At 40.5% G+C, this 144,179-nt stretch overlaps 4 protein-coding genes across 5 annotated transcripts; 1 reads left to right on the top strand and 3 right to left on the bottom strand.

Annotated features, from left to right (window-relative positions):
- Positions 1 to 33,807: 33,807 nt before the first annotated feature.
- On the bottom strand, positions 33,808 to 47,294 carry GCNT4 (glucosaminyl (N-acetyl) transferase 4). The gene is made up of 2 exons (XM_051642991.1): positions 47,104 to 47,294; positions 33,808 to 35,706 (listed from the first exon to the last, which is right to left on the bottom strand). Exon 2 carries the CDS (start codon positions 35,703 to 35,705, stop codon positions 34,338 to 34,340), a length of 1,368 nt encoding a protein of 455 aa, XP_051498951.1. The 5' UTR covers position 35,706; positions 47,104 to 47,294; the 3' UTR covers positions 33,808 to 34,337.
- Positions 47,295 to 54,152: 6,858 nt separating this feature from the next.
- On the bottom strand, positions 54,153 to 122,063 carry ANKRD31 (ankyrin repeat domain 31). Its single transcript, XM_051642894.1, has 26 exons — positions 121,966 to 122,063; positions 121,028 to 121,083; positions 119,272 to 119,351; positions 116,244 to 116,290; positions 115,530 to 115,624; positions 114,476 to 114,516; positions 104,546 to 105,178; positions 100,947 to 101,224; positions 100,505 to 100,629; positions 97,787 to 97,966; positions 95,884 to 96,026; positions 92,606 to 92,750; positions 90,371 to 90,432; positions 87,505 to 88,051; positions 86,718 to 86,957; positions 81,057 to 81,251; positions 79,530 to 79,672; positions 77,342 to 77,501; positions 76,808 to 76,908; positions 75,963 to 76,038; positions 73,796 to 73,892; positions 71,214 to 72,243; positions 68,415 to 68,555; positions 67,787 to 67,883; positions 63,439 to 63,636; positions 54,153 to 55,672 (listed from the first exon to the last, which is right to left on the bottom strand). The coding sequence occupies exons 1-26, from the start codon at positions 122,061 to 122,063 to the stop codon at positions 55,521 to 55,523; spliced, it is 5,160 nt and encodes a 1,719-aa protein (XP_051498854.1). The 3' UTR covers positions 54,153 to 55,520.
- A 1,398-nt stretch (positions 122,064 to 123,461) lies between these two features.
- Positions 123,462 to 125,697, bottom strand: LOC127395658 (translation initiation factor IF-2-like). Its single transcript, XM_051642893.1, has 2 exons — positions 125,691 to 125,697; positions 123,462 to 124,447 (listed from the first exon to the last, which is right to left on the bottom strand). The coding sequence occupies exons 1-2, from the start codon at positions 125,695 to 125,697 to the stop codon at positions 123,462 to 123,464; spliced, it is 993 nt and encodes a 330-aa protein (XP_051498853.1).
- On the top strand, positions 123,846 to 143,761 carry HMGCR (3-hydroxy-3-methylglutaryl-CoA reductase). 2 transcript variants are annotated; one of them, XM_051642624.1, is made up of 20 exons: positions 123,846 to 123,944; positions 128,617 to 128,812; positions 129,209 to 129,320; positions 129,845 to 129,932; positions 130,041 to 130,125; positions 132,181 to 132,286; positions 133,628 to 133,734; positions 134,059 to 134,175; positions 134,675 to 134,826; positions 135,642 to 135,886; positions 136,027 to 136,199; positions 136,679 to 136,873; positions 137,502 to 137,660; positions 137,802 to 137,959; positions 139,009 to 139,114; positions 140,070 to 140,240; positions 140,822 to 140,962; positions 141,075 to 141,233; positions 141,537 to 141,691; positions 141,837 to 143,761. In XM_051642624.1, exons 2-20 carry the CDS (start codon positions 128,648 to 128,650, stop codon positions 141,889 to 141,891), a joined length of 2,649 nt encoding a protein of 882 aa, XP_051498584.1. In that variant the 5' UTR covers positions 123,846 to 123,944; positions 128,617 to 128,647; the 3' UTR covers positions 141,892 to 143,761. The 2 variants fall into 2 exon arrangements, with proteins under 2 accessions (XP_051498584.1, XP_051498583.1); XM_051642623.1 differs by having other exon boundaries at positions 123,903 to 123,929.
- The last annotated feature ends 418 nt before the right edge of the window (positions 143,762 to 144,179 follow it).

Raw genomic sequence — 144,179 nt, 5'->3', positions numbered from 1 at the left:
ACAGGAATTCAGATGTGCAGGCTACAAGCAAAGCGCCAGAACAAGTTCTTGTCTCTTTCTACACAATCTAACCCGAAAGACACAGTCAGCAACTGGACACACCACGGGAGGAGGATACAAGAAGGGCACCGGAGACATCTAAAGGAAGTGAGGAGGCTGAGGTACTGGGAGGCAAGGTGTGTAGACAGGGGAGGAGGACTGGAGGCAGTGGGATGAAAAGGGGATCACAGACATGAAGGAAATCCTGGCTATGCTATTCCTATAGAACTGAGACCTCAGGCTGTCCTAGACTACCCTGCCAAATTAAGACGATGAACATGTTGGGATAGTGCCAGCATTCTTCATGGGGTTTTTTCAGACATTTATCATGAGAGATTTTCCTCTAAGACAAGAAGAAAATGCCTAGAAAACAGAGCCTAAATAGTAAATTAAATATCTCAAGAGATTTTAGTGTTAAAGAAAGTGTAAAGCCCAGATATGCTTTTCTTTAGGTTTTAACTTACACAAAAGAAAACAGGCAAAAAAAAGAAAAAAAAAAAAATCTGTCCTCTGCACTGTGGCAAAAACTTTGAGTTAGAGTTAGCCATATCACAATGGTTCATACATTCCTAACTCTTTCTATATTTTCCTCTGCATCGGCTTCCAAAATCTAATTCCAAATTTCTTGCCTTCTCATTCAATGCCTGCATGCCATCCCAACTCCCCACAGACTAATTCTTTAAGCAAATTAATCTTTGTCTGTTACCTTCACAGCAAAACTTATGTTGGATGACCATATCAGAGGAAATTTTGTGCAAGAGCCAAGAAAAACGGGACTGCTTTTAATATCTTACCGAGTCAAAAATTACTAAGATGTGATCTCTGCTATAATACAAGACTCCACAAGTAGCCAGCAAACAAAAAAATCCTGGCTCAATTATACCATATTTTCCCAAAACATTTCCCATCTTAGTGTGGAGCCCACAAATCGGGATAAAAAATTCCTCTGGGACAGAAAAAGACAACATTGAGTTGTTCAAGTAGTTAATTATTCTTACTGATAAGAGCAAGCCAGGTGCCCTTCTTTCTCTCCCCACACCTAGAATTTATTTTATGCCCATTTTCAGTCCTTGCTAGGAGTTAGCCAGTCTTTTCTATCACATTACTTGCATTACAGGACTTTACTGCATTTTTTTACTAAACAAAAGACAGAATCCTTATTATGAAGAGTGAGTTCATTTATCTAGAAACCTAGCACAGGATCTTTGAAGACTTGTAACTCATTTTCTGCCTCTCTGCAGTTTCAAATTTTTTTTTTAATGTCTTCAAATCATGAGTCATTACTCAGCAGAGGTCAGCCTGTCCCAGTGTCTTGTTAAAGAGTGAAAATTATTCATTTCTAAGGACTACAAAAGGAAGATGTCTGCTAAATATTTTGCTGTGATTGAGTATTATCTCTATTTCAAATGAAACTGAAGTTTTATTATGACTTACCTCATTACAAAACTTATTTTTATCCAGTTGAATTACACAGGTCAGTCATCACACTGTATTTATCCAGGCTCAGGGACCACAGCTAGTTACTGTCCATGTTCAAGAACCACTTCTGGACATACTTTTGATGGAGAGAAATCAAATGAATGAAAACAATTTAGAAAATAAACAGAGAGGAAAATGTAGCTCCAAATAAGATTAAAGTTCCATGCACCTTTAAACTAATGACAGATGGTTTGGGCCAGGCAACTTTTGTCTTTGCTGTGTCAGACACAATAATTTTGGGCTGGCTGTTCTGACACGGAGCTCCTCAACATTGCCAGTGATTGTGTGAGATGATCCAACTTTCAATCAGTCACTTGAGATTGCCAGGAGATAAAATCTAAACCAAGAAGTTGTATTTCTCCATCTGAAAGGATATACAAAAGCCACTTTCAGCCCTACTCACAATGCACTTTGACTTGCCCATACTTACTCATAGGGAGGAGACAGGTAACTTTTTCTTTTAGTTGCAAGAGAGGTTGACTTTGGGGAATTCACATGTCAAAGCAATCAAAGAAATATGGTCCTCACCAGTCATTAACTTGCTGAATATTTAACCGGGCCTGGGATGGCAATGAAAAAATTTCTGAGACGTAATCTGCAGTGACGCAGCTGGAAAGGCCTCTAAATATTCCAAGGTTTCTGCATGCACCTGATCGATGTCACTTCCTTCCTCAGGTCACTTACCTTCTAAAACAACTACCAAGAAGCTAATTCCATTTACCTTGGCCATTTACAGCTTACAGGAGTGACTTTAAAAGCTGGCTGGAAGATTAGCGACAGAAGGCCTACTGGCTTCCAGCATATCTTATGTTCTAATAATAAATCCTCCAGATGCTTCTGAAAGTCTCTCAGCCCCTAGTTCATTGTCTGGACATTATATCTATGGATGTGCTTCCCAGAAGGTGCATGTCATCTCTGTCAACAGAGGACATTCACCTGAGATATTAAAACATCAGGAGGGAAGTGTGCAAGAGCTCTTTCTCCTCAGTGAGACCACAGAACATAAGACAGGAGGAGACTGTCAGGGCCATCAAGACAGTCCCTCACAAGTCTGAGCTAATTAATGAGGCAATTCATTCAGAAGGACTAGAGCTACCAGACTTCCATTATACTCTTTCCCAGAAAGTCCCAAACATTGCTTAACACTCCTCAAAGATGACACACAAGGAACAGAAGCACAGGAGTGTAAAAGCTGGCAAGGTTTAATCTCACATTGAGGTATTGGTTTAATTCTAATAAAGCTGCAGAGAAGTTATTATCAGCAACTTTCTACTCCTACTCTCACAGTGCTTCTTCACCAGTGCACCAACATAGTACTTCTGCAAAGTGGGTAATTTTTTTATTTTGGAAATTAATACATTGAGACACTGACATACTAAGTCATTTGCCTATGACGGCTCATACCATCAATGACAGAGTTGCAGAATCTCACCATGGTTAGGAGGGGCCTTTCATGGTTGTCTTGTCCAACCCCCTTGCTCAAGCTACAGCCAGTTGCCCAGAACCAGATCCAGACAGGTTTTGAGTATCTTCAAGGATGGAGACACCACAGCATTTCTGGGTAACCTGTACTGCTGCTCAATGACTCCCACCGAAAAAATGTGATTCTTGTTTCAATTTGTGCATACTCCCTTGGTGATTCCATGCTGACTACATCTGATTACTTCCTTGTTCTACATATGCCTAGAAAAGGTTTCCAGATCTACTTGTTCCATCACTTGCTCAGGAGTCAGGAGGAGGCTGACTGGCCTGTAGTTTCTATTCCTAGTGACGTTATAGGCCCTTGGTGACTTTGACAGACTTTTCTTCAATTTTCAGAGAAATTCGTAATAGACCCAGGAACATTGCCTTTTACTGTTAGCCACTAAATGCACCTCCTAATGTTGTGATGGCCCATACTGAGACAGTTGCTTTCTGGACAGAGGACAAGTAGTGAGGACAAACTTCACTGTTTGAACAGCTGAGTAGTGAAGTTTCTTACAGTATCACTTTTGAGGAAATGAGCAACAAAAAGGATGTACTAAAACAGGCTTACTATTAAAAGGCCTGCCAGGCTCCACAGTTCACAGGGATTTCCATAACACTCTGGCTGGTACTTAAATTGAGGTATTTCTCTCCAAAGTACAAAAACATCCTCTCTGCACTTGGCTGGCTTTCTGTTTTGTTTAGATTTTTGTTTTGTTGTTTGTTGTTGTGGTGGGTTTTTTTAATCTGATTGCACAATATCTCTCACTAGCATTCCTACCTCCTTTTTCATAACCCCGCAGCGTGCAAACACACTCTTCCCCTCATATCCCTTTTCCAGGATGCCTGGTATTCAGCCTCTTCTATTAAAATCTCATCTAACTTCGTTATTTTTTTTAATATAAAAGGGGAAAATCTATTCCCTCTCCATTGCACTAATTCATTTCTTGACTACATGCATCATTCAAAACCAGAGTTCAATTGTACTAGAGCAAGATGGAAATTCAACTTGCACATCACATCTACAACCCTTTCTGGGTTACGTGGCAGGGAAGAGATACTAAATATAGAAGTTAAATAGCTTCCGTAGTTAATCTAGATTAAATTAAAATTTTAATATTGAAATTAAACATCTAATGTGGCATTTAATCAGTAAACTAATAGGATTATATTCAAAAATATGAAACACAAAACAGAGTGTTCAGTATTTTCCACCCCAGAGTCTGACTTTTAGAATCAGTATCAATTTGTGCTTAGGTGCCTGTAATTCCTTTCATACACTTTATCAGACAAAACACTATTTACATCACAGGAAAGCTTGGCCACAGCCCAGCTGAAGATACACTGCTGGGTGTCTTTTGGCATTTGCAACAGCTGGCACAGGACTGCACTGGCTGAAAACCAGCTAGGGAGACACTGCAAAAGCAAAACCACTGCCAGGCCAGCAGCAGGTTGCTGCCTGGCATGAGCTGCTCCATGATGATTAAATCTAAATCTTCCCAGAACAGCTGCTCTGTTGAGGGGCATTCCTCATTGCATGGATACTGGCAGTGACTTTTTCTTCCACAGCCATCTGCTACAAAGAGCAGACTAAATAAATAAATTCCTTATACCACCCCAAGAAGTGTTAGAAGCACAGTGACTCTCAGCTAAGGAGCTGCCCCCTGTGCCCCCTCCCCTAGATGCTGCTGTGTCTCATTCCTCACCTTGGGCATCTCCACTCTTTGGAAACACCCACACATTTCATCAGGATGCAGAGGCTCTCAGCTGCCCTGAAGCCCTGCCACCTGGCAGATGGTGACCATGGAGCCCCTGTGGCAGCTGGTCATGGCAGCAGGCTCTGGCAAGCTTGTCACCACTGGGACTGAGGTGCTCAAGGCAGCAACTCTCTGAAATATTTCATAAACTCCTCTCCATCAGCACTCTGCAAATATGAGGACACAAATCTGCAAACCTCATGTTCTTTCCACACCCCATTCCTCTGTAACCTTCGGGACTTCTGGTGGCTGCAGTTCAGATAAGAGACACTTTTGAGTTCTCCAAGCAAGCTACATGCCTCAAAGTACTCAAAAACTCCCAGATTATCTTGTCATAGCATTGCTAATGCCAAAGGTCAGCAAAGCTTTCTCTGAAGTATATTCCTGCACCCAGATGCTTTAATAATTTATAACATCAGCAAATCACAGTGTTGGCACAGAGATGCTTTAATTTTAATCTTCTGTAAATCTGGACCAGATACATTCTTCTTAGCCCGATAAAAGGCAAACAATAATAACATGACAAGACAGCTGAAATATTCAGTACATTTGGAAAGATGCTTGGAAACTCAAATATTTCACAATTTATGCATGGCTTCTGCAGATGCTTAAGGAGGATCTGATTTGGCTAAACACAAAGGTAAGTCACTAATAAGGTCAAAAGCATCTGTGTCTTTACAATACATACCAAGCTTATATAAGAGAGAAAACCCCTCAAAGAGGGGCATATGTATTTCTCTCACAACATGCTATATAATTATAAAGTAATTCCTCTCATCTACTTCTCATCATGTCAGGCACGTGACGTGGGAGACCAAAATTAGTGGAAGAAAAAAACCCACAGCTGAATAACCTCATATAATCTCCCCGAAAGAGGGAATATGGCAGTCACAGGCAGTCACCTCTGGGGTAGGATGCAGCAGATTTCAATACCACAGAGAAGCACTGCATGCATACTTTGGGATGGGCAGTAGAGATGTAAGACACAGAGCAAAACCTGCGTGCTTAGTCTCTATGGCACGCTTCATTACCACTGGCAGGAGTAGTTTTCAAGCTGTTAAGTTTTTCTTCATTTCGGTGGAACACAGAATATGTGAGTAAAGAAAACAGAGTTTGTACATCAAGAAAAACAGCAATCCAACAAATGGAAAAATGTTATAGCTAAAGTAATTTTTTTTAAAGTCTAGTAATAAGGACAGAATGCTGCTCAGTTAGAGTTATTTTAAAATCCCTGCAATTAGAAAGTGAGGCAATTCACAGTTCAGTAATCACAAGCACTCTCTTTGATTTTGTTTACTTCAAAAAGCAGGCATTCTGGCATCTCTTATCCACATTTCTAAGATAAGAGCAAAAGACATTGCATTTAGACCGCAAAGCTTTATCTATATCTCCCATTATGACTTTGTACCAACTTTTCTCCAGTTTCCTTTGCTAGCCTCCTCCTAAAATTAATACTCCCTTCCAGACACTGGCTCCCCCAGTCTCTTCTAGAGGGTTATCCAGTCACTGATGCTAATGTTCCAACAACAAAACTAACTAACTTAATTCTTCTTGTTTCTGATCATTTGGGGGAGGGCGGAAAGGTGCCAGTTCCTAAATTGACTTCCTAAAATATTCATCTAAGGTTTCATATTTGGAATATAAACTTAAAAATTCCCAGCCTGAGACTCTGAAAAATGCCAAGTGAATATCAGATGAACTGAAAAAGTCGAAAGGTGTCTAGACTATAGAGAATCTTACAACCAACTGCAATGAGCTGCAGCATTTGATATGAATATGCCTTTCAGAGAGAAATACATTTAAGCTCTAATGCTAAAATAGCTTGTGCATATTGATGACAACTTATCAAAGCAGAAGTTTCCTCTGGAGCTTAAAGCATGCTTTGACAAAGTTCCATCCCAACATAAACACTGCTTGTAAGGCAACATGGACAATCCTCCATTGATATCAAAGGATCATTTCTTCACTAGGGATCTGAGGTGACTCCTTGTACAAAACCTACAAACGTATATGTCCATCTGTACTCTGCACCACATCTTGCAAGAGGCATAGCCTTAGCCTGTCATTCTGCCTCAAGCCCTGGCTTGCCTGGAATCAGCAGTGTCCCCTTCCCAAACTCACGCAGTGAAGAGCTGAGAGAAGCGTTTCCAAATGTCTGCACACAGAGCGAATTCCCCCACCGAACTTCTGTCTCTGTTTGCTCTTTGTAAATATTGATTCCTGAAATGACTTAGGGTGTGGAGTAGCTTTGCAGCCAGGTACCCAGAATGCCTTGAAAGATTTGGCCCTGGTGCATCTTGCAGTGCCACCCCATGGCTGCCCATGCTGACTGCGCAGCAGGGCAGGGCACCACGGGTGCTGCCTGTGAAGGAAAGGGACACACGGCTTCTCTTCTCTGCTCTAGTGGGGTCGCAAAACCCCCCAGTCCTGTCACCAAGAAGCAAATATTACAGAGGAAATGTAAACACTTCCATGTGTATTTTAAAGCTGATTTTAACCACTTTTGTTTTCTTGCTTGCTTCTTGCCCTTGTTGTCTAGATCTTGTCTCCATCAAGTTCAAAAAAATCCTCATTACTAAACTCAACAGGTCCACATCACAACCCACACAACCAACACAAACTTCTGATTACAAAGTGCTGTATCCTGGCTTTGTATTTTGTCTTGTGCTCCTGTCTTGCCTGATCACAGCAGCTGTAGCACCCACTACTCACAGCTAATGGATCCTCTTTTTAGTTCCATAGATGTCTGCCTTTTCAAGCTGATCTGATCCCACAGCTGCTGTGCTTTATTGTAGGCAAGAGGTTAGTTAGGAAAGCAGGTGGAGAACTGAATTTTATGAAAATTATGTTTTCCATGTCACTTAGCCAAAGAGATAGTTAGACTAGAGGTGCACAGAGATCAAGTAACATGCATAAAGTAACAGTAATTAAAGTTCAAGATCTGGTTCCCAGATCCCTAACCAGAGATAGGAGATGAAAAGCAGGATTTGCAAAGTTACTGAGCACTGGGAAAATTCTGCATCTGTCTCCTGGTAATAAGGGACACAGACACCAAAGAGAAAAATAAGAGAGCTGAAAAAAAACATGGCTGAAGTCTTGCTTTCTTTTTAGAAGTGACAATCAATTAATTGTGAACATCACTGAGTATTTCCCACTTAGAAAAAACATACTTCTGGAAAAGCTTCCATCTACCAAATGAGCTACTTCTTAACAAACTACAGTGGTTTCTTGTTGTATTAAGCTTGACTTCTCTTTTTTTCTTTTAGCAATAATTAATGAAAAGGCTTGTCTGATCAGATTGTCAGAGCCAGCCAACCAAGACAGCAGGAGACAAAAACCCACAACAGACTTGTTGGCTGCTCTGCTTGTCTGCCAAAGATGCCAGTCCAGGAGAGTCCTGAGCTTTGTTGTGTTCTGCTGAGCTACCTGGGATTTACAGAGTACAGCAGGGCTAATGAGCTTTGTTAGTCAATCCTAAAGCACACCACGTAAACCCCAAAAACATAGAGGGCAGCCTCTTCTCCACGGCTGGGAAAAACCTGGAGGAAGTAGAGACCTGAGCGGCCAGTTTCTGAGGAGAAGAAATCTCATGAATGATGAAAATTCCTTCCTTTTTACATTGCTGCCCTCAGGGAGAGAGACACAGCTGGCTTTCTTCAGAAGGCAAAAACTCATGGTGAAGGTGGGGGGTGTGGTTTGCATTGCTTTTGTTTCGTTTGCATTGCTGCAGAAAGGTGAAACTTCCTTCCCTAACCAGTTACATGTTATATAAAGCTCACATTTGCCTGCAGCCTCAGCAGTAGTGTAGGAAACCTGTAAGGCATTTTTATGCTTTCCTCTCACATGTGTCCCCATGGTTGACCTGATGCTGAGAAAACTTTGAGCCTCCAGAAGCTTGTGCTAGGATGAGGATTTTAGAGGAGTCCTGCTGCATCTCCTCATGCTCTTATCCTCACCCTCTCAATGTGAAATGAGATAGTATGGGTCCTTTTACACAGCTGGGACTAGCAATTGGCCCAATGGCCAGTTTGACTCAGAGCTGCATCCATGAGGTGGCTCAAAGCAGGCTTTGCTTAATTTTCCTTGTAGGGTTGGTCAACATGTACTTTTTTACTCCAAAATTTCTTCTTGGCTTCTGTAGCATCTTATGCTGGGGGCTTGATGGTCCAACTTTTTGGTCAACCCATCATTTCCACAGGTGGTTATGAAGGCCCAGGTGAACTATGTCCTACACTAAGATTTATTACATCTCTGCTCTTTGTTACAGTTAATTCATGTCCACTGGAGACTGGTTTATTAGACACAGATAATATATGTGCACTGAGGAACCTGAGCTTCTATATCAGGATCCTTCACTGGAGACATTCAAGACCCACCTGGACACATTCCTGTGTGATGTGCTCTAGGTGACCCTGCTCTGGCAGGGGGGTTGGACTAGATGATCTTTCAAGGTCCCTTCCAACCCCTAGGATTCTATGATTCTGTGATTCTGTGATCAGGTCAGGACATCTGGTGTCTTCTTGTTTTGTCAATGCATCTATGAAGAAATTGTAATCTCATTTTGCAGGAGGACCACAGAAAGGATGGCAAGAAGTGATGGAAGCAGCAGGAGAACCACATGGTTTGTTAAGGAGCTGGCACAGCTACTGTTGCTCATCTGCTCCAAGGCACCACGCCTCACAAAGCACATACGGCTGGTTCCCATCTGGCTGAGGTATAAGCCAGCAGAAGAGCCACACCATTAATTTTTGGCAACAAACACTGCTGCCTATTAAGGAGCATTAGGGTCTCTGGTTAGTCCAAGGAGGTCCCTCTGGAAGAAATTCAGTGTTTTATATGGTGTGAAACCTTCTAATGTAATCTAATTTTGTGGCTTTTGTAGCTAGAGTCACAGAAATATGCTTCCCTAATGACTAAGAAAAAACAACTGCCATTTCCGCCCTGCACACGTTCTAACTGCTTTCTGCCCCACCTCTTCTGAACCAATTTGCCCACGCCTTGGTTGTATGATATGTTATCACTTCCGTCGGTAGTGAGCAGGAAATTCAGGAAAAAAAAAAAAAAAAAAATAATTAAAAAGATATTAAATACCACCCTAACATAGTTCTTTTCACCAGAATCTATGTTATAACATTCATAATTCTGCCCTGCTCACTGGAGACTACCACAGAATCACAGAATCTTAGGGGTTGGAAGGGACCTCGAAAGATCATCTAGTCCAAGCCCCCTGCCAGAGCAGGGTCACCTAGAGCACATCACACAGGAACGTGTCCAGGTGGGTTTTGAATGTCTCCAGAGAAGGAGACTCCACAACCTCTCTGGGCAGCCTGTTCCAGTGCTCTGTCACCCTCACAGGGAGTAAGTTTTTCCTTATGTTTACATGGAACCTCCTATGCTTCAGCTTGCACCTGTTGCCCCTTGTCCTAACATTGGACATCACTGAGAAGAGTCTTCACTCACCCTTCACACATTTATGAACGTTAATGAGGTCACCCCTCAGTCTCCTCTTCTCCAAGCTACAGAGACCCAGCTCCCTCAGCCTTTCCTCATAAGGGAGATGTTCCACTCCCTTAATCATCTTTGTGGCTCTGCGCTGGACTCTTTCAAGCACTTCCCTGTCCTTCTTGAACTGAGGGGCCCAGAACTGGACACAATACTCCAGATGCAGCCTCACCAATGCAGAATAGAGGGGGAGGAGAACCTCTCTTGACCTACTAACCACACCCTTTCTAATGCACCCCAGGATGCCATTGGCCTTCTTGGCTACAAGGGCACATTGCTGGCTCATGGTCATCCTCCTGTCCACCAGGACCCCCAGGTCCCTTTCTCCTACACTGCCTTCCAGCAGGTCAGCCCCCAGCCTGTACTGGTACATGGGGTTGTTCTTTCCCAGATGCAAGACTCTACACTTGCTCTTGTATTTCATTCAATTTCTCCCCGCCCAACTCTCCAGCCTGTCCAGGTCTCTCTGAATGGCAGCACAGCCTTCGGGTGTGTCAGCCACTCCTCCCAGTTTAGTGTCATCAGCAAACTTGTTGACAGTGCCCTCTGTTCCCTCATCCAGGTTGCTGATGAATATATCGAATAGTACTGGTCCCAGTACCGACCCCTGAGGGACTCACTAGTCACAGACCTCCAACTAGATTTTGTCCCATTGATCACAACTCTCTGACTTCTTGCCTTCAACCAGGCACAATCCGCCTTACTGCCTGATCATCCAGACCACACTTCCTCACTTTAGCTGCGAGGATGCTGTGGGAGACAGCGTCAAATGCTTTGCTGAAATCAAGATCAACCACATCTACTGCCCTACCCTCATCTGTCCACCTAGCTACATCCTCATAGAAGACTATAAGGTTGGTCAAACATGACTTCTCCTTGGTAAAAGTGTGAGGGTGGTGAGACACTGAACAGATTGCCCAGGGAAGCTGTGGAAGCCCTATCCCCGGAAGTGCTGAAGACCAGGTTGGAAGGGGCCCTGAGCAACCTGATTTAGTGGGAGGTGTCCCTGTCCATGCATGGGGGTTGGATCTAGATGACCTTTAAGGTCCCTTCCAACTCAAACCATACCATGATTCTATGACTGGAGAAGCCACTGCCAAGTGCTTTGGACACTTCGCAACACAAAATATTGATGATATAGGCAGATTCAGCCTTTCTGATTAACCCAGTGGCCAAGGAACCTTGAAGATTTCTCTGTCTGGCTCTGACCAGCAGTTACCTGGGTAGAGAGAAGAGACTCAAAATTACTCCATGTTGTCACCAGGTACAACAGAGCTATATTTCACGGTTTTTTTTTTTCTTTTTTCCTTGAGAGAACACAAACTTACCCCAGCCCACACCCAGGAGAGCAAGTGCTGCAGGTTTAGCTGTGCATTTTTACTGCAGAGCCGCCTTGAGGCTTGTCTGGCTGCATCAGGGCAACAACAGACTGGGCTGGACCAAGGTCTCGTTGCTGCGCACCCAGGAAGGGAAAAAGTAGTGGACAAAAGATTGTGGAGAGTCAGTCTTGATGCTCCCTTACTATCAGCTGTGAAAGATTTTGGGAAGAGTTGTGCTGCCAAGCAATCTCTGTGCACCTCATCTCCTTATCTTGGCAGAAGTAGCACCCCCAGCCCAGCTTCTCAACTCTCTGGCACAGAGTAAAATGAGGCCATTTTGCTGCCCTGAATAATTTCGTTCTTTGACTTTCCTACAGCCATTCCTTTTTTCTCATACTCCTAGATCAGCGATGCAGGAGGTGCTGTACAGTGTGAGGTTCCAGTGCACTGAGCCACAACCTGAAGTATGGAAGATCTTCTTCCCCATTTCTGTCTGATTTCCATCTGCTGTGTGCTTCCTGTGAAACCATGATAAATATGAATCAGGGTGATACTAAACAGAAAGATCTGTCAGCAAAAGGTCACATCCAGCTGACACCGTCTGCTCACTGTAATGGCCTCCCACTGAATACAGTCATTGAACAAGCCAGATTTTGTTGTACTTGTTCCTTTGACCAGTGAATGCTAGTAAGATAGCTTTCAGAAGTCAGACAGGACCTCAGGGAAGCAGCTAAATGCAGAACTCCTTGGAGCATGGAGCTCACTGCAGCTGCAGCCCTTAATAAAAAACTCAGAATACTCAAACATTGCAAGGAATTAGTACTGCCCAAGAGTGAGCATGATAATGAACTTTTCTCCCAATAAGGAATCAAAATGTACTTAGGAAGCTGATGGCTATGCAATCAGACAGATACTCAAGTTATGGAGGCTGAAAATTTATATATTCTAATTTTCTACTTCCATGCCTTGTTCAGTACTTTTGGGTCTTGCAAACAGCCAACATGGTCTCTAACATCAAATAATACACCAAGACTGTGGCTCCAAACCCTTGATATACCGGGTGATAGGTATAGTCCAAAAGGACTATGGAAAAAATTTTTCTATGTTTTTTATTCACATGCAGGTCTGTGAAACATTTGCCTGGAAAATCTTTTGTCTGCCCTACTCACATTGCATCAAATACATGTAGTTAAATGTCCATGAACAGAACTGCTCACATTCATATAGAGGCTTAAACTTCGTGTTCTGTCAAATAGACAGCTTGGACTTTTAACAGGAAGTGAGCTACAAATGCCTCAGTGTTAATCTAAACTATTGGGTTTCCCCTTCTACATTTTCTCATACGTAGCAGCATTATAATGAGGTAGTTTCTTCTTGATTCTGCTTAGTTTCCAGTATTATTATTACCATATACATGCATGCGCACTCTCCAAACAATAAATCTGTTCAAAGCATTGAAAAGAACGTGTTCTGATCTTGCACCTTCTGTTACACAGTGTGTTGTACATGTTTATACATTGATGAACTTAGAATCCAACAGCTGCACTTTGTGCTCCTCCAATCCTTTTCCGAAGAATTAACTTCTTATGGCCAGGTTCTCGTCTCCAGCACTTTGAAAAAAGCAGATCCAAGGAAGTGAGAAGAGCTACTACAGATTTCTTTCCCATAAAATACAATCTGAACCACCAGTTTCTCTTCAGCTAATCCACACATATAGCCTGCTTGCATCCACAGGAGCCACAAGACTATACATTAAACTATTACTGGATGAGTGGCAGGAACAAACATTGCAGCAGGAAAGCATTTGCAAGGAAAAGAGGATATAGTCAGCAATAAGAACTCATAGATGTTGTGCCAAGTAATGACAACCTTTACATGATTCTGGGAGATTTACTTTTATCATCTGAGATGATCAGAATCTCGTGGAAGAAATGTTTTCTTTTAAATACAGGAGGAAGGAGGTCTCTGCTATCTGGAACACAGTGAAAGCAGATGTGAATTAAAAAGGAGAATAAATAATTGAATGTTTTTGACACACTAAAGCAGAGCAAAGCAAAAAGGAGCAGGGACAAAGAACTGTGAATATGTGTTGTGCAGGACCAGCAAAAGCACAAAGAAGCAGAACCCAAGTGCTGATCTTCCAGCTGCCAGAAAACCTCCCTACATATTATGCAGACTGTGTTATTTCCAGGTCCTCACCTTGGCATGTGGATATTTTTGAATCCTGAAAGCACGGATGGGAGAACAGCAGAAGTCCTGAGCTTTCCCTGCTGGGACAGGCTGTGCTGGAACAGAACAACCTAGAAGGATAGGAAGTGATATGCTCTGCCTAATGACTGGGCCAAATACTGCTTTTCCAGTCAAGGTAATTTAACCAAATTCACCCCACTTGGTCTTCTCTTTTTAACACATGATTTCAAAATTTCCAAGGAAAGCATCAAAGTGATATCCCAAAGATCAAATCTAAGCAATGTTCTAGTAAAGCCAGTAGGAGTAAGGGAAAAGTGGAAAGGGTGAGTTCATTCATATCTGAGCAAACTACCATAAAATGCTCTAATGGGAAAAAGTTGGCCAAGTCATTAATAAGCCCTTTGTACTCATGAAAGCTTCTACCTAAGTACAGAGAACAAGACAGGCCTCAAGCAGAGACCAAAGAGAAAGACACAAATTGCACATGCTGCTTGTAGTATTTCCTTTTTGAAAGGTACAACAGCATAATTACCTGTGAACATGGAAAAGCAAATGCAAAGCTTTTTATATAGCATATGTATTGTATTTGAGTAGAAGTCTGCATTTTTATGCCCTGCTTGCTGCACTATCAGCAACAGCTTCCCAAGTGGCAGAGGCCACCAAGCTAAGAGGAGCAGCAGAATTTTCAGCTGTGCAAAAAGGCTTGCTGAAAGAAAGTTTCCTCCTTTCCCTGAAGCTGTTAGGGCTCCCTTCATAGTAGGCTTTCTTAGAAGGCATTCTCAGCTATGCAGAAGCTATACTACTAAAAAAGAACACTGGCAGGAAATAGGAGAGGCAGCTGGTCACAGAGGGCAGTCCTTGCAGCCTTACTTTCTCCACCCAGAGCATATCAGACTTGCTCTACCATTTGAGGGAGATGCTGCAAAAAAAACCAGCTTTGGTAAACTATTTTTCCCCCTGAAGGCTGTTAATTCTGAAAGTGCAAGGGGGTTTTCCATTGGTGGATTTCTTTGAAAATGTACCTAACATTTTTAATAATTCTTCCTCCTCCAGCCATACTGCAAACTCCTGTCCTTATCTCTTTCCTCAGATTTTAGCCTTTGAGCTTGCAGCCTCCCAAGGGCTTGTCCAGGGGCTCCAGCAGTCTTCCACTTCTCAGCGTGCAGCTTGTGACTCTGTCACTCACAGCTCAGGAGCAAACCTGCTCCCTTCACAGCCCAAAGGATAGTTTTCAGTCATGTGCATCCACCTGAACATGGCTTCAAAACAAAACGTTTTTGCCGGTGAAGACAGTGTCTCTTCAGTGCTGTCCACACAGCTGGGAGGACAGAGCACTCGTAGTAACACAAGCATGGGATTTTCTGTGATTTTTCTCCCCAAGCTTCTAAGTTTTATCCCCACCTCATGTGCATAACACTTAAATGCTTGCAATGAAATTACCTCACCAAATTAAAATCAAACCCCTTTTGCTTCCTCTTTTCTGTTTCTTCTACTGTCTTAAAAAGCACTCTTTGCCCTGTAAAACACAGTTTAGTCCCTTGCCCAGTGCTGCTGAGAGGTCCAAGCAAAAACAACTCATCTGGAAGGACAAACACCAGCTGAGCACAGAAAACTCTGTCCTGCAGTACAGATGTGTTGATGATGAGTTTTCAAGCACCTTCATCTATTTAGAGAATCAAAAGGGCAGTATTTGAAGCTGTGAACAATAAGCCACACTTTAAAGGAGCTGAGCAACCTAAGTCTCATGGGCAATATGCAGAAACATCTCGTTCTCTCCCTGGTCCTCCTCAGAGGAACAGCACCACAGTGGCACTTGTTTGAGGATCCACCATGACAAGCAGGTACATCCCTGCAGAAGACAGCATCCTTAGTGTTAACCCTGCCTGTCTTCTCTGCTGTGGCTTCTAAAGAATGTTACCCCTATTTAGAACCAGATTTGACAGGTGAAGGAGGTATAAAACACACCAAAAGGGGGGGAAAAAAAAATGCTTTGATCATTGATGAAACAAGCACACTGAGCCTTCAGTGCTGTCACAGACAACAGTAACATTTCTGTTAATATTAGGAAAAAAAAACAACCACACCTGCCTTCATGGTTTACAGTAGGATAGTCTGCTACTTGTTCTACAGGATTTTTACAGCCATCTACCAGAAAGATTGCTTCCTGCCAAACCCTCAAGGATTTTTTGGTACTGAGTTGCCTGTAGAAGTTCTGGTCTCTTGATGTTCTCAGGCACCTTGCAGAGCCTGAGCCACTTTTGCCAGGGACCAAGCTATGAGTGCCCATTGAAACATGATCTGCTGTTTCACTTTCAGAAGCAAACAAAATGGTCTTCAGTATAAGGGAGGAAACCTTTCTAGCAAATCAGATTTCTGGGTAGCAGCAAACATGACTCACTGCTAAAGCTTGTAAGAGACAAAACCACAGGATGCTGGACAGCAATTTATTTATGAAAATCAAGATTAACTCAACTGTATAGTGGAAAATTTGGCTTGCTCAATTTCTACAGAAGCATCAATCATTCTCTGACCAGTTCCTTGTATGCATGCAACCCAGACAGCACTGCCCTTCTCTTCAGCCTTATCCTACCCCACCCTTTCTCTTACCAGTTTTGCCATCACTTTCCTACCTTTGACTGTCCTGGTCCTTCCCAGAATAACTGTTCTGAGCTTCCAGTTGTTTTCTTGCAGAGAATGGCTCACTTGAATCTCACTCATCTCTCCCAGCTACACATTATTCTTTATATTACCCTGGTTATCCAGTTAAGCACAGCCTTATTTCCCACCATTTGAGTAGCTTTTAATGGGCCAGTGTTAATGGGTCATTGTTAGCTGATCCAGGCAGCACCTTCCTGGTGTTTTGACTGTCACCAGTGATCACACGTTCTATTTGGTCCATCGCTTAGGGTGACTGCCAGGCAATCACTGGCAACAGGACACCAGATTGCTTTTAAGTGCTATCTCAGTTAAAAACTTGAAGTATCATTTGTCCTGTACCAGTGAGAGCGTTTCTGCATTGGGAAGGAGGAGGGGAGTTGCTGTAAATGTACAGAATTAAATACTCACGTCGTTTGACATAAATCTTCTTAGTGATGATAAATGTGTATGACTAGCTGGCCCATATTAGAGTACCCTGTTCTAATTTTAACATAATTTTTCATGAAATTAATATCATCTTTCTGGTTCATTTGTCAGAAGTCCTAATTACCACGGGTTGGACTATGCAGAATGGGAAGATTTTACTAGGTCACTAGTTATCACTGCAAATAAAGTCCTGAAAATGCTCTACACAATGTCTTACTGGCTTTTGTATGAAATAAGTGGATATGAAAAGATGGAGCTTAATATTTGTTTGTGCAATGGCTAATACCAATGGGATCAAATCTTGCTGTCAGCTTCCAGGGTTTGGCCTGCAGAAAATGTCCACTATCACAGTGATTTTTCCCACTAACTGGGGCAGGCTGCAAAAGTCTCAACCTCCTGAAACCACTGCACCCTGTACTGTGACTCTTGTAATGTGTCACTGTTTGAACCACATGTGTCCTAGGAATAGCCAAATACCACAGGCATAGCAGTTGGGACCTCAGTAGGTTGCACCTCATTCCTATGACATATCACACAGCTGTTTAGGTGATAAAATTAAATAGATTAGCACTTGTAATCATTAAGGATCTCATATCTTTTTCACATGGGAGTGCATGGCAAGCCCTAAGATAAGCCGCAGAGACTAGAAAATTAATAGCGGTTGAGCTCAATGCTCTAACTGTGGTGGAAAAGAAGAAACAAACTTTATATCAATTAGGTATAGTTTCGTCTCCATAGTCATGATTCTTATGCTTTGCTTAGGGGACGGTACATGATTATTGTGGTTCAGGTAGTCTACTGTGGGATGAGTAGGTTACTCTAAAATGTAAGTAGCAAAAGTTCAAAGGCTTAAGTCCATGGAGGAGGAGAGAAAACACTTTTCACCAGAGCCATGGAGATCTGCCAGGGCAGCAGACTGTGCTTTCCTGAGGCCTGGCCTGGCCAGGGCAAACACACAGCAAACCAGACCCATGGCAGCATGGCACAGGACCTGGCATAAGAAGTCTCTCCAAATTTTAATAGCCTGACCCAACACAACCACGCTTTTCCTGCATTTGATTACACCCTTAAACACAGCTCTGAGTAGCTATATGAATGATGGATATATACATCGGTACTTCATAGAATCATAGAATGGTTAAGGTTGGAAAGGACCTTAAAGATCAACAGTTTCCAACCTCCCTGCTATGAGCAGGGACACCTCACACTAGACAGAGCTGCACAAGCCTCATCCAATCTGGCCTTGAACACCCTCACGGATGGGGCTTCCACAACCTCCCTGGGTAACCTGTTCCAGTACCTTACTACCCTCATGGTGAGGATTTTATTCCTGATGTCTAACCTAAATCTCCCCTCTTTCAGTTTAAAACCACTACCCCTTGTCCTTTATCTGCCCTCTCTGGTGAAAAGCCCTTTCCAGCCTTCCAGGTACTGGAAGGCTGCTCCAAGGTCTCCCTAAAGCAGCCCCAATGACTGATCTGAGTGGCTAGGTCATGTACTATACAAGAAAACCACAGACCAAAAGTTGTTTTAAAAAAATGAAAAGGATAATGCCATATAAATCTCCCAGGTGACTGACATGGACATGGCCACCATTACCCACCCCCACATCTTTGGGGAAGATGTACAGCCACAACTTTTTTCCCCTTTGCCACAAACCTTGCAGTAACAAACTCTCTTCACGAGTCATGAAAACCATGCAGTGATTCTTGCAAGTCACTGCTCAGAAGAGGTGCCTCAGGGGTCCAATACCATGGTTTTTCATCCTTTATGAATCACTGTCACTCCCAAAAGCAAAGGCAGTGATTTTTCTGCATTGCTTCCATCACTGGCTGACTCACTGTTGTGAAGGTCACTGTCTGAAGAGATAACTAGATGAGATTTAGGTGTCAAAACTTCTCTCAGAGCTCTCAAGAGCCATCAACAAAGAACAAAATTATCCCTACAACACAGAGTACATAAGTGAACCTCACTATTTGTTTTCTTTGCAATAAGGCCAACCCTAAAACAATCTTTCAGTGACTATTTCGGGTCATCAGCATGCACTTTGGGAAGGAGTGGTAAGTACTGTTTTCCTCAAGTGGTTCTGCACAAAATATGATGTGGTTTTTTTCAGGGAGTTTTCCTAATGACTTTTCGTATCAGGGCTGTCTGAGATGAAAAGTGAGATGGACCATTAGGCTTGGACAGTAAACTACTGCATGATGCACTTGTCCTAGTGCTGCTTTAGAAGCCAGGAAACAATTGTGTCCTGGGCTGCATCAAAAGAAGTGTGGCCAGCAGGTCAAGGGAGGTCATTCTTCACCTCTACTCTGCTCTTGTAAGACCCCACCTGGAGTACTGTGTCCAGTTGTGGAGCCCTCAACACAAGGAGGACACAGAGCTCATGGAGAAAGTCCAGAGGAGGCCACAAAGATGAACAGGGGGCTGGAGCAGCTCTCCTATGAAGACAGGCTCAGAGAATTGGGGTTTTTCAGCCTGGAGAAGAGAAGACTCTGGGGAGACCTCATAGCAGCCTTCCATTGCCTGAAGGGGGCCTACAAGAAAGCTGGGGAGCACCTTTGTACAAGGGCATGCAGTGAGAGGACAAGGGGTAATGGATAAAAACTTGAAAAGCATAGATTTAGATTGGACATCAGGGTGAAATTCTTCACTATCAGGGTGGTGAGACACGGGAACAGGTTGCCCAGAAAAGCCATGGATGTCCCTTTCCTGGAAGTGTTCAAGGTTGGATGGGGTTCTGAGCAACCTGATCTAGTGGGAGTTGTCCTGCCAATTCAGGGGGGTTGGAACTAGATGATCTTCAAGGTCCCTTCCAACCCTAGCCCTTCTGTGATTCTATGAAACCAACTGAATTATGTACTCTTTTTTCCCCTCAATGCAGATTCTACTGTTTGTATCTTGCGGTTATGCAAACAGCCCTGAGCACCATGTGTCACAGCTACCCCCTCCTGTGAAATTCGCAGGAACATTATACAAAAATCTCAAGTCAGCAATTTTCAGGATTTAAAACTTTCTGATATTTTTCACATCTCCTTACTGCTTATCCATACCACTTCGCCCATATTGGGTGCAGTAGTTTATTCAAGATTCATTTTCAGCCCAGTTGCCCTGCTTGCTTTCCCAGTGCCAGTGCACTCCATGTGCTTTGCAGCACAACAGACTGCTTGTTACAAGCAAGCACAAAACACACATTCTATTAAACAGTCAAAAATTCCTTCAATAAGGTACAGTTTCAATATGTTGAAAGATAACACTATATTCCTGTTCAAGATTCCTAGGCATGTTGCTTCTCACATAACAAAAAGCAGTACTGCCCACAGATATTAGTTGGGAAATCACAAGAGCTCAAGGAACATGCCCCAGTATGGATATGACATGACAAATGTATTTGCTACAGAAGTAGAAAACCTATGGAAATTGGAGCATCTCTCTTACAAGGAAAGGCTGAGAGAGCTGGGACTCTTTAGCCTGGAGTAGGCTGAGGAGAGACCTTATTAATGCCTATAAGTATTGAAAGCGTGGGTGCAAGGAGGATGGAGCTAGACCCTATTCAATAGTTCCCAGTGACAGGATGAGGGACAATGGGCACAAGCTGGAACACAGGAAGTTCCATTTAAATATGAGGAAAAATTTCTTTACTATGAGGGTGACAGAGAACTGGAACAGGCTGCCCAGGGAGGTTGTGGAGTCTCCTCTGGAGATATTCAAGACCCACCTGGATGCAATCCTGAGTAATGTGCTCTGAGGGATCCTGCTTTGTCAGGGGAGTTGGACTAGATAATCTCTATCCCTTCCAGCTCTGACAAGTCTGTGATTCTGTGAAATGACGGCTGTGTCAAAATGAAATTAAAATACCAAACAATATAAAAAGGAATATAGATCTTTAAAATAAAGAGGAAAGATTATAATGAACACTAGGGAACTTCCCTTTTAGGGTAGAAATTTTACTAAATTTATCTAAGGTTGAACAAAGGTTTAGTTATATGCAGATAGGAATTTTTACATTCAAAAACAGAGGAATACCATCACGGTGCCAGACCGGTTCTTTATTATCTTGATTAATAATATATATTACTTTATATGAGATATCTGTATACAATCACCTCATCTTTGTAAGACAGAAACTAGGTTTACTAGGAATGTGGTAATCAAGCTTCTGCTTCCTACCACTTGTGGAAAGTCCTCAGGTCTATAATTCACCTCTGACATTCTCTGGTCATTATTTTTTAGACTAACATTAAATTGACCTGGTGTCCCTGTGAGGTTTATTCATCTGTGCTCAACTATTCTGTTGTTCTGCCCCTAATTGTTAGCATGTTTATATTATCTTATGGCAATTCCTTTGTCTAGGCCTCATAAAAGAACTGGGATGAAATGAAAGTTCTTACCCTAGAGCCCCACAGTCATGGTATTCCCAAAATGCGGATTTCTGACTCTAATAGCAAATTGACACATAACCTGTACTGGAAAGGAAGAGGCAGCTTTGGTCCAAAGTGATTGCTTCGACATTGCAAATCAGGATGGCTCAGAATTCCTTGCTCTGTAAAATGGTCATTACTTTTTTGGTGCTACAACCCCAGCACTGCCATTCTTCGGGCACTCCTTCTTTCAATAAGCTCTATCCTAAATTGCTCTTCATTAAAGAAAATATCTGTTCAAGTTATAACCACTGTCCATTACAATCCTTAGGAAACATAATGATGTTCCTGCTTCTCCAAGTGTTGTGGACAAATGCAGAAATTTCATAGGTCTCCTCCCCCTTACTTTTTGTACTATTTAAGTTTCATTCTTACTACTGACCCCTGAGGGAAGGGAAGTCTAAAGCCACGTAAGGTACACAGGACTTAGAGACAGAAGGGTGACAACCCCGTCAGTACAACAGGGCAACAGAATGGGTTCCTCAGTGAATGACCCTGTCCTTCAAGAGAGGAGGAGTAGTTTTACCTTTTAGTCTATAAAACCACTGATATTTTTTATAAGAAGTGTGTATGAGTAAGCTGAAAGTAAGCTAATAAAGAAAGATAATGAGCAAATTGCTATTAGGAAATTACTTTGGCCATAACTTTGTTAGTTCTCTAGACAGTCTCTAGGATCTGCCTGTGCAGTACAGTTGTAGCAGGATTTAATGCATTTGCTCTCTTACTTGCATTTCCCGACAGACCTCATGTTCCTGAGTTCTGCTGACCCCAGATTCTGAAGCATAAAATCATGTTTATTCTAGCCAAGATCAGCCTTATTAAAGTCTGCTGCTCAGCCGCTCTGTCCTCACAAGCAGCACAAGAACTCCTCTGTGGGTTTCTTGGTTATTGCAAGACAATTATGTAGGCTAGAAAGGAAAGAAGCACAAAATAAACAACAGGTCTAATGAGGACATGAAGCCCCTAATCAGTAACTATGAGATCACAGTGAGAACACACACATATACATCCACACATTAATCTATTTATACTCGTCTATGTTAACTGGTAGAATATAGTGAGCAGAGGGGTTTTTTTCCTTTAATACTGTGGGAGGAAGCTGGTATAAAGCAATCAAAAAAGAATCCTGAGAGTGACCTTATGGGCTGATGTATGCTGCAGACCTTCACAAAGCTGATGGAGACAGCATGATTCATTTTCATAAATTATTGAATCAAAAACAACTTTCGGCATCCAGAAATACATATCACATTGATAACTGCTGCATTATTCACTATAGATGGGCTGATTGAAAACCTATGTGCCAAGCAGCAAGTCAAATATTTATTCATGGCAGAGAGGTAACAAGGACATACATACACAGAGCCACAGGGTGTTTGCAGGTGGCTTACTTCCTAATAGAGGTACCAAGCTTCTTTAATATTTACTGCTAGCTTGCTTTGTAATAATCATTTACACTTGTAATACTAAAAGTGACATCAAGTCTCAGAATTCTGGTACGTACTCTCAATGCTCCAGTTCTGCACATGCCAGGTGGGTTGCCAGGTCCAAAGTCTTAGCTCCTGTTCATACTACTTTCTTGCTTATTTTAGACCACAGGTTTGAAGAATACAATGCGAAGGTTTTCCTCTCCCTCGCTCAAATGTAGTATACACCTTGGTAATTCATTCTTCTTCAGTTTATCAGGACAAGTGGCATCACAAACAAGCTGAAGAGTAGAGTTTACCCAGCCACAAGTGCAGAAACAGTGCCACATAGGACAAGCTAGAAGGGAAAGATGGGAAAAGGAGCCAGCAGAAGGATAAATATATTTTGAGGAGGATTTGAAGATTATATACGTGCAATCAAGTTATTAACATTTAGTCAGCCCCCCTTGAGATTTCTTTACATAACTTTCATTAGCACTTCTGTTTTTCAACACATTTTCCAAACAGAAACTACTCACTTCCAATAGCATGCTACCTATTCCAACCTCGCCGCAACTAGACATACATTCACTGAGAAACTGGGAAAATGTTTCACAGAAGTCCTCAGTTTATCATATTCAAGTGAAAACAAAACTAAGGGGAATCTTTAAAACTTAACTTTTTCCAAAGGAAAGGCAATATAATAGCAGAAGAAACAATTTAATCAAAAGATCAGTATTCTGTAGAACAGCAGTTCCAGCAGGTGTTTTCTGAGAAGGTTACTGGTAACTTCCTGAAAGCCTCATAGTAATTCAGTATCAAGCTCAGAGCCATGCTTCAAATCAATTGCATCCAACTCACATTATTTTAAATGGCTTTGTCACAGCACAACCCAAGCAAATCTAATGTATTTGTACTTTAAAATGTTTTTTTTCCAAGATACTCTGCACCCAGGATGTCTTATCTCTTCTTCCTTATAGTATCACTCCTACTTGGCTCTCACACCTGGTTGCTTGCAATATCAAAACCATCAAATTCAGGGGCTGCCTAGATTTATACCTCTGAACAAACATGGGAGGGGACAGAGACAAAAGCAATACCACTTAAACAATAGCTCACTTGAGCATGACAAAGCCAGCATATTCTGGCTATGTTCAGAAATTCTGGCTATATTCACAAACAGCCCTCAGAAATTGCTGTGTGTTTACATAGAGATCCAGGAAGAAGGTAGGGCCCCAGGCATGTAATTAAAGTATCAGCCCAGATCTTAAATTGGAGGTGATCTTAGATAACCTGCGTTTTTCAAGGCAATAAAAGTAATCAAGGAAAAATACTGACAAAAGCTAAAACAACAACATGCATCTTGGGGGGGAAAAAAAAAAGAAAGAAAAAAAAGCAGCCTTCAAGCCATACAGATCTCTCGTATGTTCTGCAAGGAGCTAGCCACTGCCTTTATGCAGACGCTCCCTTCCAGCCCTCACTTGTCCCCTACGGCATCAGTGATCCTGCACCTCCCTTGGAAGCCCCAGCCCCCCACAGCTGGCCCCACAGACCTCCCTCCCCTCCCACCAGTAAGGGAGGGCTGCAGACCTCCCTGTTGCCTCTGCTGGGGTCTGGCATGGCTGTATCCAGAGCAACATCCCCCCCCGACTCCTTCCACAAACCTGCTGCAACAGAAGGTCCTCCAGCTCTGCCACTAACCCCAGAAAACATCACTCTCTTCATAAAGCAGCCCTGCTCCCAGAGAACCATCTACAACAGATTTTCTTTTAGCCAATTTAATTATGAAACAAACATAATTAAATTGTCAACAGGGACAAGCCAGTTGACCAGTTCAATACAGCTGCAGGAACATGGTCCACTTACTAACACTCCTGTTGTCCTAACACATTGAAACGCAATTCAGAATCATTAAGTGTTTCAGATATTTGCTAGCAGAAGTGCAAAACTGATTTGCCTTTGAGGCCATTCTTTACACTGGAAAACAAGTGAAAAAACAAGCTGAGTCACACACAGAATCGTCACGTTTTGGAAAGGACATCTAAGATCACCAAGTTCCACTGTCCACCCAGGGGGAAAAAAAAAACACAACATGGAACAAAAAAACAAACAAGCAAACAAGCAAAAAGGAAAACCAACCAAACAAAACAAACCACCACCAAAACCCCCCATATAACCACAACCACACCCCACAAAAAACCCACTGCAGCATGGCCTGAAGTGCTACATCTGCTGCAGCCATTGAAGGAAGAGGTCGGTCCCTGGATGGAAGGGCACAGGTGCGTGCACCTGTGACGACAGCCAGATTGACTAGCAGAAATTACATTTTACTTCTGTGGCTTCATTCACACTTCAGTCATTTCTCTTTCCTCCTAATATTTCATTAGGCTTCAGTTTTTCTCTGAGGCAGCCCCCACAGAGCCAGACAGAGTGAAGTTTAAAACTGTTTCAGGAAATAGAAAAAAAAAAATCTAGAATAGAAGTTGCTTTGCAGCTGTCAAGAATTAGGCTTCTCAGAAAGCCTTTGAGGCAGGCCCAATCCATAATTCTTAAAGCAACGTGGTGGCAGAAATTTGATTCCTGTGGAGGCAACAAACAACAAGGAGAAGCTCTTTGACACCTGAAGTGAGATTGAGCTGTGAGAGATCGCGGTTTCCTTACACCGAGGAACATTAAAGGGTACCTGTGCAGTAGCAGCACCTCTTCATTAAGTTGCAGATGTTGCTTTTCAATAGCATATGACTCACTAAGAACTTCAGCTTGGCTTTTAGACCAGCTTTGCATCTCTTGCTGTGAACTTTCCTTTAGTTTGTAAGCCCAGACTCACCAAGTATTGGTGCAGAAGGCTGTAGCATGAATGCTCAAATGCAGCATGTTGCAGGACCAGCACTCACAAGTGACAGCTGCAGACTTTTCCCACATACCTGAGATGGGAACATCATTTTCTACAGCCGATGCCTGAATCTGATACTTCCAGGTCCCAGGGCCTATAGCTACCAGTTTGGACTGCCAGGTCTACACCAGGTTCCCTGATCTCAGGGCTTCAGACCTTTACACTGAAGTGTTTGCACCGGTCTAATATCTTGTATTAGGTTCATCACTTGTTACTGATGTAGCTGCCTGTATTTGTGCTGTAGAGATGATCTTCCCTGTCACTGCTTATTGTCCTTCCTAACAAGAATAAACTACATAAGCACTGTTAAACAGGTGTAACTTCTTCTACTAGTAGGGCTTCAGCTGTTTCAACAAGAGCAAAAAAATTAAAGCTAGCAGCTTTTACATGTAGATCAGCATCACGGGTACTATTTATTGCAAGTGCCTTTTATATTTGTAATGGTGAAAATGAACAACCTCCACTTTAATTTAGCTGTATTTTTTCCCCGAGTTGATTTCTGTTATTTCATCTACATCCCTGATCAAACACAGCCTGCCTTCCGCATAGTACAGACCATGAAAAATCAGAGTAATTCCCACATCAAGCCTTGAAGTTACAGCTAAACTACCAATATCTTTTAATGGCACAGCATCAAACTGATTAAGCAATATTGTAGTAGCCGATTTGTTAATTTTCTGCTTTTATGGCCCAAGATCAAGTTGCTTTTTTGCTTGTGGATAACAAAACCAGGTATCTCCATTTATCAGAAGCACTGACATACTTCTTTTTGGCTGCTTTCCTTTCCCTCTGGGTGTTATTTTACTTTTATCTGAACAAGTCATTTATCCAAAACTCAGTTTCCATTAAACATTCAGCATATGGTTAATTCGCTTCAGTGGGGTCAACTGCAGCAACAAACAATGGCCCAGTTTTGACTTCTAGGACTTCTCAGCAAGGACATGCACGTGGATTTGCTTTTCTTTACATATTGTAAATATGAAGAACATGATTAAATCATTGATCACAAGAACAGACTCAACAGAAAGCAGAAATAGAAGGATTTTGCAGGAGCATTTACCCAGCACCCAGAGGAAAGGCAAATTAATGAATCTGTTCTCAGAAAGACTTAAAGACCAGCTTGTTGTAAAGCAATGTAATCAGCCAGGAGTGGATTTAGCAGCTACACAAGCCCCTCAGATTTGGCATTCAAGTCTTCAAACACCCCCTCACCCCAGCCTTGGAGACAAGAGAAGCTTTTGGGTTCCCTTCCACCGACAGCACTCTAGGACTCTACCACTTCTGACTCTGCGCAAACCAGCCAAATCCTAACTGAATTGTCTGAGCCAAATCCTACCTGAACCTCATCTCTATGCCTTCACAAGGTGAACAAACATGATCTTTTCACCAGTCTGGCCAGGTAATCCAACACTGGACATTCAGCTCAAGTAACAGCACCCAAAGATGATGTGGATCCTCTCTCCTTATAGCCCAGCAGTCACAGTGCTTTCTGGAGCACAAAGGTTCACTGCCTCACCATGCCTCCACCAGAGAAGACACCAGCCACCAGAAGAACAGACATTCAGAGACATTCCTCTCAGACACTATGCAAAGAGCTCCTTGTTTAACAGGAAATATTTCAATTTAATTTTAAACCTTCTGTGAGCAGCACCCAAGCTTCATGCAGCCATCAGCCAACCTGGCCATCGTGGAAATCCTCTGAAGAACCTGAAACCCTTGTCAAATCAAGTTTTAATCGAGGTCAAATTATGTCACTCTGGCCCTCAGCTGGACTTGAACGCCGTGCAGAACTCAGCAGTTCAGTTGTCAAGAAATTTGAAGTAGATCTGAAAAATATCTGACAAGAAACCCCAACCAAACAAAAAAGCAGAATTACGACAGCAGAGAAAACTCTTTTTTGATGAAATGATGGCCAAATACTCCTAGACTAAGCGAGGGAGTTCCTGCTGCAGGTGAAACTAGCTTATGGATTGCAAGACATTTCCTTAACACAACCCAAGCCTCCATTTCCTGCATCTCATCATCTGAGTGTTGAGGGAACACCTCAACATTCCTGAGTGCTTTTTGTTGCTGGGATCCAACGCAGCCCAGCACTCATCCCCACCCTCTCAAGGTTGAAATATTGAAGCTCAGCGTCTGTCATGTTTATCTACTCCAACAGCTTTTCCATGCTGCTAGGTAGGATCACTGCCCGAAGGGTTATTTCTAGAGTGGTGAGACAGAGGCCACTCTTCTGCCCCTTGCTGGTGACTGCAGTGAACAGTGCCTCACCTGGGGGAGAGCTCAGCCTTTGAGGCAGTGAGGAAGGCAACAACCATCCCATAGTGCCAGCAGCAGCTCTGCAGCATGCACATCTGTCCAGCAACTGGAAGTGGCTCACTTCACGCAGACTGAAATGAAAAAAAATTCCAGGTAAGTGCTCTGGGTCGTTTTTGCTTCAGTATCTTCACTTACTGCTGTTCTGATCTATGAAATGCCTCAGGTTTCTGAAACTGAATGTAAAGCTATCCACTTAATGACCATGGAGAAGCAAAATGGCTGCTTAATTTCAGGATGACTCAGTTTTTCATGTCTTCAACTCTTGATGGCTTTATGACTTCCAAACCTGATTTCAGCTGCCTTAGTTTCAAATTAGGGCAAGGCGTGCAGTACCAGAAAGCGTACTGTGTCTGTTCCCAAAACAGATGTACAGAGATTTTAAGTAAATCTTAAGAAAGCCGTTAAGAGAGAATTCCAACATTCCTCAACCAATGAAAACAACACAGATAATACAATTAGCTGGCTGGTCTTGAAAATTTTAATGGTGATGTGTTCTAATGAAATGAAACAGAGGCAGTGCTTGCTCTGCCAGCTCCAGCTCCCTGCTCCTGCTCCTGCTCCAGCCCAGTTTCTGGAGGCAGCTCCACCCTCAGGAGGCTGTGTTGTTTGATCACTTGCATGCCGGTGGCCAAATGCTTTTCTGGCTCTGCTTTACCTTATTGGAAGCCTGGAATCTGAGGCCTGGCAAAGAAATAAACTACCTAAACTCGCTCATGGTTTCACAGGGTGCAGTACTGCAAAGAAGAGCGATGAAGCTTTACCAACTGCAGGCATTCAAATCCCAGTTGAACAAAAGGTTGGAAATAACTGCATTTTTAAGACCATTATTAGCAATACAAGAGTTAGAGAAGTGACTCTCCAACTGGCTCCAATAACAGCTGCATGTATTTTATCCCTGTTCAGGCCCAACGTTATCTGTGTTTTCAATTACTTGAAATTAATCATCAAACTTTTTTTTCTTTTTCCTTTTTGGTGATATACACAATTTTACTCCTTTGGATGTATGCTCTTGATGCAGCTTCTTTAATATACAATCTTCACCAGGCAGAATTCAAGACAGAAGTAAGATGTTAAGTTTGGCACAAACAAAGGATACCTTTGAGATTTTTTCCTTGAAGTACAAGAGGAGTAAAATACAAGTAAAATCCCAGTGATGGAAACTCATAAATGTTCTACCAGTTCAGGCCCAGGATAGCTGAGCAAATGCACATGTCCTCTTAAAGCAAAATAAATTTAAATTCAGCCATGCCACCTGCTGATGGTATTAAAAGCCCTTAGAACTGCTACCAAACAGAAAACAAGTTCTGAACTCCAAAGCAGCTCAGAGTTAAATGAGACATAAGTGATAAAATTTGATTGATATGGGCATCTTAAGGCTAAAAAGGAGCTAGAATTGCTGTATCAAAAGGTAAGAAACAACCATAGGAAACAAAAGCAGGCATAACATTTTTTGGAGAAAAGATGATGCCTTCAATTCTGCCAATTCTGCCATTTAAATCCTCTGCAGGAAGAGGATGCCTGCTTTTGTACTAACTGGTATGTCTTGCAGTTCACCTACAGCCAATTTTCCATATGCCAAATAAAAATGCACATACCACTTGTATTTTCATGCTACTTCATATGGACCCTAGCAATTTAGAGCTAAAATACTTGCATGTAGTTATTTCCAACTGTATGATTTCCAGTTCCTACTACGTGTATGAATAAATGGTGATGTCAACATCTACAGTGTAAGATGCAGTTATTCTAATTTCCCAGCTGTTTTGCTATGGTGGTAATAATGCCACCTACAACACCTCTGTATACTCTCTAATCTTCCCATTGCTCCAGGTAAAGCTTAGGTTTGCCATCCTTTCTATCTCAGAGAACAAATTCAGCCAGAGAAAAGATGCTCAGCAACAAAAAAGCTGCTGCCTTAAATTAAATCACAGTGAAATCTCTAATTGTAGCCCAGGGAAGTCTTTTAAATAAATTCTTATGTGTTATAGCAAATGCTTGAAATGCAAGGTGGAAGACAGTCACTAGTTTTTGTAAGTAGCAAATCTCTAAATTGCTTTCTACAAATAACACACAAAGCATCATTAAAAAACATGGACCTGCCTTAGGGCAAAAAAAATCAGAGGCTCCTCTTTCTGCCCTGTCTGAAACAACTAGCACAGTCTCCTGAGTCTTTCTGGAACCCCCTGGTCAAGCTGCAGTATATTTTCAAGATTTCTCAGAACACCTATTTTTTACCAAAAAAAAAAGCTGATACAGGCTCCAGGCATTTTTTTCCTAAATCATCTTATTTTTCAAAACGTGCAAGCTCAAGTCTAGTTTACCTCAATCAGAGTTGGCAGCAGCAAACATACTATACACAAACATTTCAACTTCAGTAAATCTCTGCTAAGACACATACGTGACAGCTCTGTAGGCAGAAAACGTATTGTCCCTGTCTCCCTTTACAACACACCACCTGGCTCCTTCCTATCTCGGGAAAATGTGACAAGTTTCATGGCTTTTACTTTCTCCCTTTTCCAAGGCAGATTGGCACTATAAATATTTGTGCACTCTAGCCACGCAAAAATGAAAGAGGCCAGTAGTCCTGAAAGAAACAGCACCAGGACAGAGTGTTCAGCTATCAGCTTGACACACCAAACAGCACTGGCGTACTGTCAGTACAGATTTACCACATCTTACATCACATTGTTCTGAAGTAACAGTTCTACGTGACTGGAAATTATCACCACGTAGAACAACTCAAGTTCTGTAAAAACACCAAATAAAAATTATACCTGAACTAAAAATCAAGGTCACACTGCAAACACACGAGTATGCTGCATATACTCTACATTTGCTGCCCAAATACTGTTTTTCTCACATTCATACATTCTGATTCAAATGCCACAGTAATGACACAGCAGCCATAGAAATGCTCAACAGGCCAGGTCTGTTTCAATTACAATTACAGATTAAGTGTCTAACTTCTAGTCCTTCCTTTCACATCCTTTTATTCCAATGTCAAAGAAAATATGTAGTGAGGCATTAATGTTTGTATGTACTATCCTCCTGACACTCTGTCCAGCCTAATAAATGCCTCAGTGAGACAAGCTGTACATACATTGCCTCTGCATCTCTTGCTAAAGCCCAGTATTTCCTTTTCTCCCTCACTTAGCTCTTCCGTGTTAGAATGCATTCATATTTTTTGCTGGTTTTGGCCACTAACAAAGTGGGCTGGACCCATACACCAGTACTTACAGCCAGAAGCAGCACTAATTCTCTGCCCACACATCCTTCCTAGAAGGGGAAAATCAGGTTAACTGATGGCCCAAATGCTCTATGTAGCCAACACAGGGAAGGGTGGGTGGAAGAAAGCCAGTACAGGTCTTCTTCAGCAGAACAAAGAGAGAGAGAACCATCTATTATGTGTAAAATGTATGTGCATTTTAAAACAGTGATAAAATTTACAAGGGCAATTTTTTTCAGGAGAAGTGAGGAAATGGAAGAGAGGAAGAGGAAAGGGATGCTTGAGTTTTACTAAGAAAAAAAAAAAAATCCCTATGAGAGGAGAACAGCAGATAACTGCCTGTGATCTAAATTCCCATCCAAAGAAAACCTCATATATGCTTTGCCAGAAGCTAGGTTCAGCCATTTTTCTCACAGAGAGAAAGATGTTTGTGGATCATGCCTCAGGTCCATTTTCAGCAAAAAAACCTACCTGTGTAAAGACAAAGACATCAAAGGTAAACAAAGAAGTTCTTCCTCACCTCCATATAGTCTAATCACTTAACACAGGCATCAGTGTTGCATCTACATTGCTGAATGCAAAGTCAAAAGCAGAGAGAAGGTAATTCAAAACCTAAGGAACTTATATTTTGGCTGTTCTTTTTCCTGAAAACCTTGGAAAATGTTACCTCAGAAGGCTGCAAAATCTTTCTCAGAGATCTGGAAGACTCCCTAGGACAAAGCCCAAGAAACCCAGCTCAGATTTAGTGTCAATCCTGTCGTGAGCATGAGGCTGGGCTAGATGATCTTCCAGTCTGAATGATACTATGATTTTTGTGAAATTACTTCCTACAAGCTTGAATAGCCATTAAAGTTACCTTCCGAAACCAGAAATATCTACAATTTATTAGAAAATCCACACTTCATGAATTTGCAACTATATTAGTAATGGAAGCATGAGCTGCCATATTTCAAACTAGTTTAAATTACGTGCATCATTCAACCCAATTCAGTTAAAACAGCACAAAGTTGCATGTTGATTAAAATAACTTAACTTTGTTCAAGCTTAATGTGCTAGTGGATTATTTTTATAAATTTATGGTAGAGCAAACCACTCAAATTAAACACAAATTGGGATGTGTGTATATACATACATTGAGCCAGTTTAACAAAATAAAAATGCTTAAATATATCATTAAACATCGATTTATGTGTACAGAAGGCTGTTTCTTGGTCCTCTGGGATCCTAACATCCTCTTTCGTTACGCTTTTCCACATGAGAACTCTCCATATGCAAGTACCGGTATCTGTAAAAACTCTCAATCTTTCATTTTCTACACACCGCATCTATAAATCACACAAAACCAGGACAGCCCGGGGCAGACATGGCAAGTAAGCAACACACACTTTAAAAAGAATCCCCATTTATTTCAGAAACAGTACATCGAAGAAATACTTCACCTGTGTGTCCACAGACTCCATAAATAGTACTATTACTGTGCAAACAACCCACAACAACCATAGGTTTTGCAGTGCTTAGCAAGACAATAGAACATAGCTGTTCCCACTTTACAGCTGAAACAGAAAACTTGGATTACTTGCCTGAGACCTCATACGACAATCAGTGTCACAAATGGCCCATGATTCCTGAATCTCAAACCCGACCTTAAGCCACACACGCCTTGAGTGCGACTAAATTTATAAACAAAAACTGAGACCAAAAAAAAAAATAAATTGCCTGGTTCTTTTAACTCAAATAAGAAACAAAAATTTCTCATGGGTATGAGACATGGCCATTACTGCAGCAATCTGTGGATCGATAAGGCCAGATATCCCAAATTCATTTGTGGGAAGACACCCCTTAATAAAAGCCAGATGAGTAGAAAGAGAAGAGCAGCAAGCCAGACACCAGGGCCCTCTGGAACAACTGAAACCAAACCTGTGGCAAAGTTCCAGAGAAACCCCCAAAATGCCAAGCGGCACATCTGAGTTGCAAGAGTTTCTGCAGAGACCCCTGCACTAACAAGCAATTCCCTCATGCTGTAGCATGGGGATCCCAGCTGCAAGGAGGCTCCCAGGCTGCTTCACTAATGGCAGGCCTGGCAGCACCATGGGAAGCAGAGGCTGTTGGAGAACAGTTGCTCTACAGATAATCCAAATCTTGCCAAATCTCAGGCACCTGCCAGCCTGAGATCTCAGTGGCACAGAGTCACAAGACTTGCACAGAAAGACACTTCTGCACAGGTTCTTCATTTCTGCAATATGGCTATTTTTATGTTTACTGCTTGACTTCCCATGTTTTGCATTTCAACATAGAACCACATTGTTGAACACTATTTAGAAATAGCACTGTTATCCACTGTGTGTAGACATATTATCTCAACAGGACTGGGACTTCACAAGAGGATATTTCTACAGGCAGAGAAGAAATTAAGACTGACTGATTTTGGCATGGATATCTACTCTGAGGGGCTCCAGAGACTGCCCTTAGGGTATGCTCATATACTGCCTTTAAGGATAACAGCACATTATTCTGTTTCAGTCAACCACCACTGATCCCATAGGCATGGCACAGTGCCTAAGCACACACTTCATGGAAAGAAAAGCAATGCACAAATGAGCTGGGAGGAGAGAATGACGGTATGGAAAGAGTGATGTCTAAGGATGTTCTTATGTCATTCAGTCCCATTCACACTGCAAAGATCTTTGTTGGCTCCCACAAATGGGAATTTTGGGACTTCAGGTGAGGCCACATTTGGTCTCAGGCTGCTCTTCTGGTTTCGTCCATGAGCTGGGCACTTCCAGTTTCCTGAGGTAGCAGATAAAGAGGTCTTTGTTTCATACCTTACAGAAAAACAAAAGTGAAGGACAGGGGGACTGGCAGACAGATGCACTGGAGTTTCTTCAGAAAGACGCAAACACACTTGATGTAAAACATCATGATGTTTCTGTTTCAAACTTGATGTTTCTGAAATACTCCACTGGGACAGACTGTGCCAGAGACCCCAAAAGCAAATCTCACCCTCTCAGAATCACCCTGAAGAACAATTACAGAATTACTGTGGAAAGTTACAAAGCAGTTAATCAGAGAGGCAAGACTTTTCCTAAATAAATGGTCAGGAACCTGGCTCTCCAGGGCCCTCAACTTTGTGCAGAATGGACACTTTGCTTGCTAACATCCTGCAGTGGGTCAAGGCAGAGGAACCACAGGCTCTGTGCTGTAACAGTACATAGTACTGACAGCAGGGAAGAAGGTGCTCCTATAGTGAGGCATTCATAGAATTTAGGTGCAGAAAGTATTTATCAGAGGACAAATATATCCACTCTTTCTGTTGCTCTGCCAGTTTTTCTGACAAGCATTTTACCAGGACAGGGTCTACTTTGGAATCAAACTTGTTGGCAAACCAGTGCCCGTAACTCAGAAGCCATCTTAGTTCTGCAGCCCCATAAATGCAGACACTGCGAAGGTGGGTACCAGTGCAGGGAGGATATAAATGGTCTTCGAGGTAATTCCATTTCACCAGACGAGTTTTGCTTTGTAGGTCTGTTACATCCTGAGACGACCTTGGTACTTCTCCAGGGACACCAGGAACACGTACAAGAGTGGCCCAGAAATGTTCATCAGGAGAGTATGTATCCCTTGACCACTCAAAAAAATCTTTTGCAAGAGAGCTCTCAAGGGTGTATTTTATAAATGCTCGGCTTAAAACAAAATAGGCACTGCCTACAAATACCTCAATATTATGAGGTGGTGGATTCTTGGAAATGTTTGTCTTCACAGGCATCTGCATGTATTCATAAGGCACTTTCGTAAGTTCATAGTGATAAGTAAATCGTTCTCTTTTGCTACTGCTCGGCTTTATAGTTTCTAGCATGTTTCTTCCACCCAGTTTCTTCAATTCAGCAACCAACTCAAAATTTGACCTCAAAGGGAAATCTTGGCCACACAAATTAATAACATACTTCCAGGGAACTGAAGAGTTCATCAAATCAGACAGACAATTGAAATCTGCTTGTAGTCGTGAAATATGTGCATAGCTCACTGTCTCCAATTTTGATGCAATGAAAATGTTAGGGAAACATTTAGCTAGATTGTTCATAGCAGATTTGAAACTTTTTGCTGCTTTTTGGTCATAATGAATGCAGTAAATATTTTGATGACTGTACAGTGAATGTATAAGCCTTTCTACCATTACTGCATCTTTGTGAACCACCAAAGAATACGCGATTGGAAAACTCTCCTCCTCTGGAGAAACAGGTTTTAGGTGGTATTTCCTAAGTGAGTGATATATGTGGCAATCATTGATCATTGCCACAACATCTTCATCAGCTAAATCAATTATCTCTTTTCTTCTTATTTCTAAACTCTTGCCAATTTCATGGGGATCTTGTTCATATATAGATGAACAATTAATTTCATATTGGAACTCATTTCTAAGGTAGGAATATCTGTTTCTAACAAAAGAAGAAGTGCTTAAGAAGTGCTCAACCAAATAAATGCCTTTGGAGGGAAAAAAGTGTCTTTCAACATGGAGGAGCTTCAGCAGTGCAATCAGCCATCCCGTAACACACAGGATCAGGATCTTCCTTCGCATGGGACATGGGCAGGGACACTTAAGTCTCTTCATTCTGCAGAAAACAGAGACATGATGGTATTTTAAATCAGGAGCAAAGCATCACAACAATCCTGGCTTCTAACAAAGACATGTGCACTGACAGAATCACAGAATCACCAAGGCTGGAAAAGACCTGTAAAATCATCAAGTCCAGCCTATGACCTAACACCATCACATCAGCCAGACCATGGCACCAAGTGCCACACCCAGCCTTTCCTTGAACACATCCAGGGACCGTGCCTCCACCACTTCCCTGGGAAGTCCATTCCAATGTCTAATCACCACCTCTGTGAGGAAGTGCTTCCTAACATCCAACTTAAACCTCCCCTGGAGCAGCTTCAGTCCATGACTTCTTGTCTTGTCACTAGTTGCCTGGCAGAAGAGCCTGGCCCCCACCTGACTACAACCTCCCTTCAGGTGGTTGAAGAGAGCGATAAAGTCCCCCGAGTCTCCTCCAGGCTAAACACTCCAGTCTATCTACAGCACAAACACCACCTTAGCAGGACAGGGCACTGGAAATCTGCAATGTCTTAATCATCATGTTACTTCACAGATTTTACCACAATAATAGGCAAAGATTTCATTCCCCCGAATTAGCTGACTGAAGATAGTAAAACTACTTGGATTTCAGATGACTTCCAGCTTAATAAGAGTGTTGGAACAAGGCTCCCACTGTTTATTTTCCAAAGCTTTTTAAAAAATTGTTATGAGGACAGCAACCTCTGCATTGGCAGAAACATAACTGTCCTCTAAGCGAGTAGGAAGGATTGTTTGTTTTCCTCAGTAACTGCCAGGGATTCAATGGGAGCAGCAACAGGATCTCTTCTGAGTCTATAAAATTTCTGAGTAATAAAATTTCATTTTATTAAAAAAAACAAAACAAAGAAACAAACCTGAAAACTTCAGAATTCAGTCAGAGCATCCTCATTGTCTCTAACACAGGGGCTGGCTCATAAAGATGAAAATGACCATGAAGAAATTCATTTCCATCGTGTCCTCTCCCAACAGTGCAAAGTACTCCCTGTGTCCAGATTTCTTCTGGAAACTACTGCTGACCTGCCCTGAGGAAAGAGACTGATGCAGACACAGCATTTCTATCTGCTGTAAAGAGTACATAATGCAACCTTTAGAACAAAGGAGGAATAGTAGTGACAATAGTGCATCTATCCTGTTCTCTGCTGTGTGACACAACCTTGGACTGTCAGAGGGTGTCTGGTGACGTGCAGGGGTATGTGTAACCACAACACCCCTTGTTGTGTCTCAGCTTAGGATAGAGCCCCATGTCAGGCAAGTGTGAACAGTGCAGAAGGGATGACAGGCTATCCCCCTCCCCCAGCATCTCTATGGCTTGCCCTCCCCTGGTAAATTTCCAGCAGCTGCTCTGCACATGCACCAACCATCAGGGCTCACCTTGGACCCTTAGAAGAAGATACCCCCCACCACAGTCCCATTCCAGAACTCTCTGGAATGGCAGCAGAACCTTCCAGAACAACTGCACAGGTGCAAAGCTTAACTACATGTTGCCCCCCCAAGTGTGGTCACAGAATCACATAGTGTTTGGAGTTGGAAGGGACCTTGAAGATCATTGAGTTCCAACTCCCCTGCATGGGCAGGGACACCTCCCACTGGAGCAGGCTGCTCAGAGCCCCATCCAACCTGTCCTTGAAGGTCTGTTTAAAAGAGCTGAAACTGGGACTAGGACCTGAGGCTGAAGGTTTGCAGAGCAGGACAAGCAGCCAAAAAGACCTTGCTGGAAAGAAAGGGTGGTGACGTATCTGGTCCTGTCTTCTCCTCTATCTTTCCATCTTTTCTTTCTTTCTTCAGCCATTTTCCCTAGTTCACTCCATCTACGAGAGCAGTTGTTGTCTTCATGATTGCCTGCCATTAGCATCTAAGTAGTGAGATCTCAATAAAGCACTTTTTATGTGGATCCTCTAGGCCATTTGCCATGGCTTTTTTCACCACACACTGTCACCAAGATGGAACCCATGCACTTTTTGGGGTATAAAAAAGTTCACCTCCCTTGAAGCCTACCGAGTGGCATGAGAGACGTGGATGCAATTGCAGAAACACACATGGCCCCTTTTTATGCAGCAGAGTATTTAATAACAACCTTGTGTAGCAAATGAACAACTGAGTTATTACCAAAATAAAAGCTAAATACAGCGATTGTCTTTCCATATAACTTCACTTTACCTTCAAAGATCACTTTACCATCAAGTTCAACCCCCTCGCCAGAGCAGGACCAAAATATAGGGCAGATCACTCAGAAATGCATCCAGACAGGTCTTGACAGTCTCCAGAGAAGGAGACTCCACAACCTCTCTGGGCAGCCTGTTCCAGGGCTCTGTAACCCTCACAGTAAAGAAGTTCTTCATGTTGAGGTGGAACTTCCTGTGCTCAAGTCTGAGTCCACTGCTCTTCATCCTGTCACAGGGCACAAGTGAAAAGAGCTTGTCCCTGCCTTCTTGATGGCCAGCCCTCATGTATTTATAGACATTAATTAGAAGCCCCCTCAGTTTTCTCCTCTCTAGACTGAAAAGCCCTAGGTTTCTCAGCCTTTCCTCATAAGGCAAGCATTCCAGTCCCTTCATCATCCTCGTAGCCCTTTGTTGGACTCTCTCCAGCAGATCCTGTCCCTCTTGAACTGGGGAGCCCAGAACTGGACACAGTACTCCAAGTGAGGTCTCATGAGGGCCGAGTAGAGAACCTCCCTCCATCTCCTGGGCACACTCCTCTTAATGCACCCCAAGATGCCACTGGCCTTGGCCACAAGGGCACGTCACTGTCCTATGGATAACTTGTTGTCTACCAGCATTCCAAGGTCCTTCTCCATGGAGCTGCTCTCTAGCAGATCACCTCCTGGCCTGTACTGGTGCATTTTGTTGTTCCTTCCCAGGTGCAGGACTCTGCACTTGGTCTTGTTGAACCTCATTAGGTTCCTCTTTGCCCAGCTCTCCAACCTCTCCAAATCTCACTGAATGGCTGCACAGCCTTCCCATGAATCAGCCAATCCTCCCAGCTTCCTGTCATCAGCAAACTTGCTGAGAAGATGCTCTGTCCTGTCATCAAGGTCATTGATAAAGATGTTGTACAGGACTGGATCCAGCACTGATCCCTGAGGGACTCCTCTAGTTACAGGTCTCCAGCTGGACTCTGCACCGTTGACCACCACTCTTTGGGCTCTATGTTTGCACTTTCCCTTCTACAGACAAAAGGACTCCTGCAGAAATTAATGTAGACTGATCTCATATTGTGACCAAGACATATAGCACAGCTGGTCTATGCATGCACATAGACAGCATCTAATCTGGTCTGGGCACTCACTGGCTGGAATGCAAAGTACTGAATGATTCAGAGAAGATTAATAGGTCTTTTTATTTATCCTTCACCTCTGTAAAGCAAGGAACATTCAAAGAAAACAGACATGCAACAAACACATGGGAAACACATTCACATTGTGTAACAAAACACATGTTCTTACACAACACATAATTATAGCTTGTCATAAGGTACCTGACCATGAGCTCACCAGGATTCAAGGAGGAATTAGGCAATCAAAGGGCTATTGAGAGTTTCCAGAGTTACGTCTGCCAATACAAAAACATGGACGCAAAGCTAAACTCCCTGGAACCACAACATCAAGCTATTACCAGCTGCCAAGAACTCTGACAGGAAATTTTTACTAATACAAATGTTTGTTGTCACCATCTCTCTGTTCTCAGAATCTGCTTTTGTCTACTGCTGGACCAGAAGAGGGATTGCCTGTTATATCCGTGACGGCAACAGTTGTATCCCACACAGAAAGCAGCTGAGTTTCCCACTAGTGTATTTCACTGCCTTTTTGTGGGTATTTTTCCTCTTTGCAATAAGCTGTTTTGGGCAGCTTCATGCTTTCAAACACTTAGAACAATTTTCTTTCTGCAACTGTGCAGGCTGCACAATGACACAAAAAGAGGAACAAGGTGGTGGGAGAATTTCACACCCTCCTGATAAAAGTTCAGATCAAGTCCTTCTGCTCACTGAACGCTGTGTTGTCCTTAATCAGTAGAATAAACCCTCCTGAGAGGACTAGGCAAAGGCTAAGCCATGCAGCTCTCAAATTGAAACTCTTGATCCTTGCCTCCAAGGTCCTCTCCAGCCAGGCTTGGCTGTCTGTGTCTGCCTAAGGCAATGATGCTGGGCTTACAGAAGGACCAGAAAATACACGGCACTCTTCAAGTAGGCAGGGAAGTTCCTCTCCTTCCCGCGTGCTTCAATGCAATGTGCACATCGTCTTTTGGGAGGCTGCAGGAGAATTCTACAGCTCTCCTGTGGCTTGCACAACACTCCTAACACCCTATAAAGCTCAAAACCAGAGGATAAGCTTTCTCCCCTGTGTACTGAAAGTGCTGAAATTATGAACCGAGCTATGGACAGTGAAAGGCAGCGTTGGGAGCAAAGGCCAAGCTGAAAGCAAAATCATGCTAGAAAATGCACATCAGAACACACACTGGAGTTAGATCTTGGTTTCTATTGACTTGCACACACTGGGGAGGAGAGAGAGAACATGGAAATAAGAGCAGTGGAAATAGCACTGATTTATATACAGGTATTCATATATACATTTTGGGCAACACAGCAAAGGTCTGGGGGAGCAAAGTATGATCTGACGGCAAGCGATTAACTGTAAAGACCTGTTACATCAATAGTCACTTCCAGTTGCTATTAGCCAGATGTGCAGAAGTTTATCCTCCTGACAAAAATTATTGTTAAACCACTGAATCTTATTCTTACTATGTGTAAACATTAATTAACAGCCAGTGAAGCTGCAGAGTCCCCAGAAGAGTGCAAACTCCTACAGTGAGCACACTACAAACATAAAAAGCAGCATTTTCTACTGTACACCATCCATTGGGAACCTGTTTGAGTAAATCACTCAAGCTTGTACTGGAACACTATCATGGAGGTAAAAGTAAAGTGTACTTTAAGCAAAGAGAAGCAAATTGAACTGGTGGCTGTTTCTCTTGGCTTTTACAATATAGATTACTGTAACAACACAGAAATATTGAATTTCTACTGAGAGACTATAACTGCTTGAAATGTTAAATGCTTGCAAGGTGAAACCAAAGGAAAGGCTAATTAGAGGCAAATTAAGGCCTGCTTTTAGGATTCTTTTGGGAGGGGGAAAAAAAAGTATAAAACAATTGTAATTCTAGCTCTGCTGACTCACAACTCTAACTCAGCACACCATCAGGCACTTGCCTCGTGGAAGTCCTACTCATGCCTAAAGGGTATGGCTAGTTTGGACCTGCCCTGAGCAAAGACTGCAACACAGAATCACAGAATCACCTTGGTTGGAAAAGACCTTCAAGATGATGGAGTCCAACCATTAACCTAACACTGACAAGTCCTTAACTAAACCCTAATCCTAAGTACTATGTCCATAGAACTCTTAAATACCTCCAAGGATGATGACTGCAGCACGTCAGTCGTATTATCATAGAATGCCAGGTTGGAAGGGACCTCAAGTATCATCTGGTCCAACCTTTCTTGGTACTACTATAGTTTATATGAGGTGGCTCAGCATCCTGTCAAGCTGAGACTTAACACTGTCCAATACAGGGGAATCTACCACTTCCCTTAGGAGACTATTCCAATGTTTAACTGTCCTAGTGGTGAAAAATGTACCTCTTGTGTCCAACTGGAATCTCCCCAGGAGCAACTTGTGCCCACTACCCCTTATCTTTTCCATGTGACTCCTTGTAAATAGGGAATCTATGGATATCTGACCAGGTATCAGAAGGAACCAACACTTGTAACACCCCGCTCCTCCCCACACTGACCCCAGCACAGCCTGGGCTCTGTGACTCTGTTCTTGGGTACTAAGAAAGGAACAGTACAGGATTCAGCACCAGAACACAGCTGCCAGATGGCAACTTTCTCCTCTGCCTGCCCTTCCCCATCTCATCCCTCCATGAGTCACCCTGACTCCTGTGAATAGGAATAGGGGTGAGTTTGCATGGCCAGGCACTAGAGGGGGGCTGGAGCCCTGGTCTTCACCAAGGATAGGACTTCTGTCTAGATCCTCACTGAATTATATAGCCTTTTCATGAACCCTGGCTCCCAGGAAATTCCTCCTCTCCTCTCTCCACACTTTTGCTAAACCTCCCAGATTTTACCCTCTCCGTGTTGGCCAAGAACAAATATCCACGTGTATCAACCTCATTAACAGATCCATTACCAGTTTATTACATCAAAGTTGAGTCCATAGCAACTCATCTGAAGATTTCCATTGGAGAAATCGTTTTTCCCTTGTGGGGAATTCCCATAATGCAAGACACAATTTATTACAAAATCTTGGAAGTTGCTCTCCATCCATACACACTGGTCAGCATTCAAGCATGAAACAAAAAAGGGCAAAGCCACTGGGAGGAGGAAGAAATCCTCTCCCAGAGGCTCAGGCTTCAGGTAGGAGCACAGCACAGTGGCTGGGGAGTGGTCCAGCTAAAAGCTTCCACTGACGAACCACAGGCATTAATTACAACTCTTTTCATTGACAGCAAGGCTCCAGCATGCCTTCTCTGACACTGAAATTTAAAAAGCAATCTCTGAGAAGGGTTAACTAGTTGTCTGGTGTGCTTCTAACATCAGATGCAACCTGGTCAAGAAACCCCAAACATCCTGCTCTGTAAGCCAACCGGGTGCTTTTCACTGGCACTCCAGAAAAACAACAGCATTGCCTCAAGTCAATATATTTATACACCCAAAAATACTCAAAAAGGATTTCTTTATTGAATCAACTGAAAAAAGTTTTGAAAGAAATCAGATTTTGAATGGGAACAAAATACCAGAGGTGGCAACAATCCAGGGTTTGGATTCTTTTGCAGTTTAGGTTTTTTTTGTCAAAATTAAGCTGGATTAGACCAACATTTGCTTCTTCATCTGAATTTTTCGTAATAAAAAATATGTTGTCTCAGCCTCTCCTGCAAGAATTTTTAAGCAGCAGTGGCAATCCTGGCTTCCATAGCAGAGCCTAAATGCGATGATCTGCTGGCTTAAAAAGCTCTTCTGCAATTTCAGCTAAATACTGTGTAATTATTTTTGCATTCTGATCTAAACACACTCATTAAGGGTATTGTGCAGTACCACACAGGCAGCAAGATGCTTGTAAGTGAAGCTTCTAACTCTCCCATATTATTTAATTTGTATTATTTGTAGTTCCATAACATGGAACATCTAAGATGCTACAGGAACACCGCCAAGCAGTGTAAACTAGATTTAAATTAGCTTTGAGTGTGCCTGCCTGAATTTTCACTGTATTAACCACATCACATGCAAAACTGGACCTTTTAAACTGTTGCATCTTCTCAGTGCTATGCAGACTAATAAATCATCGTGGTTCAGCTGGTGAACTGCGTATCTGGGGTAGCACTGGACACCTCCTACCATCCCAACATCTCTTCCCTGGAGGGAAGCAGACCACACACAAATTGGAGTGGGAAGAAGTCATGCCCACCTCTCTGTAAGCTCATGGCCCTGGAAAGAAAAACAGGAGCTACTGATGCTATGTGTAGGAGTAACAGAACAGTCAGATATTACCTGTCTGAGCCTGTACATTATAGGAGATGAGGTCGTCCAACTTTCTGTTCTAAAGAGCCTCCTGTGAGCACACAAATTAATTTATTCAAAAATCACTTTTTTTTTTTTTTAACAAGGTGTACAGCTGTTTCTTCAGAGTAAAAGCAAGTTTAAAGCACCACTCATACTGAGAAAACAAATAACCACCCCATCATACATTATTTCATAGAATGGTTTGGATTGGAAGGGACCTTTAAGGGTCATCTAGTCCAACCTCCAGGACATTTCCACTGAACTGGATGAGGTTACCCTGAAATATCTAGGAATATTTTATGCCAGGGAGCAGAACTCAATGTGATTAAATTACCCAGACTGCTTCTGGCTTTGGCCTTGAAGAGAACATGTTCTGTATCCTGGTCACTGTACCGTGCATGTGAGACCCACCTTGCCCAGTGTTTCTCAAATTAAGCATCTGAGGCCCCTCCACAGCTGATGAAAAGATACCAGGCACTGCAAAGGACCACCATTTCATCCCAGAGCATGGGCTGGATGAAGTATCCCCAAAATAAGTTACTGCCCCAACAAACAGGAGCCATGACCAAAGCCCAGCTTTTGTGCCAGCACTGCAAGCTCCGCCAGCTCCATTTGCAATGGCACAGCTTTTGTGCACCTCCCATGTGAAGCATTCTGGGGACCAGCACCATGGCACCAGACCCACATGCTCTGCCACCAACTCCTCTGCCCCAGAGTGGTGCTCTGGAACAACAAAGGAAACCAGCCTGGGAGCTGCTCCAGTTGGCACAAGCCTGACTCAGCCGAGAGAACCAGACTCTCACTTCCACCAGGGCTAAGGCAGCTCCAGTCCTCTTCAAGGCTGCCCCTCCATAAGGGGTTAAGGAGGGATTTGAGCAACCCAGAGAAACGCTCAGGTTCTCTTCAGCAGTGCAGAGAAACTGGCAGGCTTTGGGCTCATGCTGCCTCCCTGAAGGCGTGTTTCCACTTTACTAAGACCCTAATGTTTTACACATGGAGAGCGCTGGCTCCTGAGAGAGCCCAAGGCATTACTGCTGCTTACACTATTATTTTTGCTGTTTCCATAAAACCTGTGCACCCAGAGTAAGATTAACTCCTGGTCTGTGCAATTTAGCTTTGCCAATGTTATTCTTGCACAAGAAGAGGCTGCAACTCAGATAAACAAACTTCATCCTGAGCAGGAACGAATGACCAGCTCTACTTTTTCTCTTGCTCTGCATGGCAAGTCTCACCTGCAGTCCACAGTCAACCACTTATAGCAACCCTGTAATGGCAGTATAATTCAGAAAACATGAAAACTGACTGACTTGCAGGGAAAGAAGACAGACAGTCCCCCTGGCACTGAAAAAGGAGCTCCAGCCCCTGCAGAAGCCTCTATTACTTTTTAGCAAACAACTCATCTATAGCTATAGGAAACAAACACCTCGGGAACAAAGCCGTTTCCAAAAAGTTGTTTCTTTAAAGTAACAGCTACATTATTCAACATAATTTTTCTTTAAGTCAAAAATCAAAGACCTGTGGGTATTCACATTTTAACATCCACTCTTTTATCCTTCTCCCTATCTAGGAAAAAAATCCTTTGGGGTAAACTCAACCATGAAAAAGAGTAGGGGTTCAGACAAGCGACTTTTGAGACAGACCATTTGTAACTAAAATGTATGTACCCAATTACATTTTTTCTTTAACCCATCCAAAAAGAGCAAATGTGTAATTGGCGTCATAAAAATCTGTTGTTCTGTCTCCCATGCAGAAGCCCTTCTGCCCATGCCCACCACAAATCAGGCTTCTTGCTTATCACTTAGTTTTAAAAAAAATTAAAAGGGAACAGGGGCTAAGAAGGAGCAGCAGAACAGACGTGGGAAATGATATAAGAGAAGAACGGAGAGAGGGATCAGTGAGGGTAAGTGCTTTCATGTAGGTAGCATTAACAACAAGAAAATCAAACTGAGCAGCAAAACAGGTGCTTTTTCTGACTTGTCACTCCCCCATTTCTCAAAGACTTATGAGGCAAAACCCAGTGTCTTCACCCTTCCTTGGAAACTAGGTCACAGTGTATTTCAAGCAACCAACACCATTACCATATAATAGCAGGAACTACTGGAACAATTCCCTCTCCCCCAGCAAAACCACTCTGAGAAAGTTTTCCCCGATAAAATATCTCTATTTGCTTAATACACACCTGCGCACATAGCAATGCAAACTTGGTTGAGTTGTTTGCATGACCAACTCTGCAGTTAGCTCCTTCTAGTTCTCCCTCTTCTCTATACAAATTAAGTCACTTGTTGGGGCTCTTGGAAGCTAGAGGGACAATATTTCTGGGAGGCTGGAGAGGGATAAAAGTAATCATGTGCAAAGAGATTTATTTTTTATTTTTTTTTAGTAAACTGTCTGAATTAAACTTTTAACTCTACTTGATTATTAAATGCTGCTAGCTGGGAAAGTTAATTTATTAATGTGCTAGTGTTTACTCCTTCTAGCTAGTCATTTCCATTGCAAAATTATCTATCAGTGGGATAATGGAGCTTTTGTAGGAGCACTTTTTATTGGCATTAAATCTAGATCCATTGATTCTACCAAGTATGTCTGATTTCCACCCCAAACCTTCCCTGCACTGGAGCCTCAGCCTACACCCCTGTAACATAGTGTAATACTTAGATTTCCTTTAAATGATGGCCAACTAAAGAGCTAAGTATCTTATAGACCTCTAATTCCAAGATGTGGAAAAAAATATGCCTTTATTTTAGACCCAGGCCTAATTAAATAATAAGCCTGGCAATTTTAAGACTTGGAAGACTTAAAACAACACAGTGCTCCAAGGAAAAACAACAACAAAACAACAAAAATCTGCAATTTATCACAGCCTGTTTTGTGCTTCTGGAAGAGGAAAGACAGCTTCTCACCAGATGCACAGGTCCGCAAAGATTTGGCAGTTATGGGTATCACATATGACTCTGTTCCACTGCTAAACATGGGGACTGCTCATTGCATGGGATACAGTAACTTTTGGAGGAAGCTGTTCTGGTGGAGGCCTGAAAAGAATAATGTCTTGGCAAATCCCTTCACAAATCTCTTAGTACATCTGAGACTCTTCCATCCTACCCATCAGAGGATCTGCAGCCCTGTTAAAGCAAGGGAGTGCTTAGAAAGCCTAGGGACGGTTGGCTATGGAAATTCTCAAGCTTAATTGCCTGTATTTAAATCCTCTGACTTTAAGTGCAGGGAGTATCCGTGTTTGTAAAGGACTTACTGCACACAAAGGCAGGAGTCAGGATATATTTTTTTAAAAAAAGAATTAGTTAATTATTTAAAAAAACAAACCAAGAAACAAACCAAACCAAACCAAACAAACCCGAACACCAACACCAAACAAAAAGCCCAGTAAACAGAGTTTACTACTTCTAGTCTACAGTTTAAGAGGTTTGCTCTGACTCATGACTGTTTAAAATAATACAACTACTGCTACAGTGGACAGAGGGTTAACCTTTCCCCCATACCACCATATAACACAAAAATCAGGCCCAAAGGACCAGAACTTGTGTATATTGGCAAGAGGAAGCACCCTAAAAGAGGGTAGAAGTTTCCTGTTAGACAGGGAGGCAGGAGAAACTGCACCACACTGCAGAAAAGCTCCCACTAACAGCTCAAAACATTTCTCCATTTCCTCCAACCCTTTGCGACGCTGCCTGCAGACCCTCCCCTGTGAGCCCTCCCTGTAAATCACCCCTCGAGTCAATCCCCCCTCACGCCAAAGTTTTCACCGCCGACGTCGCAGCTTGTTGCATCAGCAAGATCATTTCTAGGAGAATTGCAGACCCACCTCCTGGACTTTGCAGTGGTCTCCTCCCCTTGTGGAGCTCTTCAGGATGTTCTGTGCCAGAAGATCAACATGACCACAGCCAGCTCAGGGGCTGAACAAAGTCCCAGTGTCTGCTCCGTCCGGCTGTTGCCTGCAGTCTCCAGCTTCATTGGTGTTTCAAGCGCGTATGAAGTCGGACGTACAGAAGCAGCAGGGATGACATTATTGCTTGCAGATCATGAAAGAAAAAGTGCAAGATGTTAGCTGAAAAAGGCTTTGTGTGATAAAGTGTGGAAGCCATTACCTGTATAATCAGCTTTTTTTTTTTTTCCTACTTTCATAGCATTTATAACAGCAAAGAAGATGGGGGGAAACTGTAGAAGATGGGGAAACACTGTAAAAATAACAGAACACATCAAAGCTACCTGATCTCCTTCTATGTGAGGATGAGGAGGGCTTGGGGAGAAGCAGGAAAGCACCCAGATTTGACATGTAAATCTTTGTCAAAAGCCCCACCAAGTTCAAGACTCGCAGGATACTCCAGGTACTGAGATTTCAGGCCTCAGAGGCTTTGCTCTGCCACAAATGAAACAGTTTCACCATCAGGCCAAGGCCAAAACGTGGGCTACTGGTATGACCCCCACAATCATGGTGATACTTTCTGAGGCTGTTCAGACATGATGACCTGCATAGCAAGTTGACATATATATAAGTACTTCATACGATACACAATGTCTCTTTTATGGCAAGAAATAAATTTTTGTGATATTATACCTAAGTTTTGTGTGTGTGATGGTTAAAAAGAAATTCAAGGAACCAAACATTGCACTAATATACCACAGACAAACACCACAGTATTTACCCTCGAGGAAAGCACATCAGCAGTGCTCCTAAGACATATGCAGTACTGCCCTTCCTCATCAGCCTTCCAGCCCACATGGGTGTATAAACCACACATCCTTGTACTATGGAGCTTATGATTTGGCTCTGTTCTCCAGTGCAGCAGGAGCAGCCCGAATCTCATCACCTCCAAAGAGACGTCTGGGTGCTGCAGATTCACAGGATCCTGCAGTCCTGCCTTAGCTTGATGAGCCCACCACACCAAACTCATAAAATGGAAACAGTTTCCAAATTCCCCACTTAGTATTTGGCCCTCCCTGTATGCATAATACACAATGTGCCACGATAGTAGCTGGTTCAGCTTCTTCCCTTTTGTGATGGGGAAAAGTGGGGAGGTGTATGCAGTGGCCAATGGTATCAAGTGTTATTAATTGATAAAAAAATTAAGAGCACAGAACTACGGAGATTCTGGGAATTTCCTGTGAGACAAAAGCTCCCAGCACTTGCAAAACTGGAAAAGCTCTGCAGACAGCTGTGCATCTTTTGCATAAGGGTGTTGGCTTGTCCTTGCTGAAAAGAATGCAGAAATATCTCCCTATCAAACAACCATGCACGACAAAAGCACACAGAGGCCACCAGAACTCTGCAATGTCAATCCAAAAGGAAAAGGTTGTTCATTAGCATCAGGGAATCCTGCCCAGGCTAGTGGCCACATCGTGATTGGACAATACAACAGAGCAGGAGGATGTATGAGTCTCCAAGGGGCTGGTATGCACCCTGTCATCTGCTTAATGACACCTGTCTGGGCGTGATGCAATTAGAGAATTCCTCTTTCTTCACAGTTGTCCCTCTTGTACTCAATGCAGAGGGACCTGTGTGTCACACTTGGTCACACTGCAAATCCTGCTGAAGCCTTCTTCACTTTTAAGTTTTTCAGTGAGAAGCCTGATGCAGCTTGATTTGTTGACAGAGTTATGCAAAAATGTTCTCCCTTGGTGGATTCGGCACCCTGACGTTTATATTGCAGACATTAGCTTTTTGACTCCTCTGCAGTGTCACTTATTTTATCAATATTTTCTGGGATACCTCAAAACCTGGAGTCACCATGTGACTCCTGATGCTTTTCTGTAGCTGTAACAGTTACGCAAACACCATAAATTCCTGCTAGTGTCCTCTTGAGCATCATCTGTTAGGAAAACCAAATCTGCTTCATCAGCACACATCAGGACCACCCACAGTCCTTACCCATGTGCTGCTTGGGAGTTGCGTGTTGTGTAGGTACACAGTGATCACCCAGGCTAACAGCTGAGTGGGTACATCAACACCTTTCTGGCACTCCATTCCTAACTCTGACCAGCAGTTAATACAAAATTTCCAAAATCCCTGCATCACTGTTTCCTGAAGTCTCACTGCTGAAGTCTGCAAATGCTGTTTCCCTACTGTTAGCAGACATGAAGCTTCCTGAAATCATACTTTATATTGTGGGCACCTGCTGATGCCCCCAGCAGTATCTGGCTAGGCTAAAGCTGCCAGGCTGACAAAGTCCACATGATCAACAATCTCTGGACTTACCTGTTGGTTCTCAACCAGTATTTCAACACTTTTCTGGCTTCCCTGAATCCTATATATAAGCAGTCACCAGTTTCTTTATATATATATGATAGCATATGGCTTTGACCCTTCTTTAATTTTACTTTTGGTTCATTCTTCCCAGCTCAACTGGACTGACTCTGAAGAATTCCAGAGATCTAGTCTCAGTCACCAAGGCATTTTTTAGATTATGACAGACAGCCTGTTGACTGACTAGAATAATTTACACATCTCAGGCCAGAAAAAAGCATGCACAGTATAGGTTATAATCCACAGAACTTGGTACACAAGTGGTTTTCACTGTCTGGTCCCCTTTCCTGAATCCCCACTGTAATCCCAAGACAAGCCTTGTGCCAACAATGCAATTAAAACCTGAATGTACTCCTTATCACCATCAGCCAAGTAGCTTATCACCATCACTGCTTTTCAAAAAGTTGTAGTCCTTCAGAATTGCTCGCTTACATGAGTCATGTGTCAAAAAGCACTAGCCAGGGTTGTTAGCCATCTTTAAATGCCTTTACAGCTGGGCAGCATACAGAAACACACAAGAACTGGGCAAAAACCCATCAGTATTAGATATATAAGACAAAAAACTATAGGTGCAGAAAAATGGTAGCATTTCACTTCCCTTTCTCTGACCATCTCAGAAAACCTACAAGCATGGAAGAACAGGTACATCCCATCCCATCCATAGGGCCCATTCAGCCTTGGATGTTGTCTCAGAGTACCCAAAAGCAGATGCTTGGAAAGAAGAGAAGCAGCAGCACAGGTACTCTGCAACGTCATCTCCACACGCTCTTTGGTTTCTGTTTCCTCAGAGCTTAGCAGTTTCAAAAGCCAAGGATTACAACCTTCTGCTTCTCATGAAATTTCAGTTTCTTCCATTCAGTTGCTTTTGAACCCACGTAAGTTTTTTGACATCCAGTAGACTGGGAGGGGATGGGTCAAAATACTCCACAGCTGACTTGAGTATTCTGTGTAAAAGAATACTCTTCTCTTAGTTACTTTCAGTCTTTCGCCTTCCAGTGCAACTTGACTGTTGCAGTTCTCAGCCTGAAAGAGAGCAAGCAGCTCTTTCCTGTTTGTAGCTGCCACTCCACTTGCAAGTTTATCTCCCCTATCTACCCCTCAGCTGTTTCTCTCCCAGGCTATCAAATGCAAAAGTCTTACTACTAAGGAAGTTTATTTATTTTAAAAGGTTACTGCTGAGGAAATTTGCCTAACTCAAAAGTAAACAGGTTGGTTTACGGATGAGATATTTGGAACAAGCTAGAAGATGCTCAATGGAGCAGATCCTCAGTTGGGACAAAGTGTGTGAGTTGAACTCAGAGGCAGCTCCCCTTAAGGTCTCCTTCCCCACACCTCACTCTGGTATTACTAAGTCTACTCACATTCATCCCACTGTAAGAAGTTCCTACCCTCTCCTCGAGGAAACAACATGCATGTCTGGCAGATCCTTGCTGTTCTTCTTGTTTTCTCACAAGGAAAAAGAGCATCTTTCCATCCTAAAGAACTGAGCAAGTGCCCTTGGCAAACTAAACACAGCTACAGACTAACGACTTTTAACAATCTACTGAGAGACAGCTATCAGTGCCTCCAGCCAACACCACAAGCCCGGTTCCTGTTACCAAACCCCACGTCAAGTCGGTCTAAGTGTTGCTCATGAGGAAGAAGAGCCCACGTGGCCGCAGCCGCCGGGCGCCCCGCGGCGAGGGGTGCGGGCAGGGGGTGCGGGCAGGTGTGTCCCGCCTTCAGGCACCGCAGCCCCTTCGCCGCTGCCACTTTCTGTTCCCGAAACGCAGAATCCCCCCGCAATTAACTTTTAAGACGCACGGCGCCTCCTCACCGGAGCTCCTCGGCTGCACCCACCGACACCCACCCTCCCTCCCCCCCCCCTCCCCCCCCCTCCCCCGGCCGCCCCCCGCGCCGCGCCCGATCCGCCCCCGCGCAGCGCCGCCCGAGGCGCCCACCGCCCCGCGGAGCCGCGCGGCTCCTGCCGCCCCTTCCTCCTCTTCCCCCAACTCCGCCGCCGAGGAAGTTGGCGCCCACGGCGGAGCCGCCAGCAGCTGCCGCGGCCCCTGCGCGCCGCTCCGCGCACCAAGCGAGGCCGGGCCGGGCTCCCCGCGCTGCCCCGGGAGGCCGCCGCACTCACCCGAGCGCAGCGTGGCCGTGCGGGCAGGGCGCTGCTCTGCTGGGGCTGCGTGTGTGTGCATATATAGGATTCCTGTGCCCTGACATGTGCGCGGCACCGCACCCCATGACGTGCGGCGAAAAGGAGGGGCCGCCGCCCGCCCCACAACCTGGCGGGCAGCAGCAGCAGCAGCAGGAGGAGGAGGGAGCCGCGGGGTCCCGGCAGCCGCTTCCCCGGGGCCGACGCCTGGGCTCGGGAGGAGCCGTCCCGTCCCCGCTGCTCCTCCCGGAAGGGCCGGGCCGGGCTCCGGGGCAGGGGCTGGATGCTGCTCCCGCGGGGCCACCACCCGGGGCGGCGGAGACCGCGCCCGGCTCCGCGGGGCGGCGCGGGCGGGCGGCCTGGGGCCCGGGGCACTGCTGTGCTGGGCTAGGGAGCTTGCGGTCTGGCTTTAAACCTCTGCTCGTGGTAAAACAACCAGCCCCGGCACCGGAACATCGCAGCTCGCAGCGGCTTCCAGGCAAAGGCCGCTGTTCTGAGGGGCTGAGCTGCCGGGCTCCGCTCTGGCAGGGCCCGCACGCCCGGTGCGCGGGTGCGGTGGGAAGTTCGGAAGAAGCGGAGAGAACATCTGGCTGCAGACCTGGCAGCCGGGCTGGTAGTTCCTTCAGGCGCTGTGCCCGAGTGAAGGGCAGCCCTGTGCCTGAGCGCCTTCCACAGACACCCCAGTGACATCAAAAGGACACGGCTGCTCCACAACTCACCTGCGGGTTACTCTGCTGTAATACTGGTGTCAGTGGTAAAACTTTCTCCCAGAGATGAAGACAAAGCCATAGCAGCAACAACCCCACCACCTCCCCAAACAAAAAACCTTCAACACAACCCAAGCAAAAACATATATATGAAAAACTTAAAAGAGTTCTTTGAATCCTGTTGTCTTAGAAATGCTTTACTCCTTTCCTGTGTTATGTTTTAAGCTGCTGCTCTTACTGACGTGGCCACAAGCTTAAATCAATTGAATTCCAGATCATCTTTTTCACTTCCTATCCAAGTGTTACTCGACCACAAAAAGCACCTGAATCTCATATATGCAGCTGTTCCTTCTCTTATAATTTAAACGGTGTTTTTTCCCCTGTTACCATTAAGGTTTGAAAATGAGAAGTCTTTGCCTTTGTGTCACAATGACAAAACATCCACCAACTGCAAATGCTCCAAGAATTTACCCAAATTCCTGCAGCAACATTATTCTGAGATCACTTTTGCTTCCCCCCCTCCTTAATTGCATTTGCACCATCAAAACCCCAAGGTGTATTTGCACCTTACAGTCCTTTGAACACCTTTCCAAATCTGGCCTTCATTCCCACCTGCTCTCGCTGGCTATATAGCTCAGCTTAGCCTGGCAAGAAGGTGCAATGTTTTGTGCTGATCTTCTGCCTAAAATGAACGTAGCTCTATCTGCAACTGTGCCTTTATTTCTTCCCTCTTTTTCCTATTTCTCCCTTGCTTATACCTTTTCATAATATCTGGACTCTCCATTACCCAGGAGGTCAGGTTGTCACAGTGCTCCCTGCTGGCCCTAAAATCTACGCACCTTGCATTGCACTCTCTGCCTGCCAGCTGCTTGCCTTCCTTCTTACTCTCATTCTTTCATTTTGTGCCTCGCAGTCTTCCTCACTGGTATTAATCGTTGCACTCAATTTTTTTTAACTCTCTTTCAGCAGTAAATAAATCTGTGGAAATACAAACCTGAATGTGTGGCTTTTGTTCGCTGCCTCATCTTCTTTCTCCGCTTATTCCCCATCTGAATATTAACAGCAGGCAGAATGACAGCAGTTTTTTATTATTTGCATTTTGTATCCTTTTTACTTTAGACTGCACCACACATAATATGTGCTAACTCACAGGTTAGGAGTGGAGAAGGAATTTACTGAATAGAAGAACTGAAAAATGAAAGGAACAGGAGGGGCTGCAAGGACTAATTGTTGCTATTTTCCACTTGTGAGCAGAAGCTGTATTACCCTGCTGTAGTTAGGACCACTAACAGCTGCCTGTCTTTGAACTGTGGTAACAGCCTGTATTTATATGCAGAAGTATGCTTAGAAATCATAAATTCAAGCACAGAAAACAAAACACCCTATCCATGATGGTATGACTTTTGTTATCTCTTAATGGATCTTTACATTAAAAAAAAAAGATTCCAGTAGGAAGAATAGGGAAGGTTTGCAGTTTTTCAATTTGGGAAGCAGAATCCCACATTCATTAGTCATATTAAACACAGGTTGTCAAACTAACAACTTTCTCAAGATGTTCATATACAATATAACAATTGGAAAATAGGCTGGTAGCTTATTGTTATGTAGTATTAGTAAGAGACAGTTTTCATGGAACACTTTGCATTTTTACCTCTTAGCCCAACTTCAGTCAATCAACCAATCAGAGTTTTTGTCACTGTGTTTGCCTTAAGTAATGTAATCAGGTTCATATAATGAACTAAAGTATTACTGTGAAGTCCTCCTGGTTTTTATACATTAATTTTATTAGACATCTTGTAACAAAGAAAAAATGTCAATCAAACATGTAAGTAACTCAGTAGTCATTTTAACAGTCAGAAGTCTTCCAGTGAAAGTGGAAGTACAGTATTTGAATGAACATTTCCTTTAAACCAACCTTCAGGTTTATTTTGCTGCTGCAGCTGTGAGACTGCTTTATTTTCTTTCTGTGTGGAAAGTGATCTTTACAGAATACCTGTCACTCAGTAGCCTTTAACTTTTTTTGACTTCTAGGCAGTCTGAATTTCTTCATCCTTACAGCCATCAGGCTATGATTGCTCATGCATCCCAGGGCACAGGATTAGCTTTCCGCACATCAGACCCTCCTCTCTTCCCTAAACCACCTTCTGTTTAAGAAACTAATTGAATCTCTGCAGAACAGCTCTTCGCACTCCAAGTAGCTGGCTGAGGTTGTTATATGTTGACAGGAGATATTTCTCATCCCAGTCACTGGAGTTAGGAGTAGCAGGTGCTATTATTTCATCTCGTTTTATAATCCAGACAGGGAAAGAGCAAGAATGCCATTTGAAGGCAGATAGATTTCATGTCAGTCAAATGTGTCATAACTACGCTACTGAGGCAGATTCAAACATTGTAAAATTAAAACAAATAGAAACCCTCTAGAGATCAGGGTGAATACCTAAGATGTTACTAGATAGAAAGACTTGTGTTCTACAAGCAGGCTAACTGCTCTTCTTGCCACATGCCAACACATTTTCTGTCTATCAGATAGACTTGGCATTGAGCATGAATGGAATTTTCCTGAGCACTTCAGTGGCTAAGACTTCTCTTTTAACTTCTCCCAGCACCCGCCCCCATCTCAAATATTTGTATATATTCATGCCACCTAAAGCAAAGCTGCTGGTGATGTTCAAAGCACCCATCTAGATTTTTTCCCTAACCTAACAGCTTTTGTTGTTACACAAGCATATGCAGCCATTTCTGATAGCACAGGCTCAGGCAGAGCAGCTCTAGGCTTAGGTGTAGGAAGTGACTATCAGTGTTCATACAAGCATGGGCAGCCAGTGAAATCAGTGGCATTTCATACAAAGTTATCAGCCTGGAATATAATTCACAGTGAACACGCGTGTGTAACAGTCCTCATCTCCTTCCTCATTTCTTAATCTTACAGCGCAAAACTCAATATTGACATCCTCACTTGCTACAAAGTACTCCCCTGTTCCTCATTTATCCAAACAATCTTTCAGTCCATTCCAAGCACTGGACAAATGATTTATCAACATTTAAGTAACAAAGCACTTAGTTGAAAAAGCTCAAATGTTTACTTTTAAGTGACACAGAAAAAAAAAAAAAAAAGTCAGCACTCTAAGTCTTTAGAATCCAAAATCTTCACAACCTTTGTAGAAACTCCAGTACTTTTCCATTAGAGGGGATGGAAGAAACTCCTCTTTACGTACCATTACTATCTGATCAAGTTGAAGAAAACGTGTCAGGCTTTCCACTGAGTTGAACTGGACAGAAGAACCTGTTGAAAATGAATTCAAATTATTACAGAGTGTATATATCAGAGTATGTCTCTCTTGTACCCAGACTTCAGTGAGACAAAGACCCTACCACACTTTGTGGTACTCAGGGTGAGAAGTCAACCATCTTGCCCATTTCCAATTACATTAACAGGAATACCAAAATAAGCTATGTTTTCCCATAAATCTGAGGAAGACAGAAGTTGCCTCTTGGTACTTTTCCCATCCTGCTTGCCAAGAGCTCTTCTGTCTTTGCTGGCATTTAATTAAGCCTTATAGTTTCAAAATAATTCCAGATGAGTTTCAACTTGTGTTTCACTTTTGTTACAGGTTTACAAGACCTTGTTTCTGTGGCTGCTAAGAACCTGAAAACTGTATTTAAGGAGAATTCCCGGTAGTGATGCAACTATATAAGTCCAGAAGTTCCTGTTGCATAAAGGCTACGTTACCAAAGACTGCCACTTCTGTGAAGAGTCACCATTTTCTGATCATCAAGATAGCCCCTGAAACATCAGTTTTTAAAAATGGCTATCCCTCTACTATCATCCTTATTTTTTCCCAGCAAGAAACTGCTGGAAATATCCAGAGACATGGTTAAGCATATTAAAACTATTTTACTTGTGCAAATTATTTGTAAAAGGAATTTAAATGCTCTTGCAGTTTAAGCAACATATTTGAGTCAATTTGCAAGTATCACTAAATCAGTACTTCTGTAAAACAGGTAAAGATTATTATCACATCTAAGGGAAAGCCAAACTGATTTGCAGTATCTGTGGCAAAGTCACAAGAGACAGTTACTTCTCTGACTCTGATGGATCTGGTTCAATGCAGCTAGATGTGGGCTACAGATGCATAACCGAAGATCTAAGAACAACATATTTAAGGTGACAGCATTTGATCTGGAGTGCCACAAAGGAGTATTCAGATGAAAAATATTTCTTAAGAGCTTTCAAGTTTCTTGGGCCACACTACTCTCAGTAACTTAGAACAGAAGATCAGTCACAATCCAAGAGTCCTGACATCTACTGCCCATTCAGACCAAGTAAAGCCCTGGAAATGACAGCCAGTGCCTTGCATGAACAATGTTTTGGATCCTCTGGCTCTTGAAAAGGCTGTTACAGAATTAAGGCACATGAATTTTGTCCATGATAGTGGTAATTTTGAAAATAACTTTTACTTCAGCTAATCAAGTCCTGGTATCTTGGAAAAAGAGATGTCTATGGACAGGTTGTGATTTCAAGACCAGATCTTTCTCTGACAAAATACAATTATTTCCTTATAATTTTTAATTCCCTCTCTGTCCTCAAAATGCTTTTGCTTTTCTCCAGGTCTCTCTACAGTTCTGGATTCACTTCACATGATACAGATTTAATTTTTTTTTTCCTCCTGTGAATGTTGGGAGTCCAAGCCTCTGTCTTTACAAACCCATCAGTAAGGAGTGATACCTTTCTAACAGTCGGAAGTATCATGCCAGCCAGAGAGCTGAAGTTATGATGTCCATCCCCTAAAAGATACAGGTCAGCAGAGATTTTGTCTAATTGCTGTATTATCCACTGTGTCCACCTCCATCCTGGTTTTGAAAGTATTTTTTCCCCAAGAATTAATTTATCAAGTGATCCTAAATTATGCATGCTGCATTATTTGCATTGGTAGTTAAGACCCTTTAAAAAAAAATAAAAAATCGAAGGATAAATAAATAATTTCCATTTGGAAACTACCTAATGGACTGTTAATGACCACATACTTCATAGAACAGCTGTAACAGTGCCAGAAGGGCTTACAGCACCTTCTGATAGTCTCTTAGCCTACAGCTCTTTCCTTTGCATATCAGATACCACTCACCCCAGATGATCTGTAGGTTCAGCTCATCATTTGCCTGTAACTAGGATTTGTACAGCAATAATGTGGAACTTAATTCATACTTTCCCAATTCATTATTCTATTCTGTTGCTTCTAGAGAAATGCTAGATTTGAAGAAGTATAACTTCTTCCTCCACTGAATAGAAATAGTATTCCTCAGAAGTTAATTCTTTCTTTTTATCCACCAGTGAGACTGACAAAAGCAATGTCATAAAGCAGAAAAAAAGATTAGGTATCTAGAATAATTCTTCTTTGAAAGTATTTCATAACAGTGGCCTTTATTCTTACACTGTATCTGCATGGAATAAAGGGCTTGTAGGTATTACTAAAGATCAAGAATTTAGGCCTTTAATTCTAAAACATCAGTTTTGAGGTTAATGCTGAAGTCTCTTTAATTATTTTACGTTTCATGTGGAAGAAAGTATTTTTCCCACAACACAGACCTAAAGAGGTTATACTTTTATTAAGAGATACAGTTAACAGCAAATCTGTCTGTTTCTAAATGTCTGAAAAATTTACAATATTCATAATACTTTATAGCCTTTTTGCAAGCATTGCCTAGATAAGTGATAGAAATACAAGATATTATTCCCCATTAAAACTTCTTCCATCATAATCTTATACAATAACTGATTTTTCTGTTCTACATACATTGGGTACATGCCTGTTAGCCTCTATCACATTCTTTATGTGATATGATACATTCTGAATTATTATTCATCAAGGTCCGTGGAGTGCTGTATTAAGACATCATTAAGTTTTTTATTTAGCAACGTGGGGTACCCAGAATCTTCAAACTACTACAGAAATCCATCAATGTTACAATAACCTATCAGGGAAACAAGAGAACAAATTAAATCTCAGTGGCTCTTATCTTCTTTAAGTATAGCTGTAACGTGATTTTTTCTCCTCAAAGCTTGAGTGAGGCACAACTGACATAAATGCAAACACCAACGAGGAAGTGCATGCAGCCTCCCATGAAAGAATCTATATTCAAGACTGAATTTATAAATAAATAAATATAGTAAGTTCTTTTAAAATAAAACACTATGGCTGATTTCGATTTTTTTCACAAACATACTTTATACAGATGGCCTTTCAGTTTCTGGATCAAGTCAACTACTCAATTTGAATATCAAATTACTGTATTCAAGTTCGACAACAACAAAGGCATACACTAGTATTCTTTATTAAAAGGCACTATGATTGCTTTAAAATGATACATAGGAGACTATTTCTTGGTATGACTAGCAGTGTGTAGGTTACCACCATACATCCATTTCTTATTTACTATTTAGACTACTTGATTATATAATAATTCACTTATATACTCACTTGGAAGAAAAATACATGGTTCATAAAATGATTTCTAACCACTTCAGAAAATCTGAATTTAATGTGCCAAGATAGGGGATATAAAGTAGTTCCAGGGCCAACCTCAGGTAATTAAAAACAGAATACTTTAAAATTCTTGCAGTTCATAGCACACTGAGATGCAAACTGGAAGAAACAGTATACAAAGTACAAACTGAGTCTCAGCTTAGGTCAGAACATCTCTTTGATAGAAAAACTAATTGTTCAGTTTTTTTTCATGCACTGCCAAAATCTACAGGAGCTGTGACTCATTCAGTGGGTTTTATACACGGCCTCAGAACAACTTCTAGAGGCTTCTCCTAGGCTACTATCGTGTGGTGATTTAAAGACAGATTGCTTTGTTTAGAAGCTTTGTCCCATCTTTAGTAATTCCTGAAAAAAAAAAAAAAAAAAAAAGCTAGGGGTGTGTTATCTGAACACTCACCAAGGTAAAATCATCAGGTAGTCTCCTAATTTGAGGTTACCAGTGTGGTGTCAAAAAAGTCTGCGTTCTCTGTTTCAAGCAACACAGTAGCTGAAGCCACTGCCTCTTGAAGCTTTCTGTTTATCATATTGACTTCATTTACTGCTTTCATAAGGTAAGACAAGATAGGTTTGTTCTAGGAAGACTATCTACAACTGTTTTGTTTGACTTGGTCTTCTCTCAGTCTCCATAGGACCACCAAAGCAGATAAAAGTCTTATAGCGCAGTTGATGAATTAAGATGGGTCAGTTATCAGAGGATTTATTTTACAACTTATTTCACAAAGTAAAAAGGCCAGTAAGCCAGTGTTTAAAGCTCTTCACTAGGAGTCAGTTATTTACTTTTAGGCAGGCTTCTTAAGGAAACAAGGTTTATGTATGCAACAAAAAAAAAGGCAATGATCACAAGTTTTAACAAGCAACATTCCAACTAGATATATGGGGAAAAAATTCACCACAAGCATGGTTAAGCACAGGAGTATGTTGTACAGAAATGCTGGGGAATGTCCATCCTTGAAGATACTCAGAATTTGACTTGGACAAGGCACTGAACAACCTTAACTATCTTGGAAGTTACTCCTACTTTTAACAGTAGGTTGGACTGAAGACCTCCAGAATCCCCACCTAATCTACCTAAGTCTATGGTTCTGTGCAATCACACTGTCATCTAGTTAATTTTGAACTGATTTGCCAGTTTCAGAAAAACCTGACTGACAGGTTGGCTTCCATGGCATGTAGTCTATGAAAGCTGCTTTCCCACCCATTCCTTTTTGGCCTCCTAAAAAGTGAATTTTGTTTGGCTCTTGCTGGCCACATAGCTCAATGCTGAGTCAGTCCTGTGACATTTTTACCTTCTAACTTGCTGACAGTCAGGTAAGAGCAGACTGAGGATTTTGGAAAGGAACAGTGTGCAGATCAGGGAAGCCTATACTTCAGTCATGGTATGCAAAGTTACTGAAAAATACAGCTTTGTAAATTCTGCTGACAGAACAATGTGATTCTTTGTAAAGTACGTATGTACCTAAAGCAAATGCCTAGAAGTTTTAAGTACTGAAAAGTACTTTAAAATATTTTGGCAGCAAGCCATAAAGAAAATAAAATAGAGTAATAGTTGTACCTTGAGATACCTCTGAGATGGAAAAAGATTATGGATATAAGTATTTGTCTACAATCTCAGTTTGCTTCCAAGGTACAAAGTACAAGGAATATACAGTTCATCTCCCTGTCTTTTACAGTCTCACAAATGGGGACATTGGGTAGCTGATGAATATTCTTCTATGGGTAACAAGGAATAGATGCAATAGATGCGAGGCTTTTGGTTTTGTGGGATTTTTAATTTTGGGGTTTTTTGTGGGTTGTTTTTTTTGTTAAACAGTTCCAAGTACTTCTCCTTTTTCCATATTATTACCGACATTCTTGATGGTGAAGCTGAGCCAGTACTTCAGTAGTACGCAATAAAAAAAATTCAGATATACAGAATGAAGCTCCTTTAAGTCATGCCATTTTGTTAAAAACAATAAGTAACATGAAATTTGATGTTCTCAGTTTACATCTTGACTTTTCAATCACTAACCAACATTCATCATCTTTTACAGCTTTCCTCCAAAAAGATGAATATAACTTTCTGCTGAAAGTAGTTTCTGACATAATTGTCTGAGTCTAAGCAGAATAGAGGGCTCTGAACTGTAGTACTATGAAGCACAAAAGATACTGCAAGCTTTCAAGAATGGGTATTATTTCTTTACATTGTAATTACATGGAGCCTTAAACATACTGGAGGAAAAATACACTACCATGGGCTAGATTAGTTGTTTGGACTAATACCAAAGCATTAACTTCAGCCAGTTCAAAGATGCATACGAGATCTCACTTCTGAGGAGTTTACAATTTAAAGTCTATTGGAAGATTCTTGTAAAAACACACATGGAGTGTTTACTAGTAGCCCAGTTTTCCAAGTATTTAGGAGGTATTGAAATACTTAGTAGCTTGGTTTCATTCTACTGGAACAGTTCATTTGGATTTAAATACTCTCCTGCCAAGTCGGCAGTTTCAGCATCACAACTTTGTACTGGTGCACAAGACAAGAAGATAGCAAGAACAATTAAATTAATTACTCTTCTATCATTTTCCAGGACGAGCAAAGCTCAGAAAGCAAACTAGCTAAAAGTAAATTTATACAGCTGAGCTTTACAATCAGAATTTATTTAGTGTGAAGGAAAGCAGTAACTGCATTTTGTGTGTGAGTGGTTCTTTGGGAAGAAAAGTAGAGGGAAAACAAATACAGCTAATCCATCCAAGCTCTATGGGGCTTCTCATGGCCCTTTCAAAGTTCATTTAAGACGTTCAGTGAAATACTCACCCTAGGACACTTGTTTTTAAAGGAATTTCCTTCTTAAGTATGAGTTTGTTTTTTACAGTTTGGTCAGTCTACGAAACTTGAAAAACTTTCCCTTAGAACTGGATGCCAAAGGTTTGGGTTCCACAAGCTAGAGATGTGGAAACTGGGCTACTGGTTAAGTTTTTAAAAATCATACTGCATGTTAAGCAGGTTCTCCCTTCAATTAGCAGAGTAATTGTAGTAGATAAAAACAAAAATGTATACATGGAACATTTCTGTAAATTTTTTACTTATTAATTTTGTTGTATTATGAAACTTTAATTTTGCATAAACCTGTCTGTTAGTGGTTACTTTTGGCTACAAAATGACTCTACACTCCTGCTATAATGGTTTCCAGATTGCATTGAGGGCTCAGACTATGGGGTGATAAGGACCACACCAGCTACAAGAGCATTATCTTGCTAAGCAGAACCCTATTTGAGGAACTGTATTTGAGGAAACATGAAAGTGGCTGTTTATCTATTCAGCAGAGGGGCATAATTCCTATGAGCTATAACCCATGTAACTTTTCAATTCATATTAAAGGGCAGTTCAACCTGTTTTTTTTAATACATAAATATGAATACAATCTACTACGCAATCTATTTTTTTGTAACTTTAACAGACCAGGTCACTCCAAATATTCTGCCCTTGCACTTAAGATACCAAGTCTATTCGCTTCTACCACTTAAAAAAAAAAAAAGGTTGGAAGTGGATAACAAAGGATTTTTTGCAAACTATTCTCAGCTCCTGGGTTTACTTAATTCTTTGCACTGTAGCTGCAGGGCCTATATATAGACTTGCAAAAGTGTAAAGAATTGCTTTATACTGTGGATACACTTTCAGTTTACAAAGCCTGAGACTGATTAGGCACTTCACCTCTGACTTGCTTCTTACTGTCTCCCCCAGCAGAACTGACTCAGCACTGTTACCCACTTCATTGCAAAATACTACTGAACATAGGGGATAGCTGGGGGTTTGAGCTGACCACTCTGCTTTTGCACTGTGGTCAATCAGAGTCATTCCCATGCAGTGTAAACAAAGACAGTAGAGGCAAAAACACTAGGTCAAGCACTAGGTTCAAAATACATTAATATTATGGATAGGGTTTAATCTGAAATCAAGTAAAGATTAAGAATAGTAATTATATCAAATTTGTATAAAATATAAATTAAATCAGTAATAATTATAAATTATTAATAATTTAATCTGCAAGCAAATACAAATGTAATACACTAAGTTACAAACTCGGCTCCACAAAGACCTGTGCATCTTCAGGAACATTTCCACTTTTCCCTTTAAATTAGATTACATGAGATTATTCAGCAGTGCTCTTGTATTATGTTTCTTCAGCTAAATCCAGAAGACATGTGTCTATACTATTATTCTGTGCAGACATTTAACTGAGTACTGCACATGGTATGGAGTTATTTTGTTAAGTACATCAAAATAACAAAATGTTTCTAATTTGGATGCAGGAAACTTGAACATACTGTGCTCTGGAAAGCTTAATTGTTGGGTCATTTAGATCAATCCAACTCCTCATCAGAGTCATCATTTTTACCCAGCACTCCTTCCCTCCCCCACACAAATCAATTCCACTCCACCTACTTTCTTTTTCCGTTTGTATCTGTTGTATAGCCCTTGCACCCATCATTAGGTTTTTTAGGCAGTTAAAAAAAAAAAAAATCTTACTCTTTAATTGCCTGGTAACAGCTGCTTCTCTTTCAGTGCACAGCGATGTTTTCACAACTTCTGTGTGTGGCAAGGACGGGGCTTCTGGCTGCACATTGCTCAGGTTAAAGCTCCAAAGAGGCTGAGCAATGGAGACAGCACCAGGACTCTGATGGTGCTGGTTCTCGTTGCTGGGGTCCCTTGTGACAGAATTCCTTCCTGAAAGCACAGTAAAGATAGACACAACTTTGTTCTAAGAACAAAAAGCATCGTTTAATGCTGGTAGCTTTAATGGTTTAATGCAGTTACACTTGTTTTTCTTAAAGGTAAATGCTGAAATTTTCACTTAGCCTTACACCACCTGACACACGTAAGGGCAGACTCTCCTCTGCCATAGCTGCAAGATGATAGAGGCAGTCTCTTTAAAAACATACAGGTCTTCCTTGGCAAAATTACATCAGATGTCTGTCACGATCCAGTATTCGGATAACTGGCAATTTTTTATGACCTTGCCAGGACAAAAAAAAGATCACACAATATCTGGTGCTGAAGGAGGCACTGGGGCTGCTGTGAGGTCTTATGACAGATGGGGCAGAACCCCCTTGCTTTCCAACACTCCTCACAGCAGTGGGAGGCTGGTGCAGCTGGATTCTGCCTTCCCTCCCCTGGGATGAGCCGCATGGCAGCTGCTCCCTTTGTTGTCCTGCAGGACCTGTGAAAAGGTTTAAAGGTGATCCCAAATGGTGAAGTTAAGATGCAAACGAGGTCAAATGTCACGCACACAACAAAGTTTTATTAGAGTAACACAACAAAGTCCCTAGAGCGGATAGGACAGGGAGGAAAACAGAGACAGGAAAGAAAGGAGAAAGCAGAAATACGGAGGACAGCAAGTGAGAGAATAGTTACCAACACGGTCCAGCAATGTCATCGGAGGGGAAGTGGTTCCTGGTGGGGAAGTGCTTCCCTGCACCCATAGTGTCCCAGATTTTTATACAGTTCCTGCCCACTGCACCCCCACTTCTCTCCCTGTACAAGTGAGAGAATCCTTCTATCTTCTCTGTGCTCCTCTGAGATGGAGGGGGGAGGGTATGGTGCTGGGGCTATGTCCTGCAGATAGTCTTTGTTTGGCTAATTAATAAGATCAGCCATTGCAAAAGAGGAGGTTGAGACAACTGGCACCACAGGATTAGTTCATTGCAGTGGAGGTTTGGTCCTAGGAGGCAGCTTGAGACTGGCACTCCGTCTCTTTTCCTGCTAAGTCAGTGGTTTTCATGAGATATCAAGGCCTGCTTACCACTGGATATTTTGCTCCCAGCACCAGCTGTAGAAGTTCTTTGTCTCCGATCTCAGCATGTCCCACACTAAACTCTCCAGTTCTCAGGTACACATCACAGGGGGGGAAGAAAACTGTTGGGTGGGTTGCTGAGACATCTCTTTAGTCCATCAACAAATCTTGTTTAACTCTTACATGCCTCAAGACAGACAACAGATATCCTGAGTGCCTGAGTACATCACTTACCTCTTGGATTGTTTGAGACAAGCACTATACATCCTGAATGTCCCAATGTCATGCAAATTTGACTTGAAAAGTAACCTACTAAATATATATGTTTCATTTCTTTTCTCAAGGAAAATAGAAACATCAAGTATCACACATGATCATAGCAAAACAGTTTCATTTGCATTCATGCAACCTTATTGAGCTCAGCTAATTATTTCATGCTAGATACCCAAAGAAACACTAACATAAGCCTTCTGGAACAGTTCCCAGAGTTCAGCCATTACGAAATAATCTGGATTCCCTTGAAAACACTCTATTCCACACAATTTCCTCCTGAAACAGCAATCTCCAAAATGAATGTACATATGACACTTACTGTAACAACAGGATAAGCTTTTATTTTAAGCCACTTTTCTGGAAGTTCAGTGTCAAACATCTAACACTAATATGATCTGCAACTGCTATCTGCTCTTCAGCTGACATCTGCTTCCAAATCCTTGTTATTTTTGGTCATTTTTAGCAAACATTATGTCATAATTACATGGAGTGGAAAGCACAGGAGAATAAATTACAAGCCCTATAATCAGTTTCTTCTGCTTTTCTACATACAGATAGTCTAAATGTACTGTTTGTTTTCTTAATGTTTAGTTCTCCCTCAGACTTGAATATAACAATTCCTGCTTTCTCTTAGTACGATCCTAGAAAGAGACTAAAGGCTCCGACTAAAAGTAGGGACATAAAGTGACATTCAGTTAGGATTTAGATTACTCATTACAAAATTGCAATATTTAAGGCGTCCGTTGAATACCTGGGACTGCTTTAATTAATGGGCTCAAGTGTTTTGCATTAACACTTCTCAGGTACCTAAAAATCTGTTGCTATACAAACCTGCAAGCACCTTAATCCCATTCAAGCTGAAAAGCCAGGGCATTTCTCATGCTGGCAGCCACAGAACAGCAACTGCTGAACCTGTCTTGCCTAGGGACCTTGATTTGGTAGAGGTTCTTAGGACATGTTTCCTAAATTGGGTTCTATACAAAATTCAGTGGTAGCAGCCTCTTTCTCTTAAAAGAAATTTTCTCTTAAAATGATGCTGCCTGTGTAATTTTCTTCCTGCTTCCCCATCCTCTTCATATAGTAGCTCAATGAATGCTGAGCTAAGATACTGGAAGAAGTATGGGGGAGTAATGTTTAAAATAATAGTATTCTCCTCCAAAAATGTACAAATTACCAGTCTTTTCAACAATGCTCTAAGATGCATAGAAAAAAAAAAATCAATACATTAATACAGAAAAAAGAAATAAATATTTGTTTCTTTACAGAAGCAGGATAAACGTCTACTAGAAAATATAGACAGGCTGTAAGTAAGGAAGAAAGATAAAAGAGAGCCTGGGAATAACCTCAGGCAAGTGACACAGATTAGCTCACATCCACAACAGCAAACCTTCCTGCGCTTTTGAGCAGGCTGGCTGCAAGCAAAGTGCCCGTTGGGAATAGCCCTTGGAACAAGCCAACTCCTGAACCAGGCCGGGAAACCACTTGGGAGCTGCCCAACACCTGCAGCTGTTCTCACAATACAACAGTGCAGATTAATCCTCTTCTGGAATTATTTAAGACACTGTTTAATATAGTAACAGGCCATAGAGTACCTGAAACAGAACTGAAACTGAGAACACTGTGGTTTTCCCTCCCTCAGTTTCTAAACTAGGACTAAAGGTTAGCCATTACCATGATCTTAAATTACACGACCAAAATAATTTAAATACTGTTTCCCAGATTACCCTGGGCTATTTGTGAAAAATAGGAGGAAAAAAACCCCTTAACTGATCTCTAAGCTGCTTTCTGTTTGTCAAGAGTATTTTTTTAATAAATGGATTTATCTGTTCTAGAAGTTACAATGTTTATCTTAAATTTTGCATGAGAGGAATAATTTTTAAAGCCTATGAAAAAGTTAGGAGACTAAATCCATTTTGAAGTCACTTGCACCTTGTACACACCTAAGTTACTGAAGCAGGGGAATGTAAACTCATCACCTGGATGCTCTTAGCCTGAAGCAAATACATGGTAGAACATGTAGAACATGGTAGTTTAAATATCAAATAGGTTATTTTAAATTATTATTTTTAAGTTTCTTTCTATTATGTGAAGAACAGACCAAGCTTGGTATACCAGTTCATGTGGGGTGCAGTGTCTCATCAAATTAACAGAACCAGTCATAAAAGCCCAAAAGCTTTTCAGAGCAAGTGCAGGTGGCTATCGAAGGCACTTGGGTTTCCCCAGGAATATATCACTTATCAAAATTAGGCTGCAGTTCTTAAGTCTGCCAGGCAGATCTAAAAAAATTGTTCAATGTCATCTTGTCATATCAATGCACTCTTTTTCCTATGACTGTTTATTTTTAGAAAATGAAATCACCCCCTAGTTATGACTGTTGCTTGGGCATACTAGGATTTCCATGAAACACAGATTATTTAACGTGATGTTAAGATGTACATGCCATTTAATGTTATGGTAGTATATCTGATCTACCAACAGAATAAAAAAGTATCACATTAGCTTATTAAAACTTCACTTAATATATTAAGCATTTTTCATGTAGAGTGTTACATAAATATTTTTTACATAGCAACCAAGTAACTAGTAATTATTCTCTTCACACAACCAATTTATGGAAGAAAATAAACACATTTCTTTAGAGATCATGTGTAAGTTCTGGCACTATTTTTCAAGGCCAAGATCTGTGATAAGCATGTAGCCCAAAAAAAAAAAATCAGAGAGCAACAGAAGAATTTTGGAATCTAAGCTCTTTAGAAATCACTTTCTGCTGCTTTCAGTCACGGTGACTACTACATTTTAAGTGGTACATACCCAAAGGCTCTCTTTCTTGTGATGGTAATTTCAGATCACTAGACACAGACCCTTCTTCAACATGAAACTTTGACAACTGTGTCCCAAGATACGTAACCTGTACAAACAAATTTAAATGGGTAACTGGTCATTGTAATTAGTGTAAAATTTTTGCTTTCTTTTAAAACTGAGTTTATGCACCTAACAACCTAATCAAGCAGAAATTCTGCTAATTTGAATTCCAAATGAAAAGAAGCATAATACAAATAATCCATAGCCCTCTAAACTCTGCCAGTATTTTTGCAACATTCGTCCCTGGCTCACTGACATTTCAATTAGCTTGCTCCTTTTTATTTTAAGTACCTTTCAGCTTTTTCTGTCAGTCTCATCATCTTTGCAACTACTCGTTCAAAACACTGACAGTTTACAGAGTGGACATTCCACATTTTCTAAACACTCATGACTAGTTCATCACTATAGAGCTATAGCTATGAAGTTCATTCTTTGCTGCTTAGTCATTAACAGTAAGAAGACTTTTTAAAATTTAAGCTTCTACCCTCCTTTGCTTTAAGAACAGTAGAGAGATTCATATTAGTGAAACTGGTATTACCATTTATTACTGCTATTTTGGGAATAAAATCAGGCCTACCTTATTCCACACATACTTCCACGTCACAGAAATATCACTTCCTAGCAGGTCTTTAACCCAATGAACTGGATTCTGCAGTATTTGTCCCTTACTGGTTTTGATCTTTCCATTTTTTAAGATTGTGGCTTTATGAGTATATTCCTAAAAAATAAAAATTAAGAAATAATTTTCGACTCATAAATTAACACATCTGAATTAACATTCTTAAAACATGACAAAATGCTGGATAACAATACAGGTGAAAATTTGCAGCTAATTCTGTTTTTCTCTGAAAAAAAAAGTTACAGAATTTAATGCCACTATCATAAACTGTGTTATGTAAAATAAGAGGATTTACTGCACCAGAGTTAAGATGTTTTGCCACAAAGACACCACTGTTAGAGAACATATCTCCCTGTGTGTGTTTATTGGAACTGTACACACATCTTAGTTCCTCTTACACATAACCCAGTTGTGAATAAGTTAATTTTCATCAGTGAACTCAGAAACTCAGAGGAGGCAAAATTGCAACAAGCAACTGCTACTCAAATGCAATCTGATTTACATGTGAAACAAATGCACATCAGTGAAATTCCAGCAAAGATTCCAAGATTAAATACATTTACAGAATCAGAGATACATCTTTGTTGGAAAGGACTTGAAGATCATCAAGTCCAACCATAACCTAAATCCACCTACCATAACCTAATCTACCTGTTCAGTGCTTCAATCATGTCTGTAAGCACTATATTTCTTATTTCTTTATAAACATTTCCAGGAATGGTGACTCCACCACCTCCCTGGGCAGCCTGTTCCACTGTCCAGCCACTCTTTCGCTAAAGAAATTCTTTCTAATATCCAGTCTAAACCTCCCCTGGTGCAGCTTCAGGCCATTTCCTCTGTTGCTGTCATTATTCACTTGAGAGAAGAGGCCAACTCCCACATCCTTCCAGCCCCCTTTCAGATAGCTGTAGAGAGCAATGAGGTCTCCCCTCAGCATCTTTTTCAATCTAAACAATCCCAGTTCCCTCAGCCTCTCCTCATAGGAATTATTCTCCAGACCTTTCACCAGCTTGGCAGCTCTCTCCTCTGGACACAGTCCAGCAACTCAACATCTTCGTGTAGTGAGGGGCCCAGAACTGGATATGTATTGCATAAAAGCTTCAATTATATCAAGTGATATCACATCAAGGAGGAACTTGACAGCCTTATCTTATACAAAATTAAAGTAATTTATTGTTACTGCCTCTTTGATAATGCTATGCACATATATGCACCTCCAGAAACACAGCTCATAGTGGTTTATAGTACAGTAATTTTTGTTCTGTCATACTGATCTCAGTTAGGCTAACACAGCTTAATAATGCAAAAATTAGCTGTTGATAAAGTATGTTAGCATTTATAGCATGTGTGAAGTTAAACAATCAGAATAAAAGAACGATCCACCAGGAAAATACTAAACTGCCTCCTCTAAATGAACCTGTTTAACCCAAATATTTTGGTCAACATTCAATCCAGTTTACAGTTCCCTAGCTTAGGTCTACAGCATTCAAAAATTGTATTTGCCCAAAGCTAACTTTAAGTAAGGGCTATGTACTAGCTGTATGATGTTATCAAGTAAATCTTATAAAGATGATCTTACTGATCATCTCTCCTCTACGTGACAAGACACTGTCTTCTAAACCTTAATCTCTATAGCACTGTCTTCCAAGACATAAATAAGTGACATTTTCATTCTAGTAAACTGACTTCTCTACATTTCAATACTGGTCATAATTCCTTAAGACCCACATCATCATGGCAGTATGGCAGATAACCTTAAGAAATGACAGTAGGCATATTAAATTCTTCTTCCTTCCATTTAGTCATCTTGAGGTTCAGAGAAATATTACATGTCCTTTAAAGAAAAGAAGCATGTTTGTACACCTGTAACATGGTCCATCACAGAGACTTGTGATTATGTTACAAAACACAGGACCACATGAAATGGCCACTCTCAGGAGAAAAGCATTCCTGAGCAGATTATACATGCAGAAAACGGAGTCCTTTCTACATTAACTACACCTGGTGAGCTGGCTGAAAAGAACCTTTCATGTTTTAATTAATATGTTGCCCTGGAAATTAACTGGCTTGCAGCTGGGAATTCAGTCAATAACTCCATCATTTGCTCAATACTAAGCCAGTCCCCTGGCAGCTGCCTTGTGAATGTGTTCTGTATTTGGAGATACAGGGGCATGTTCTTGTTTTAAAACAAGTTCTGGGTTTGTTTGGGGTTTGTTGTTTTGTTTCTGTTTTTTAAATATGGTTCATATTAGACTAAATTATAGAACCAGCTGGCATGTAAGCAAGTTAATTTTGCATATATTCATGTCTATCACAGCACTATGAAATCCTTCATGTCATTTCTTTATTTAAGGGACTTGTTAGTTGCTTCCAAGAATCACATTAAGTCATAAAGACCTTAACATTCCCCCTCCTTCCACTATGAAAATCGGGTATTACATAATGTAGACCAACTAATGATTCCACTCTGGCTTTAGCAACAGAAAATGTCAACAAGCTGATAATGCAATGTTAAACATAAATTCTACGCATGCATTATTCAGAGTGTTAAAATTATGGACTGACAGAACACATCATCTATAGCATTTTCCTTTAAAACTCAAAAAAGGCTATCAGTAAACAATGAATACAAATTGTCAATACTAAGTGCTGAAGATGCAAAGTAAACCATGAGAACTGCTGTTTCCCCATTTTAGTGTAGTGGGTTTTTTCTTTCATTCTATGCTAATATTAATATTATTATAGCTGAACAATTACCTGCAGTTTGAATTCTAAAACGTTTTCTCCTGGCTTAATCTTTCCTAATTCAAGTAGATCTATCAATTGAGTCTTCTTTTTTTTTCTTCCACAAATCAGTTGGTTTTGTTTGCATTCCTGACTACTGTAGCTTTGGGAAGACTTCTCACTGAGGTATACTGGATAATCTGTGCTTGAGCTAAGATTTATAAGCTCCACGTTTGCACTAACTAAGTTCTCACTACTCTGAAAGTTTATTTGCTGCAGAGTATTAGGGAAGGTCTCTGTAGATGTTGACAAAAATACTTGCTGCTGCTGCTGCTGTAAAGCTTCCTTCTTATTTACATATCTGTGTAGGTCCTCACTGTGGTGCTGACAGACACTGTTATTGACAACAGTGCTTAGGGGTTCTACAATATTTACTGCATTGCTCACTGAAGTGGGATTTAAAGACTTGTTTCCTTGGTCTGCAGTTGCTACACAGTCAATGTCTTTTTGCTGCAAGCACTTTGTTTTAGCAGTGGAAACAGTAGGTTCTGAAGGTAATGTTACCACTTCTACAGCATCTGTCAGCTTTGACATGTTGTCAAAGCGGTATTCTTGTACCCTATTTTCAGATGCCAAAGCATGATCAGAGCACTCTTCAGTTCTAATTGTTTCTTTATTTCCTCCTGTCTCACCCAAGCAGATATATAGATGTTGGCTGCATTCCTGACCTGAACATCTGTTTTCTAAAGAGTGGTCTGTTTCTACTCTGTCTCCATTAGGCATGCTGGCACCAAGCCCCATACTAAATGTAACTGCATTAGGACACAGGATTTCATCAGCAGTTAAACTTTGACTTTTATCATTTCCATGGGAAATAACTAAGTTTGAGATTTGCTTCTCTGAGCACGATACACCAAACACTTGCTTTGTTCTTCCGTAATTTTGTGCTTTCTGCACTAATTTTTCCTGGGTTTGGGCGACAGTCAACAGACATTTTTGCTTAGAAGCAAGGTTAACTAACTCCTGCCTGTGTGCTCCTTTTTCAGAAGATTCCACTGAAGCCCTATAGAAAAAAAAAACAAAACAATAAGGACACCAGGATTATTGTAAATACAAACCAGAAACAGTTTAGTACACTTAACCCACTAAGAACAGGAATATGGAACAGGAATTCTCTAGCAGTGTTTCTTCAGGGAGGTTATGGTGCTTTCTTGCTATACAGGTACAGAAAAAGCTGCAACTGAAGAGGCAAAGATAGCACAGCTAAAAGGACAAAAGCTAAGAAAGTTAAATCCACTGACAGATATGTTGTGGTTTGGGTTTTTTTTTCTTATTTTTCTTAGGTGAGAGATACATCTCAGTATCTTCAAAGGAACAGAGAGAAATGGAAAAGTCTTAGTAGTATGTCTCTTTGGGCCAACTAACTGAACAACAGGAAGACGGAAAATGTGATGATGCCTCCTGATCTTCTGTACATTTATGTACCATGTGACAAAAGCTTATATGCTAGTTAGGTAAAATTAAAATGTTCACCATATAAATAATAAAAAGGAAATGTAACATAATTTGGCATGTAGCTCATTACTATTGATGGACAGCATTGCAATAACTGCAGGGTGTCTGCAATACTCAGAAATATTTATCATCTCACTCTAGAACACAGTTTAAATCTCAGGAGGCAGATAAGTTTGTGTAGATATTAATTTTATTGTTCCTTTTTTCTTAATTCGGTCACTGATTTGTTATCTGGAATCCTGACTTCTCTTCACATAAAACCCTCTCTTTTTCTTTTATTATGTGTATCTTAGATTTTATAGCTGGCAAAATGGTCTGTAACAGAAACGTCTCTCTGCTCAGCCAGCCTGTATGTTTTGCTGTGGAACTACCTGAAAGCTGTACCCTGTTGCTTTTACACTTTTACATCACCATGCAAAAACTGCTCACAGAATCAACACATAGACTTTTGCATCAGATGGCCTGGAAGCATCCACTGAATATGATGCTACATTCATTGTTAGCTGAGCTCCCACCACATGACTAGCATTCAGGTAGTCTGTCTTAGAAGAAGTGAAAAGTGGGATGAGAGCCAGGAGCAGGAAGCTGAAAATTCACACAATCCATGCTCACACTGAGGTGAGTGCTACAGGACTACATTTTAGGTGTCCTCACAAAAAAGCAATGTCTGTAAGTGTGCTTCAAGCCGCTGCTCTAGAAGGCTCCTGTGGCCTGTTAGTTGAACACTCCAAATCTCAGGGTGCTAAAGAAACAAAACTAGAGGCAGGGACACCAAAGGTGGCATCTGAGTTGCTACTGCTTTCCTCCATGTCATGGCAAAATATATCTAATTGCTTAATACTCTGATTCCCTAAATTCTACTTAGGTATTTTTCCACATCTTTTGTATGTTCAGTACCTAATTTCAATGCTGTGTGCACAGTAACTGACTAATATGCATTAGATAAACCCTGAAGTTCCTCCTTGATGTAAACTCTTACTGGAGGTAACTGAAGCCAATATGGATGCTGCTTTCACACTACTGTTTGCTAACCTTCTAACAACCTCTATCACTATTTATATAATAGCTTCCTGTAAATACAGTCCTTGTATTCTACTTACCTGTATTTTTTAGCAAGGGTATGCCTTTCTGTTTTCTGTTTTGCAAGCATTTCATCTGAAGTATTTGGCATCCAAGACAGCCTTTGGGTATATACACCTGTCCAATATTTTGATATAATCAAAATGATGATGGCAATAAGCAGTAGAAAATAATTATTGCAATAACATTTTTAAGGTAGCAAATACACAGCCAAATTACAGAAATATTGCTACAGCAGTACCTTACACTGTCATGCATACTGATAGCTCTTTACAAGTAGAGTACTTTCAATGAAATTTTTCATGGAATTAAATACATGTTTAACTTAAAAGGAAATACCCTGCATATGGAAAAATTTTGAAGTGCAAATACCTTGTCTAGGAGATTACTAAGAGAACAGGATAAAGGACTGTCCTATGGATAATAAGCTCTGAAACATTTTAAATTCTTTGTTTGGCAAGGAGCTACATAACATGACAATTATATGTAAGGTTACCTACAGAAGTTACACAACCTAAGAAGATGGCTGAAACCTTTATGTTTGAAGTATTATAAAATAGTTTAATGAGCTTAGACTGCTCTGAGTTACATACAATGTTAAAACATATTACAGTTTTACACAGTTTCAAATCCATATTATTAAAAAAAATAATTATAAGTTGTTCCTTTTTGTTAGCTATCTTCTTCTAAAATAAGACAGAAACTATAAATTCTTAGCCATAGAACATAAGGCAGAGGTCAGAAGTCCTGACTAGCAGATACCACTGGGACACTATGCTGAACATATATATCAATTTTTGAAATTCTGAAAAAGGAAATACAAGCTTTCCATAGTCATGGAAAAAAGAGCAAAAGTAGAATTAAAAGTGGCATTTCTAGAACATTTCTCCAAACTTGTTTAATAGTATCTACCAGTACTTATTTAAATAGGAAAATATTGCTCTTATGAGCAGCTTAGTAGGGAATTTGAGTCTGTTATTTACAGTATTGCATTGCATGCAAATACCTTCAGGATTTTATCCAACATTTTAAGTTTGTCAGTGTACTTCTACTTTCTAGTTCAGCCTTATGCCTCTCACAAGTAATAACTATGACTTAGTTTGAGGGATGCTAGGTTATTACTGCTTTGTCAGTAATGGTAACAGATCGCGATGTTCATTTCTCTCACACACCTAAGCAGGAAAAGTCAGTTTTATTTTGCTCATTTATGAAATTGCACCAATCTCAATCTACTGGCTTCTGCCTATTGTATCATCTTACTGTTTGTCACAGTTTTCAAAAATACATATCCATTTTAATTAACAGGTCATACAGCATAAATTTGAGGTGCAAGATAAAATTTGCATAATTCCATATTTCACATTTATTTATAACAAGCCATAATTTCAAAGTTCCACCCTGTATTCAGGAAAATATTTTTTAAAAAACTCAGTACTTCCTGTCAGGAAGAAAAACTGTTTCATGGGCATGAGTCCTGCCTAGATAGCATGGGCAGCTGGGGAGCTGGGGAGACTTCAGTCGAAAGTGTTCCTGCATCAGGCTTTGCCACTTGAACAGCCACAGCACAGACACAATAGACTCAAACTGCTACACAGCTCCAGCATCATGACTTCCTATGAAGTCAGAGTCACTTAGTAGACTCCTGACATTAAGATGAACTGAAGTTTGATAGCCTAAGACAAGTTACACTTCTGGTCACCAGCATTTCGAAACTGCCCATGATCCACACTGTCTGCCTTAAGATTTCTCTTTTTTCCCTCATACATTATTTTAGGCTCCTGAAAGTTCAGCCAAACTATTATGAAATGCTGCATTTGTTACTTTACATACAGACATAGCTGGTTTCAATCATGGAGGGGCTCACATACTTGTAATTGAGTGATGTTGGCAATGGTGAGCATTCTTATCTAATGGTACCTTTTTATATGATTAGGTTGACTTGAAACACAAGCCTCCAAGTGACATCCTTCCCTTTTTTTGTCATCATATTCATTCCTATGTAAACTGAAAGTACTTTAGGCAGTGCACTTACTTGGGAGCCACTATTAAAATCTTATTCTCTGAAACTGTATTTTCCAGAGGAGATACTCAAATACATTACATGCAATTTTGTTTTTAAAACAATTCTATTAACAAATATACTTACTGGGGGAAAAAAAAAGTGAAACAACTTGCATTTAAGTCTACCTGCATCTTTGGAAGTTCTCAATTCAAGCAGCAACAGTTCTTTTTGCTTCTCTCCTGCATCTCGTATGGGAGACTCCTGTTAACAAACACAGAAGTGACAGTAAGAAACAGAGACAAGTGCACTGTACAAAACACAGGCCATGATGCATGGCCTGCAGGATAAGTATTGGTGGACTCAAGTCATCCCAGGCAGGGAATTACTGTGTAAAGGCAATGGGGGCGCTGGCAGGACAGATGTACATAGTGTCAAGGGGCTGTCACAGCTTGGTTTTGCCCAGGCATTCCAACCAGTCCATGCTCAGAGTCTCACCTCTGAGCACACTGCAGTGATTAAGCAGCGAATTTCACCATGACACCATCACCCAGGCAATGTAGACATAGCCTACAAGTATCTGCAAGGGTTCTCCTAACATACACATTGTGCAAAATCTTCCTGGCTGCTTTAAATTAAGATTAAATAATTCCCAAATAGCTTCATTATAATGAAAAAAAACAACAAACCATTACTATTACAAAGAGCCATTTTGGAAATGTAATGAAAAGCCTCAGAACTCCTGACCTTTTTTCTGTTCATACAGGCAATAAGAAATGTATGCAAGTATCGACTGTTTGCACAATAAGTGTAAGTGCACATTAATCATGAACAGAGAGAAGTGGTAATATATGCACTTATATACTATAAACCACATCTTACATACTGTAAGCATCTGCATGTAGTTGTTGTTTACACACGTTCCAAAGGGTTAATTACTTAAATGATATTTTAATATTATTCAATCAGTAAATAACACTACACAGTACTAAACTATGAGGCAGTTTAACATAATTCTGGTTTTGATACTTACCACACTGTACTTCTCATATGGCTCCAAAGCTGCATCATATATTTCATAGTAGTCACAAAAATTAAACCTTGGTCTTCTCAACCTAGAAGGATATCTCCTCTCTCCACAGTTAAAAAACAAAAAGGAATTTAAAATTAATTTTCAGGAGCATAATAGATTACATTAGCTAAAATAGGTTACAAAGATGTGATGGCGGATCATATAATAAAAAAAAATCTTATTCAAATGAGATGCAATGTAGATAGCATAAGCAAGTAAGTCTTTACTGCTACCACCTCCATAGATTGGATAAAACCAAAAATCTGAGGAGTCAAATATGTCCTTATATCTCATTCTCTCGGGGGGAAAAAAAAAAAAGTATCCTATATTTTAAAAATAAACAAACAAATAAGTAAATAAAATTCCATAATTAATGCAGTTTAAAGTATCAGTGCCAGGCAACATGCAGCTCTGCAAATCAGCAGCATTCTAATGTACAGTTTTTCTTTAAGAATACATGGTAATCCTATGATTTCCATTATGAAACCAACAAACCTGTAACTTGAGTAGTCTCAACAGGAAGTGCAGAGTCCACAGCAGCATAAGGCTTCAGCAGTTCTTTCATTTCATTGTCACAGGCTTCATCGAAAGCACTTTTCCCTGAACCATTCCTCTCACAGGGATTCGCACCATGCTGTAGTAGAATCCTGACTGCCTATTACATATTTAGTATTTTTGTTATGATAATCCTTGTTGTGGACTTATAATACAACTATATGTGTTGTATCTATCATAAATCACAAAAAATAAAGGTACAAACGAGATACTCTAAATCCTGTTACACTTGCAATCCCATTTAAACAACTTTAATTGGCCATTACAAGCACAGACATATCTTACTCTTCTAATTTTTCCATTAAAATACACAAAAAATAACAACTTGTCATTAAACCTATCATCTTTATGGTATTGTTACAGAGAGCAATTAAAAAACATATATCTAAATTAAAAGGAACTGGTCAATTGTATTAAGACCAAGGTTCAGAAAAGAAGTGGGTCTTTTTTCTTTAAGTATTTAATAGTGATTTTAGGTTTGGGATATACGTGTTGGTAATTTTTCATAATTCCAAATAATTTGCAAGTCTGCTTAACTGCAAAAAGGTGAAAATGAGATTAGTGGCATCAGTGGAATCATCTACTAAAATTCAGATCACATTAAAGTGCTAATGAGGTCAGAGCTTGGATTATAAAAAATTTTCATATATATGGTTTTTCATGTAGCATTTCCTCTTCCTTCGTACATTCAGAGTGCTGTTAAGTATCAGAAAGTATCAGAAAGAGAATATTCTGTGGAAGCTCAGAATCTTCCTCAGTTTCTCTCCACAATGCTGAATATTGGCTTACATGTTTTCAAGAACCCTATTGATAGTTTGGCAAAAGGCCTGTGAAATCATGCCCTGCATTTTATCTTTGCTCATAGAAAAGACTAATGTGATTACATTAGCTCTCCTCATAGGAAGTGGTATGTTAGAGCCAATCTGGCATCCCCTTTTTATGCTCAGCTCCCTGGAACTCACTGCACTAAACCAACAGCTTATTTGTTTATTTGCAAGTCTGGGCCCCACATCTAAGAAGGATGTGAAGATCCTTGAATGCATCCAGAGGAGGGCAACAAAGCTGGTGAAAGGGCTGGAAAGCGTGTCCTGTGAGGAGTGGCTAAGGACTCTGTGCTTGCCCAGTTTGGAGAAAAGGAGGCTGAGGGGCAACCTCACTACTCTCTACAGCTTCCTGAGGAGGGGACATGGAGAGTGAGCTGCTGATCTCTCCTCTCTGAGGTCCAGTGACAGGATACATGGGAATGGTTCAAAGCTGCACCAGGGAAGGTTCAAACTGGATATTAGGAAGCATTTATTTACCCAGATGGTCATCAGACACTGAAACAGGCCTCCTGGGGAGGTTGTTGATGCCCCAAGCCAGTCAGTGCTTAAGAGACACTTGGACAATGCCCTTAACAACATGCTTTAACTTCTGGTCAGCACTGAATTGGTAAGGCAGTTGGGCTATATGAACACTGTAAGTTCCTTCCAACTGTAATGATTCAATTTGATTCCATTTCATTCCATCCTATTCCTATTCCTATTCCTATTCCTATTCCTATTCCTATTCCTATTCCTATTCCTATTCCTATTCCTATTCCACCATAGAATGTCTTGGGTTGGAAGGGACAAGTTAATGAAAAAAGTGAATTATTTTTAAACAGCAGGCCTAGTGTTTTTTTTCCGATAAGGGTGATGAGACACTGGAACAGTTGCCCAGAAAAGCTGTGGATGTCTCATCACTGGAAGTATTTAAAGTCAGGTTGGATGAGGCACTGAGCAAAATGACCTAGAGAAAGATGTCCCTGCCTACTGCAGAGGGGCTGGACTAGCCGATCAAATACAGAATGCCCAATTTCAGTTTTATTTTTAAAAAGCCCAATACATGGGGAGCTTCTGATATTTTCTGATTTGTCTACCGGACTGAAAAACTCAACTAATGGTATAATTTCAACTGGAACTATTGACAAATATTTTTTTCATCTAATGTTGATCACTTTAAAGCCTATTGGTTTATTCCCTAAATGCAAATCTACATTAAAATTCTATTAGTAACTTTGACTTTCCTTATTTAAACCAGGATTTTGGTTTGTTGACCCTCTGCTGGGAATCAGGCTCAGGAAATCTAACATAAAAGAGAAATGTACCTCCAAATAATTGCCAGAAACAGCATCATGTATTGGCAAAATACCATCCAGACTTCTGCTGTTAACATCAGCACCAGCTTTCAGTAATTCTAGGATCACTTCAGTAAATCCCTTACTGGATGCTTCATGAATTGCTGTCCAACCTAATAAAAGCAAGATGACACACACAGTACACGTGTGATTTGGAAAGATCCACACAGATCACTAATTAGCGATTACACATTTTGCTGCATTCGTCGTACTATAAGCAATGCACTACTCTCTTTAAGACAAGTCTCATACAAACAATCATCTCAAAATGCCAAGGTGTCTCCTAGTTTAGTGGTCAGGGTAAACCAAAACCCAGAGAACACAACAGCTCACTGTTACCCCCATCCACCCTCTCAAGGGAAGATAAAGGGGGAATAAGGAAGAGAGACTTAAAGGTTGGAAGGTAAAACTGGAACAGGTTTAATATAACAGGGAAGGGATTGTAATTTGGGATGAGAAACACTTATCGAAACATTTACAAAATCAGATCTCAATGATCACCAATATAAGTGTCGAAAGCCCCTTTGCAGCAGAGCCAGCCCAGGAAAAGAGGGGTATTCAGATCCTGCCAAGCACATGGCAAGCTGGTGGCAAAAAGAACAGAAGCCTCTCTCCAAGATCTCTGAGCGCAGCAAAGCAGCAAGGAAGGAAGCAGAAAGGGCAAGACTTCTCGCCCTCCTAGCTTTAATAGAGTATGGAAGGAAATGGGTGGGAACACTGACCCCTCTCTCTACTGCCCCCCAGGTACCCTGCCTCTAGGTCCTGATATTGATACCATAAAATTAGCCTGTGCCCCCTCAAACCATATCACAAGGTAAATTACTTTCTATGTAATTTGTTACTTCAGAGAATAATATATCCAATATTAACAAAAGTTTACTTTTCTACTGCACTACCAAAAATAATAAAAGAAACAAAACAATAGATTAGAAACACTCTAAAAACTCAGAACCATAAGGTTATTAGTCTGATTTCTACTCCTAGTGGCATTTTACAACATCAAGCCTGCCAGGCATCCCGAATAGAATGCCATCCATTCTGAGTCTATAAAAGCAGATATACCTGACACATTTAGATAGAAAAAAGAAAAAATAATCTCATAATCTGATTTTTGCCCTCATCTCCTAAGGAAATAATATTTGTGTGAATGCGCTTCACATGTGTATATTTTCATCTGTGTAAGCATCAGTTCTCCCAAAAAACTTTCAAGTCCACTTCCCATTTGCCCCAAAAAATATCCTTTGGCAGAGGAGCAAGACCTAATCAGTGCCCCTGCTGAGAAAAAGGCTGCATTAGCTCCATGTTGAGGCACAAAATCCAGGGACTCCCTCATTGTGCTTGCACCTCTTGAATGACCTGCTTACCTCCTCACAATTACATAATAAATAAAGAATCCATAATTGTATTAAAATTACACAAATTACATAAAAACATATATACTATAAATTCTATAAAATTGTATCACAAAACAAGCTCAAAAGAGAGTAATTTTCAAACCTGCATAGTCTTGTTGGTTAACACACACTCCAGATGATATTAGAGCTTTCACCAAAGACAAATCTCCTCTCCTAGCAGCAATATGCAACTGAGTCTCCCCTTTTGCATTTCTCTTAATTTTCTTCTTTCTCCCAGCTCTTGTATTACAGGTACCATGTAAAATTATAGCCTCTTTTCTAGTAGATAGGGAAGATTCTAAACACATAATGCATCTTCATTAGGAACCATGAAAAGTGTTTCATTCTAAACAAAGGACTGAGCTTCATAACTCATTTGAATTAATATAAATGTGTGCAATACCATTGCCTTAATTATTCAATAGCACTGACTATATCAAAAGGTTAGAATGTACTATGTCACAACACAGATAACAGACCCTGTGCAAAAGAATTCATAGTTCAAATCTAGATAACTTAATAAGGGTACAATGGGTTAGGGAATCAACAAAAAAGGTAACAAGGTTGACATTTTCTACTGTACAGAGGTAGGGGGTATGTTACAATTCTCCATGGACTGTTTTCAAGTTATCAGGCATGCCTACTAAATATATGAAGTACACACATAAAGGTATTTAAGGAACTATATTAAAGTGAAGAGTTGACCATCACCTCTTTTCCATTCCTAATTCTGTATCAGGGAAGAGACAGGTTTTGTGACTGTGTTTGGCTCAGAGGCCTTCCTTACACTGCTGGCATTGATGACATCCTGGAATTTATGGGAGATGCCACAGGTGGTATCAAGCCCCATGGAGTTCACATGGTCCTTAATCAACAGGTCAGAGTGTTTTGCTTGGGAGGACTAACTTTCCAGTTACTGAACAGGGTTACAAGTCAGGGTAGCTTACCTGTTAAATGTTAACAAACTGCATGAAGGAAAGCTACAATTGAGAGAAAAGGAAAAAATCACAATAAGAAATTAGTTTAAGCACCTGAACAGGTTCCCAAAGATGGTGTGGAATCTCTACCCCTGGAGATGCTGATGTAACTGGAAAGTTAGCCCTGCTTTGAACAATATTTGGATTAGGGTCCTCCAGACTTTGTTTCCACGCTAAGTTATTCTCTACTTAAGGTATTTATACAGCTGTGATGTGAAAAAATCCTGTAGACTGATTAAAAATCTTTGATTCATGTCTAGTGACAAAGCAGAACTGTCTTTTAATTAAACCTATGCAGGGTTGGACCCACAGTTGTAAATAAATTTCCTTTAATCCTTCTCTCAGTGGTTCACAAAGCAAACAATTTCCACTTAAAATTTTATCATGTGATCATGAGACAGGTCCTAATTCTGAGGCTTTAAGTAACAGACATACTAAACTGTAAGAAGTACAAAGAAAAAAAATATTTGAAAAGAACTGATTCTTTGCACAGAGAGAGGACAGCTCCTTCCCCCAAACTTCAACCAAAAAGATGGTGTATAAATCTGCAGATGCTTTACCATGCATGTAAGCTTTTTTAAAACTCCTGTTCCTGCTGTTCTAATATTATCCCATCAGATTTTTTTTTAAAGTTCACTGTGTTCTTTCTCTGATTTTTTTTGAAAATCTGTGATTCATCCAAAAAAAGGTAAGTTTAGGGTTTTAAATAAGCATTTTTGCAACTCTTACTATTTATTTTTTCCAATTATTCCTATGAACAATTAAGTTGCTGCTTCCCAACCATTTCCTGGTCTCATCAGACAAGATGTCTTCTCAGGTATTTTCAGTTATGAGTATCCATTGCTATCAAACATCTTTCATTATTTGACAGCTGCATTTCTTCAGGCTCCTCCTGCCTTCTGGGAGATATGCTTTTCCAAGGTTTCCTTTAAGGTAAGCTACTGTGCTTGTCATTCCAGACTGTTTGGAAGAATATGAAAGACATACTGCAACTATATTACAGACAGATATACACTGAGGATATATCCATAGTATTTTCAGCTAGCTTACTCAGCCACTACTGCAGCCAGTCTATGGCAGCATGGAGCTCACTGTAGGCTATTCTAACCTGTCAGAAATAATTTTTGTGGTCCTCTGTGCATTAAGGTATTAATTAAGGGTGCTTGGTTCCCATCATATTGGCAACCAGGAGAGCTAAAAAATTTCTTTTTAAAATGAAAACTGAGATTCTGGAGCGCCCAGATAGGTCACATTATTGAAATACTCCTCCAATCTGAGACCTCCTCTTCAGTAAGATAATGTATTGTGTTTTCTCTAAAAGCTTCTGGGTCTGAAGTCCCAAAGCAATCACTTTGTTTCTGGTTCTTCCTTTTGTTTTCTGATTCATGGGAGAATGTGCTAGGGACTCTTTAGAAACATGGGAGAAAAAAAGAAAAGGCATACAACAGCCCATTAAGCTAATGACCCTTAGCAATACTGGCCACAAGTGAATAGAAATAATTGCGAAGTTTTCCAGTTAAATTGTCATGCACAACAGTTTTGTCCATGGTTGTTAGGAAACATTTGCAAAAGCATAATGGGAAGTCAGTATGTGAAGTACAAAATACTGGTTCTCCATGGAATGCATTGCCAGGTGGGTCATGAGCAAGAAATCTCAGGAACTTGGCAAATACACAATCCAGTCAGCACTCATACAAAGATACAACGGAGATAACTGTGGCCAGCAAACAGACTAGACTAGCCTGCCATTCCTCAACAACTTCAAAGATACCCTTTCTCAGAAAGACAACTGAATACTTCAGCATTGGTTTATGAGTAATTCTTTCCATAAACTCAACCATAAGAAGCAAGCTGTCTGTACCTTCCTTCTGTATGAGCAGAATAGGAATATTGAGAGCCTAGTAAGTGACTGACCATAGATGAAAGTGATGTGTGTCATTTAGGAAGGAAAGGTTTTTATACAGGAACAGCATAATGTAAGGAAAACCACTGAGACACAGGAACAATCGGGAGACACGGAAGTTAGTTAATGAAGAGGATGCATGAGATAGCAAAAAATCTGAATGCCCCTCAACTCAGAAAACATTATCCCATCTTCGACTTTATTTCTTCTGCAATCTAAATGTCATTGTCCCAGTCTCCAAAGCTGTTAATGCCTTCAAGTGTATGAAGGTCTACATAATTCCTTGCATTACCTCTCGAACAGCAATATTCTCCTGGGTTGAAGGAAATAAATTTTAACTGAATAAAATTTACCTGAAGAGTCACTTTTTTGGGGAAAAGTAATCTGTGGAATGCTATTTCAGAGGTGACCAAAATGTAAGACACATGTTTGGAATAAAGTTTTTTCTAAATCATAATTGCATATATAGGAGACCAAAAATATAAAGGAAAAAAATGTATTAACGCACACAGACCTTATTATAAAGATTGAGAAGGAGTATAAGAGCTACAGAAAAGGGCGCCTGTAGGGAAAGGAATTATTTCTATGTTCAATATTTATTCTCCCAATAGTTAGCAGTGGACGATGATATGTATCAGATATGCAAAGGATTTTTTTTTCCAGAATGAAGTAAAAAGGGATTCCTACAACAGGAAGAACCAATATGGAGACAGGAAAGCTAAGTATTGACTCTGCCAAATACTGGAGATTGGTAAGTAACAAGAGGCAGCTATTCCTTTCCTTCTCTCTTCATTTCCAAAAGAAAACCCAAGTTTGCAGGTCAGAAACTCAAGAGAGGAGGAACTTAAGACGGGTTGAAAACTACCAATGACCTGAGATGGGAAGATGAAACAGTGTTCTATACAGCTGAAGGCAGAATAGGACAAGAAGACTCTAACTATCAGAGAGAAAAGGATCAGTGGAAACTTCACACAGATTCCTGAATGTTTTTTATCATGTGTTACATGACATATCAAAGATTGGCTGATGGCTCCTTAATTCAACTTACAAGACAAGTGAGCATCTAGACAAAGTGTCCAAAGAGAAAAAGGGTACCTAGCAAACAATAAAAACAGGTAAATGAACGACTATGTTGACAGTATGTATCGATGTTGTAGTATGTCGATAGACGTACTCATCCAGATTATGCGTGTGCGTACAGGTGGGCATGTACATTTGTTATACATATTATTTTAGGCATATTGCTGTTATGTACACAGGCTTTATAAGAATTTAGTGGGTGTAGGAGTACGAATCCCATTAATTTAAAAAATATTTATGACCTACGTAATGCTAGCATTCATTAACATCCCACTGAAAGGCAACCGAAGTTTGACGAATAGACCCCAGCAACATGCAACTGCATTCCAAGGAAGAAATTAACATTTTTTGCTGCACACACTTGGAAAAAAGAAATCAAAATGTTATATCCACACACAAACACACATGCATTCACACATACTTACATAAGCCTTTACATACAAAACCTACCTCTTACTATGTATATACGAAGCATACATTTACACTGACACAGTAGTTATTTGAAAGGGAAAGTTCCAAAGAGCTGGAAACAATTATATACAAAAAACAGTTTGAAGAAAAAATGTCAGCATAAAAATATTAATAAAGGCTAACAAGTATTTCAAAACATATGCCACACTCAAGATGAAAAGCTTTACTGATTCAAAAACTACCCTGTCTTAGGAAAAGAATAAGAAAGCAGTAGTAAATGAGAAACAAAGAAAAAAAACATCAACTAAAGAATTCAAGATGATAGTCTGAGACAGCTAAGATCCTGAGAAGGCAGTATTTTTAAATCTATGAAAACCAGAAAAAATAATTCCCAAACTCTTAATTACTAGAGAGAAATTACAGAGTTGTCTAATATAATCAGAAAGTACAAATGCTGTATTCTGTATCAAGGCAAAACTACACCAGAAACCCCTGTCATCTAATGACATGGTTCTTTTCATTTCAACAGAAGTTAAGAATGCCAAATGATACAAATACAGACATTTTTTAATCAGTGGTCCAAATATATTACATTTAAAATGTTAAAAAAGCAAGGATCCCATCTGAATGACAGGTTTTCATTTTAATATGTCAAGCACTATGCTTCTCTGGTTTGAGAAAGAAACAAAGTACATAAGATGACTGCCAGCTTTACCAAAAAGCAGGAAGTGAAAAATATTTAGGGGTTATGATGACTTACCAGTTGGATCAGGGCTCTGTTGTGTTGGTAAGGCTAGAAGATAAATGCAAGTTTTAGACATGGAGTAAAACTGCTAAGCAGAAAGCTGTATGTACAGGCAGAACAGAATATAACTGTTGAAGAATGCTATATCCTTATCCTCATATAAGCAGGTTTGTTACTATACTACAGATAAAAGCAAATGTACCAGCACAACCAGAGTCCGCTGATCTGTGCCTGATGAGGATATAGTCCACAAAATGTAAGTGGACATATATGTGCCAAATATGAGGAGAGCTATATTTTTTCTTTGATTTGTGACATGTAAAATAGTTAACTGAAGGCCAATTTGGTGTTATTTTAAACTATCAGTTACATAACTGATAGCTAACTAAGGATCAATTAAACATTACTTTAAGCTCTCAGTTATGATTCTGCATCCCCTAAATTACAATGCTGAAAGACTGGTGAATGTAACATGAACAAAACAGAGTAAGCATATGCATTCTGCAAAATGGAGTACAGAAGTTCTAGAAATATTTAAATATTTGCTCAACATGCTATATCTATCTATATATCTATTACAAAAAACCCTCTTCATATATGTCTGGAAAAAAACTCCACTGTTTTTATAAAATACTTCTAACTATTCACCTTTTGATGTTTCCTGTTCTGATGCTTGACTGAATTGTGATGGATTTGAAGAAAGCTTGGCTTCGTTGCTGCTTGAATATGAGGCTGCCTTTTGGCTTGTTTCCTGAGGATCTAATCTTGCTCTTTTAGTTTGAACTTCTTCTGTTTCAGTAAACTGTGAAAGCAGGTGGATGTGTGTATTTCCTTCTCCATTTTTTTCAGGGCTTTCTATTCCACTTACTCCAGCAAGCACTCCTTCATCTGTTGTAATAACAAAAGAACTTTGAGTATCTATGGCATAATACTCAGTAATTTCAGAAATTATAACTGATATTACAATGAATTTCAAAGTTATCACGTAGTCTACGTCAATATATGCCTGCAGTAACTCAATTTTTGAAAAGACTTTAACATAAATCTTTTATGCACTATTCACTGCATGTTAACGTACTGAGATTGCATCCAAAATAATTCAAAGGTTCTTTTATGAAAATATGACCTTTCTGGATTTTTACTTTAAAAAAAGGTACTTAAGAATTTCATTCTAATTATTGTAATGATCATTGCTGTCACGTTTTGGTAAATACTGTAGGGATTTGGATACAAAACAGCCCCCAAAAATGCAAAGCAAAAATTACTAAATAGTTAATCTGGCATACTAAACTGTACCAAAACACATTCCATGTGTCTTATATTTACTTGTGGCAAAATACATTCTCAGGAGATCCACAGCTGCATTATTTTTTTTAATAAAATACACAGAATTATTAAAAAAATAAAATTATTATTTTCAAACAAAACATGCCACCTGTTTTCTGGGTGGTTTCTTCCTGAATACTTTCCACAATCTGAAATGAACTAGGAGACTTGCTGGCTGCATTACCAGCAAAATGCACATCTGCTGCTGGGCTGGTTTCCTGATGATCCTCTCTCTTTCGTCTAATTTGAAGTGTGTCATTCTCCTGGAGTTGTAAAGCTATAGACTTGATCTCTAAACTACTAGTATTTTCAGTTTCAATGTGACATTCTCGAACACTTGCTTCTGCATTAATCAGGGTCCTTCCTCCTTTCTCTGCTTGTGGAGACTTTTGCTCAATGGTGTTTAGTACACCACTGGCAGAATCATAAGGACTTCCATACACGTTTTCACCACTAGCAGCTGCTGAAAGCTCATTTGCTAAAACCATTTCTGGATTTGCTTGAAGTGTGTGTTCAGTGCAGCTTGTTCCATCTTCAGGTTCATTAGTATACATGTTTTGTACCTCATCTACAATAATCTGTTGCAGTATGCTCATGCTGTCTGCAGCAGTAAGATTTGAACACACTGGTTCTGTCTCATCTGTCTGTAAGGAAATCTGTTCAAACAAAAGCAAAATGAGTTTTAAACTTCTAGCCTCTCCATCAGTTTTGTTTCCATAAATATTAATTAGGTTTGTGGCATTTTGCAAAGAAATAATTAGCTCTGAACGTATTCTTGTATCAGCATTTAGATTCCTATCACTCAAACTACTACTGTTACTCTGCTTGAGACTATGATGATAATTGTCGTAAGTATTCCTGTTGCAACTTTAAAACAGACACATTGTGAGAAGAGGTCAAGCAAGTAAGTGTTGACTGAGAATCAAGTTCTTCTAACTCAGTAGTCTGAGAATGCTGTGCTGACACTTTTTCTCCAGAAACAACTGGTGGGGCAACAAAAACTGGTGGTCTCCTCCCTATTACAACTGAAGTTGCTGATATTCCAGGAGTAGTGCCCTTTTCTTCTGTAAATGGATTTTCACTGCTATCGCTGTTGAACTTATGTTCCTGTTGCAATTCTGTCCTGACTTAGCTGAGTGTTCCTACAACATTAACTGGGATGCAATAATTATTATCAGAAACAGCAGCAGAGTGGCCTGTTTCATTAGCCACAGCATCAAGAAAACATGTTTGCTGTGATTTAACTGTTCTTGGTTTTTAAGTGTACCTAAACATGAGGTCTATCTAACAATGAGACACTACTTCTCAATAGGTTTACTCTCAGCTGTAACTTCTGCTATAAGAATAGCAGATCTTTCAAATAGATTTTTGAACTTGTATTTTTTTAATTCACTTTTCTTCATTCAGGATCCTGAAGAACTTCTTTAATTTCACCAAATTAGTTTTTCTGCTTTGCTAATTTTTATCAAAACTTCATTTGATGCTTTAGTATTATCATGTTGAACTGTGCCATCTGCATTAAATTCTATCTATAAAACAAGCCTTATACTTTATCTCATTTTCTGATATATTTCTTCATCATATACTAAAAGAAAATTGTGCTATTATAAAAGTCAACAGATTTCCTCTGCTTGTGCAGCTTTGTTAAGACAGGACAAACAAATTAAAGAACTAAGAAATACAGGTAGAAAAGTGTAAAAATCAATGGGTGAAATACTACTGAAATGCTTTCCACTTTTATTTATCTGTGAAACTGAACTGATTTGAATTAATGCTCTGCCTTTAAAGAATCAAAACTACATTGTTCCTGTGGTCATATATGAATGCTACAGTTTCACATTTCTGGCAAACCTTGCAATGATTCTAGGAAATCATAAATAAAGGGAAAATAACACAGCAAAAACACGCAGAATTGACTCAAGGCAAACTGACAACAAAACTGCTCCAAAAGCCAATGGCTAACTAGAATTATCCTGTTGATTACGTCCTATCTGGAGAAAGACCCAGAAGACAAACATTGCAACAACTCACACAACCATTGAAATGATCAGTTACACAGCCACTCTAACAGGTTTTCCTAAGTAAATGTTTACAACACCTTCTACTTGGAGACGTCCTTCATCAGTCAACTAACATTTTAAAGTATAATCTAAGACTATACACCATAGATGCTGTTATAGCATAACATTTCTAAGGACACTGTAGACTGAACTACCGTGAGTAACAAGGACAGTTACCATAACCACATAAAACTTCAGGAAGAAAAAAGATATTGTGTGTGCACATTAATTTCAGCTCTGTGTTTCAGCTATTACCAGTTATAATTGTTAAATGGGGAGAAAGCAAAAGCAGGGAGAGTTCAGCTTTCAATGCCAAAAGGTGTTGTGCTATCTGCAAACAAACTATGGCCCGAGTGCCTGACCATGGTGTCTTGTCTTCATGTGATGCATCAGCTCCTGCATCTTACTGAGGTCACATGGCAGAACTGTGCAACCCCTATGCAAGATAGTGGTTCCTTAACCCTTTCCTATCAAAACTCAACATAACCTACTACATAACCTACTACACAGAGGCAAGAGGCAGCTATCCTGTTGCTACAAGTGAGGCAACATCTTACAGTTTCAGTCAGGTTTCTGGAAGTACAAAGAGGCACTCATGTACTATATCTGCACTTGCAAAAACTCAGCAAGAAACACTGTCCATGACACAGCTGACTGTCTCCATCTTGCATCTTCATAATGCTGCAGCTTATTCCTAGTACAAATAAGGATCAGCAACTGCTTGCCAAAGAATTGGCATAATGTTGAGTATCACTCTACTTCAGTCCCTGGTGGGCATGAAGCATCTAGCACATAATGTGTGGGTTTTGAAACACATTTAAGAAACAGTTGTCTGTTACAGTTTCCTGAGGACTGCTAGCAAGCTCTTAACAGTTTAGCCTCAAATTAACATCAGGATTCTTTGTAAAGACGTACCTGGTGCAGATTTGTATCCTCTACACTTTGAGTTTTTAACGTATTCTTTGAGTTGTCTCCATCTGAAATGAAAATTAAAGACAGAAAGAAACCAGGGTTGAAAAGAGACTGCAAATTCTTTGCTTTGCATATATGGCATCTTGGGTCCACAGTCCTGTGTGTGACAGTACCTACCACGTTTAGCTATTCAGAAAAATTCTCAAGCCATAAGGGATTTTATAAGAATCTAAACCATATCAATATATAAAATATATATTAAAATCTTGCAGCTTGGTCTTTGTTGTAGGTGACATCTTGTACAAACGAAGACAGGTGAGAGTAAAGTATGACATTATGCTTCCAGACTTGTTTGAAGATTAGTGACCTGAGCAATTTTTTAAATTTATACTTCCCTTCTAACAGGCCTTCTTCATCCTCAAGTGACTTTTCTAAAGCCAGTGATGGTGGGCTGATACAGCCTAGCTCACATCCTTCCCTGTAGGGCACCAGTAGTCCCAAGTCATTCTCAGCAGGGCTGCTTTCAATCCCTTCAGCACCCAGCCTCTACTGATACTGGGTGTTGCCCCAACCCAGGAGCAGGACCTTGAACTTGGCCTTGTTGAACCTTACAAGGTTCAGATGGGCTAACTTCTCCAGTCTGCCCCAGTCCCTCTGGATGGCATTCCCATCCCTCAGTCACATCAGCTTGTTGCCATTTGCAAATTTGCTGGGGTTGCCCTCGATCCCACTATAACATTGATGACAATATTAAACAGCACTGGTCCCAGTATGGACCCCAGAGAGATACTACTTGTCAGTGATCTCCATGGGGACATGGAGCTGTTGATGACCACCCTCTAGATTCAACTAGTCAACCAATTCTTCATCCACCACTCCTCCTGTTAGTTGCCCATACTGTATGCAGTGGTGTGGTGGCACTTCAGATGGGATGTCAGCCGTTGTCACCTTTTCAGAGGAACACCCCTTAATTTGCTTGACGTGTTTCATTGGTGTTTCCCTGTTGACTGTTACTACTTCAAAAGCCCCTGGCTCATCTCTGTAAGATTTCAAGTGTGCTCCAGTGTGCCTAGCACACTTCAGAGCAACAAGCTGAGGGCCCTGTCCCTCTAACCTTGGTGTGTCATCCCACAGGTTGTCATGGGCAAGCTTTGATATTATCTCCTTCCCCTTCAAGTCTAGTTTAAAGCTCTGTCAATAAGCCTTGCTAGCTCGTGAGCAAAGACCCTCTTCCCCCTTTAAGAAAGGAAACTGACGCCAGCTGGCCTGTTGCCACATAGACCATCTTATTACCAACAAAACCAAAGCTGTGGCAGTGACACCAGCCACAGAGCTGTGTATTAACAGACTGGATCCATCTGCTTCTTCCAATGTCACTGCCTGCAACTAGAAGGACAGAGGAAAAAAATTACCTGTCTGCCAGATTCCCTTACCACTTTCCCAAGGCCCTGAAGTTTCTTTTGACTGCCCCTGGACTATGTGTTACGGTTTCATTGCCACCCACACGGAAAAGAAATATTGGTTAATAGTCCAAGGGCTCCTTCCAGACTTACACATGCCACAGCCCACACTGGCCCACTGGTGTCCAATATTCTTAATGCTAACTCAAGGCTTATCTTATGGAACTTCTTTGTACCTGGCCCTGACCAAGCAGCCTGTTCTGAACCTTCTTCTCAACTTAGTTCCTAACACTGTACAAAACCCAACTCTCAGCTTAGCCAAAATGTTCACCCCTCGAAATTCACTAGCTACTACTTAGAGTAATATTACCCTAGTCCCAGCCCTAATACTAGCAGTTAAGGATAAGCAGTTAAGCTTTAGCAACCTTTAAGATCTAGATACAATCCTAGATCCTCCATTTTTCTGTCTTATGGATACTTCCAAATTCAGTGTGCCTCTTTAGAACCAAAATTTTAGCCATAGCTCTAAGCTATACCTAAACCATCAGAAAGTTCAGCCACATCCCATCTTACATATAAATAGGCAACAATTATTGTGCTTCACATCTTCATTTAAAATGTAAAGATAGCTCCAGCCCAAGAAAAAACTAGACATAATTCTCTTTTATACTTTGCCAATGTACAGCAACTGTGCTGGATAAGGCAGGCTCAGTGGTGCTCAGGCATCAGACAGTGAAACCCACCGAATTATTAGCAGTAATTAAAGAAATACAGTGCAACAGATGTTCTGAATTTCTCCATTTAGAGGTGATGACATATCAGAATAATTCTCTCATACCTGATACTGATTTACTTCCGGATTTTGCTACATAGCTTTCCAGCAGTTTCCTCATAGACGGGTCTGCAGCTTCTTCTAATGCACACCTTCCCATCTCATTTTTTAATAAGGGATCAGCTCCATACCAAAGTAATAACTCTGCCATCTAGAAAAATAAGTTTTTCAGATTGTTTATTTTCTGACAGTATTTCCCATACTCTCTACTTTTACAGGTTTCTCTCCCTTGTACTAGACAACATGAGCAACTAAAACCAAATCTAAGGCCTATGACAAATAACTCCTCGTTATTCTAAATAATTTATCTGTCCTGGTTTGAGCCAGGACAGAGCCAATTTTCTTTTTAGAAATTTTATCTTTCATTGAAGTGTATTCTAAGTAACTTTATTTTCTGAAATTAACAGCATTTTTTTCAGTGTCTGCTTCTAGAACTGATAAAGCTCAGCCTTTATAGTTATTGCTGGAGAATGGTAAGCAGAACCAAGATCACTGTTTGGTTCTGCTACATTTCTTATGCACCAGAAACAAAAGTGAGGACAAGGGGTCACACCTGTGACCCTCCTGTGGAGAGAAAAGGACCAGACAGCTGACCCAAATTGACCAAATGAAGTATTCCATCCCACAGGCATCATATAAAGCTGAGGGATCACAAAAGTCAAGCTGTCTTTGTCCATGAACAGCATTCTGAGAGGACTCCACCTGTCCTTCTGTCTTTTATGCCAATCTGTGCATTTCTCAATCCATGTGTTCCTGCATCAAGTTCCTGTCTGCTGAGTTCAGGAGCCCAGTCTGGGACTTTTCCTGAAGCCTACCCTACAGCCTCAGTGGTGATGTGACTGTTAGTGGGAGGGGACCAGCATACTGGTTTTGCATATGTTTTTTTATATTTCATTATTTTCTTTTTCATAATGTTAATTTCATTAAAGCTGTTTAGTCTACCTTCCAACATTTAAGTCTCCCTTATTCTCCTTCCTTTCCCTTTACAGGAGGGGAGAGGAGTCAGTAAAAGCACCTGTCATTTGTTTAATTGCTGGCCCAGTGTTAAACTTGACAATATTCCAAGCATTCCCCTAGATGCATCATTATCCTATAGTCTTATTTTTTTTGTTTTCACGAATTTGTTTCAGATATTAACCTGATGCCATTAAGCAAAGTTGTCCCAAAACATACGGTAAGATTTGTCCCCCTACAACTTTTAATTGGTGGAAAATAACTGGTGGTTTTAGGGCACAAGTCAACTTATCTATTCAGGATATCTACTTTATAAGAAAATAAATTGAGCTATGGGTGTGTCTGTTGTGACTCTCTTGACTGTTAAGAGAAGTTTTGACTGCTACTTTAGATGTACAACATTCACCTGGTCAAATAAATGTTACTCAGATGGTTTTACTAACATTATGATTTCTGTACAAATATAACGCCTGATTCTATTGCTATCCAAGAAATTATCACATTAGCAAAATTTTCTATCTGCCTTTGCAGAACACGTTTTTAAGACACGGGAAATTTACATTCTGTGGGTAATCCAACAATCCTATTCCAGCACTAGTGTGGTTCTACTTGTACCCCTGCCTTCCTCTCTTCAGCATCTGCTATGATTTCAGACTGAGCTTGACCCACATCCTTCACACATTTGTTATAAGACCCTCATTCTTTCTAAACAGATTGCTACCAAGAAAATTGCTGGTGAAGTTTTCTCAATTCATACATTCTTCTAAAAACAGAGCAAATTAAGAGTCCAATCCACAGCAAAAACCCTCTTCAGCTTCACAAGTTGTCCCAAATCCACGGATTTTTTTCAACCAATAATGTTGAGAAGTCTTCTTCCTTAGTGACATCTTTAGCTTCACATCACAATTGTATGCTCTCCCCCTTAACTCCAGTATTAGAAAGTCTTTCACATACTTAACATTTTTATGAAATAAGAATTAATTTTGCCATATCGCAGGTGCAAAAAGGCATAAAGAAATCAAAACTGTGTTTCCAACTTACAATAATAACTTCACACAGAGAAGCTCTGTAGCTCTGATAGAAACAGCTCCAAATTCCAGAAGTCATATTACTGTATCACTATCACTATTTTGTTGCTAGTTAGAAGCAACAAAAATTAAGTCTGACAGACCCTGCAGGGATATGACTACACAGTGCCACTGTGTAGTACTGTTCCCTCTGGATATACCAGCTCACATAACTCTAAGCCAGCTGCTCTGGATGATGTTGGTATGCCCCAAGTGACCTAGCTGAGATTTGTGTTCTTCCAGTATCATTCAAATTGATGACTCCTAAATATTACTTGCAGAGATGCAGAGTCTTTCATGTATAACCATAGACTGTGGTGTCTTAGGTGCTTTCAGAGAACTCAGAAATATTTAATGAACCCACAGGAGTCTGTGAGAAACAAACTGAAAACCAAGCTTGCGGCTCTCAAGTCTCAGATAAAATTATTAACCAAAAGTTCACCCTCCCTTTTTGCTCCAAAGACACTTGGGGAGAAACAAATTAAGTCTATCTCAGCTGTGAAACAGAAAAGCAGCAAATGTTGAGGGACAAGATTTATTAAACCCCACAGAAAAAGAAAACTTAAAATCTTAGAAAACAATAAATATAAGGGAGCTTATGTGCATTTCTAGAGAAAGAAACAGCAAGCAGGTAAAAGGGGTGTGCAGAACTACTTAAACCCCGGCTAACCTATGAAAAGGCACAGGCAGAAGAAACCACTGCCAGATTGAAAGATGATCCAAAATTCATACATGAGCTTATGAAACCACAGCATTTGGCAACAAAACTTGTACTTAATTAATATTTACTATTCAGTTGACTTCCTGTTTAAGACCATACAAAATATACAGCTATGTCTACGTAACTATCCCTCCTACGTGTCAATACACACAAATGTCTATGCATGGCTGTGGCTCCACACCATATATGCATCACATCATGAAAAAAAGTCATTCAAACTCCAGAAAACTGCTTAGGTCATAAATTATTCTGCAAGGTGATTATAAAATAAGTGAAACCAGTAATAAACAGCAGCAATCTATTCCTCAGTACTTCAGCCATTGTCCCAAACAGTTAGAAGAACAATTAATTTCTGCTTTTGGACACATCTTGTAAAGTGTGGCATGGTTTGGACAGAAATTGGGCAGAAAAGACTTGCAAGTTCCTGAATTTACCCATAATATGAAAGAGCCAGCCACATGTACAAAGGTTATGTGACCTTCGGGACCCGACAACAATAATTTCTATTCCTAAACCATAATTTATATTTATTTGGAATATACCTCATAATGGCCTTCTTTAACTGAATATTGTAATGGTGTTATTTGTTCAATTCCCCTTGCATTAACATCAGCTCCCGCTTTCAAAAGGTCATTTGCTATGCCATAATATCCTTCCAGACTTGCTATATGTAGTGCAGTCCAGCCTATGAAAAAGAAAAAACATGTATTTCACATTCATTTATAAAAATGTATGTCAGTTTTAGGTTATTTATTTGATAAATATTTCAGAGAGAACACTGAAAAAGTAAAAATTAATGCACTGTACAAAAAGTTGAATTAAGAAATTTTTATGAAAAAGTCACAAAATACCTCATCCTTTTGACAACATTTGCACTTACTGAAGAACTAGATGCTATTATAAAAAAATTAGCTTTAGATGTTATAGTTCTGCTAAGAAGGAAGAGAACAAAAATTATTCTACCTACATTTCAGTCCTTTTTCCCACAGGTAAAATGTATACAATGTTTTAAGAACATGATAATTTCCATTACACTCTTAAATATGAAAGAAGGGAGAAATTAAAAACCTGGAGTCTTTATGGACAAACAAAAATGTTTTTTTTAAACTGTTGTCACAACTATCCAAGGATGGCTCACAGTTTCCAAAGAAAGCAATGAAAAATCTTTACTGAAATTCCATATCCCTTCCCAGCTACATGTTATAAACCAAGATAGGAGCTTCATGAGTCACAAATCTATTCCATTAAGGAGGCACTGAGGAAAAATAAAAGATGGAATGTAACTCTTTCAACTTGGTTTACATATCCTTGCCTGACCTCCTTAAACGTAGGGTGAGAAAAGTAATGGAAAAAGAGAGAGCATCTTCCTATCTCCCAGCTCTCAAACCAGAAGAGTATTTTGATGGACAGCCCTAGTTGTCAACCACCTCCCATTACTAGAAGGGTGTCTGGGCCTAATTCACATACTAAATATGTGAACGAATATGTGAATTAGGATTATTAAGACTGTTCTGCTCCCATTAAGTAAAATTATCTTCACTTCATGGGAAAGATAAACTCTTAAGGCTCTTTTATATACCACCCAACTCAGAATATTGTTTATTTGTATAGAACGGGGTTTATTATGAGTCCAGGATGTTGCAACAGTTTGTTCAAAAATTTTGTGCTATTAGGCTTTGTTCCTGAATGCAAAGTTTTGGCTACATTGCCTAATATTGGCAGTGCTTCAAGATTATGATTTTTAACAGTATAATCTGCAAAACATTTTACTTGCATTTTATAGAGCCCATGTCATTGAGAAGCTCTAGTAACTCCATATTCTGGAGCAGAAGCTTGAAAGAGGAGAATTTAAAAAAGATTCCTTTATTGGAAAGTACCTGTTTCTCCCTCAGTAAAAAGTATCAATACAGAGTATCATATATAAGCAGGGATAAGGTGAATTGCTTCAGTCAAAATGTTCACATCTGGCCATTGTTTGTCATTCTTTTTTTTCTTTTTTTTTAATTGGTGCCCAAGATGAACTGAAAATGCACAATAACAAGTACTTGCAACTCTACAAGATCAAAGCAGTGATAAATTTAAAAGCTTCCTTGAAGATGCAAGAGGTAAACTCAGAGTCCCTGAAAAATTACACTGGAAAATCTAAATCTCAAGTTGGCCACTTAAATGGACAAAAAAAAAACTTTAAAAAACATGTTGCTTATTTAATTAAAGAACTGTTTTGTAATAAGCATGCATTTTCTGCAAAATAAATTTTGTAATATACATAGGTCTATATATTTTCTCATGAACAATTATCAAATTAAACAGATAAAAAACTAATAATCCACTGACTAGTCACAAACCTACAATCTTGTCCACTCCACAAACTCCTAATATGCACTTTTACTAGTTATAGCTAGGTGTTTATTTTAAAAATAATATTTTAATACAACTGCAACTTACCAGCATAATCCTGAACATTTACGTTTCCAGTGACTTTTATTATGTACCGTACAAGGTCTACATTTTGATGAAAAGCAGCTCTATGCAGTAAGGTCTCACCATAAGCATTCCTCCTATTGATTGTTGAAAGCGAAATGGGGCAAGAAGGATTAACAGAATTCTTACAAAAGGCTTCTCTTCCTGAAAAATAATGTAAAAGATACAGAAAATAGAAAATAAGATATACAGAGAGATAGAAAAATATCTCTGCTCTTATTTTGGCTTCACTTTGCATTACAGCTAGTAAAAAGGCTTTGTGAAGAAAACACTCTCACTCAATCTAGTAGAAGTTAATATCTGAAAAAAAAAAATACCAATTAATTAATAATACCATTCAATAAAAGGTGGCATAGTGAATTCCACAACAAAACTCCAACTGAAATTCAACACACAGAAAATGACTTTGTAAAACTGTGTTTAGGCTTTGTCCTTTTTAATGACATTTTTGCAAAATGTGCACTGTTTCCCACTGGACGGGAATAGTTACTCTAGGCTACAATTCACTACAAGATGAAAATTTCAATAGCTAGTTGGTTATTCAATAATTTTTCTTTTCTTAAAAGCCAAATTTATCAGCAGTTCTTTTGTACTAATTTGTGTTTTAAATTCTCTGCCTGGCAAACCAGGAGTATTTACACTAGGTTAGTGATTGAGATTACCTCCCTCAGATTACCCTTCCCAACTCAGCCATCTCTGCAATGAGTGAAGGGCGAACAGCTTCTTGGGAATACAAGGTCTAATGTAAAAGATCCTATTTTTAATTTTTAGTTTATTATTTTACAAAAGAAATGCTATCTCCCATTCAGTTACAGTTCTCAACTTGGGTGAAATTATTTCCCATATGGAGATGGGCTGTTCTGTACTTTACTAGCGGTGCCAGTCCAGCATGCCTTCAGACTGTGGAAAAGAGGATTCTGGCTACTTCCTCTTCTGAAAAACTGGAAGGGAATTAAAAAGGGAGGAAGGAAAGGACAGGAGGATCACCTGCAGGAAAGCACAATGCATGGCCTAGGCCATTACTTGATCTACTAATGAAAAACCTTGAGACAGCAGGCTATACACACTGTTCCTCTCCACAAGCTGTAGCAGATGTGGCTCACTAGCCTGAGAACTCTAACTGAGTTAAGAGGAATAAGACAAAATACACAGTTCTGGAGCTACAACTCAAAGTGTGATGTCTCAGCTGTTTCATGCATGATGACACACTGTCAGCTCAGACTAACTCCCAACCTTCTTAAATTCTTGACTCTGTGTAGACTTTTAGAATCCAAAAGATACAGCTTTACCCAGGGCTTATCCCTCAGCTCAGCACACGCACAGTCCCTCTCCTCCACCTGTTTCAGCCTTGCAAGACCTGAATCATTTAAGATACTGCAGTCCCTAGTCAAAGCTGGTCTAAACTGGCTAAGCAGTTCAGGATGGATTAAATCACAGACAGAAAGAGGAGCAGTTTTATGTTACACTTGACCCAATTTAACTTGTTAATTCAAGAGGAGCTATTTCCTGTTGTCACCTCTACCTTGCCTTCCCTAGCACCTTCCTTGTGTTTGACCACCTGCAGAGCAAGTGATGCTTGCTGATCTAACCCAAAACTGTTGTGGGGCTGTTTTTTCAGTAAATTACCCAAGTAAGATGACTCGCAAACTCTTAATTGCTAGGTGTGATGCAAAAGGAAGGTAAACTTGCGAGACTGGATTCACATTAAGCTATCCCTACAAGCAGTGCAACTCCTGTTCTTTCGGAAATCATTCTGAAAAAACAACAGCTTGTTTTTTGAATGGAGACTAGTAAGTCAATTTTAAATAGATGAGCAGTTAGTCATGCAACTTGGTATCTCATGAAAACAGTGCTTCTACTGTGAGTAATTAAGACCCTTTAAAACACAAGAGTTGTTAATTGGAAGTAGAGTTATTAATGTTTTGTACGATCTATAATGTAGCTGTTACAGTTTGAATCCTTTCAAAGTTTGTAAGCTTTTCAAATTACTGTAGCTGCACAGGTAAATCCAGAGAATGCTTAACCACAAAAAAAGCCTTTTAAGACTCCAATCTTTAAGGTGATGGAGTGAGCACTTAAGTGAGGAAATTATGTATTCTCCTACACACTTCCATCACAAGGCAAAGAATTTCTCTGCATGCAACTTCAAAGGATGAAAAATAGCAACCTTTCTCTCTGACAAAGCACACTGCAAGGAAAAAAACTTCAAAGAGTGCTCTGTGCCTGAGGTAGTGAAGGCCCTATAATCGTATATTTAAAAACAGACAAGACAACAGCAGCAGGAATTCAGAACAGGATAAACAGTTCTGTATAGGTCAATTCCTGGGAATGGCACTGCCCTCAGAATAATGCTGCACACAGAATACTAGATTAGAGAAGGAGATATAAATGTCTATCAAGATCTACATTTTAATTCTGCATGTAAACTTTCTTCTGCTTTTCAGAATACACCTGGATTTCTTCATATTTAATGCTGTGATAACAACTGCATCCTAAAAAAATTCTCATTGCTAATATGTGAGGAAAATGATCAGTTATTTAATTTATTATAACAAATGTTATAATATTTTTAAAAGATATGCATGCCATAATATATTTGAAAAGTTATTAGTTATATTTGATTCATTACAGTTGTTCAAATTAAAAAAAATGCTGTATGATAAACATCAGAGATTATCTTACTCAGTTTGGTTTTGATTCTCTCGCTTCTTCTCTTCTCAGGCTTTTTGTCCTCCTTCAGAGCTGTTTCTTGGCATATGTTGGTTTTTAGATCCTCCTTGTCTTTAGAAGTAGATTTCTGAATTTTACTGACAAGAGATTTGCTTAGAATCAACAAAAATATTATCTTCTGTATATAAACTGATGTTTATAGTAGAGCTAAGAATGTAAATATCTTTAACAGCAAGTCTGTAAAAGCATGCAATTATATAGGCTAACTTAGGCAGTACTGAATAAAGGGTAAATCAGGAGATAAACGAACTTCCAGATGTTTAAACAAAAGATAAAACCTTTACTTTTTCATTCTTAAAAGTTACTGAGCTGAGGAATGAATACTCCATATGCACTGTATTTTTTTCATTAAATAAATAAACAAATGAGAATATTATGCATTATTTTGTCATACCCCAAATCTTTAGCTTTTCTTCTTGTTATAATGCCACTGTGCAACATCCCCTGCTGAGTCTCTTCCAGTATTTGCTGATGACTGGAAAAGTGATCTCTGTACTTTCCTGAAGACGTTTCTTTTAATTTCATCACTTCCCTTACTGCTTTTTGGGCAGTTTTTGCACTTGCTGCAGCCTCCACTGAATGTGAAATTCCCTCCCCAGCTTGCTTTTCACTAGAGTTGGCACCCCAGTATTCTGAAATTCCTTCTTTCTCTCTCTGCTGATCACCCACAGTCTGTGACCAAAAAAGAAACATTATGAAATTACATAGTAAGCACGCAGATAAAACAAAGGAGATATATAGATATATATGCACTCCAAGAACATTGTCTTATAATGTGAGCTCAGAAACAATGGAGGGGTTACTTACGTGTGTAACTTGAAGCCTACAGATATTACAGACAGGGGCTGCCATTAAGTAGGGCAGACACTCCTAAAGCAGTAATACACCACACCATGTGCTCCTGGCAGAATTAGCAAAGAGAATTAGGATACTCAGAATCACAACTTAATTAACAAATGTAGGCTGACTGACAGTAAACAAAAGTTGTTACTACCTGAAAGTTATTTGGTGAGACATACAACATGATGTAACAGATTCTTTCCAGTTTCCTATGGACATGAGTTCCTGTCCTAAAAAATCAAGTGATGTTTAAGATACCTTAAGCTAGCTCATCTTATTCCACTCTTGAACAAGCCTAGAAATGTGCACAAGATCAAGAACCATGTTTCATCTGAGGTTCAGTAACTCCCAGCTGAGAATTTATTTCTAAAACTGTATTATCAGCCCTGAGCTGCAGCCACCACAGACATGAGCCACTTCCCTTACCTTCAGCCTTACATAAGCCAGGCATCTAGGTGACACTAGGCATCCTCATTACCCCAACCACTGGTGAAGAGGAAAAGCAACTTTCAGAGATCAACCTTATCCTAAGTTATGCAGAGAGGAGCCTAAGTGACTGGTGTGTATCAGAGGCATATCTCCAAAAGGAAGGGAGAGAAATCCCACCCTAAAGATACTTCATCACATGGCAGTTAATTTCAGTTACTTGAGTTTATTCACTGTTTCAATCAATTAAGTATAACATGCTGCTGAGTATCACTCAGGCTGATGAAACCTGCATACTCATTAGCTTATTACACACTTGAGTAATCATAGAATCATTAAGGTTGGAAGGGACCTTAAAGGCCACCAAGTTCCAGCCCCCCTGCCATGAGCAGGGAACCCTATCACTAGACCAGGTTGCACAAAATCTCATCCAGCCTGGCCTTAAAAACCTCCAGGGATGGGGCATCAACAGCCTCCCTGGGCAACCCATTCCAGTTCCTCACCACCCTTAGAATGAAGAATTTCTTCCTAATATCTAACCTAAATCTCCCCTCTCTCAGTTTAAAACCATTATCCCTTGTTCTATCACTATCTTCACAGAATCTTAGGGGTTGGAAGGGACCTTGAAAGATCATCTAGCCCAACCCCCCTGCCAGAGCAGGGCCACCCAGAGCACATCACACAGGAACGTGTCCAGGCGGGTTTTGAATGTCTCCAGTGAGGGAGACTCCACAACCTCTCTGGGCAGCCTGTTCCAGTGCTGTCACTCTCACAGTAAAGAAGTTTTTTCTGATGTTTACATGGTTGCTGAAAGCTCTTAGGACACACCCGAAGCACACATATGTATGAATTGTTTCACAGTTGATGTGGCAGAAGTTGTTAGTCCTTTCTTGGGACAGATGGAAATGGAGGATTTGCAGGTTTATTTTTTGAAGTGACATATTTAGTGGAGAGGCTACTGAAGAGGTGAACCACATATAGTGGTCCCTGCAGATCAAGAGAAGATGCACATTAAGATGGAAGTTGGGGAAAACCAAGTATTTCAGTTTACAAGACTCTGTATGCAGTACTTTCCACTGCATCATGTCTGCTATGGCAGGAGGATTAGAGAAGACAAAAACATTCCACAGAGAAAAAACTCACTTGCTTTATAAGGGACCATGGATTAAAACAAATGGGCTATTCAGCATCCTGATTGCATGTGCAGGACAGTACAGGCTACCCTCTTTTGGGTACTTACTTCACCACAACTCTGAAGAAAGCAGGATGAGAATAGACAAAGGTGAACAATATATTCCTAAAACATGACTGAAAAAATAACTGGAATTTTTTCCTCATTAAATTGCCTCCGTACTTTCTGCCTTCAAGAACAGCAGACAGAAGCACCAAAAAAGCCCTAAAATCAGTTACTTATTGACAAGAGGTTATAGATTCCCCATTGCCATAGGACCTTGCTTCACTATCTTAACTGCAACATTGAGTAAATCTTTACACTAAGCTTCACACAGCTGTGCTACAAATTTCAGAAATCAACACTTCACTGAAAAAGCTTTCTAAGTTGCTATAGTTCTGAGACAATTAGCCTAGAGACCTTACAGCACCTTCAAATTGGCTACCCCTGTGGCACATCTTACTACATACTGTAATCCCGAGTTAATACTACCAGCAAAAGACAGAATTAACTCATAGTCTCTGGATGCTTTATGCCATTGTAGAGAAGCAAAGTGGCTGTAAAACCACCTTAAATAGGTAGTTATACATGGCTGATCTTTGATTTGCAGCTCGACATTATTCAAAGACAACACACAGCATAGAATGATTCCAGGTTTACAAGTGTCCTCTGCACTCTATAGCATAAAGATATTCTTCCTACGTGTCTTTCTCTCTCCCTTCCTATACCCTAAACAGGAAAAGACTATAGTATTGCTTTCCCTTCATGCTTTTCTCCAGATCTTTGCATTCATGTTGTTGAATGAAAATTACCAACTCCAGATCACCTTTACAGCACAGGACATAACACTGTGGAGAGAACAGCACAGGGTAAGAGAAGAAAACAGGAAGAAACTTCACTTCTTGTATCCATGCATTCTGGCTTTCACAGGGGAGGATGTCAGCACAATACTATGCCTCAGTTTTTAAAGGTAGTCTCACATAGGCAGAACTAAACAAAACTAACGCACTTCTGAATATACACATAAAAAATCCCTGTAATTAATCTTTCCGGTCTGCAGGAAAGACATTAGCTGTAATTTATTTTGTAATACTTGCAAAATGTTTGTATACTACAGCAGTGAGAACTAAGACAGTCTGGAGGAAAAACAAAACTGGATGAGGTAGAAACCTAGAGTTAATATTGACTGGTCTATGAGAGTGTGTTACAATGAAGTAACAAAATAGTGTTTTGGAACATTCCTTGGAATGTACATAGAAAAGGTACAAGTTTCTAAAACTCCCACACTGATTCTAAATGTCCTCATCAGTCACTGAATTAACTTTACTGCGATTTCCCATCCCAAAATGCTCAGCCACTTCCATAACATGGATACATGAACACAGAAAAACACTACTAGACATAAAACTAAAAAAATGTCAATGTATTAAACATGTAAATTATTCATGCCAGTTTAATTCTTTACTAAGACTCACATCTCCAAGTAATTTGGCTCTTCTATAAAACATTTTATGATAAACATAGCTTTTCAAATATTCATTAAACTGTGTATATACTTGCTCATTTGTTGTCTTCTGCAAGTCAGAACATGTTAAGGCTTTCATTTCTTCCACCTGAGCTGTAGCAAGCGGAGGGTCAATCACATCTGTTACTTGTGTAGAGTCACCATCAAACTGGGGAATACCGGCTTCTGAATGCAACTGCTCTCTCTCAGTGTCAAGCTGTCCCTCATTTGCCACTACAGGAGTGACAGGCTGTACTATAGATTCTGACAAGGCATCCAGAGCTGTCACAAGCTGTACTGGCCGGGCATTGCTGCTCTCATCTGCAGATGCATCAATGGAAAAGGCATAACCTGGACACTCTAACTTGTCAGCCAATGGGTTTATCATTTTAAGACTCTCAGGGTCACTGAAGGACCTCAACAAATCACTAATTTCAAATTCACCAGTCTCTTCCAGGAAAATCTTCCCCAGGGATGTCAGTGAAAGATCTGTACCATTATTAGAGGAATGTTCTTTCACTCTGTTATCTGTGTCAATTACGGCCATACAGGTTCTCTGGCAATCTTCTAAAACATGTGGAAATATATCTTGTGGTGTCTGGTCCTTTGGAACCACTATCATATCCTCTAGAAGAGCATCTAGACAGGGACTTACTTCTGGAATCAGATCTTCAGTACTTAATTTCTGCAAAATTTAAACATTAAAAGCAAAAAAAATTGTTTACAAAAAGAAAGGGAACAACTCCTTCTAAAAAGCATGTAATTAATACTCACTTTAGAAGTCATCCATATATATCTATTCTAATTTCTTAATTTGAATTTTTTTGCATTAACTACAAGACTTGAAGTCTTCCCTATGAACTCAAACAATTTCTTTACAAGGGGTTAGGCTGAGGTCTCAGTTTCAAAAGTAAAGCACTTTAGCCACTGACTTCCCTAGCAGTGAAAATCCAAAGAGAGTAAACCTGTTATAAAAGTCCAAGGTATTACACCATTCATTGCCAATGACCTGAGAGTGTTAACAGGCTTTAAAAGAAAGGCATTAAACACTTCTGTTACTCAAAAACAATGAAAGTGAATATATTCATAATAATATAAAAAGCATAGTTAGTCATACACAAGTTTTGATTGTGTATTTCTGTGGATCCCAAACAGATACAGTGCACTTGTGCCTCGTGAGTTACAGTTCAAAACTTTAGGAGTATGTTCGGAAGGCTGCACATTTGAGTTTCCCCACTGAGTACAGAACCACAAAACTCTTAACTGTTCTTGGAATACTGCTACTGTTTTTCTAAGAATTTTGAGTCATTTCCAATTGACACAACCACTTTTATATCAGTTAATAGGTTTTTCATTTAATTTCTTTCCTATCCCTGTTCCAAATGCTTCTGAAGGAGAAAATCAGATGCCTCAGCAGATCTAACACACAATTTTTCTGTGTAACATTTGTATACAATAGTGGTGTTGATCAGTAATACTGGATCTTAAGATATTATAATCTCTTACATTTTTAAACCCTTGCTGCCAGCAAGTGGCAATACTGGGCAGTGCAAGAACCCTTTTACCACTGGTAACATAATTTTGCTGACAGTCATAATAAAAACAGAAAGGGCTAAAATCTGAGAGCACTGACTCATGTTTAGTTTGTAAGTCATTAGAAATCCCTGATTTTTTGTTGAAAAAATATTATCCAGTGTGTTGCTTCCTGTCTTGTATGTGTGCAACTAATTGCTCCTGTTTAAGTACTGACTACTTTTTACTTTGCTGTATTGAATTAGTTTCTTTTAACACCACTTCTCTAATTCACGCAGGCTTGAAACAGTTGAGAAAAAACCCTACTGCCATAACTTTCTGTACTTCAATAACTCTGGCATAACCACCATGTTTGTATGTAATACATTTCCTAAGAAAAGGCTCGGTGCATTTTTTGAAGGGTAGGTAAAGCTTACATTTATGCTAATGGAGAAGAATTAGGTAGGCATAAATGATGAATTTTGCAAAATCCTAAAACCCCAAATGCCAGCTGAGATCCAACACTTAAATGTGACTGGTGTTCACAAGGCATCGATCCAACCACAGGTGCCTATACATCTTTAGCACTCATTTCTATTGGCAAAATACTGTGGGACTTGCTCTACAATTAATTAAAATCTGCCAAACATAATGGTCAAAACTTTCTCTCCTTAACACCCATCCTCAGCTGCCACTTAACCATAAAAGCCACCAGTGCCTACGGTTCCTACACCTTCAATTGTTTGTTAAAAAGGAGCAGGGCTGAGCCAGCTGGTAACTGAACCAAACAGGTTCTCTCTCCTGTGGACCCCAGTATGGGAAATATGGTCTGAAAACATTTAAGTCTCACTCTAATGAGGAGCAGGATTCCCTTTCAATCAGTGGCTCACCCATTAAGTATCACCACTCTGGTAAATGCAGTTTTAAGTCCATCCTCCATCAGAAGAGCTACATAAGAATGTCAAAGAGAAAAAGGCATCACTTTGGCATAAGGCTGTTGATTCATTTTAGGGTTTGAATGCCAACCACTTCATGGCACCTGCAAATCTCTCCCACTGAGCATGAGCATACTACTTCAAAAGCCTTGATTTAAATCCCACTATTATTCCCAGAAAAAATCCATATCGAAGTGTGCCCCTTAATCCAGCCACAAATCCTGCTGACCTTCTAGCATCAGCCCAGTATCTCGTCTCCCCATCTCACCCAGTAAGCACACACTGGGTAACAGCTGAGTATGGCCAGAGTCAAGTCCAGCCTCAGCTGATTCAGAACCTCACACCAGAGGAAGCAGGTGGACAGGTAAGTGAAATAGAGGTCTCATCTAAAAATACCCAGTTATTTTAACATGAATATGAATACTGTGTGCTAATGAATGCACTGCACCAAAGGCCAGTTAGTGAGCCAGGCTCAGCCGAGCCTTAGATGTTTACCTCCTTCAGTGCACTACAAGTGCACACTTAAACCTGGACTGCCCCGTGCAGCAGATGGCAATTCACTGACATCACCTTGGTGATCCTGATACGCATGGATTTATTTTTTTTCCATATGTTTGGGAACAATTCAAAAGTTAGAAAGAAATTAATAGTTATTTGGTGTCAGAGACTGATTTGCAAATATTACAAGATAAAACTAAACTAATACTGAAATATAAATAATAAAGGTAGAGTGAAAATGTTAAGTGTACTCCAGCATCTGCTAGCTCTGAGTCAAACAACAGCAGAGAAGCTCAGCCTTTCAATATAAACATGTAACAGAAAATCCATAAAAGAATTAAGGCTTCAGAAGGATGAAGACTACCAGCTTTTGTGAGAATGCTGAGCTGAAGGTTACTGCAATATGCAAGGGCAGGATGTGGATGCACAGAACAGCTGAGGTTGTAAGTGACCTCTTGTAAGTCCAAGTTTGCTGCTTAAGTCAATGCCACATGCAGCACATCACCCAAGATCACGTCCAGTCATGTGTGGAGTATCTCCACAGGCCTTCATTGCCTCTTGTCCCATTCAGTGGGCACTACTGAGAAGTCTGGCTCCTTCATCTTCACTTCTTTCTGTCAGGTGTTTATACACATTGTTAAGATCCCTCCAAGCCTTCTCTTCACCAGGTTGAACAGTTTTCAGCCTCTCAGCCTGTCCTCATATGAAAGATCATAGAATCATTAAATAGTTTTGGTTGGAAGGGACCTTTAAAGGTCATGTAGTCCAACCCATCAGCCACAGGCAGGGACATTTTCAACTATATCAGGTTGCTTAGAGCCCTGTCCAACCTGACCTTTAATGCTTCCAAGTACGAGCCACTTACCACCTCTCTAGGCAACCTATTCCAGTGTTTTACCACACTCATCATAAAAATATTCTGCCTTACATCCAGTCTGAATCTACCCTCTTTTAGTTTAAAACCATTACCTCTTGTCCTACTGCTACAGACCCAACTAGAAAGTCTATACTCATCTTTCTCTTAAGCCCCCTGTAAGTATTCAAAGACTGCGATAAGGTCTCCCCAGAGCCTTCTCTTCCCCAGGCTGAACAGCCCCAACACTTCATAGGAGAGCTGCACCAGCCCTCTGATCATCTTCATAGCCCTCTTCTGAACTTGCTCCAACAGATCCACATCTTTCCTGAAGACTCCAGAATTAGACACAGTACTCCAGGTGGGGGTCTCACATGAGGAGAGGCGAGGGGGAAAATCACCTCCCTCAACCTGCTGGCCACCCTTATTTTGATGCAGACCAGGATACAGTTGGCCTTCCTGGATGCAAGTGCACATTGCCAGGTCATGTCCAGCTTTTTTTTCATTCACAAGCTGAACAAATCCTTCTCAGTAGGGTTGTTTTCAATCCCTTCAGCCTGTAGTGATAGCAGGTGTTGCCGCAATCCAGGTGCAGGACCTTGCACTTGGGCCTTGCTGAACCTCATGGGCTAACTTCTTCAGCTTGCCCTGGTTCCTCCGTATGGTAGCTTGTCCCTCAGGGGTGTCAACCACTTAGCTTGGTGTCATCTGTAAACTTGCTGTGAGTGCACTTGATCCCACTGTCTATGTCACTGATTAAGACATTAAATAGTCCCAGTATGGACCCCCAGAGGGACACCACTTGCCACTCATCTCCATCTGGACATTGAGCCATTGACCACTACCCTCTAGGTGTGACCATTCAACCAATTCTTCATTCACTGAATAGTCCATTCAACAAATGCTTATCTCTTCAATTTAGAGAGAAGGATGTTGTGGGGGCCCAGGTCAAAGGCTTAAGAGAACCAGATGCACCAGTCCTTTAATTTTCTTTGTGGCTGGAGTCATGCCAGTGTGTCTCTGTCTTGTACTGAGGACCCAGAGCTGGCCTTACCAATTCTGAGTAAATTATCAACTCCTTTGCCTTGCTGGCAACACTATTCCTAATGTAGCCCAGAATATTTTTCTTCATCTTTGCTACAAGGTATATTACTGGCTCATGGCCAGATTATTGTCCACCATGATCCCCAGGTCCTTCTCTGCAGAGCTACTTTCCAGCAACTTGGTCCCCAGCATGTACTGGTACCTGAGGTTACTCCTTCCCAGATGCAGGACTTTGCATTTCCCCTTGTTGAACTTCATGAGATTCCTCTCTGACCAGTTCTGCAACCTGTCCAGATACCTCTGAATGGCAACACAACTATATATATATACTGGTGTATCAGTCACTCCTCCCATCTCTGAACTTGGTGAGGATGTGTTCTGTTCCATTTTCCAGGCCATTAATGAAGATGTTCAACACTACTGACCCCAGAAATCAGAGCTGCTACATCATAAAAGTAAAAAAAAAATAAAAATCCAGCAAGACTCATTTTATGGTATCAGGACTTCTATGTAGAGATTATATTAATTATTTAATTAACCCTGTTTTTTCAGGGATACACAAAACTAACATGCCCAGTGACTCACTGCTACTTGTCAAGGTTTCTGTCCTGCCTCTTCTTCAAATCAGTACATGGATGGCCACTGCTTCCTCTCACAAGAAGTCTTCCTGAAGCATTCAAGCCCTGCTGCTGCCAACATCAACCAATATGCAAAAAGAGTAATCCACTGCAGTGGTTAATGCTAGCCTTCTTGCTCCAGACTCCTAAAATATCCTCTCTGGAGCTATTCTTGATGCACTCAATCTACCTGTTTTCCAGAAGCTATTAATCACAGGCAATCTTTGTTTCAAGGTACTTCAATTTTGTTCTATTTAACTAATTCTGTACAATGAGAATCTTTCATTTAATAAACCTTCTATTATAGTTGTGCATTGGTAGTCGTATATTTTTCAAAAATAAAAAATGGGGGACTTAATTTTTTAATTTGTTCTGAGACAAGGGATATTTGACCATATAATAAATTGTATTTGCTACAAGAACAACTTGCTATATTGGTCTCAAATTTGTCTTTGATGAATTTTAGCAAGTACTGTCTTTTTCCCCAACATTAACCTTCATCAGGCTCCCTGAAAAAAAGGAAAGTAAAACTGATTTATATAGAATTCTGATTTTTTATTTATAGGTACAAATCTCTGGCACTAGATGGAACAGTCATAATGCTATGCATTAAGCAGGTTAATCCAGCAGACAATTATGCTACATATTGCTGTAAATTGCTCCACACTGAAACATCAGACTGGAAATACTGGAGCTGATATCCTGCTGTAAATTAATGCTATGTCTCCGTCTCCTAAGAAGCTGGAAATGGCAGCAAGCATTTAATGGATGTAGCAGGACACTCTACTTCAGTGGACCTACTTCTGTTTCCCTTTGTGATTCAATTTCCTTCTGTCTCAGTTTCACTGCCTGTCACCTGAAGTGGAAAGATTCCCATGGGAAAGGAAAGTGCATAGCCAACTCTGAACTGGTACAAATCTTGAAAGCACCAGAAGATAGCCAAGTTGATATCTGTGGCACCAGATATTCTCCTGTGTTGAAAAACACCCAGCTCAGCTTGGCTACAGCTGGGCCAAACAGAAACCAAGCAAGAATGGAGAGATAAACAAAAGAATATGGTTAATGAGGGATAAGGCTTTATTGATTTTTCCTTTGTTCTCTTTGCTTTTGTTCTCCAACAGAGGATTTTGCAGATATGCCTAAGCAGTTAATGACAGCAGCCAATCACTTTATTCTATAAAAGCTTAGTTCCATCTTTGATCACAGAAACTCCTGTAGACTCACCATCCTCATAGCAAAGAACTTCTTCCCAATATCCAATCTAAATCTACCCAGCTCTAGTTTAAGGCTATTGTCCCTTGTTCTATCATTACATGCCCTTGTGAAAAGTCCCTTCCCAGAGACTTCCTGTAGGCCCTCTTCAGGTAGAAGGCCACTATAAGGTCCCCCCAGAGCCTTCTCTTCTCCAGGCTGAACAACCTCAACTCTCTCAGCCTGTCTTCATGGGAGAGGTGCTCCAGCTCTCAGATAATTTTTGTGGCCCTTCTCTGGACTTGCTTGAACAAGTTCATGTCCTTCTTGTGATGAGGGCTCCAGGACTGGACACAATACTCCAGGTGGGGTCTCACAAGAGCAGAGGGGCAGAGTCACCTCCCTCGACCTGTTGGCCATGTTTATTTTGATGCAGTCCAAGATGCAACTGGCCCTCTGAGTTGTGAATGCACATTGTTTGTCCAACTTTTTGTTCACCAGTACCCCCATGTCCCTTTCCACAGGGCTGCTCTCTATCACATCATCCCCTAGCCTGTACTGATAGCGAGGACTGCCCTTATCCAGGTGCATGACCCTGCACTTGGCCCTGTTGAACCTCATGAGGTTCACATGGGTCCACTTCTCTAGCTCGGCCAGGTGCCTCAGGATGGTATCCTGTCCCTCACATGTGTTGACTGTGCCAGTCAGCTTGGTGTCACCTGCTTATTTGCTGAGGGTGCCCTTGATCCCACTGTCTGTATCATTGATGTAGATATTAAACTGCTCTAGTCCCAGTACGAACTGCTGAGGGATACCACCTGTCACTGGTCTCCACCTCACCTGGACACCGAGCCACTGACCACTACCCACTGCATGTGAACATCCAGCCAATTCCTTACCCATCCAACAGGCCACCCATCAAATCCATATCTTTCCAGCTTATAGACAGGGGTGTTTTGGGGTCAAAGTCCAGATAGATGACATGTACTGCTTTTCCCTTGTCCACTGATGTAGTCACTGCATTGTAGAAGGCTACTAGCTCAGTCAGGCAGGGCTTGCCTTTAGTAAAGCCATGATGGCTACCTCGAGTCACCTCCCTGTCCTCCATAAGCCTTGTCAGAGCTTCTAGGAGGATCTGTTCCATTATCTTCCCAGGCACAGAGGTGAGGCTGACAGGCTGGTAGTTCCTGGAGTCCATTTTCCAGTCACCAGAGACTTGTCCTGACTGCCATGACTTTTCAAATATCATGGAGAGTGGCTTGGCAACTACATCAGCCAATTCCCTCAGAATTCTGGGATGCATCTCACCAGGTCCCGTGGACTTATGTATGTTTGGGTTCTGCAGGCGATTACAAACTTTGTCGTCACCTACAGCAGGAGGGACTTCCTCCCTGTGGTCCCCATCCTGAGGTCCTTCAACTCAGGAGGTGTGACGAGACAGACAGCCAGTAATGACTGAGGCAAAAAAGTAATTGAGAACCTAAGCCTTCTACTCATCTGTTGTTACTAGTTTGCTGTCCTTGCTCACCAGAGGGGAGACACTTTCTTTGACCTTCCTCTTCTGATTGATATACCTGCAGAAGCCCTTTTTGTTATTCTTTGCACGCCTTCTCATGTTCAGCTCCAGCCGTGCCTTGGCTTTCCTGACCCCACACCTGCATGACTGGGGAGTGTCCCTGTGCTCTTCCCAAGATACCTGTCCCTGCTTGAACTGGCTGTGCAGTTACTTCTTGGCTTTTAGCTTAGCCAGCAGATCTTGACTCAGCCATGCTGGTCTCTTCCCTTCCTGACTTGATTTCTTGCACCTGGGGAAAACTTTCTGATGCAGAAACAGCCAACAGAGCAGATTTCAACGACAGTTTCTTTGTCCAGCCTACGCAGACCTGAAAGCAGTTAACTGTTCAGGGATGAACTGAGACTAGAAACAATAAATAAAGTACAAGGAGGGCACTGTGCCTCAGAGGGGCAGCAGAAGGAGATAATTATGTAGAGGTACCAGAGCAGACCCAAGTAACATTGTGATTGCAGACAACAGCACACAGATAGATGAATCAGAGGCAAATGCCAAGAACTTCCTGAAGAAAAGCTGCCAGTGGTGCTTGGACTTGACTAACTGCAAACCAAGAATGGGGGGAGTTGAGGAAAAGTTGAGAAGGCAAGAGAAGGAATCAAGGGAACATTTGACCACTGAATGTTTGTATCAGTGGTTGGAGAACCTTCAGCTCTTGCTCAAGGTATTTCTGGGTTGTGTGTTTCTCATGGATATATTACTGAAATTTTGCTACTGTTTTTTCTGTAAGTTGTCAGGGAATTCCTTCTTCCCTCCAAGGTTTTCTTTCTTTGATGTGCAAAAGCAGTGCTTGCAAGTGGAAAATTACTAAAATAATCAGTATTACTTGTGAGCTACACTTGTAGTATTTGGACTGCATTAAGGCTATTTAAATTAGTGTTGATACAGTACCCATCTTTCCACTTGCCTTCAGTTGTGCATGTTCACATCTTTTCTTGCACTGCATTGCCACTTACCTTCTGGGGAGCTGGACTGAAAAGATAACCTGGCTGAAAAGTAAGACAACTGAAAAAATTTAACAGTGTCTGACAGTTGTTCCTCAGAACTCACTTCATGCTGTGGGTCAAACAAAGGAAGCAGCAGAAATGCATGTCAAAGAAAACAGGCAGTACCTTGCAACACCCAAGCAGACAGGGTCCCACCAGAGTGGAATCATCCCTGCTTCAGTATGACTGAGAAAAGAGCTGACAAGTGGGGGAAAAGGTAGCTTCAAAACTTATTATCTCACTTTTACACCATGAGCAGTGAAACCTGCCACTCATGAGCAGCTTTGGGATCACCAAATGATGTGTCCAAGAAACTGGTGCTACATTTTTTTGCTCACAAATTATTGTTCCCAAACAGGACAGCTACAGATAACTGGTTCCTCCTCAAAGACCTTCCTATTGCCTCTACCATAACTTTAACTGGTGGAAAACATGCTTTAAGCTAAACATAAGTCGTCTTTATTATAAGTCAGCTTAAGTAATAGCCTTTATAGATTCTGTGTCATGGTAATTGTCATTCCTACTTCATTATTATTGTTAAGCTTCTTCCCTTCTTCTTGTGCCCTGCAAACTTAATACTTGCAGTTACTATCCAAAAAGCAGAAAATAAAGGTTAGCTTTTAAGTTTGTTTCACCTAAAGTGTTCAGCGTCAGCTGCTACAGCTATGTGTCTGCTCTTTAGAAGAAAAGAACTAGGTGGTTTTTTTCATTAAAATATCATCTAATGCTTATTAAATTATTTTAATATATACATCCAGTTGTAGAAATGTACTAACCTTTTCTTCTGAATCTTTCTGAAATCCATTCAATTTGATATCTAAATTTAGGAGAGCAAACAAACATTTCAGTTGTACTACCATTGAATTCCACTTCTGAAAGTTCTTATCATCTACAATTAAAAGGCCTCACTTCCTGATTAAGGCTGAAGTTTCAAACCTTAAAAATTACTGTAGCTGTGTTCCCTAAGTGGAACTAACAATAAGGTTTCGAGTTAGGCTCTGTTAGTCACTAAACTGTATTTCAAGGCTATTTTGTCACATTTCTTCACTGTGTTTTAGAGGCCTGTGTTTCCAAAGGCTATCAGCAGGGGAAATGCCACCTATTCCACAGGATGAGACCCTATTCCCTTCCCTCTGTAATTACAATGCAATTAGACAACATAGCTAAAACAATCTCTTAATTTACTGCCTCTGAAAAGAGCTGGTCACAACCCTCCTGCTTCCATCACCAAGTCTTGACATTTATCTGACTGCCTGAGAATTTCCTAGTAAGAAATTAAAAGAATTATTTTCTATTGGGGTAGCAAAAATTAGCTCCAACAAGGAGACAGCAAAACAGATGAGGCAGTCCCACACTGCTGCGAGTAAAGAGAAACAGGAACGCAAAGGAAGTAGCAGCAGGTAACAGACAGATCTGGGGAATGACCAATAGCATTCTGGATTCTCCTTTCTTACTTCGTTCATTCTTGGATATGTTAGTAAGAACACAGGAACCTTCAAGGACTATGGTACAATGACTGATACATCCACATGGTACTTCAGTACCATGTAACTTCAGTAACTTTCGTCAGAAAATTCCACATCAATGAAATAATTTTAAGCTGTAAGTATACCACTGGCTGGGAAAAACAGTTACTTCTTCACACAATCCTAACAGAATACTTGCAAAAACATAACTTGTAGCCCAAGACAACTATGAAAACTAAACAACTCTTATAAAGGCCACATATAGTCTTATCTAAATAAACCTACATGGATTCTCAGGTTCAGCTTCTCAAGTAATTTTGCCACAGCTACAGCAACTTTCAGCTTTGTAAGAAATGCAACCTACCTACAGAAGTATTTTGTTGTTCCTCTACTGCAACATCTGGCAAAAAAACAGGCTCAGAAGTATTTACAGTAAGTGATGGACAGTTTATCCAACCCCTGGAATTAAATAACACAATAAAAAGTTATTATTCAGAAACAACTATAATCTGCTCATCTTAAGAAAATTTCTGCTGCATTTTGGGTTTATTACAATTATTTGTGGAAAACACTGCAGTTATTTTAGAGACATACTTCTCTTTTTTATGTGCATGTAGTAACTAAGACTTCCAGATTTCCTAAGTGGAGCTAGGTATGTTTGTACTTTCATTCTCCAAGTGAAAAATGGTCTTTCCTATTTTTTATTACTTCTTTCTGTATTTCTATTATAAATCCATCTCCTACTGAAATCCCTCTGCAGCTTCTAAACATAAAAGGCTTAATATTATTTATTACATATTTTTGTTTGTCTAGTGGTTTTCCCAGAGGATTTTATGTCACTCCTGTTGCTTATGCCCTTATACCATTAAAGGTAGTATCATAGATAAAAACAAATATATAGTTTTATCCACACTGGACACAGATTACCTCTGTCATAAATACAGATCCTTCACTAAGCAAACAAGAAAACCGCTTCACAACAGAACATGGAGAAATCAAGTAACACACAAATGGAGGTAAACAATTGTTCTATTGCAGTATGCCTGACTAGAATTCCTGTGTGAAGTATTATACTTACTGCAGCAGAGACTGAGACTGGTCAGATGCAAATGCCTCTTCAGGTAACTGAATGAAAAAAACGTAATTTAATGAGTTCGTAAACAAAATACTTCATTACTTATCTTCTCAGCTTTACTATGTGCTTACCTTCTTTCTGTAACTGAGTTGGGAAATAAAATTTTTAGCTAGTATCTTTACAATATAAATAAATAGATACAAAAGCCATTCCACTGATTAATTATTTTTTGTGCTATTTGAGAAAAATAAATACAATTAAATCAAGACTATGGAAGACAATGCTTACCCATAAGAAAAACATACCTATTCAAGTTAATGTATTATTGCTTTAAATTTCAGGTGTTTTAATATATCAAAAGACCAAAACACAAAGTATTTTTATTTCTACTTCTGGTTTTAGTATTTTTTCCTGACAATTCTCTCTTTTAATTAAATGCTGCTGCAGATACTGTGAGTTTAGTGCACAACTCTCCACATCCCTAGAAAAGGCAGAAGTAAGGAACTTAGCTGACAAGACCTACACATCAGCAAGCTCTAAATAGCAGAGCTGCAACATGCAGACACAGGAAAAAGTGCATGTGGGTAAGGACAGAGATAGTGTCACAGCAGGAGCCAGACTCCAGCTTCTTAGTAAAAGGAGCCTGGATTAATTTTTTGCGCCTCTGACTGTATGCAGGGGAGAGATTCCCTCTAGCATGGAAAAGGGAGCCTTCATGTAAAGTCTAAGGCAACCCAGGAACGATTAAGATAGGCAGGTGAACTTCAGAATAGTTCTCTTCCAGACAAGCAGAAAACTGGGTAGTACTAGTGGGCTACCAGCATACTGGCTGCAATTTTAAACAAATCATTGACATCCTGCAGAGTATGTCAATGTCGTACATTCACAAGACTAGGAAAACCCTGGGAAAGAACACCTTGGTGTGAACACCAAATGGTGACTTAGTTGCCTTGCACAAGCTATTAGCAACACAGTACAAACACCCATTTCAGCAACGACCTGAAGAGCAGAAGTGGAGAGCGCCCAGTAGGAAAGTAGGAAAGACTGCTTAAAGGCTCCCTGGCAGACAACAGATTCTTTAGAAACAGTGTGTGCAACAATTATTGACTCATGTCGTTCTAAATATGGCAATGGGATAGCTAGCACGAAGTTACTGACTTTGCTAAATACACCCTTTGTAACAATCAGCCTGGGTATTTACACAGAACAGTACTCAGACACCAAGCACTGTCAGGAGGATAGCAGAACTACTAAACCTCTTTGACTGGCTGACATTGCTTAGATAGATGCTTAAAGCTCAATGAGCTACCATAGTATTTCAGACAGATGAGCTATTTTGGCTGTTAAAAATTAGGTTTTAACTAAAATCAGTGTATTGCTCATTTGTTGAGAGGGGTTCTCAAATCATAAAAGTTACACAAATAGGTTTTGTGGCCACTGACTGCAAATACCAGAAGAAGCCTGGGAAAAACCTTTTGTCCAATTCTTCTGCTTTTGGTAAGGAAATTCCTGCACAACTCAACTGATTTTTCTCATTTGAGCACTTATTACTAAAGTCAGCTGAGGGGACTCCGGATGTGTTCCAAAAAAGACTAATGTTTAGAAGTTGTAAATACCACCTAATAACTTTAGCTGCACTTCAACAAACTAGGAAAGGGGGGAAAAAAAAAGCCTAAAAAAGGCAAAAGCACAAACTTACAATCATGAGGCCTGCCTGAACAAGCCATGGAATAGGGTGTTAATAGATAATGGAAACAACTTGATTTGTCAGTTGGAAAGAACCTGAACCCTACAAAACCCCAGCAGAAGAAAACTCCTATTTACACAGCAGAATCAAAGTTAGGACTGCATATCCCATGCCTCCTTCCAACCCAGCTGAAGTACAAAGAAAGCCAGGACTCTGGTACAACTGGAACAGATGCTACATTCCCTGAAAAAAGTCACAACCATTGTGCTGCATGACTCTCAAATCACATTCCATCAAGATTCTGTATTCACATAAGATCATTTCTGACAACACAGTAGAAAGAAAGCTCCTGAGTAAGCATGTTCCATATTCCCTCTTTCCTTAGAAAACTGTAATAAATTTCAGCCAAGACAACCCTGGGATATGCAAGCAGCAAAATAAAGTTGTGCAGAAAAGCCTCTAAAATAACAGGATCTTTTTCATTTTGTTCACCTCTTCCCCACTGTCAATTAAGACAAATTTATTTGCAGTTCTGTGATGCTCTGTAAAAACATTCACTTCAATAGAAGGAGTGTCTTTATTTCAATATAGTTTTTGTCATCTCAGAAGCAGTTCAGTTTTTTTAAAAAGAACAATGCACCATCTTACACTGGAACAAGGATGCATAGATAGGGGTCTTTAGTGAATCCACAGCACTCATGAGAGTGTTGACAGTTACAGGTTTTTACAAAACCTCAGTTAAAGAGCAGAAATGTGTCTTGTTTCTAATTGTTTTGTGAGCATGTCATATGTAGGTGAACAGCTGATTGCTCAACTGAATGGAAGTTTATGGGCCAACTACTAACTGTGGCAAATATATTAAAAGGTAGGCTAACTAGTAAATTAGAGAACGCGTTATTATCCACCGAGTAAAATCATTACCCCATCATCATGCAAGCGTTTTGTATTGCACTTCAGATTATTATCTTGTTTTTTAAAGAAACAATTGTCCAATCTTTGGATCACAGCTGATCTCATAATGAGTAACCAAGGGTGCATTCTGGCATGGTCAACCCAGATGATTTATCTATCAGCTCCTGAATGGAATGTACTAAAAAGTTTGTGCTTCTTAACTTCATCATCTCTGCCTTGGGCTCATTCCTCAAATTTCAAAAGCTTATACCCTCACGAAATACCATGGAGGAGACTTTGGTACATTCCTGGAGAGAATGTGATACACACGTGACAACTGTCTTGCCATAAAATTAATTTCAGCTGCAGACCATCAGGATCTTTTGCACAATTAGTTTATTAATAATTAATAGTTAGGTATGCCTAGCAGGAGACGTATCATTCTATACTTACTGGATTTATCTCGTTTTTTTTCCTAGTATATGTGTGATCACTAAATTTCGGTACAAAACAGATTTCTGGAGACTGAGTTTCTAGAAAAAAAAGACACAAACAAAACAACAGAAGAAAAATACAGTCATTAAAAGAAGTCTTGATTGCCTTAATTTCTACGTAACTTTCTGTAACTCCATAAATTTCTACATAAATTTCTCCATAGCTCAGTCATTGCGGAATATATTTATTAAAGCTTCTGATATGCAACAGACTTCAGTGGTTAAATAGACTCGCCAGATCTTGAAACTACAAAACTACAATACAGGAGAGGTTAGAAATCAATAAAAACAGGTAAGGGGGTGGAATTTATTTCATTTAGTGTTCTGGAGCCCTCCCTGAGTTCATATTGGAGATTAATTCTTTCCGGTTATTTTTTAAACTAACAACTGCAATTTTGGTAAGCTGCCTGATCCATTTGGCGAATAAATACTTATTCTCCTATGTGGAATACTTTCTTTAATGTCTATTCAATGGAAAAACTCTCTGGAAAAAAATAAAAATAAAAAATAGAAACCCTTAAGGTTGAAGACCTAGGTTCCAAAACTAAAATGCTGTTACTGACTTTAATAAAATATCAAATTAATCTTTATGTTGTGTATCTCATCATTAAATTGTACAAGTATGCACAAATACTAATTCCATCTTACTGAATACAAAATGCCACAGACTGATACAACTATCATAATCTATCAGATTCACGTAGACAAACAAAGCCCACCCAATCCCCACTCCACAAACTGAACAACCAGTCAGACAGACTTAAAACATGTTGTATGTTGAATGCTGCCAGGTGGATAACCAGCACGAAAGCCAAAATTCATCATGCTTCTTTCCTCAGACAAAACTACCGAGTAACTACGAAAGGTTCAGCACCAAGAAACAACAGCCACAGGGAAAGTTCCTGCAGATTTCAATGGGCTGTAGGTAAGATGTATATTAACTCAGAGTAGGTTGGTAAAAAATGACAGCCCACTCAGGTTTTCAAACTGGCAAAAAATCAAACAAAAAAAAAATCTGGAAGAACACTATAAACACCTTGTGTCACTTAAGGAATAGGCTGTCTCTAAATTGCTGGAATAAAACATACAGGATGCAAGTCAAATGAAGTACAAAAAAAAATGTCAAGGAGGTACCAGTAAAACTATTATGTAACTACAACGTGCTCACACAACCCGTTTTAAGGGAGTTAATAGAGCATATTTTAAGGCTTTATATGAGTGTGCATGTGTTTATGTTTAAAGTAATGTAAGGATACGATTAAGGCACTTAAAACTCCCTACTCTAGTTCTGTAGGTTAAATGTAAAGAGAACGAATATATTAACAATATTATAGGGTTTTAAAAAATATTATATGCAATTATAGTTACGTATTACTACGTGTTTAGATTCCATTTATCTTATTCTGCTCAAACGCATTGTACTATCTAAATAAAAAGAATATCCCTATATATAGCTCAAACACTTCCTAAGCCAAGCATTCTCAGTCACATAGGAAGAATGGAGAAATAAAGGGTAAACCTATCTTTCAAATATTAAAAACGGACTGGACATTTTTCTAAAATACAAACTAAAACTATGGATATAATCTGACAATATATGCAGTTTGTAAGAATGAACTTCATGCAACGCTTAAGTAAAAAAGGACTCAGGCAACATATACAGCAAGAGTTCACACAAAAAAAACAACACAGACTGAAAAAAAAATTTGTCCTACCTTTGATAATTCTTGTATCAGTTGGTGAAGCCACGTCCTTATCAAGAAAATACAACCTTTACAAAATACATAAGAAAAAAAAAAAAAGAATAAAATAGAAAAAGGCAGTTAAACAGCTGCATGTTCTGCTTTCCAGTCCTACCTACATACTCCAAAGGAAATTGAGGGCAGCCAAGGTCACCCATCCGAGCCTCCGCTGTCAGGAGGCACTCTGGGGGAGCACTCTGCCAACACCAACAGTAAATTACTCCCAAACGGTGAGGATGTACCCTCTGCACGGAAAACCTCTGGCAGGCAGGCAGGCAGGCACATCATGCTTTACGTGCTCCCGAGCAGCACAAGGCCAGAAGGGCAGCACAAGGAAGCGCAGCTGCTGACAGCCCTTTGCCATGTCTTAGAGGATTGGAGAAATAATGTCATGAAGTTTTATTTAGTCAAAGTTGTGGAGAAGTAACGTCAGCAACACTCGTATTTAATAGTGTTTAATTTGGGGTTTTTTTGTCTTGTTTTTTTTTTTTGATTTCCTCACTTCCACTGACTAAAACGTTATGCAGGACGGTCCAGAGGCACAAACGTGGGAGTCCCGCAAGGTGCGCGCAAAAATAATGAGGACATTTGCCGAGCTGAGAACTACTAAGTCTACGCGTACATATAAAACTAGTCTGAACAGGGGAGGAGAAAAAAAAATTAAATAAATAATCCGACATCCAAACCCACACGTTCGTTCCACAGCGGGAAGCGCCCCGCGGCACCGGGCGACGCCAGACGCAGCTGACGGCTCGTGGGGGGGGTTTCCCGCCATCAGCCGGGGGCGGCCGCCCGCCTCTCCTCAGCCCGCCCCGGCCCCGCAGCCCGCCCGGGCCCCTCTGCTCCCCGCGCCGCAGACGCCGCAGCGCCCGCAGAGCTCCGCGCGGCTCAGGGCAGCGCCGCGGTACCACCTCGACCTGCAGAACTCCTCTTCCTCCACATCACTCTCCGTGAACGAGCCCTCCACGACGGTCTCATCGCTGTCCTCGCCGCCGCCCCGCTCCCCCATCGCGCTGCCGCCCCGCTCAGCCCAGCCCCGCTCCGCTCAGCCCAGCCCCGCTCAGCCCAGCCCCGCTCCGCTCAGCCCAGCCCCGCTCCGCCCAGCCCAGCCCCGCTCCGCCCGCCTCCCGTCCCCTCCCCCGGCCGCCCCTCGCCCCCGCCGCGGCGGCGGCCATCTTGGGGAGGCCTGGGCCCGGCCGCGCTCGGGGCGGGAGGAGCCCGTCGGCGCAGGCTGCAGCGCGGGGCCGAGCGGGGTTGCTGGCGGTAGAACGCGCAGGCAGCTCTCTCTCCAGCGCCGTTGTGACGAGTCTTCCCCGGCACCACCAGCCTCGGCACGTTTCGGCGGGCGTTTGTGCCCCCCCCCCCCCCCCGCTCGTGTTGGGCTCCTGGCTCCCAGCCTGTCCCACCGTTCAGCAGAGCCACCGAGCTCCTGGCGCACTGCCCTGCTGCCTGGAGTTGCTCCCTCTTCCCCATTTGTGTGCTCCCGTGCCCTCCTTTAAGCAGCTAACTTCATCCACTGTCCTGAGCACAAGGAGCGGTTCACGTTCAAGAGACAATCACGTTATTGGTTGCCGGCATGTTCGCAGGGCTTGCAGCAGCACTCTCGGATGTCACCAGAGAAGTCACCTGTTTATCACAGCAACGCTTCCCTCAGGCAGCTGCTTTCTGCCTCTGCTGGGGGCTCTGCCTGCACTCGGGGCTCTGCCTCCCGGGCCGCACAGGCAGCGCTGCCCCCACGTCCTGCCCTCGGCGCGGAGCTGGGCCCGGGCCAGGCCCCTGCAGGAGCTGCAGGGGCGGGAGCTCGATGGCAGAAAGCAGCACCTCAGGCACTTTCACAGGCTGCACGTGGAGCTCGTCTTGACGCCGGCTCTCCGGGAACTTGATGATAAAACTAGCAGGTTTTATTACTTGCCAAACCCTGCTCCACCACCGAGTGTCGAGAACCCCACTGCTACGGCAGAAACACGGGAAAACTGAGCTGCACCACGTGCAGCTGCTAGGAATTGCTCTGGATGAAGCGGCACACGTCAAAACCGGTTTGGGAAAGTCCCAACTGTGCGTATCTGCAGGAAAACCCTTGTCGGTTCTATTTCGTTTGCATTCAAGGTGTCACCCGGCCCCTTCTCAGACCCGGGGACGCGAAAGGCCACACGATCAGTGCAACCGACCGGGGGGGGGGATGTGAGCCCTGGTTCTGCCCACACAGACGGGAGAAGCCTCCCGTGCCTCGTAAGCGGAAGGAAGCATTTCCTCTTCGGCCTACAGCCGCGATTAGTTAAAGTACCCAGCATTTTTTTTCGGGGTGTCGGGGGCACCGCCGCTTTCCACAGGCGGGAGAGCCGTGAATCGTAACGCTGTTTCCTGATTGCCTCGGTGAAGGGCAAGCAGGCGGTGGGTCTGCACCAGCTCAGGCCGTACAAGCACCACGACCCGACGGGCTTAGCAGGGCCGGCCCGGCCGCTCGCCCCTGCCCCGGCGGGACCCGGCACCAGCCCCGCCCGGGGCGGCCGCCGCGCGGGGGGGCGGGGCGGGCCTGTCGGTCGATCAGCATATGCAAAGGAGCCCGGCGCTGCCGGCCAATCGCAGCGCAAGGCGAGGGGAGCGCGGCGGCCCATTGGCGGGCGGCCCGTGGCGAGATGGCGTGTTCCCGCTCCTGATCGCGGCTCGAGCCGCGCGGCGTCCGCAGGGCGGTTGCCGCGGCGATGCGGCGGGTGACGCGCGGCGCGCGGGGCGTGCCGGGCGCTCTCCATTGGCTGCGCGATCGGGCGATGGCGGCGGCTGGCGCGTCGTGCCCCGGGTGTCCTTGCGCGGGGAGGAGCGGCCGCCTCAGTCCGCAGCGCGGCGGCGAGCGGGAGCGGGCGGCCGGGAGGCGGCGGTGAGCGCCGGGGCGGTAAGCAGGGCCGGCGGGGCTGGGAAGGGCAGGGCAGGGCAGGAGGGCCGCGTCCGGGTCAGGCGCGGTGCGGGCAGCCCGCGGTTGCGGCACGGGCCCCGTGCGGGCGGGGGACGCGCTGCGGCCCCGGGTCTCCCGGGACACCGGGTGGGGAACGGCGGAGGGCACCGCGGCGGCGAGGGACGGAGGGAGGGGCGGCCGCCCGGCGCCCCGCCTCGCTCTGCCCTTCGTCCCGGGAGCGAACCCCCCGGGCGAGGGGAGGACAGAGCCGCTTTCCCGCTGCCTTCCGGGCGTCCGAGGGCGCGGCCCCTCCGGGCGGGCCGCGGGAGGCCGCCCGCCCGCCGCTCCCGGCCGCAGCCTGCCCGGGGGCCGCGGCTTTGCGGGGCTGCCGTCCCTCGGGCTGCGGGGCGGCCCAGCCCAGCGCGGGCCCGGCGGGAGGGCTGTGCCCGCCGCCTGCGCGGGGGCTCGGGGCGCCGCGGCGGTGCGTGAGGCTGGCTCCCGCTCTGACAGCCAGCCCAGAGGCGCTGTCAGGGGCTGTGTGGTGGCGTTCGCGTTGCAGGGGAGCTTTGCACAGGTTTTAGCTCAGCTATCTTCCTTACTCGGCTTCTTTATAAGATTGTCGCTGTTGCTGAGTCAGCCAGCAAGAGGGGGGGAATTTGTGCTGGTCTGAGTAGATGGTGTTGCCGGGGTCTGCTCTGCGGTTAGCGAGAGCTGTGCGGCAAGCCTGAGGTTTTTAAGCAAATAGCCGTGCAGTTACGTGGCAGAGTAACGCTCTACCGCGTTAACGACAAGCAGTCTAATTAGCATTTTATACGCTGGTGAAGTTTTTGACGGGTTTGCAGTTGGTTTTGTTTGGATTCCCAGAATGGGTTGCTTTACTTAAGTCTCCTGTAAATTTATTACTGAAAACAAAGGCAAGCAGGAAATTGATGGGATTTATGAAGCATCCCTTCAAAATAATCAATTTTAAATCTAACAAAATGGTATTAATTGGGAACTTCAGCTTTATGTTTCATGTTATGTCATGCTAACTTCAAGCTAAGAGTCCATGAAGCTGTACAAATACTTTAAACAGCATTACAAATATGAACTGATCATATGCAGTGAAACATTTTTTTACAGCACTCAGTAATGCAGAATCAGTGTATGAAACCTTCTTCAGTATTTTTTAGAAATATCAGTTGCGTAGCAAAAACCCAGGCACTTCGAACAGGTTAAATAAATACAAAGGCTTTAAAGAACCCTTTTAGATTAGGAGTTACTGCCACTCAGTTAAACCCAGGATCAGCACTCAGGTATCCAGTATTTAGTAGCAAAAGTTAATTACAAAGCATTGCCTAATAACACATTATGGAGAATTACTTTCATGGTAAAAATAATGCGTTTTCCCCTAATTGATTTATGTGAAGCCATTTAAAACCTACTAGTTTTGCTTAGAAATGTGAAAAATAATATATGTAGAAAGATTTTTGAAAGCTTTCTACCTCTTGTAATGTTTTCTTAATCACCTAGATACTAGGTAAAAAATTAGGAATTGTATTACTAGTTTTAGGACTGTTAAGACTCAGTAGTAGTTAAGTACTAATTCTGATTTTCCTGAAACAGTGTGGTATCCAAAATTAGTCACATTTTCATGGGATATTGCTATACCTTTTCTGTGTTTTGCTTTGCTTCAAAATCTTTGGCATTAAAATATTCCTCTTATGAAATGTCTTATGTCTTACAGTTTTTCTAATTAAAGGATACCTTTCATTCGGCTGAGGAAAATCTATAATACTGCTTTAGAACAGTTTTGCCAGTATATAAATTTATAAAACAGTATGTAGATTACATTGCACAGGGAAAAACAAAGTGTAATGTTGGTTTTAAAAGGAGTGGATTTGTTGTGGAGTTTATTTTTTTTTAAATGACTTCTTCATAAGGAAGGTAGTCTTCTCTGATTTTCTCCATTTGTTCCATGAGCTGTGAAAATTCTGCCACAACTTCACTGTGGAAGGAAAAAAATAATATTGGGGCTGTTTGTGCTCATATTACTGAGATTGTCATTGGTAGGAAACCAAGATGATTCTGGTATCTTCAGAACTCTAAGAACATAGATTTGCCCTGTTACTTTCTCCATTGATTGGCAGCTTGATTCTTTTTATTATTTTTTTTTAATATATATATTCAAGCAAAAGAAACCATACTATAAATATTTGACTTCTCAGAAGCCTGGTGACTAGACTGTGACTTTTAAGGTACCATGAAGGCATGTTTTTAATCCATTTTGAAGTGATAGCATGTAAAGCCCTCAGTCCTCTATGGAAACCTTGACAGTGCTAGGTTTGTACATGCAAATTCTGAATTAAAGGTTGTCTCTGTTGGCCAGGCTGCTATTTAAAGATCTTTTGGGCTCTACAATGTTGTTAAATAGTTAAGATTACTCACACAGTTTTATAAGCTGGTGATTTTGTGCAATGATAGAAGCAAAGTTCCAGTACCAATGTATTTGAGAGAGAATTTTATAGCATTTTGTTTCTAAGCTATAAAGCAGAAGTAAACATCCGTAATGAACTTGTCTAAAGGTACAATGCAGTGCAAACAGACTGTGATGTGGTTTTTGTAGCTGAAGGATGCACAGGACATCCACATTGTCAGTTATGTGAAGGAGAGGTGTGAGAGTTCCTGTGAGTGCTTGTTGTCTGTTGAAAGCAAAGGGGATGATGAAATTAATCATTAACCTAGGAATTTGTTATGGGTACAAGAGAACTGTTACAGGGTAGTATGTGGGAGAAGGACTCGTGTGCTTGAGATGAAGAAGGAGCTGTTTTGAATGTGATTAACTCAAATCAATGTGGAATACTGAGCAGTAAGTAGAGAAGATAATGTCACAGAAGATAGTACTGAATTGTTGTTGAGCATTACCAACAATGGTTAGTTGGTAACATGTAGTTAAAATAAAATTAATAATTTTTTTAATAGGAGGAGTGAGTCGAAGTAAGTAACAGAATGGTAGTGAGTGCTTGCTTACGTAGGTGGTTTTAAAAAGCAGTTGGAGTCAAAGTAGTATCAAAGCTGTGTGACAGGAAGGTACTAAGGTATTAAGAGGAAAGTTGTGAGAGTGGTGGAGATAATAGTAAGACCTTGAAACAAGGGAGATGTGTATTAAAAAATAAATAAATTGAGAAGGCAGGAGCAGATGCTATTATATTGCAGAAGATTAGAAAGGAATGTGTTTTTGTCACAGATGAGAGTGGAAGGTCTTACGGTTGCTAAGGGAATCACCACCAAAGATAGTGAGAAAAGGTAATTTTTAATGTAGATTTGTGAAAGTGCAACTTAACAAAATTCCTTGCCAAGGTTCTCTCTAGTGTTTACTATGTGGAAGGGGCATGTAGGGATTGGAAATGGACAGGAGTGATTTATACAGGGATTAAGGGAAATTATTGATACAGGGGTAGGGGAGACTGAGTTGGGGACAGGCTGCAGCGATTTATATAGGGTTCAGGGAAGAGAATGAGGAAGACTCTCCCATTGAGTCACAAGGTTCAGATCGGATCCACTTGCTTTCTAAACTCTTTTTGAGAGAGGAGTCTGGATGCAGCTGAATCTACTCCTGGTCCCAAACTTGGCCAGCGGTCTGCAACTAAGGGGTTTAAGTGTAGGGATTTCAGTGTAGTGCTTTAATCCATAATTATGGGTCTGATGATTTGAAATAGTACATTAAGATTGTTTAACACTATTATGATGCAGCACAAAATTAAATTATATTATTTTCTAGTAACTTCATGCTCAATAAACCATTAGAATCAATACAGACGTTCAAGTAAAAATCTAAAAAAATTTTCTAAACTAAATTGTGCACAAATGCACACCACAGATACAGAGGTTAACCTGTTACAATGTTAAGTTTTGGTTCCTAATTTCATGAAAGAATTTGCATTCTTTCCCCCAGATTAACCCAATGGAGTCACATTGTACCAGCCCAATATAATTTGGTTTTCCCCTGTCTCTCAGAGAAGTGTTGGGCTAGTTACTCCTTCAATTGGATGAACCAGCTTCCTTTGTAAGACACATGTGATGTGGGCTGCAACTCAGTGTGATCCTGGACAGCTCTGAAGAGCCTCCCTCTTAAAACCAGTATTTATAGAATTCAAGAAGACTGACTTTTATCAGTACTTTTCCAAGATCATCACGATTTCAGTTAGGGCATCTTTGGCAACTTTCAGAGAGAGCCTGTGTTCCAAGCAGAAGGGGTCTCAGGTATCTTCTGCAGACAGAGATACAGGTACAGTTAAGGAGTGCCGAAACACCCCAAATTGATGTATTTGCACATAGGACAAAAAGGCACCCAGTCATCTAGACGCACTGCTTCAGTAGGCAAGGTCAGAAAGTGCTGGGTTGTGGGCATCAGCCCACAAGCAAGAACACTGTTAGGCCCATCACACCTGCAACCAAAGCAAGAACAATGTTGGCTGATGTTGATGTTGCAACGTGGCTGAGTAAACGGGGTTCTGCACCACCAGTTTTACAGGGAGGGCTGAAATGTGAAGATAAGGTTCCATACTCATCTGTTACTTGACTGTTTTTGGGTATTTTTTCTGAGAGATGGCTTGCAGAAATGCAGCTATAGAGCTTTATCTTTTTTCCCTAAATTTCATACTTGCTTATATGAAACATTCTTTTGTTGCAGGTTTGCCAACTGTAGAAAAACAGTCTTGAAAATGTTGTCCAGACTCTTCAGAATGCATGGCCTTTTTGTAGCCTCTCATCCATGGGAAGTCATTGTGGGAACAGTGACTCTCACCATCTGTATGATGTCCATGAAGATGTTCACTGGGAATGATAAGATCTGTGGCTGGAATTATGAGTGCCCCAAGCTTGAAGAAGTAAGGGTTTAAATTCACGTTATAGTACTTCCTGTTGATAAGTAGATCCAGAGTTTTCTTTAGAATAAGATCAGGTTGCATTGTATTAGGAAGAAAGTTAGCCACACAGAAACTGCTTTATTATCTTCTTTTCCCAATGTGGATTTTAAAGCTGTAGGCAAGCAGTGATGTGCTACAGAAGGTATTCATTAAATCAAACTTTCAGTTTAACGGTATCTAGTGAACAAGGGTTTTATATGACTATTGTTTGCAATATTTTTATTTTCTAATAAAAATGAGCAATGATACTTAGGAGAATTTTACTTCAGCTTCACAATGGATTTTTTCATTACTGTACTTAACAACAGCTTGCTGCCTAATGTCACAGCTGAGTAAATTGTTCTTTATTTCAAACAGGATGTTCTGAGCAGTGACATCATCATCCTGACAATCACACGCTGTATAGCAATCCTTTATATATATTTCCAGTTTCAGAACCTAAGGCAGCTTGGGTCAAAATACATTTTAGGTACGTATCTCATTTTTGTATTTGCTGTGTGCATTTTAATTGTGTTTTTTAATATAAATTTGTAATATTCTGTACAGAACAAGGTTATTTTAATTATTTGCTAGATAGTATAATAAATATTCTGCATAGATGAAAGGGCTTTTTCAAGTGAGATTATGTAGGATTATATAAATACTGGATGTGTAGTTCATGGAATAACTCTTTATTCTGTGAAACACTTAAAAAATATTGCACTGTTTAAGACAGTTTTTGTTTTTGCTGATAATGAGTGAGAAGATTTATAGCTTATGTTTCTGAAGAGTCTTGCTTTGAATGAAGTACAAATTTTAGATTTAAATACCTGTATAAAAATCGCATCTACTTTGTAGTTTGTATCTCAGCTGCTATTAGTGCAGTCTGAGATGAGAATTGTCATTTCATTTCTTCAGGGTTGATCTAAAAGTATAGTATTTCTCTTTTTTTTTTTTTTTTCCCCCTTCCAATATATATAAAACAAAAACTTAAGATTGTCTTTTTTCCTTAAGGTATTGCTGGGCTCTTCACAATCTTCTCAAGTTTTGTTTTCAGCACAGTCGTAATCCACTTCTTGGATAAAGAACTGACAGGTTTAAAGTAAGTAGTGAATTGTTACTCTGGATTTCTTGCTTGAAATTTTTTTCCTGTAGAATTAACCTTGAATTTTAACATACGGCTTGCTTTTTTTTTTTTTTTTTCTTTCAGTGAAGCTTTACCATTCTTCCTGCTTCTGATTGATCTGTCAAGAGCAAGTGCATTAGCCAAATTTGCGCTCAGTTCCAACTCACAGGTCAGGGGGCCTGGGTTTTTTTGGGCTTTGTTCCTGTTTTGCAATGAAGCTTTTGAATTTAAGGTTCGAAGATGAACGTTATCCCATGGCAGGGGGTTCAAACCAGATAGTCTTTAATGCCTCTTCCAAGCCAAATCGTTCTATTCTGTGAATAATCCGGGCAGAGAGGCAAGTGAATACCATATTGCTGATATATAAAAAGGATCAGATTTTATCTAGATTTTGTGTTCTCTTGTCTTCAATCTAGATCAGTTTTCAATAACACTGTAAATAATAACACTGTAAGCTAAGTTAATTGTATTCATGAGTACCTAATAGGTTCAGAAGTTTAAACCAGCAATGCTTACAGCTCAGTTACAGAGGCTAGAGTTCCTAGACCAAAGTCTTCCCTAGAAGAGTCATTGGTAGATAAAAGATAATTTCTAGGGCTCAGTAACAGTGCATAAAGAAACATCTAATGTTACAATGCTGATACTGGAAAAAAGCATTTTTCTAGACAAAATCTAACAAAAATAGCGTATGCTTAGACAGAAACTTTCATGCTCTAATGCAATTAACATAGCACAACAGGAAGGACCAACAGAACATCTTGCTTGTCATACACTGTAATGTTTATTTCCTAATATTCAAAGTTCTGAAATAAAAGTATATTTATTGAAAAAAATTCACACATACATGGTAACTGAGTGCGCTAATTGTGACAAAAATTTTAGTATTTCATATTAGAGTATGTTACACAGTATATTTGCAATATTATTATAGCATGTTGCATATTATGTTCCAACGTTGTGCAGATCACAGAATCTTAGAGGTTGGAAGGGACCTCGAAAGATCATCTAGTCCAACCCCCCTGCCAGAGCAGGGTCACCCAGAGCACATCACACAGGAACGTGTCCAGGCAGGTTTTTGAATGTCTCCAGTGAAGGAGACTCCACAACCTCACTGGGCAGCCTGTTCCAGGGCTCTGTCACTCTCATAGTAAAGAAGTTTATTGTGATGTTTACATGGAACCTCCTATGTTCCAGTTTGCACCCCTTGCCCCTTGTCCTGTCACTGGACGTCACTGAAAAAAGCCTGGCTCTGTCCTACTGACACTCCCCCTTAACATATTTGTAAATGATGAGGTTGCCCCTCAGTCTCCTCCAAGCTAAAGAGACCCAGCTCTCTCATCCTTTCCTCATAAGGGGGATGTTCCACTCCACCGAGACCCCCAGTTCCCTTTCTCCTACGCTGCTTTCCAGCAGGTCAGCCCCCAACCTATACTGGTACATGGGGTTGTTCTTCCCCAGATGCAAGACTCTACACTTGCCCTTGTTGAATTTAAAGTTTCTCCCTGCCCAACTCTCCAGCCTGTCCAGGTCTCCCTGAATGGCAGCACAGCCTTCTGGTGTGTCAGCCACAAGTACCGGTTTGGTGTCATCAGCAAACTTGCTGAGGCCACACTCTGTTCCCTCATCCAGGTAGTTGATGAAAATTTTTTTTTTTTTTTAAAGTAATTTCTTGAAAGTATTTAACAGAGAGGTATTTCCTACAGCTTCTCTCCTCTTCCCAAAACTACCACCAAAAAAACCCAGAGTTTGCCATGCCTGGCTACTGGAGGAAATCCCTTTTCCCCCAAGGAAAAGTAAAGTGTCTTGTACATCCTTTTCTGTCAGCTGAGTCTAGAAAGTTAAATAATAAAACAATAACATAATAAAAGTAAGAGTACAGATATGTGGTTGCAAGACCTTTTGAAAACCGTTATGTAAGTGGCTTCTATTTTATGTCTTAAAGTGCAGAAGTTCTGCTCTTCTGAATGTACTTTCATTATCTGTGCCCATCAGTGTTGTAGAAGCTTAGAACAGTAACAAGCCAAAGATAGAGAAGTTAATAGAAAATTAAATAATCTTCTGTACATAAAGATGTCAAAGTATAATAAAGACTTGGAAATAAAGTAAACAATGTATTATAGTATTTTCAATTTATGTTTTATAAGGCCTTATGACCATAATACTACTCAGCTTACTAATCATGTTATGTATTGTTCATTAGATTTTTGGTTTTTTCTCTTTTCAGGATGAAGTAAGAGAAAATATTTCACGTGGAATGGCAATTTTAGGCCCTACATTTACACTGGATGCACTAGTGGAGTGTCTCGTGATCGGTGTTGGTACTATGTCAGGTAAGCAATACAGCCTAAAGGTCTAAATCCTTCCAGTTGAAAAAGAGTATTTGAAAGACATTGGGATATTGAGAGTTTCAAATAATAGGTGTCATACATGAAAGTGGAGTGACTTAATGCATAAGTATTTACCTTCCTAATTAGCCTACAGTAGTCATTTCCTGCAGGTATGAAATAATTTGTATATGTTGAAGAGAAGTTTGAAACACAGATAACAGCTTTCCTTGGGCATCGTGCAGTAGGAATGGACTTGTGTGCCACTGCTTCTATAAAATTAAGACTTTCTGTCGTTCCTATTAACGTCGTAGTAGCTGCTAAAATTTTCTGTTGTGCACTCTTAAAAATGAGTTACACTTTCAGTACATGCACACTATTCCTTATTCTTGCAATAAATTAGTATTTCTAAAAATTACTCCAGGTGAGGAAGGTTATTCTAATTCAATTAAAGATAGCCTGTATTTTACTGTTTTTTTCCCACCCCATCATTTGATTTTTATCAGTTCCGTGTGCAGTAGCAGTTGTGTTCCCTTAGAACAGTTACATGTAAGAAGCAAAGGATTTTCACATGTACATAACTAAATTATTTGTAAAATAAATGAAAGTTACATACTTAGGACTAAAGTGGGTTTTTGTCTGTATATTTGTTTTTGTCTGTTGGTTTTTGCATATGTCATGATTCTGTGATTTTGATTCTACGATACATTTGAGGCATCTTTCAAAGCACTTTTCAAATTGCTTTGGACCTTTTCAGGGCATTGTGTATTAATAAGCTGTTTTCCTATTTGCACCTAGGAAGAAACACCTCATCTTGGTGTAGCGTATAGTTGATTGTTGTGGGTTTTCTTTAATTGTTTACACTGCTAACTCTTTCATCTTTTCTAAGACAGTTCTGTAATGTATTTGTGGCATGGTTAATTGACTTTTACTGGAAAGTGTAAGTGGGGTATATACGGTTTCTTACTGCCTGAACTCTTAACTGGCCATCTTTCAGAAAGAATTTCAATACATAATGTTGGCTAATTGTTCTTTGCTTAGATAAGTGAGGAGTTCCAAGCTTTCAATGTGTAGCTTTAAAATAGAGGTGAACTCTGATTACCTGTATTTACTCACAATTTTTCTTTAAAAGTTTTCTGTAAGTACCATACCATAAATACATATTGTGCTTAGAATAAGGTAATAACAATGACTAGGGCTTAACATGCTTGATTTTAATTGATCTGGACAGTTTCCTGTGTAATCTTTACTGTCAGCTTAATGGTTTCCTTCTTGTTTCTGCAACACTTGAAGTATATGAAAGCCTATTGCATATTCAAATGTAAAATAGTCTTCTTTTTTATGTAGGTGTACGACAACTTGAAATTATGTGCTGCTTTGGCTGTATGTCTGTTCTTGCCAACTACTTTGTCTTCATGACCTTCTTTCCAGCTTGTGTGTCCTTGGTGTTGGAGGTAAGACCAACTTCAAAGACAGCATGTTTGTCTTCCTTTCAAATGGCGGCTCAGCTGATAACAGTAGTCAGTTAATGCTACAGTAAATGAGTAATTCTTAATAGTGTGAGTTCTGAATTTAAAGCAGAGTAAACAAATATATTGCAATTTATTTGCTGTCCAGAGTTTTCTGCCGTTTAAAGTCTAACATAGGCTAAACCATAGATGTTAACTCTTTTGTTGGTAACTTCTTGATAATAAAAAAAATACGATGTTGGAGCTCACTCATTGATTATTCTAATATGCAGTAAAGAGGACATGTTCTTGAATTCGTTATTTTTGCAGCTTTCTCGAGAGAGCCGTGAAGGGCGCCCTATATGGCAGCTTAGCCATTTTGCTCGTGTTCTGGAAGAAGAAGAAAATAAACCAAATCCTGTAACACAGAGGGTCAAAATTATTATGGTTTGTGTCTCTTTTTTACCTGTATTTATGAAATCAGTGAGGTGTCCTGATGGATCTAAAAAAGCTTTTGTTTTCTGTAAAATTGTATTCTGTATTCTATTAGTCTGGTTTACCATGGTCATTTTTAATAATGTCCCCTGTACGTATACATAAAGTCTTCCTGGATATGCCATTTTTGTGCCAGACATTTAAGCCTTTTTCATGTGTACAAATTCCCTCCCACTTACCCCTGCAGTACCCTCCCCTTCCTTTGCTTATTTCTTGAGCAAGGGGAGGAACGTGGTGGGACAGGTTCAAAGCTATGAGTGTTACAGTAGGCCAAAAAGGGTGTTGATGAGAGGTGTGGAAAGTCAGCCATTAGCTTTAGACTTTTGAGGGATGGGAAACAAACAGAAAACCCCAAACCACAGAAGAAAAAGTGTTTAATCCTAGCAGGTTAGTTACCCAGTTACAGTTGGAAAAATAATAATTGTTTTTTTGTTCTGTGTCTTTAATACAGTCTCTAGGTTTGGTTCTTGTTCACGCCCACAGCCGTTGGATAGCAGAACCAGCTGCCCAAAACAATACTGTAGAAAATTCAATGGGATTGGATGAGAATGCACCAAAGAGGATTGAACCTAATGTTTCATTGTGGCAGTTCTACCTTTCTCGGTAGGCAGCTTCTCATAAGAGAAGGGTGTTTCCATGATTAGGGTGTATCTCCACTGCTGCCAAGCTATGGTCCTAGGGTATGACAGTTGTTAGCTTGCAGATCTGACTGCTGCAGGATTTCTTTGAATCAGGGATTACATTTCCTAAGAAATACTTCAATACTAAGCTGCTTGTGCAGTCTCCTGAATGTAATCAGGAACATGATCAGGGCCATGTGTCCTCTGTGCTTCAAAACACTGTCTTTTCCCACTTGCACTGACACCTTTCAGAGCAGACTGCAAAATCAGTTTTCTGACTGCACCGGAATAATTATTTATGCAGAGCTTCTAGCCATTCACATGAGTGCAAAAGTAATGGCACTGTTGTTTTTCCTTCAGCTCAGCTGAAGTTAGCAGCACCTTGGCTCTGTATTACTTCTGAAAATTCAGAACTGTCAGTGTTACGGTCTTTTTACCCCCTTAGAGTAGTTCAGCTTGCATTGTAGTAGTCATTACTGGTAGAGAATAATAACTGAAACTTTGTACTTTATTATGGGGAGATTGGTGTTAAATCAATGTAATGTAGCTATTAGTCAATATTTTACAGTAATTTCTCTTACTGCTTTTTAGATTAGTTATAGTAACTAATGGCAATCTGAAAATTCTTAGCTAGCATAATTGAATGTTTGGGTAGGAGGTCTCTTTGACTGGAGTTTCTGTAACTGTGTACATTATGATTAAACTATTTCCCTTTCTAACTCAAAGTGTTGTCAAAATGCTGGTACAAACAATGAATTATGCATACTATCTATTTACTTCTTGATTTGTCTGTTTTAGAATGGCCAGTATGGATATTGAACAAGTAATCACTCTTGGATTAGCCCTTCTCCTTGCTGTCAAATACATTTTCTTTGAGAAAGCAGAGACTGAATCCACACTCTCACTGAAGAATCCCATAACATCCCCAGTGATGGTCCAGAAGAAGGTCCCTGAGAATTGTTGCAGGAAGCAATCAGGACTTCTGAAAAAAAACCAGAAATCTAACACAGTAGAAGCAGCTTTGGTTCCCAAAGATGTAAATGGTAATATTTTAGTATTTTAAAGCCTGAACCTATTGCTGATTATTTGGAACAAATAGTGATATCTGTCTTGGCGTGTTGTGTTTTGAATAAAAACTTGTGACTTTTGTAAACCAAAGTTCATTTTAACTGTCTTTATGCAGACGAAGTCATAAAACCTGTTTTAGCGGAGTCATCAACCAAGGCTACATTTGTAGTTGGCAGTTGCAACCCCGTGGAAACGTCTTCATTCCTTAATGGAAAAGAGGAAGAAATTGAGTTACCTAAAGAGCCACGTTCTATTGAGGAATGTGTTCGTATACTTGGAAATGCAGAGGTATGGAAAAATAACATGGGGGTTTTGGTTGTTTGTTTTTGTTTGTTTGGTTTTTAACATCTGCAACATCTGATTTAAGAATTCTTACAGTTCATTTTCCAGCTTTTAAATGGCCTTCTTAATTACAGTGACATTCTTTGGAAAATTATATGGCTCTAATAGGGGGTCACAACAATTGGGAGTGGGTAGGTGGGATCACAATTAGAACAAAACTCTTCTCCAGTCAAGTCAAGGGGGGCAGAGGTTTAGCAGCTTCATTATTCATAACATACCAAGCTTCATCATGTATGTGTAGAAGTGGCTGGGTAGTTTTTTATCATATCCTGGCCTACTAGAAAACCTGACATTGACAGTTGGTTCCTCTAGATGTACTCTGATAATGTCAAAGTAAAGTTGCTACCTTTTTTCATTTGGAAACATTTCAAAGGATTTTCACCAAGACAACCTTTGTTTTCTCTCCCTACCATCTACATTTCCAGAAAGGAGCAAAATTCCTAACTGATGCTGAGGTTATCAGCTTAGTTAATGCTAAGCATATTCCTGCATACAAATTGGAAACCCTGATGGAAACTCAGGAACGAGGTGTGTCCATTCGCAGACAGATGTTATCTAAGAAGCTCCCTGAACCTTCATCTTTGCAGTATCTTCCTTACAGGAATTACAATTATTCTTTGGTAAGTCAGATGCAGACAAGTAAAACTCACTGTAAAATTACTTTCCAAATATGAAATACATGCTTGAAATTATTGACAATGAACTTTGTCAAAACTGATATAGAAGGAAAGAAAAAGGGAAACATAAGGCACTACCTTGTAATGCTCTTGATTTTTTTAAAAACCTAGAGGTGAATAAGGCTTGTAACTTACCCCAAAAATACTTCTTATCAAAGTGTGCTGCTGCCTTGTTTCAGAAATCCACAATTCTAGTAACACTCAGCCTCACTCAGCCTGAGTTCAGCTGAAAAGTAATACTACCTTGAGCTAAAGTTTACTTGAAATTCATTTAACAAACAGTATTGGGTTGTTTTTTTAATAGTGTTTAAGGCTTAGTAGGAGTCAGTATGTCTGCCAAATACTAGGCTTGAATAGCTGTGGATAGCTGTAGTTGTTAGTATTTTGAGGTAGGATTAGTGGTTCTATGGGTAAGGTGGTGGGTGTTTTTCTAAGATACTTTGTAGTCACAGTATGTAACATACTATACTGTGACACTATGTAACATGTATACTGTGACATAGTATGTAACATACCGTACCACAGCACTCCATTGTAACTGTAACAATACCTTTTTTGTTATTTCTGTAAGGTTATGGGAGCTTGCTGTGAAAACGTGATTGGATACATGCCTATTCCTGTAGGCGTAGCAGGACCACTGTTTTTGGATAACAAAGAGTTTCAGGTGCCAATGGCAACAACAGAAGGATGTCTTGTAGCAAGCACAAACAGAGGATGCAGAGCAATATGTGTAAGTATTGTTTGAGTAGCTTGAAAAACTTTCTATACTACAAAACATATTTGAGGTGATATAGGGCATGTTTCTGACTTCCTAAAAAATAAAATTCCCTTTTAGTAATCACATTTTTTTCCCCTCTGCTTTGATTTTCAGCTTGGTGGAGGAGCAAGTAGCTGCATTCTGGCAGATGGGATGACCCGAGGACCTGTTGTAAGACTGCCCACTGCTTGCCAGGCTGCAGAAGTTAAAGCTTGGCTTGAAAGCCCTGAAGGCTTTAAAATAATGAAGGAAGCTTTTGACAGCACAAGTAGGTTAGTACAATGGCTGTTCCAGCTTTATTTCCTGTTGTAAGTCTTCTGTGAATGGTAGAAAGCTCCTGTTTGGGTTGTTTGGGGCTTTTGTTGGCATACTGCAATACAGGAAATAACATGCTCATTTTGGCTATCGCACATAGTGTGCATCTTAGAGGACAGAAGTCACTCTCATGATGTACCATGGCTAGTAGTAAACATTTTCCAATTATAACTGGTAAAAAGGTGTGTCTTAGCAACAAATACATTTGCTTTGCATCATACTTACCACAGAATCATAGAATGGTTTGAGTTGGAAGGGACCTTAAAGATCATCTAGTTTCAATCCCCCGCCATGAGCAAGGATACCTCTCACTGGACCAGGTTGCTCCAAGCCCCATCTACCCTGGCCTTAAGCACTTCTAGGGAGTGGGCATCCACTGCTTCCCTGGACAGCCTCTTCCAGTGTCTCACCATTTAAAATTAAACATGAAAGCTTATTTAGTTACCTTTAGTTAGCTTTTATTAGTTACTGTGCAAAAAGTAATTCAAAGTTTGGAATCTAGCCTTTCAGATGGCATTACTAATAATCAATTCCTTTATCAGTTTTGTTCTTACCAATCTTACAAGTGTCAATCATGGACATACTTTTATTTTAGCCCGGATCAATTCATGCTGCTGTTTAAATGCAGTATTGCCCGGTTTTGCTTTGACTTGTGGAACTTGAACTGGTTTTGAAGATAGCATGGGTTCTACCTTTCTGTAAAACTGACATGAAAATCTCCAAAGGCCTCATTTTTAGTTTATACCTGGTAGATAGATTTATTTTTTTTTAGGGAATACAAATGAGTTAAATTTATGTTAGCACTTCAGGATATTTTATTTCATGAAGTCCAGGGACAGGAAACATAAAAATGCAGTGAACACTTTCGCAGTGAACACTTAAAGGGAGGGGGAGCACAGTGTAGTTAGCAGCACAATATGCAGTGATTTACTGTCATTTTTGCCACTTAAAACTAATTTAATCATTCGCCTTGAGTACTGTAAGTAATTGTTAAATTTTCTTGCAGGTTTGCTCGCTTACAGAAACTTCTCATCAGTTTGGCTGGTCGTAACCTTTATATCCGTTTTCAGTCTGGAACAGGGGATGCAATGGGAATGAATATGATTTCAAAAGTAAGGACCAGTCCCCTTCAGTGTTTTTAATAAATGTGTATTTATTTTAAATAAATTACACCCTACCAATTTGTGACTTCCTGGCATGTGAAGACAAAGATAAGACATAGCAATGTTTGTATTGCTATAAATTAAATTTACACTTTGTCGAGTGTAAATAAGAATAGAAGGAGAATGATGAGAGAAAAAAGTAACTTTATATTTTGTATTTTTTTAATTATTTAAATAAAGTATTCTTGATAATAGAGCTGTTAAGCTGGTAGCTCTGTTGCCTTGGGCCAGAGTTTTTATCCAGCACTAATTAATCTTTTACTGTATTTATCACTTCTTTGTAAACAAAGGATTAGGAATCTGGTGCATGGCAGCAGCAGGATGTTCTCTTGTTTTTGTTTGCTTTTTATGCGAACATGTAGAAGAACCTGACAAATGACCCGTAGGTTGGTGGGATACCTTGTGCTGTTTCGGATTAGTACTGATTACCTATTCTATATGGAATTTAAGTCTTACCAGAACCATAAATGGGTTTGGTCATAGCTACTAAAATATAGCAGATCTTTTTTCTGATTTCCTAGTGTAGAGATATTCTTTCTGCTGCATCCAAGATGAGTTCACTTCATGTCTGTAGTATTTGACTTGGTTCATATTATACCTTAGTATAATAAGCATATGCCCGTGCACCTAGAATGTATCCAGAGTCCATATGTACTGGGAAGAACCAGTTATTCTCCATTAAAATTCCCAAAGTGGCTAAAAAAAAATAATATAGTGATAATTGGTTTGGCATTTGTTTGTTTTTTTCTACTTCAGGTTCTGTCCTGAAGTTAATGTTCTTTTCTTCAGCTGCAACTGGTGATCCAATTAGACTTGATTAAATCTTGCTGTTCCACTGTCTTTGAGTAGTTTGTTTTGCAGCCACCCTCATGTACTATCTTTTAATCTGTTTCTGTTCTAACAGGGTACTGAAAAAGCACTGACAAGGTTGAATGAAGAGTTTCCTGATCTCCAGGTCATAGCTATTAGTGGTAACTATTGTACAGACAAAAAACCTGCTGCTATAAACTGGATAGAAGGAAGAGGGAAATCTGTTGTCTGTGAAGCAGTCATTCCAGCCAAGGTTGTTAGAGAAGTAAGCACCTCCTTTCTTCTACTTGTTTATAAAAATGCATAAATTTTACATGACTGATCCAGTCAGTATAGTATAAATGGGCCATGTGATTTGGTATTACTGCACACAGTGCTTATTTACAAATGTAGCACAGTGGTTTGTGTTCGAACTCTTCTTCAGTTTAGCTCTGTATTCTGATGCAGAGCAAAATTGAGGAGTGTTCAGTGTTTGAAACAACTCGGGAGGAATATTGTTATCATGTCAAGGTGAATTAATGGGATATTTCTGCCAAGCTGATTTTGATTGTTTCATTCTGAAGATGAATGAGAATTTGAAAGGCAGAATGTAGCTAGTGAGATTTTCTTAAAGGCAAGCAAGTGCAAGTCCAAACCATTTGCGGTGACATCTCCTTTGTTACTTGGACATGCAGCCTGCATTTGAAAAGGCTCCTTCTGAACAAAAGTAAAAGTAGGTATGTAGGTTGTTGGTTGAGTCAAATTCTGTATAGAAACTATCAAGGCGCCAGGGCTTAATGACCATAAATAGAGTATTTTTACTCATGTCTGAGAATCTGTGTAGTAAAAGTCTACCACTTTGTCTAGGTATTGAAGACAACTACAGAAGATCTAGTTGAAGTAAATATAAACAAAAATTTGGTGGGTTCTGCGATGGCTGGTAGCATAGGTGGCTACAATGCACATGCAGCGAACATTGTCACAGCTATCTACATTGCCTGTGGTCAGGTAGGTTTGTTTTACACCAATTCAGGTTTTCTTCCCCTCAGTAAATCTTAATCACACTGAACGTTTAGTTGACTGCTTTGTTTTTGTTCTGTTTCTCCTCCCTGATCTGAAGGATGCTGCGCAGAATGTGGGCAGCTCTAATTGCATCACTTTGATGGAGCGAACTGGTGCCACCAATGAAGACCTGTACATCAGCTGCACAATGCCTTCTATAGAAATAGGAACTGTTGGCGGGGGCACCAACTTGCTCCCACAGCAGGCCTGTTTGCAGGTACAAATCCCAAAGTTTAAAGCAACTTAGCTTTTTAAATCAAAGCTCTCGTGCATGTTGCGCATGTTGTGTCCAAGCAAGGTTGTGGAAATCTGGCCTCTTGACACTTAGTGGATTTGGCATAAAAATTTTAGAACTATCTAATTTTTTTTTCATGTGCCTAGTTGCTAAAGCTTAAGATGTTTAATACAAAACAAGACTTAAAGCTAGTTGAGTTGCTATAATTTGGAAATACTTCCATACTAAACTTAGCATTAATTTACTTAGATTTCATAGCATAAGATTGCACATTTTTCTCTCCAGATGTTAGGGGTTCAAGGTGCAAGCCAAGATAACCCTGGTGAAAATGCCCGTCAGCTTGCTAAAATTGTTTGTGCTACAGTGATGGCAGGGGAATTGTCACTAATGGCAGCTCTTGCAGCTGGGCATCTAGTCAAAAGCCACATGATCCACAACAGGTAAGAAATCAAAAGTCTCTTATCTTTCTCTGCTGTGCCCTTTTTCAAAGTACAGAAGGTTCATTAATAATCACACGAATAATTGCAACATAAATATCGCAGTGTAGCATTTTAACTATCTAATGTAGTTATCTTTTTTTATTAGGTCAAAAATAAATCTACAAGATCTTCAAGGAACCTGTACTAAGAAAGCAGCTTGAATATTAAGAAGGCTTTGAAATTAAGAATTGTTCTGGCAACTGACTGGGTGAACAGGAAAAAAAAAAAATCTGTGACATTTAGAATGAAAATCACTTTCAATTGAATGATGTCTGTGTAAGATAAACAGGGACATCAGTGGACTTGTGTGAGCCTACTTATGCCTTTTACCTTTTGTGAAAGAAGTCAGATGTCTGGAACATGGCTTTGGAATTCTTACTCTTGCGCATCCTTTTCTAGAGGGTCAGTCTTACTTTTTACAGGTTGAGATGGTTTTGACTAGTAAGCTCTTGCTAACTACTGAAAAGTGATGGAATGTACTTTGTACATTACAAAAAATATAGTTGGTCTAAACTCGGCTAGAATGCACTGGTACTTGTAATTTTTATTTTCTGGTTAGACAAGCATGTTTTTTAAGTCATGGCAAGGCTAATAACTTTCCATGAATTCCCAGTTTTAATTTTGTTCGCATGTAAAACTTAGGTCTTAGGCTATAAGACAATTTGATTGAATTGTACTTGTTTTATAGAAACCTCTGTCTATATATAGTTCTTAATATGCTGCTGCTTCAGCTAAGCAGCATCCAATGTTTTAACTCCACAATTTAGGTTATTCCTTTATGGAAAACTTGTCACCTGTAAAATTCTGACCTATAAAAATAATCTGTACAGAAGTAGGGAAAAACAGTGTCTTCAACTGTTTTTTTTTATTTATTCTGTTCAGGTAGAAAAAAGATTTTGAAACTGGTAACTCCTAAAGCGGTTACATGTCAGGCAGGTTAGTAATTTAAGCAAATGCAGTATCTCCGACTTTTTTTTTTATAAGAGTGCATTCAAACAACAGGAGTCAAGAACAGATGTTTACACTTCTTTTAAAAGACGTCTCTTAAGGTACAGTGTGTTTGTATATTCCTAACTATTGCTTTAATTCTGTAAAGTGTTTCGCACTTACTCCTCAGGATTAGGTGTGTATCCACTGCTTAAGCTGAGAAAAAAAAATGAAGCCAGGAAATCACACTGTTCTTTAACACTAGTTGTTTCTGGTTTGTTTTTTTTAATGTTTTAATTACTTACAAACTTTCTTTTTGATGGGGATTATTTATTTAAGAAGAAATTGTATTCTTTTTTCAATGAAGAGTACTAATTAGGGGATGCAGTGAAATGACACGTTGTTGCAACAGGCAGTTTTTGTATTAAAATACTGTATTTGGACCAGTGAAGCAGTCTCAGGTGTTCTTAATGTAATAGAGAAAACCAAGGTGTATTCCTGGTTTGACTCATCTTTGGGGATATTGCTAAATGTGTCACCCTGCTTAGTTAATCACAAGAGGAAAATTGTTAATATGCTTGATGATGGGATTGCTTGGGTTCTTTTGAGGGTTCTTTGGGGGGAATCAGTGGATTGGACAGGGTTTCTTACAGGAATGCAAGAAGCATCCCTGAAAGGGTGACTAGCAGAGGTGCTCTTCTAATGTACAAATTTGATATAAATCATGATGAGTTGTTTTGTAGTACATCAGCACATTAATAATGTTGTAATGAGCTCATAAATCTATTGTGCAAGCATGAAGACATATTACATGCTAGATATGTTATGACAGCATGTAAAGATCATTAACATTTATCTTCCTGCAGAATTGTTGCTACTAGTTATCATTCTATTTAAAGAAAATTTGATCTACTTTGTTTCTGTGTTCATTCAGTGATCTTATTTAAAGTGACACTGTTCTGGCAATAAATGGTGGTTCAGTGGTCATTTTGGTGGATTTAACTGACATTCTGTCTTGCAGAATTAACACTTTGTATTATTGCTAAATTGTGTACTTTTTGGTACAGAACGACTTTTTCAGTTTCAGTAAAATTATGGAACACATAGTGGCTTAATCGTGATATTTTAACCTTACTTCATGACTTATTGACATAACTTAGTAGGCAGCATAAAATAAGAGGGTTGAGGAAAATATGACTGTTGTACAGTACTAAACACAGTGGGGCTGTGGCACTGGAACTTCTCAGCCTTCTTTGCAGAAACCTGTTCTCGTTTATTCTCTTAGAATCTGAATTACAGTTTGCCCCAGTGGGAGAACTAATGCACTGCAGCATTAGTGATGCCTTCTGCTGGGGCCTAGATGGGCATTTCTCATACCTTCCAGAAAAATGATAAATTACTTGTTGCAGTGTCACATGTCCACTAAAATTAAAAATTTCAAAGGTGCTTTTTAATCTGTTAACTTGCTTCCTGAATTTTAAACACTGCTTTGCTTTCACCAGAAAATTGTAATGTGATCAAA

Source organism: Apus apus, chromosome Z, assembly GCF_020740795.1.
Source record: "Apus apus isolate bApuApu2 chromosome Z, bApuApu2.pri.cur, whole genome shotgun sequence".
Lineage (NCBI taxonomy): Eukaryota > Metazoa > Chordata > Aves > Apodiformes > Apodidae > Apus > Apus apus.
This window is presented reverse-complemented; position numbering and strand designations above follow the sequence as displayed.

What these genes read in the sequence shown, in the direction of transcription:
- GCNT4 (XM_051642991.1), bottom strand. Translation starts at nt 35,705, where the DNA reads ATGAAGAGACTTAAGTGTCCCTGCCCATGTCCCATGCGAAGGAAGATC.
- ANKRD31 (XM_051642894.1), bottom strand. Translation starts at nt 122,063, where the DNA reads ATGGGGGAGCGGGGCGGCGGCGAGGACAGCGATGAGACCGTCGTGGAG. An exon ending in CAGTCTCAGTCTCTGCTGCA is followed by an intron (nt 115,625 to 116,243) that starts GTAAGTATAATA and finishes ATTTAATTCCAG; the next exon opens with GGGTTGGATAAACTGTCCAT. An exon ending in TGTTACCAGGCAATTAAAGA is followed by an intron (nt 55,673 to 63,438) that starts GTAAGATTTTTT and finishes CATTTTCAACAG; the next exon opens with GTTCTTCTGTCCAGTTCAAC.
- HMGCR (XM_051642624.1), top strand. Translation starts at nt 128,648, where the DNA reads ATGTTGTCCAGACTCTTCAGAATGCATGGCCTTTTTGTAGCCTCTCAT. An exon ending in TGGGTCAAAATACATTTTAG is followed by an intron (nt 129,321 to 129,844) that starts GTACGTATCTCA and finishes TTTTTCCTTAAG; the next exon opens with GTATTGCTGGGCTCTTCACA. An exon ending in CGGTGTTGGTACTATGTCAG is followed by an intron (nt 132,287 to 133,627) that starts GTAAGCAATACA and finishes TTTTTTATGTAG; the next exon opens with GTGTACGACAACTTGAAATT.